The sequence below is a fragment of the Mercenaria mercenaria genome, chromosome 19 (assembly GCF_021730395.1).
Source record: "Mercenaria mercenaria strain notata chromosome 19, MADL_Memer_1, whole genome shotgun sequence".
NCBI lineage: Eukaryota > Metazoa > Mollusca > Bivalvia > Venerida > Veneridae > Mercenaria > Mercenaria mercenaria.
The window spans coordinates 32,688,067-32,800,562 of record NC_069379.1 but is presented as its reverse complement, the minus strand read 5'-3'; the positions used below and the strand labels follow the sequence as shown (position 1 = coordinate 32,800,562).

At 34.0% G+C, this 112,496-nt stretch overlaps 4 protein-coding genes across 8 annotated transcripts; 3 read left to right on the top strand and 1 right to left on the bottom strand.

Annotated features, from left to right (window-relative positions):
• Window positions 1-33,041: 33,041 nt before the first annotated feature.
• Window positions 33,042-37,490, top strand: LOC128551021 (uncharacterized). Its single transcript, XM_053531283.1, has 4 exons — window positions 33,042-33,045; window positions 34,129-34,302; window positions 34,606-34,705; window positions 36,546-37,490. The coding sequence occupies exons 1-4, from the start codon at window positions 33,042-33,044 to the stop codon at window positions 36,955-36,957; spliced, it is 690 nt and encodes a 229-aa protein (XP_053387258.1). The 3' UTR covers window positions 36,958-37,490.
• A 15,070-nt stretch (window positions 37,491-52,560) lies between these two features.
• Window positions 52,561-66,573, top strand: LOC123543120 (uncharacterized). Of its 4 annotated transcripts, XM_053531422.1 has the most exons (8): window positions 52,561-52,666; window positions 53,523-53,662; window positions 54,807-54,936; window positions 56,298-56,396; window positions 57,229-57,312; window positions 62,242-62,343; window positions 63,703-63,802; window positions 64,345-66,573. In XM_053531422.1, exons 3-8 carry the CDS (start codon window positions 54,828-54,830, stop codon window positions 64,943-64,945), a joined length of 1,095 nt encoding a protein of 364 aa, XP_053387397.1. In that variant the 5' UTR covers window positions 52,561-52,666; window positions 53,523-53,662; window positions 54,807-54,827; the 3' UTR covers window positions 64,946-66,573. The 4 variants fall into 4 exon arrangements, with proteins under 4 accessions (XP_053387397.1, XP_053387399.1, XP_053387396.1 ...); XM_053531424.1 differs by lacking the exon at window positions 52,561-52,666 and having other exon boundaries at window positions 53,284-53,662; window positions 62,242-62,314; window positions 63,707-63,802; XM_053531421.1 differs by lacking the exon at window positions 52,561-52,666 and having other exon boundaries at window positions 53,284-53,662.
• An 8,345-nt stretch (window positions 66,574-74,918) lies between these two features.
• Window positions 74,919-79,676, bottom strand: LOC123542288 (uncharacterized). 2 transcript variants are annotated; one of them, XM_045328069.2, is made up of 4 exons: window positions 79,616-79,676; window positions 78,262-78,839; window positions 77,477-77,650; window positions 74,919-76,751 (listed from the first exon to the last, which is right to left on the bottom strand). In XM_045328069.2, the coding sequence occupies exons 2-4, from the start codon at window positions 78,826-78,828 to the stop codon at window positions 75,933-75,935; spliced, it is 1,560 nt and encodes a 519-aa protein (XP_045184004.2). In that variant the 5' UTR covers window positions 78,829-78,839; window positions 79,616-79,676; the 3' UTR covers window positions 74,919-75,932. The 2 variants fall into 2 exon arrangements, with proteins under 2 accessions (XP_045184004.2, XP_045184003.2); XM_045328068.2 differs by having other exon boundaries at window positions 74,920-76,751; window positions 79,558-79,653.
• A 1,781-nt stretch (window positions 79,677-81,457) lies between these two features.
• LOC123542840 (uncharacterized) lies at window positions 81,458-110,701 on the top strand. The gene is made up of 15 exons (XM_045328857.2): window positions 81,458-81,566; window positions 84,311-84,378; window positions 85,163-85,664; window positions 87,091-87,246; window positions 88,813-88,983; window positions 89,963-90,061; window positions 90,572-90,649; window positions 91,104-91,145; window positions 91,971-92,111; window positions 97,004-97,126; window positions 97,277-97,402; window positions 98,875-98,960; window positions 100,894-100,940; window positions 103,722-103,930; window positions 107,079-110,701. Exons 2-15 carry the CDS (start codon window positions 84,365-84,367, stop codon window positions 107,160-107,162), a joined length of 1,878 nt encoding a protein of 625 aa, XP_045184792.2. The 5' UTR covers window positions 81,458-81,566; window positions 84,311-84,364; the 3' UTR covers window positions 107,163-110,701.
• Window positions 110,702-112,496: the final 1,795 nt, after the last annotated feature.

Here is a 112,496-nt window from a genome sequence, read left to right as displayed (position 1 = left end):
ATCTTTAAGTATTTGTTTTTTACAGTTTATATGTTTCTTCATTCTAATCGAAATCTGTAAAGACCTAAGTAGTTATGTCTATTAATTACACGCGGATGAGTTGTCCGGTGCAAATATTGCCTTTATAACCGCAAAGTCTTGACGAAAACCCAATGTAACCACGCCAATAACATGTTGATATAAAATGTATAGGACCGTGTACTTGTTTTAGAGATATTTGCCCATGAATAAAGTGATCCACATATTTCTAGATGGTTTTAAGTTATAATTTTGAACAATATTTCGTATCACAATTTTAAATGTCATATTTTATTTTCAGAAAGATATTAACGTTACCATTTTATTAAATTTACTCGCGGGTTGCCGTTTATTCATACAATGTTTTCATTCAATCCATACTCTATTCTACGTTATCCGAATAAATGACGTTTTGCCATCACTTCCAGTTTTTCAAACGTGCAGAACTACCTTAAAAGCATTTAAGGATGACTACTCATAATAGGCCTCAATTTCACCAAAAGCATACATACAACTTGATAATGTAAGCTTTGAAAATGTCAAACGATAGAAATAAGGTGCATATTGACAAGTTATATAGTGATAGAAGTTCTCAAAACATTCCTTTAGTTTACCTCCCCTGATAATTTTGAGTTTTTATGAGTTATCTCCCCAGAAAACTAGGAAAATATAATTTTCTCCTTTTCCCTACGGAGAATTTTAGATTTCTTTTTGATATTTGTATCAGATTCATATAATGCAGCTTGATACCGCAAAATTTTCTCAAAACTCAAGCTCAGATTCTCATAATCAAAGAAATTATATATTTCCCATAGGCATCAATGTTAACTTTAATACCGATTATCTCCCCCAAAAATGATAATATTCGAAAAATCTCTCGGTGAAACGTTTTTAATTTTGAATGTGGCCAAATTTTATTTAAATATTACCATCCAGTTACAGGATATGAAATACGGCTACTACAGTCACCATGTTATCCTTAAACAAAGTAACAAGTGTTTACCAACGTTGGGGGAAGAAACAAAACAAAACAAAAAAAAACGCGGTATATATTCATATTAAGGGGATACATATTGCTACATTCACAGTTCACGAAGAAATAAGGAAGGGTGCATATTTATGAAATTGATGGAGGGAAGATAACAAACATATTCCTAAATTGATATAATACTGATGGACACCTGTAATATTCAGTACTTTGTTGATAAGGATGTGGTACTATGAATGTAATAAGGAAAGAGAGGTCTTTGTGAAAGTACATTCAACCCAAAATATTAAGCTTTTGTAAAAGGAAGAAACGTGTGTTTTACAATACCAGCGTAATACATAATGTTGTAGAGATGAACTTTCTCATTGATAAAAAAATATAAACAAAAAAATCAGAATGGGATTAGCATTGCAAGGGCATAGCATGACATTCTTCACTATGATTACCTTAATACAGATATCAAAGATGTTACACAGGTCTGGTGTGTTAAATGCATAACGTCGATAACTTGAAATTAATCTTGAAAAAGTGGTAAACTTTAGTTTATTTACATGGTTTTTAATTTTCCCAAGACTTCTCGGCGATTCACTGCTAAAAGTATTACTGCGCTGGACGAACGGTAACTCTAATAATCTACGAGAGACAACATAGGTGTCAGCACGTGTATGATTTTTCAAAAAACTGTCGATCCTATTCAGAAAATACGTCTTTATTATCTTAAAATTATTAATCTCTATGGACATTTATCAAAAAATATTACTTACAGTGGACTTAATTGCGAATCGAACTCATTTCCGCTTTCAGTAGTTAGACACTTCCGTTGTACTTTTTGACAACAATAACAAAGTACAAAATGAAATAATAAAGTCACATATAAACCGACTGCTACTCAGATCAGTGTAAGTGTAGTTGCTATTACAGCATCATACTTGTTCATTACGTTATGAGATAAAAAAATTCTTAAACTGCATTATCAGTTAATTACGTTTAGATGATATTGCATTTATAACTTGTCTGACCCCGTTTTTTACGTGAATTACAGCTAGTCTCGTGCAACTCGTGCAAACAGAGTTACAAAAAGTTTGGTGGAAAATTCAAGGACACATTATAAATTGCATAAAAGTGATAATAATTGTATATTCGTCAAGTTTTTGATCATTGTCATTCCTGCTGTGTATTAGTAAGTTTCGTGAATCAGATTAGGATGTTACTTTTGCACATATACAGATTGATTTGACCTCTCAACCAAATTTCATACCTTATTTTAAGTATTTTTTTATGGGTTCCAGAGTTACGACTCCTGAAAGGGCCAGAATTAGCTATTTTGACCTTGTCTGCAAAATAGCAGCTTCATTTATGATTTGATTTTAACCAAACTTGCACACAACTTGTATCACCATAAGATCTTGGTTCCTTTCTTGAACTGGCCAGATCCCATAATGGGTTCCAGAGTTATGGCCCTTGAAAGGGCCAGAATTAGCTATTTTGATCTTGTCTGCACAATAGCAGCTTCATTTATGATTTGAATTTAATCAAACTTGCACAAACTCGTGTCACCATAAGATCTTGATTCCTTAGTTGAACCGGCCAGATCCCATAATGGGTTCCAGAGTTATGGCCCCTGGAAGGGCCAAAATTAGCTATTTTGACCTTGTCTGCACAATAGCAGCTTTATTTATGATTCGATTTTAACCAAACTTGCACACAACTTGTATCACCACAAGATCTTGGTTCCTGTCTTGAACTGGCCAGATTTCTTCATGGGTTCCAGAGTTATGGTCCCTTAAAGGTCAAAAATTGGCTATTTTGGCTTTTGCAGCCATATAGAAACTTCATTTATGGTTTTATTTGATACAAACATCCAAAATAACTTCAACAATAATAATTCTTGGATTCCATGACAAATCAGATCCAAGCATAGGTTCAGAGTTATTTTATATCTGATTACCTCCCCTGATTGTAATCAAAATGGATTTATATCAGTAAGTACTTATAGGACTTATTTGAAATTAGTTGGACTGAGCCAATCAGGGTAGATAACTATTGACTGATTTTATGTCAAATTACCTCCCTTTATTTCAAATTACAATGAGTATATCTCCGTAACTAATGAAGATACTGATCTGAAATTTCATTTATGCCGATAGATTTATTTGGCAGATCCTTCTTTTGTTCACTTACAATATTTTTTTTAATTACTTCCCTTTTACGTTACTATAAATAGCTTATTTTTAGTAACTTTTTTATTTTTGGCCGTGGGGAAAAACCGAGACCACTTTTCTTTCAACAGATGGTACCCCAAATTTTTAAAAGGTGTATTTTGACAAAAGTACCTGTAAAATTTTTTTTTTTTTGGTTAAAATTTCTTCCCTTTGTTGTTACTGTCCTTTTATATTTTTTCTGAGGACCTTTTTAAAAAAAGAAACAGGGGGGGCGATATGGGGCCATCATACCCTCTTGTTAATTTAGTGAGCAACCCTTTGAATTATTAACTTTTTAAAACAGTATCCATTTCATGTACCAAAAGGTTGTAATTTTCTGCAGAAAATTTTATTCCCCCAACCCCATTTTTTTTTCAAATTTTTAAAATTTTGCGTCCCCTTAAGGGAATAAAATCATAAGAAAACAAACAAAGTAAAAAAAAAAAGAGTTTGAGATGTGAAACACCCACAGCACCTACTTAAGGGGAAATTTTAATTAAAGAAAGATTGAATGTTTTTTGGAACAAAGGATAAACATTGATCAAATACGATGCCCTTTTAAAATAGAGAAAAACCTTTACGTTGTGACTTTTTTTTTATCAAGTACAAGTAGATCACTCACAATATTTGTAATCGTTAAAATCATTCCAAACAAATTCATCCCAAAAGATGAAAATAATTTCTTGCTTTTCAGCAAAACAACAAAATATGATACCCAAAAGTCAGGAAAAAATAATCAGGTCCTTCGGATAAATGGGGGAAAAAGGGCAGAAGTTCTTCTGTTTTATTGAGTGAACACTTTTGTCAGTTTTCCGCAAAAACAAAATACAAAAAAAAAAAAACAAAAGAGAAAATCCAAAAACAAAAAACAAGGCTCTTTTAAAAAAAAAAAAAAACAAAAAAGTAATACTCATTTATTTGAATTTACCCAAAAAAAAGTTTAAAAACAAACAAAAAAGGGTGATGTTCACCCAACAATCGTTCCAAAAACATTTTCCCAAAACCCTAAAGGGTAAAAAATTTCTGTTCGATCCCTTATCTTACCTTTTTGAGGGGGATATAAAAAGCTCGCAGGCATATTTTTTGCACTTTAAAAAACATATTCCCTTACGCAAGTTTTAGCGCGAATCAGGCAAATGATCCCTCGAAAATTTGATAAAGACGGGCGCTGTCCATGCTGAAGCATACGCGTTTTAGTAAATCAAATTTTTTGTATGGGTTGCTACGCAACTAAAATCGGTGACAAGTTTTTGTAAAGGTGAAGCATAAAATTTGCGTGCAAAAAAAAATTTCATGGGTGTATTGTTAATGCATTGTAAACAAGAAAAAAAGATAAAAAGTTCTTAAAAAGATCTGCTTAAAAGTGCCAAAAATTTAGTTTGAAAGTTCTTTGTTTTTTTTTAAAGTAAAAGTTGAAAAACCCAAAAATTTTGTGTGCCTTTCCTTTTTTTGTTTTTGAGCATATTTCGCGCAATGCCAGCTTTCTTTTTAAAACAAATTGCGGTTATCTATACTTTTTACTAAACAATAGATATTTTTTGTATCATAAAAAATTAAGACAACTCTATGTAACCGCGCATTTTTATTCAAACTCTTAATTTTAAGCATATGTCTCTCACTAAATTTTTAAATGTTTATTAAATCCTAAAACAAAGATTTCAAGTGATAGGGGCGTCCATTTCCCGGGATTTCCTCTCGTCAAAAACCGACACGTCAAACATTGAACGTGCTAGGCATCCTTTTTTACAAGGACATTTGTGAGACAACGGGGCAATGATGAGTATCAGGATTGTTTCGTTATGAAAGAGGATAACATAAATTTGGTTCATTTTTTGACCAAAAAAGTACCAAATAGAGGGGTGGCTAGTATTTGAGGTGTCTGCGCTCAACCTAGTATTTCAACTTTTGTTCAGATTTTTTTTAAAGTTTTTTAATTTAGGGCCACACCTTTTTAAAAGACACATACTTTTAGCATTGGGGAAAAAAGATGAAAAAAACTAAAATTTATATTGTGGTGTAGTGTTTCAGCTTTTCTTTGTTTTATGCACAGTTTAGATAACATTTTTTACAGTTTAAAATAGAATCGTTTTACTCCTACCACTATAAATAAGTTAAAAAATAATATTCCAAAGCAAATTTTCGAATGCGAAATAACTATACCCAAAAGGGGCAGCCAAGTGATTTAATAATATCATCTAAACAACAAACATTGATTTTAGTATACACGTTAAAAAATGGTACGCAGTGACGATAATAAATTAAATATGTTCCGATTTTTCTGATTTTTTTCCCCGCGAGATAACCGTCAAACGCTAGACGTAATATTGTGACTTCAGAAAAATGAATTTTGTATAAAAAGGCACATATTTAATCTCTTCGTTAAATGGGAAAAACAAAGTTTTGGAACCAAATGTACCATTTGAAATTGTTTTAATATAAATAGCAAACCGTCCCCCACTAAATTCAATCCGTAAATTAAAATAAAAAGGGTATCACACTTTTTTTGGGCACATACACTTTTAATGTACTAATATTTTTGAAATGACACTTGGATGGGAGTAGCGTACCTAAGATTAATGATTTATACATGCGAGGGTTTTTAAATAGAAAATTTACTTCGTATGAAGTTCCATAACCGCGGGATTTTTTTTAATGCGCTTTCGGAACATTAAGAGAAATGAAGGGGAACATAAAAAAATAAATATTAAAAAAATCGCTTTCAAAGTAAAATAAATCATTTGGTGAGGTGTACCAGTATCAGACCATAATTTAATTAGGTTTTTGTTTTTGGCATCCGAGTCTCAGAAAAAAAAATCACTTGAAAAATTACAAAATTTTCATCATTTTTCTACGGGGTACAAAATTTTTTGATGAGTTTGTCTTTTTTTAAACTAATTTTTGCATTTTAATTTTAAAACACAACAAAAAATCTAAACCGAAGTTGTTTCCCTCTGGAATGGGTGTTGGAGCTATTAATCAAATTTGAAAGAACTATTCCCCAATCGAGAATTAAGATACCAGTATCAACTTGAAATACTTTTTTAAAAAAAACGAGATTATCGCGTCTGACAAAATTTCAGAGAACTTATTGTACTCACCTTATCATTTTTTCGAATAAAAATATCACCCAATTTAATACTGTTTTATAAAAAAAACTTTTTTATTTTAGTTTTCAAATGTTTTTGTAAAGATCTGATTTATTTCATCTATTAAACTAAAAATTGACTTATTCTGTTTTTTGAACAAAAAAAAGGGTATTGCATATTACAACCCAAATTTTTTTTGGACATAAAATTGTCCAGTAAACATACACTCACTCAAATTTTTTTTTTACTTTAAATCTCCGAATTTATAATTTATAAAAGCATTGTTTTTTCCAATAAATGCTCTAAATGTGCCGACAACCCCGCATAAAAAAATAACAAGGGGTACGGAACTACATACGGATAACTTACATATTGAACGCCCCTCGTACTTGTTCAAAGATCATTTTTGCCAAAATTCGACATGTTTTCTTCTTCCAACAACCCAGTGTGTTCAAAAAAAACCCAAAATCTTACCTCATTATGACATAACAATACTTCGCCCAAACCAAAGACTTTTTTGTCTTTTTTCTTCGGTTAAAAATTTTCCCCGCCCCTTGTACATTTCTTTTCTAGCGCTGGGGTTTCTGATTTTTGGGCTGCGATATGACCCTACACACGCAGCTACACTAATGCTTTTGAACTTTGACATCAAATACTGCCAACAATCGGAAATTCTTAAATAAAATCATATAATTTGTGCTTAAAATGTAGCGGTTTTAGACTCGAATTCCAAGCGTTGAACTTTTGCTTGCAAAGGACGATAATTCGATCCCAGACGACTATCCGTGGATTTCCTGTCTCTTGTGATAAAAATGAAAGATATAATATTGTAGTTAGCAAATACAATTTGCAACGACAGAGACCTTTGAAATGTGACACCAACGAAGGGGCGCAATACATTCAATTAGGCCAAAATAGACATTTGTTGTAAATAGTATATTTCTTGCATCAACTCTTGAATGTTTCCAAATACTAGGGAATTTTACATTAAGAAAAATAAAAATATAAACACCCCCTTTGGGCCCGGCCCCTTTTAGTAACTTTTTCCATTTATCTTGGTTAAATATCACCTCTTTTACCACCAACTAACCCTTCTGAAATGTACCTTAAACGGGAAAATTGGGAACTTTAAATCAGCGAAAAAAAGCTGATTTCCCTTTGACTATTTATACCATATTGGGAAAATTTTAAAATCGGATATGGACTGAACTAGGTACGGGGAATTTTCATAGGCCACTTACCTTACTAACATCACGATATAGAAAACCCCCCCAAATTATACTGTAAAATGCCACATTTTTTAATATACACCAAATGGGGGTTTTCGGGGGGATATTCTGGGGGACAGAAGCAAAAAAAGAATTGCCTTCTTTTGTGATTTGACAATTTACAACTATTAAGCATTTGAAATGTACTTTGAAAAATCGTTTGTTTCTTTTGGAACGCGAAAAACGACAAAATTTTTGGGAAAAAGGTACTTTCCAATTTTGACGGTGGAGGAAGACCCAGGGCCACCCCGTGCGTTTTTTCATCAGGGTGGGGTTTTGAGTAGTACCGTCGACCCCCGAAGCAATTTTGGAGGGCTTCACGGAGGCCCCTTGAACGGTCAACGGGGCACAGTAAATAAGTTACAAGAACGAATTTATTAACAATTATATACATAGTAAGTAAAAGGAAAGTTTTTTTACAGATTTGGGACTCCGGAATCTTTGCTTGTAGTACAGGCTAGTATGGGCTAACATGACTGAACAATTTCCTTCACAGGGTTTTAAACTTTCAGTTTTTAATTTCATTCGAAAAATATTCTCCCTCGGAATATTTCAAACCTGCACTTTTTTGAGTTTCTCGGGACGGGAAAAGCAGAAAGGAAAGCATCTTTTTTGGGGCATTGCATAGCAAAAACATGATGCCTTTTGCATTGTGATCTTGAACTTGTGGGAAACAGTACAGTAAATATAGTGCGAAATTGTTGTCATTTATGGTGACTTATATATGCCATTTCCTTCTGAAGAAGGTACACATCGACAAACGTCCTAATGGCGGCGGGACGAAGGTTATCCCGCCTAATGTCACCCCGGGACCCAGGTACTTGCATGCAATTCATGCTAGATTGGCTTAGATGACCAAACACTGACCTATTTGATAAAATACGTACCGACAAGGCTCGGATCTGTACCCTTAAAACCCTGATTTGTGACCTTTTAACTTTAACTTCAAAATTCTGCTGATGTTTGGGAAAAGGATATTCTGCTTGTTATTCATGCTAGGATGGACCCAAATGACCAAGCACCGACAAACTTTTCAGAATACCGATCAGAAACAACAATGAGCTTGACCATGCGCAATTTCTACCCAGTTCGGAAAAGTTTTGGGGTGAAAATCGGGACCCAGATATTTTTAATGCAGTCCGTGCCATTCATTTTATTTGTGGGGTTTAAAACGTCGCAACAACAAAGATTTAGTTCTTATGGCGCTTTCCAGTTTTTTGATGATGGGAAAGCCCCCAGTGCCTCTCCGGCATTATTTATCACGACTGGCCCCGGGGAAACCACGTCCTTTCTAAAACCAGCGGAGGGGTTTTCACATAAAGAATTTAACGTCCCGAGTGAGGTTTGAACCCACATTGATGAAAGGCAAGTGATTTGAAGTCAATCCGTTCTAGGATGGTCCTAGGTAAACAAGCGTTGACCTACTTTATTAAAACGAAATGGCCGGCCGGGAACTTGATCCCTAACAGTTGTCATTTTTCCAGGTGAAACAATCGTGATTTGGGGTGATTTTGGGGTCCTGAATATTTTGTATGCAGTTTCAAAAAACTATAATACAATAGCATGCTTATGGTGAAAAAGTGATTTATGGAAGCACAAAGCCCAAAAACACGTCACCTCGGGCCACGCATTTGAAAAGTAGACCCACAACAAAAGCTGTAACAGAAAAATATTACAAGGGGTTTTTAAAAAAATCCAACAAAACATTTAATTTTAGCAAAGTATGATAGAGGGGGGGGAAAGGGTGAAAATAGAAAGGAATTTGGGGAGGAGGTTAAGGGGAAAGAAAACAAATAATTTTAAACAAAAATGCTATTTTTCCTTTAATCACAGACACTACAACGAAAACCACAGCGAAAATTTTTCAGAGTGCTTGTAAACTTTTGTAACATAAAAAAATTAAGATGTTTATTAAAAAGACCTGCATTTAGTGTCAGTTTTAATTAACTTTCATCATGCACTTTAAACGCAAAAAGAAAATAATCCAAAGCCTACTAATTGTCTATTTTCTTTGTTAGAATTTTTTTGTCGCCATCCAATTTTCGCGAATTTATTGGTATGTTTCACTTAACAATTTATTTTTTGGTATCATAAAAATTAAACACTGTATTTGCCCCTTCTGTTGTTTTTTTAAACACCTGAGCTTAACCTAATTGCTTTATGTGAGTACCGATATGTTTAAAAAATTTTACCTGCGTTGATATTTAAATTTCACAAGACTGTACCATTTCCTTTTCCTAAATATGAACCAAATAGCCCAGTGATAAGAGCGTCCACTTCGGGACACTTCTCGTCCTTCCGACGTTTCAAACTTTGACGTCTTACACCCTTTTATTAAAAGGGGATATTTGCCCCCGGGAGGGTGAGGCTACATTTAGGGGCTTCTTTAGACAAAGGGATGTTAACTATAAAATTTTTTGGTCACAAAAATTAAGAATAAAAAGCAAAAAACAATCCTCAGGGTAAAGATAATACACATAATGAGGATTTTACGTGATATATAGCCAGTTTTTTATGCATTGGAACTTTTATCCATTTTTGTCGTCAGAAGCTTTTGGGTTTTTAGATCACCATATAATTTTTTTAAAATGCGTTAATAGTATAAAACTAAAATTCAAAATTTTGTATAATTTTGTTTCACTTTTTGTATGAAGGCGACGGAGAGTGTAGAAATGTGTATCATGTGTCAGCTTCCATAAAAGTGGCTCCCAACATTGCAGCTATACCCTCATAAGGCCGGGTATGTTTTGGGATACAAAAAGCTTCTTGAAAGACAAAAAATAACAAGGTAGTACCATACAGCGGTTAGCACTGCGGTAAAACTAAAAGGGCGAGGCTAATGGCGTACAGAATACAGCATACTTGAATTAAAAAACAAAACGCCGCAAGGTCTTAACATTTTCTGTTGTCTAAAAACGCAATCGGGATTGATATGCGGTAAATCGAGTTTTTTTCATATACGAAAAAAAAAAATATTCTAATTCAAACTAAATTCACATATGGAAAAAAAAAATTAAGGAACATCAAATTGAGAACGATTCAGAAAAACAACACGTGTAACGTAAACGGCTTTTCCTCAAAACCCGTGGGACAGAAAAAGATAGAATTAAGTAACACGATTTTTTCTTGGGCCCCAACAAAAATAAACGAGAGAACCTGAAAGCGAGTAATGCGACGAATAGGGCATTTTAAAATCGTGAAAACTGAAATGTAATTCCACAAAGGGGCACTTCTAAAGGTGAAAAGAAAGTTATGTTTTGGAATCTGTAACAGCACAAAAACAGTCTTGTATGAGAAGCGGCAAACATCGTCATTTTAAACCCAAAAGAACAAGGAAGACAACATTGCTGCACAAGAAAACGCGTTTTAAAGGGCATATTTCCTAAAAGGAACATGGGGGTTATCAAAATAATTTTACGTTACAGTAAACACCCCCCCCCCAACCCCCCCCCCGGCCCCACCCCACTCTCTTGAAATCAAAGGGATCTTAAAAAACCATTTTTTTTTTCCTATAAAATATATAAATATTTTCATTTTTTAGACTCTGTCAGGGGAAATATAACTAAAAAAGGTTGGAAAATTTTAAAGGCTGATTGTTAATATTCTAATAATTTCAGTTTTTTCTGTTCTTAAAATTTAAATACACGTTTAACACTTTTTTACAGAACACGATTTTTTTAAATTATATCTATTTAACTTTATTTTATTTTTAGATCATTTACTCGGGAAAATTAATAAAAAGCAAAATTGTTTCTCGTACCTTCTGTTTATTCTTTTTATAACAGAAAAATTTACCCGGGGTGAGTAATCCTAAAATCTTTAAAAAGACTTTTTTTTGGAAAATCAAGATCTACAAGCCAAGAAGGGTTTTGGACGATCTTTGTTCAAAAAACTAAAACCCCTGGACTTCAAAGTTTTGATTTAACAGAAAAATCTTTAATAAAGAATTTTAAAAGACATCAACACGTGGCTCTGCTGGTACTAGAATTCTCTTCCGACGCGGGGTTTGTTTTTAAATATGGAATCTTAAGAAGTTCCATTTTTGGACCGACTTTTTTTTCTACAAGTAGAAAAAAGATAAAAGTCTGATTTTTCAAATTTTGGGGAATAATTTTAGCAAATAAAAAATAGGACGTGTGCATGTTTTTTGAATTTTGAAAAATTTGAACCCATAAAATTTTTTAATGGAATTCCACACGGTACATTAAATAACATAGGGAAAAAAACAGGTGAAAAAAATGTAATTTCGTGTGCCACTTTGAGAATTGGCCATGTTTAAAAGTGAACCCACCCTTTTCAAGTTAATTTAAGACATTTTTTGAATTTTTTTGACTTTAAATTTTTTTTAAAAAGTTTTTTTAATTTAAAGTGTATAAGTGTCATTTTAATAAATTGATCACGGGTTGCCAGAAATTCAAACCCTATTTTTTTCCGTACGCCGAAATTAGGCTTTATTCATGTTAACGGATAAATACGTAACCCCATCACTTCCGGTTTTATAAACGGGCAGACTGGGGGATATTGAACCATCGCCGAAAAAGTATCCAGGATTTCAATTTAGTGAAAAAATAGAACTAAAATGACAAAAGGGTTGGTTTAGTATTACACGATTACAAAATATTTGCATAAAAATCAATCTTTTAAAAATCGCTTAAATGGGGTAATACCGGACTGACTTTCGCAGGCCCCAGTCGCTGATGTCACAGTCTAAATTTTACACAACAATTTGATATCTAAAGAATAGTTTCGTTCAAAAGCAGCATATCTACCAAGCTCAAAATTTAAGGGGTTTCCTTACAATGACCCCTTTTGTTAATCACTTTTAACGCACATAGCACGTTCCATATATATAACTTTATCAAGTGAAAAACCCTTGCAAACTAAAGTATTTTGAAAACCCAAAAAAAATTAAAATACTTTGTTTTTTCAGGGCTTAATCTACGAAACATGACGATAATGAAATGGTTTTTTAACAATATGAACTAACAACTAGTCAAAGTCTTTTAAAAAATGCCTGACCAATGATTTTGATATACTTGATTACAAATTTTAAGGGAAAATTTCTAGAACAATTTTAGCGGGCTAGGGCCATTGTATTCTCAATTGTAAGAGGTAATAAAAGTAAAAACATTTAATTTACGTTTTATTTAGGTAAATTTTCATTTTTCTGTACAGTAGATCAACGTAACACATAACATACTTTTGTTTGCATTGACACTGCTATTTCCAAAATATATGTCATCCCAACCTCTATTTCCGTTTTTTATTTTTATAATTTCAGTGAGTAATCTTTTGCTAACAATGGTCGTCAAAAAATTTTTAGTCAAAGTGTAACATAGTAAGAAGAAGCTTGGGTTTATTTAGATTTTTTCTTTGTTTGCCCTTTTTTTCACTGCTGCGAGGCAAGTTTTATTTTACAAATTGTTTCGTTGAGAAATATTTTGTTTTTTTTGATAGAAATGCATGTAAGTATAAAGCTTTTTAGTGCCGTCTGACTGAAAGAATATTTTTTTAAAAAACTTTCATTGAAGAACCCCCCCATGGCGGGGTGGTTCTGTCCGATTTTCAATGAATCCTTTTGCCTTTTATTTCAAAATTTTAAAATTTGAAAAAGTTAAAATAAAAAAAGATAAATTTGATTTCTGATTTTTTACAATGACAGTCGGAAAAGCGGGCCACATGCTTCCCGGGAAAAAATGATCAATTATTTTTTAAAATTCTGGGAAAATTATTAACTTTTTCTTGGAAAAACTAAAAAAATTTTTCTGTTCATTTAACAAAATTCAATAAAATTTTTTCATTTTAAAGGGGTTGGTTGTCGTACGTAGCACTTGTTGACTTTTTTCATAACTAAATTAACATTGTTAAGATCGGGTTTTTTATAAAGACCCGAAAAAATCAAAGTTTTACTTATTAAAACCATGGGGAAAATTCACAGCGCTTTACAATAATAAAAAATATCAATATGGGGTTGTTTTCTGTCAAGATTTTTGCCGATTGATTAAAAATGGGCGATATCGTCAGTTTAACCCCCCCTGATTAAACGGGGCGCGTAGTGTGGCGCTACATGCGAAAGGTCCCAGAAATACTTTTACATTTATACGTTATTCAGTCGCTGTCACTTCAAAAAAATTTGAATTTGAAAGTATCCAACAATGTCATCAAAATTCAGCTTTATTACTTGAGCAATTGAAAAAGAGCTTTATTTAATTTATTGATAGTCCATACTTGAAAAACATGAGATTTTCTGTAAGGTCTGTTTTTAAAAGTATTTTCCGGCGTCAGTTTACTATGGACTGTAATTGTTTTTTGTTAATTGTGAAAATAAATGTTTTTATTTAGATTTTAAGTATATTTTCAAAATTGAAATGCCCCCTTTTTAAAATCCTTAAAAAATTTTTCATTGTGCAAATATTCAGACTATATTCTTTAAAAAAAAGGTCAAAGTATAATTTCCCAAAGTTACAACTTAATCGGAAAGATCTGTATACACATTTTAATGCAAATTTGGGTTTTAAAAATATAGAAAATTAAAAAAATAATTACGAAAAGTTAGAACGTATGCCCTTTTTGATAAGAGTCCATCACCCTTAATTTTACGCCGTTTCTCATGTAAATTTTTATGAAAATATCATAAATGAGGCATAAATATCTCATTTTTTTTTGAATTTTCAATTCAAATTTACCCTCCCACTAAAGTGAAATATAAACTTCCCCAAAAAAATGGTCATTTATTCAATTCTTAATTTTTCACTGTGGGGTTTTCACAGTCTTTTGGGGAAGTTTCACCGCATATTGTCTTGAATATCACCCTAACAATTAGTTTAAATTTTAAGAACATTGTTTAATCAAAAAAAACACTGACAATGTGTACAATTTTTTCTTAACTATAAAAAAAAAACTAAAATTATAACAAGACTGTCAAATTTAAATCTTTTTATTTAAAAAAATCACTCACCATAGAGTTTTAGAAACAGAAAAACAAAATCGAGACTAATAGACATTTTTCCAAAATGTTAAAAAGTATTAAGAAAACTTATTTTTTACATTACATTTACAGAGCAAAATTATCACCCAATGGGGGCAGAAGTATTAAGTCTGTTTCATTACATACTCTTTAACCCCCAGTTTAAAAGGACACAGACATCAATTTTTTTTGAAAAAATCATATGCAGTCGTGTAGGAATTTTGTGCAAACATTTAAAATACCCCCGAGTAACACTGCCATTTGAAACAAAGCATCCATACAGGGAAAAATTACAATATTTTCAACAGCAAATTACTCCCCACTTGCTATAAACCCCCCTTAAAAAAATCATACATAAATTTCATATATTAAAAAAGGCCAGCTTTTAAATGAAAAATTTTACAAGGCTTTAAATTTTTTGTTAAAAACAGAAAAACAGCTATCCAAAAAAATATACTGAAAAATTACATGAAAAATCTATTTAAATAATTTAAAATTTCTTTTTTATTCAGCTATAAAACGCTGAAAGGTTAACAAAAGATTTTAAAAACATGATAAAAGCCGGAATACAAGCATATAGGGCCTATTGCCCTGCGACACCTCTTTAAAACCCTTTTGGGAAGATAACTCGCCCCAAGGCTTTTAAAAACAAGAAAAATATATTGGCCGAGATAACCCTAAATTGCACCAGATGGAATAAAGAATTCCCGACTTTATCATTTTAAATTTTCTGAAATTAGTGAAATATTACCGCTGAATTATTTATTAATTAATAAAAATAAAATTTCATTCAGTTCTCACTTTTATTTTTTCCACACTCTGTCACTGGTTAAAAGCGGGGCTGTTTTTAAACACTATTTCCCAAAACATTGGGTTTACGGGGGTTTTTAAAAAGGCGCTCGTTTTATTCGCATTTCGGAGCTTTGGGTACATAATGCCGCCACAAAGGTACCATTTTATCAAACGCATTATTTAACAGTACACAATGCACTTTTTCCTTTAAATTTCATTTCATTTTGACTTTTTTTTAGATTATTTCAAATTTGGTTACTGCTTATTTCAACATAAAGCAATTGATGTTTAAATTTTTCTTTTTTTTTCGCCGTTAAAAAAATTCTGCAAAATTTTTAAAGGACTTTTTGGGGCAGCCGCAATGACCCTTTACAGGAAATATGCAAATTGTTTTGCAACTAATTTAATAGCCCTCTGAATACAGGATATTAAAGGAAGTCGGTCAAACCCTCCGTTTGTTTCACAAAAACAAAAGTACAGGTGTTGATCAACATGCAAAATTCTCAGTAATTTGAATTTCCGCGCCCAATGACTCTCGATTTACACAAGTAGCGGCAGTTTGTTTTGCAATGCATCAGAATTTTACAAAAATATTTTATTAATATTGTCCGTTGCAATTTTGGGTTTTTTTTCCGCTGGTACTAAAAACTATGTGTTTAAGGCATACATAACTAAATAGAAAATGCCCCGAAAAAATGAGTCGTCAAAGGCACAGATTAATATAAAAAATATCCTCAATTTTTTGCTCTTAGAGCATTTTATTTTTGTTTTTTGCATTTTTTTCTGCTAAAATCACAAAAAAAAAATTATGACTGACATTAGGGACATTTCCACAATGAAATATAACAACAAACAGAATTATTTTCTAGAAACTAGACCATACCCAACACTTTCAATTTTGGGGCTCATTTTTTCGCTGTTGTTTCGTTTGGTGTTTGACTAACATTTTTCTTGCAAAAAACAAAAAAAGCCCACTTTCTTTTGATTTTTATTCAACACTTGCAATATTTCCCCAAGAAATGTAAGTTTTAGACATGGGCCTGATGGGGCTGCGGACAATGGAAATAGTCAATTTTATATTGAAAAAAAAAAGAACAGCTATTTAGTGGGGTTGAACCCCTTTAAAACAATGAAGACTGCATAGTTAATACGGAATGCGTAAACGTACGAAAGCCGAGGTCCTTTTTGGGGGCCACCCTTAACAAAAATATTAAGAAACACGTTGCAAGCTATCTTTTTTTTTCTGCAGCCCCTTTATGATAATGTACATGATCTATTTTTGGATTCTAAACGGGCAATTTTGTAATAAAACCAGGATTCCAGAATGAAATCTGTGAGGCCCCGAGAGCATATCAGTTATGAAATAAAATGAAGTCGAACTTTTTAATGACTTTAAAAACAGATATCACTTAATTACCATTATTTTGTTAAAAACAGATGTACATTTTTAATCGACTAGAATTGCTTAAAACACACAAACGATATAAGACTGACGCAATCGAGTGATATTCTATGCAATAAAATATTGAGAAATAACTTTCAAATATTTCCAAAATTTAAACAAAAAACATGTTTTAAAAAATGATGGCATGTAGTGCAAATGTCTTGATTGTCACACGCCAAACTTTTAAAAATTTATAAGCTTAAATACTTCAACCTAACAGCTCGACCCTTTCAAAATCTCCATATTCCTCTACCTACTGATTTTGCCAATTACCTTTCCATTTATGTTAACTTTCCAATATTCTATTTTGTCCTCCGATTCCGCCCTGTTGAACATTTTCCCGAGATTTAACCTTTTTTTCATAAACTGCATTGTAAACCATGTTAACAATATTTTAAAATATCATAAATTAAAAAAATGACAGTCAAAACTCCCTTATGTATCAATAACCCCCAAAAAAAAGGGTGTGAATCGAATCAACAACCATTGGGTATTTCGTAAATAAAGGATTGGTACTAAAACATACCAAATAATTAAGGTAAGATCTAATTGACAAAACCCACGTCTGTGAACCACTTCACAAAAAACAACATGTAACCAGGTAAACAAAGTTATAACCTTTCAAACCCAAATTTAAGAGAAACCCTTCCTTTAGCTGGGGGGAGGGCGGAGATCACGGGAAAGCGGGTCGGAGTTAGATCCCGGGCGGGACGTAGCCTCCTTTACGGGTTTTATAAAAGACTGTGTTTGCATCTTAGTCCCCATCTCTGATTCTTGAGGGGAAGTTTCCAGTTACTTCAGATAAAGGTTTTTACGTAAAGAATCCGGACACTGCCAGGTTAACAAAAAGTCGAAAACAACTGTCAGTGAAACTTTTGAAAAACTCATTTAAAACCCCCCACAAAAAGAATCTTTCCCTCGAAAACGATAACAAAAATATAAATTTAAAGGGCAACCAAATCAATTCACATTCGCCGGTTTCATTTTTGCCAACAATTGTTAAAACATTCCCCCGAAATGAAATTTCTGGGAAGTAAATACAAAAAAATTTTATGCAATTAAATTTCTAAGAGTATATGAATTTTACCCCTTTAAAAATATCCGATAGATTAAAAAAATGATGATTTAAAAGGGAAAATGCCTGCGCTATATCATTGTGGTTTTTGGTTTTGGCTGTAGGCGTTTCTTAAAAAAAAACCGTATTGTTCTTTCTTTTAAACAGTAACTGAAAAATCTACACCAACGGGACAAACGATGCATTGTTAAATCAAAAAAAGGGTTTTACACCCTTTACTGAAAAGACGCTTTTTAAAAAGGGGAAACGTTTGACTCCGTGTATGAAATAAGTTTTACCATCAACGTGTTAAAGTTTAATTGTACGTATTTAAGACAGTTTTACTCATTTTTTACAATTTAAATCCATTCCAATCGTCTCACTGACACTATCTCAAAGAATTAAACAGGTACGCAATACCAGTTGTATTTAAGCGTGAAAACCTATCACGCACAAGTAGGAACGCTTAGACCGCCTTGACATTTTATTTTTTATTTTTTTTTCGTAATCATTTCCGTGTTTTTTTTTTGCTAGTTTTTTCCTTACAATTAATACTTTTCCCCTTTCATTTTCTAATAATTCGAAAAACAAATTAAATTTGTTATTAAATTTAAAAAGTTTGTTAGTACTTTTACATTTCCCGGGCTTTTTTTTAGTTTGTGCTGTCATTTTCAAATTTGTTCTGTACAAATAATAGGCGTTTTTCATTTTAAAATAATTTGATACTGATAATTTTTTGTGTAGTAAAACATATTTGATACAAAAACGATTTGTTTTGTAATAAAATAGTTTGTTATGTACATAGACTAGTTTTTCTTTTACAATCCTTAGAGTTTGGGCCCTCAAAGTTGATAGTTCATCAGTCCATTTTCTAGTTTTTCGGGACAAATTAAAAAATTTTTTATTAATAAAGCGTTTTTTAGTACATTTTAAATTAATGTGTGTTGTGCATCTATTAGTTTGTTCTGTACAATTTAAAATTTGTTATGTGTATTTTTCATTATTCGGAAAAATCTAATTTGTCCCCTTTTTTGTAAAACAGTTTTTTTTTGTACATTTTTCTAGTTCTGTTGAGCAATCATATTGTGGGGCCTCATTAATATTCGTCATGCCATTTCCAAAATATTTGGTGCAAATTTTGATTTGTCATGTCGATTTATCAAATTTTTTTATCGGATATAACAATTCGTCATGACAGGGGAAAAAATTTTGTTTTGCGGTTAAGTTTACAGGGAAATTGACACTCCCCGGCAAAAAGACGGACTGATGTTTCAGCAACCATCCCCCCAATCTTCTCGTTCCCAATTCAAGTCATCCCCTTTTTAGTTTTAAAAAGTTTGTTCGCCCCTATTTTTCGACCCTTTTTCATAATTTTGTTTTACGAAGTTTTCAAATAAATATTTATTAATTATAATGTTCAAAAAAGCAGTTCTGCATAAAAAATAAAATTAATACACTTTAAAAACCTCTTTTTCGCTTAAAAAACCCGACTGTATGAATAGTGAAAGTACAGCCCCTTCGTGTTTAACCTGTAGAGTTGAGGGAAAGTTGTTTTTTGTTATCGCGATTGTTTTTAAAAAGCCTAATACTTAAAAAAAAATCTTGCTTTAAAAAAGCAGATTTTTAGTAAAATTTCAAAACGTCCATTAAAAGTTTTGCAAACAATGGTTTCTCTTTATAAATTACTGTGATAAATTTTAAAATAAAATTTTTCTCGGCAAAAATCTATTTTCAAAACCTTGAAAGATCATTTAAAACATATCTGTTTATTTTCAAACAAAATTTGATTTGTTCCCCAAAATATTGGGGAAAGCACAAACTATAAAGCACCACACAACTAAAATGTACCACGATTTAAAATATTACATAAAATGTTTTTGTCTACATAACAAATTTTGATTTGTACCGAAAATTGTAGGAAAAGAAGATAACAAACTTTTAAATGACATCACAAACTAGTAAATCACACACAAACTGAAATTACAGGGCAAACAGTAAAAAGACTAAACAAATTTCTTTTACCAAGACAAAAATTTTTTTTTTACCGAAAAATTGGAAAAAGCACATTAAAAACTATCAATGTACAGAAAAACTACAAAAGCACAAAACAAACTAAGAAATGTACATAAAAATCTTTTTTATCTACAAAAAATTAAATTTTACCAAAAACGCTGAAAATGCCCGGATGAAATACCTTTGGGCAACAAAAAAACAAGAATGTACAGGGCAACTTTTTTTGCACAAACAAACTTTTTTATCTACATACGAATGTATTGGAAAATGCACATGACGAACCATTAATTGTACAGAACAAACTGCTTAATGCACAACACAAAATAAAAAAAGTACAAACAAAATATAAATGACATAACAAAATTTTTTACTACATAAAAAATTAAGATTTGTACCGAATATATTGGAAAATACACATAACGATCTATCAGTTGTACAGAACAAATTGGTAAATGCACAACACAAACTAAGATAGGTACCGGACAAACTAATAGATGTACATAACACACTGTTATGTCTAAATAAAAATTAATAACTTGTACCGAATATATTGGAAAATGCACATGACGAACTAAAATTGTACATTAAAAAGCAAAATGCACAACACAAATAAGAAAGGACAGAAAAAACTAGTAAAATTACAAAACAAACTGCTTTACTACAACCACATTTCATTTGTACCCCAACATATAGAAAAAAGACATAACGAACACAATTGTACAGAACAAATTGGGAGATCACAAAAAAAAACTAAGCAATGTACCGGACAAACAATAAATGTACAAAAAAACAGCTTTGTCTACATAACAAATTTTAAACTGTACCCAAAAAAATTGGGGAAAACACATGAGAAATTTTAAATTAAAAAAACACTTTTGTTTAAAAAGCCAACATAACTAAAGAAAAGTACAAGACTATCTAAAAAATGCACATGACAAACTTTTCATCTAATACAAAATATAAACGTACACACAACTCTGAATTACAGAACAAACAACAATGTACCGAAGTAGTAATAAAACTGTCAAGCAAACTGTTACTCATACCAATTTTGATTTTTTACCGAAAATTGGGAAAAACACAACAACTGATAATTTTCATGCCGGGCAGTTTAGGTTTCCATACCAAGACTATACAAACGTGATTTTTTGTTCAGATCAGGGACGGTTGAAGAAACGCCACCTACAAGCCAAAAAGTTTTTAGATCACCTCAAAATTAACTTTTAAAATCAGATAAACACCTTTTTTATGATTAAGATCCATAAATAAGAGGGTTTGAATGACATAAAGTTGGGAGGCGTTGGGATTGGGGATTGAACCGAAAAACCAACTACTTACTAGTTCCATTTTGGGTTATTCAAAATGTATAAGCAAGTCTGATTACCTTTTAAAACATAATGATAAAAAATCATTTTAATCCATGTTTTGTTCTTTAATATTAATCTTCATTTCTTAAAATGCATTCAGCAGTCTCAAAAAGTACCTTGAGAGCCAGTTGCCAATTCGCGATATGTTTCAGAAAAGCATTTTTTTCAGTCACAAATGGATAAAATTATTCCATATGACATTTTATATCGTTTTTCATATCAATATCTGACACTTTCAACATAAAGATCAGTCTTGGAAACACTAAGGAGAGCCAGTTGCCAATTCGAGTGCGAATAACTAACTGCCTACTGGCAGGCAGATGGTTATTCGACATTTTACATACAGTCAGTGTTTTGGTAGAACATGATAAAAATTTTATTCTAACCCTTGTTTTGTTGTTGTTTTATGTTAGTGTTTATTCTTTTAAATGCATTCAACAGTCTCAAAATGCACCAGGACAGCCAGTTGCCAATTCGCGATATTTTTCAGAAAAGCCTTTTTTTTCAGACACATATGAATAAAATAATTCAATTTTACATATATTTTGTTCTTTTGTATCATTACCCGACACTTTCAACGTATAGGTCAGTCTTGGAAACAATCAGGATAGCCAGTTGCCAATTCGCGTCGAATAACCAACTGCCTACTGGTAGGCAGTTGGTTATTCAACATTTTACAGACAGTCATAGTTTTGGTCGAAAATGATAAAAAAAAACCAGTCTAGTCCTTGTTTCGTTCTTTAATGTTAAAATTTATTCCTTTAAATGTATTCAACAGTCTAAAAATGCACCAGGAGAGCCAGTTGCCAATTCGCGATATGTTTCAGAAAAGCCGAATTTTCAGACACATATGAATCAGATAATTCAATTTTACATATATTTTGTTCTTTCGTATCGATTTCCGACACTTTCAACGTATAGGTCCGTCTTGGAAACATTCAAGAGAGCCAGTTGCCAATTCGCGTGCGAATAACCAACTGCCTACTGGTAGGCAGTTGGTTATTTGGCATTTTACTGACAGTCATTGTTTTGGTAGAAAATGATAAAAAAAAATCAATCTAGTCCTTGTTTCGTTTTTTAATGTTAATATGTATTCCTTTAAATGCATTCAACAGTCTCAAAATCATCAGGAGAGCCAGTTGCCAATTCGCGAATGTTTCAAAAAAAGCCTTTTTTTTTCAGAACATTGAATAAAATAATTCAAATTTAAATAATTTTGTTCTTTCGTATCAATATCCGACACTTTCACGTATAGACCATCTTGGAAAAAAACAGGAGGCCAGTTGCCAAATTCGCGGCAAAACCAACTCCCTCGGTAGGCATTGGTTATTCAACTTTTACAGACAGTCATATTTTTTGGTCAAAAAAGATATAAAAAATCAATCTACCCCTTGTTTCTTTTTTTTAATTTTAAATTTATTCCTTTAAATGCATTCAACGCTCAAAATGCCCGGAAAACCGTTCCCAAATTCGCGTATCTTTCAGAAAAGCCGTTTTTTCAGACACTTATGAATAAAATAATTCAAATTTACTATATTTTGTTCTTTCGTATCATATCCACCTTTCAAACGATCGTCATCTTGGGAAACAACAGGGAGCCAGTTGCCAATTCGCGTCGAATAACCAACGCCTACGGGTGGGCATTGATTATTCGACATTTTATGACAGCATTTTTTTTGGTAAAATATAAAATATTCATTCTAACCCTTTGTTTTGTTGTGTTTTATGTAAGTATTTATTCTTTTTAAATGCATTCAAAGTCTAAAAATGCACCAGGAAGCGAGTTCCCAAATTCGCGATATTTTTCAGAAAACCCTTTTTTCAACACAATGAATAAAATAATCAATTTTACATAATTTTGTTCTTTGATCAACCCAACATTTAACGATAGGTCAGTCTTGGAAACAATCAGGAGAGCCAGTTGCCAATTCGCGTGCGAATACCACTCCCTACTGGTAGGCATTGGTTATTCAACATTTTACAGACAGTCTTTTTGGTCGAAAATGAAAAAAAAAAATCAGTCTAGCCTTTGTTTTTTTCTTAAGAAATATTTATTCCTTAAATGCATTAAACCCGTCCAAATGCACCAGGAGAGCCCGTTCCCCAATTCGCGATATGTTTCAGAAAACCCGTTTTTTCAGACAAAAACAATAAAATAATTCAATTTTACATATTTTTTGTTTTTTTCGTATCGATTTGCATTTTCAACTATAGGTCCGTCTTGGAAACTTCAAGACAGCCAGTTCCAATTCGCGTGCGAATAACCAACTGCCTATGGTAGGCTTGGTTATTCCCATTTTACTGACAGTCATTGTTTTGGTCAAAAATATAAAAAAAAAATAAAATCTAGTCTTGTTTCTTTTTTTTAGTGTTACTATGAAATTCCCTTTAAATGCATTAACTCTCAAAATGAAACCAGAGGGGCAGTTGCCAATTCGCGATATGTTTCAGAAAAGCCTTTTTTTCAGACACATAGAATAAAAAATTCAAATTTAAATATTTTGTTTTTTTGTACAATATCCGACACTTTCAACGTATAGATCCGCGGAAACAATCAGGAGACCCAGTTGCCAATTCGCGTGCGAATAACCAGCTGCCTACTGGAGGCGTTGGTTTTTTAAACATTTTACAGACAGTCATAGTTTGGTCAAAAATAAAAAAAAAAAAAATAAATCAGTCCTTGTTTTCGTTTTTTATTGTTAATATGTTTTCCTTTTAATGCATTCAACATCTCAAAATGCCCGGGATGCCGTGCCAATTCGCGATATGTTTCAGAAAAGCCGATTTTCAGACACATACAAAAAAAATAATTCAATTTTCATATATTTTGTTCTTTCGTATGATTTCCGACATTTCAACTATAGGTCCGTCTTGGAAACATTAAAGAGAGCCAGTTCCCAAAATTCGCGTGCCAAAAACCAACTGCCTACTGGTAGGCAGTTGGTTATACGAATTTTACTGACAGTCATTGTTTTGGTAAAAACATGATAAAATATTCATTCTCCCCCTTTGTTTTTTGTTTTTTTATGTTAGTATTTATTTTTTAAATGCATTCAACAGTCTCAAATGCCCGGGGGCCCCAGTTGCCAATTTGCGAAAATGTTTCAGAAAACCTTTTTTTCAAAACCATAAAAACAGATATTAAATTTTTACATACATTTTGTTTTTTTTTATCATTACCCGCCCCTTTAAACTAATCAGTCTTGGGAAACAATCAGGAGAGCCATTTTGCCATTGCGTGCGAATAAAACTGCCTTGGGGGCATTGGGTTTTTCCCAACATTTTACAGACAGTCAAATTTTTGGGAAACATGATAAAAAAAATCTCTATCCTTTTTCGTTTTTTAATGTTAAAAGTATTCCTTTAAAGCATTAAACATCCAAAATGCACCAGGAGTTCCAGTTGCCAAATTTTCCGATATGTTTCAGAAAAGCCGATTTTTCAGACACATGAAAAAAATAATTCAAATTTACAATATTTTGTTTTTCATATAAAATATCCGACACTTTCAACGTTAGATCCGTCTTGGAAACAATCAGGAGAGCCAGTTGCCAATTTCGCGTGCAAAAACCAACTCCCTATGGTAGGCAGTTGGTTATTCAACATTTTACAGACGTCACTTTTGGTAGTACGGAAAAAAAACATCAGTCTAGCCCTTGTTTCGTTCTTAATTTATATGTATTTTTTAAATGCATTCACAGTCCCCAAATGCACCAGGAGAGCGAGTTGTCAATTCGCGATATTTTTCAGAAAAGCCTTTTTTTCGACACATATGAATAAAAAAAATTAAATTTTTTACAATATTTTGTTCTTTTGTATCATTCCCCCAACACTTTAAAGATGGGCAGTCTTGGAAACAATCAGGAGGCCAGTTCCCAAAATTCGCGTGCGAAAAACCCAGCTCCCTACTGGTAGGCATTTGGGGTTATTCAACATTTTAAGACAGTCAAGTTTTTGGTAAACAAAAAAAAAAAAGCATCAGCCCTTTTTCGTTTTTTAATTTAATATGTATTCCTTTTAAAATGTTTTCAAAATCTAAAATGCACCAGAGAGCCATTGCCAATTCGCGATATGTTTCAGAAAACCCGATTTTCAGACACAATGAATAAAATAATTAAAATTTTTACATATATTTTGTTCTTTATTCAATACCCCGCACTTTCAAGTATAGACCGTCTTGGAAACAATCAGGAGACCCATTGCCAACGCGGCGATAACCAATGCCTATGGTAGGCAGTTGGTTTTCGACATTTTACTGACGCACTTTTTTTGGTAGAACTGATAAAATATTCATTCTAACCCTTGTTTTTTTGTTGTTTTATGTTAGTATTTATTTTTCAGAGGAGAGCCAGTTGCCAATTCGCGATATGTTTCAAAAAGCCTTTTTTTTTTCGACACTATAATAAAAAAATTTTCAATTTTACAGATATTTTGTTTTTTTTGTATCATTACCCGACACTTTCAACGTATGGGCAGTTTTGGGAAACAATCAAGGAGACCAGTTCCCAAATTTCGCGTGCGAATAACCAACTCCCTACTGAGGAAAAGGGGGTTATTCAAATTTTACAGACAGTCATATTTTGGTCGAAAATGATAAAAAAACAGTCTAGTCTTGTTTCGTTTTTTAAATTTTGAATATTTTTCCCTTTAAAATCTTCAACAGTCTAAAAATGACCAGGAGAGCCATTGCCAAATTTCCCCGATATGTTTCAGAAAACCCCGATTTTTCAGACACAACGCATAAAAAAATTTAATTTTACATAGATTTTGTTCTTTGTACGTTTTTTCCGACATTTTAAAACGTATGGTCCGCTTGGAAACTTTTCAGAGACCCAGTTCCATTCGCGTGCGAATAACCAAGCCTACTGGTAGGCATTGGGTTTTTCCCTCCTTTTACTGACAGCATTGTTTTTGGCCCAAAAATGAAAAAAAAAATCAATCTAGCCCTTGTTTCGTTTTTTAATGTTAATATGTATTCCTTTTAAATGCTTTCAACAGTCTCAAAAGCATCAGGGAGCATTTGCCAATTCGCGTATTTTTTAGTAAAGCCGATTTTTCAGCACTTGAAAAAAATAATTCAAATTTTACATATATTTGTTCTTTCTATCAAACCCGACATTCCAACGTAAAGGTCAGTTTTGGAAAACCCCCGGGAGAGCCGGGGTTGCCAATTCGCGGCAAATAACCAACGCCTACTGGTGGGCATTGGTTATTCGCTTTTTCTGACAGTCTTTGTTTTGGAGAACTGAAAAAAAATTCATTCAAACCCTTTGTTTTGTTTTTTTTTATTTTTAGTATTTATTCTTTTAAATGCATTCAACAGTCTCGAAAGCACCAGGAGAGCCATTTCCCAAATTCCCATATTTTCAGAAAAGCCGTTTTTCAGACACTATGCAAAAAAAATTAATTTTACATATATTTTTCTTTCGTACGATTTCCGCACTTTCAACGTAAGGTCCGTTTGGAAACACTAAAGGACCAGTTGCCAATTCGCGTGCAAATACCCAACTGCCAGGTGGGCATTTGGGTTTATTGGGCATTTTACAGACCGTCTAGTTTTGGTCAAAAAATGATAAAGAAGTCAATCTATCCTTGTTTTTTTTCTTTAATTTTAATATTTATCCTTTTTCAATGCATTCAACAGTTCAAGATCCCCAGGAGAGCCAGTTGCCAATTCCCGATATATTTCAAAAAATCCTTTTTTTCAGACACATATGCATAAAATAATTAATTTTACATAATTTTTTTTTTTCATATCAATACCGACTTTTTCAATGTTAGGCATTTTGGAAAATATCGGGAAAAAGCCATTTCCAAATTCGGTGGCTTGGTTATTGAACATTTTAAGACCGTCGGGTTTTTTTAGGCAAAAAAGAAAAAAAATTCATTTTATTCTTTTTTTCCCCTTGTTTTGTTTTTACTGTTTTTTTTTTTCCCTTTAAATGCATTTAAAAAAACACAAAAAAAAAACAACAACAAAAAACAACAAAAAAACCAATTCATTTACCCCTTTAAAATTGGCAAAACAATTTACTGCACATGTACGCGTCAATTTTAAATGTCCTATTTAATATCCCAAAAATTGGTTTCTATATAGAAAAGGGTTAGGGTGGGTTTAACATAGGTTTCCCTAGTGTACTTAAATGTAGCGTAAACTCAGGCGTGAGTTTAATGCCGACTAAAAGTAGGTAGTTTTTTTTGCACGCCACAGGCTCTCCGATGTTTCCAAATGAAAGTGTCAGATATTATGGTAAGAACAAAAATAAATGTTTAAATGGTTTTATCTAAAAATTTGAATACTTCTATGACTTTCGACCGAAATAGTGAATTTTTGACAAAATAAAAAAAACCAACTGCATACCATTAAATATATTCACATGGGGAGCAAGTCACCAATGAAAATCCTCGGGGGAAAACAAAATTTCGGTCAATTCAATAACACCGTCATGAGTCGATTTCAAGAAGTTTGAAGTCAAAATCAAGCTGGCGAGGAATCTTAGGGCATAAATCGGGTTTTGCTAAGGGGATATTACCATCGGAATTTAAACAATGGCAGAGTTCATCAAGCTAACTCTGACTGGGGTTAAAATCCTAAGTTCATTTCAGGACAGGTTAAAAAGGGATGAAAATTTAAAGATTTTCATTAAAGGCCGACCAAAACCGTTGCCAAACCCCCGAGAAAATTAACCCCAAATGGAAAAAAAAAAGTTTTAAAACGGAAAAAACAAAAAAAATAACTAAAATACGAGTTGAGGGTTTCAAATTCATGATTATATATATCTACTAATCATAATGAGCCGGGGGCCATGAAAAAAACCAACATTGGGGTATGCGACCAGCATGGATCCCGACCCGCCTTGCCACCGCCAGTCGGCAGGATCCATCTGTTCGCTAAAGGTTTCCTAATTGCAATAGACTTTGAAAGTGAACCCGCTAGCTTGGATCCCGACTAGAAGGCAGATGCCAGGCTGGTCTGGATCCATGTGGTCGCAAAACACATGTTTGGGTTTTCTCATGGTGGCTCATATAAAAAATGTTTTTGTTTTACCATTTCCCTTTTAAAATTTTTTCACACACTGTCCATGTAATTACCAAGTTGCCCACTGCCGTAATCTTAGTCCCCTGCTGGTGTTAATGTCCATTTTTATTGACTTTGGAAAATTAATGAATGCCGTCTTGCATCTAGGACCTGATATATGATTGATAAATGCATTTTTCCCCATTTTACCTATTTTAAAAGACATAAATAAACAAAAAAAACAACAAACGCATAATGACATAATGATTATATTATCAAATATCCTCTTCAATAATTTAAAAAACGACTCTATTATACGGGATCGCAAGCTTGTATGAGGATTTGGGGGCCGTTTTCTTCTTTTTAAAAAGTATCCCTTTATATAAAGAAGTACTTACTTAGGGATGGTATTTGAACGAACCCTGTAAAAAAATATTTATTAATATAAGGATAAACCACTTAATATAAAAAAGTTTGCACTTTAAATAATGCCAAATATGCAAGCATTTCTTTGTTGCATAATAAAATTTCAGTTGCTATTTATATTTTTCTTGTTTTGTTGCTTCTATATAATAAAGTGAATAACGTGTTATTGATATTGTCAACCCAAAAACTGAATTTTCATCCGAGCCGATGCAGTGAAGGTGTCATTGATATTGTCAACCCGAAAACTGTATTTTCACCCTGAGCCGATGCAGTGAGGGTGTCATTGATATTGTCAACCCGAAAACTGTATTTTCACCCTCAGCCGATGCAGTGAGGGTGTTATTGATATTGTCAACCCGAAAACTGTATTTTCACCCTCAGCCGATGCAGTGAGGGTGTTATTGATATTGTCAACCCGAAAACTGTATTTCACCCTCAGCCGATGCAGTGAAGGTGTTATTGATATTGTCAACCCAAAAACTGTATTTTCACCCTCAGCCGATGCAGTGAGGGTGTTATTGATATTGTCAACCCGAAAACAGTATTTTCACCCTAAGCCGATGCAATGAGGTTGTTATTGATATTGTCAACCCGAAAACTGTATTTAAAACCGAGCCGTAAATATCAATAAAACACTCACTGCCATGTATTATTTAAATAATATGGGGCGTTTAAATTGAATCAGTTTTCTAGCACATGGTATGTTTATTTAGCTATATTAAAGCTCGTCATTCCGCTTAGGTAAAATGACAAATCTTTAATGTGGCTAGGTAATACATATTTCAACTATCTATCTATATATATATATATATATATATATATATATATATATATATATATATATATATGTTTCAATTTGAGACTGTTGAATGCATTTAAAGGAATACATATTAACATTAAAAAACAAAACAAGGACTAGATAGATTTTTTTTTATCATTTTCGACCAAAACTATGACTGTCTGTAAAATGTTGAATAACCAACTGCCTACCAGTGGGCAGTTGGTTATTCGCACGCGAATTGGCAACTGGCTCTCCTGATTGTTTCCAAGACTGACCTATACGTTGAAAGTGTCGGGTAATAATACAAAAGAACAAAATATATGTAAAATTGAATTATTATATTTATATGTGTCTGAAAAAAAGGCTTTTCTGAAACATATCGCGAATTGGCAACTGGCTATCCTGGTGCATTTTGAGACTGTTGAATGCATTTAAAGGAATACATATTAACATTAAAGAACGAAACAAGGACTAGACTGCTTTTTTTTTATCATGTTCTACCAAAACTATGACTGTCTGTAAAATGTTGAATAACCAACTGCCTACCAGTAGGCAGCTGGTTATTCGCACGCGAATTGGCAACTGGCTCTCCTGATTGTTTCCAAGACTGACCTATACGTTGAAAGTGTTGGGTAATGATACAAAAGAACAAAATATATGTAAAATTGAATTATTTTATTCATATGTGTCTGAAAAAAAGGCTTTTCTGAAACATATCGCGAATTGGCAACTCGCTCTCCTGGTGCATTTTGAGACTGTTGAATGCATTTAAAAGAATACATATTAACATTAAAGAACGAAACAAGGACTAGACTGATTTTTTTTATCATGTTCTACCAAACTATGACTGTCTGTAAAATGTTGAATAACCAACTGCCTACCAGTAGGCAGTTGGTTATTCGCACGCGAATTGGCAACTGGCTCTCCTGATTGTTTCCAAGACGGATCTATACGTTGAAAGTGTCGGATATTGATACGAAAGAACAAAATATATGTAAATTTGAATTATTTTATTCATGTGTCTGAAAAATCGGCTTTTCTTAAACATATCGCGAATAGGCAACTGGCTCTCCTGGTGCATTTTGAGACTGTTGAATGCATTTAAAGGAATACATATTAACATTAAAGAACGAAACAAGGACTAGACTGATTTTTTTTATCATGTTCTACCAAAACTATGACTGTCTGTGAAATGTTGAATAACCAACTGCCTACCAGTAGGCAGTTGGTTATTCGCACGCGAATTGGCAACTGGCTCTCCTGATTGTTTCCAAGACTGACCTATACGATGAAAGTGTCGGGTAATGATACAAAAGAACAAAATGTATGTAAAATTGAATTATCTTATTCATATGTGTCTGAGAAAAAAGGTTTTCTGAAACATATCGCAAATTGGCAACTGGCCCTCCTGGTGCATTTGAGACTGTTCAATGCATTTAAAAGAATAAATACTAACATAAAACAACAACAAAACAAGGGTTAGAATGAATATTTTATCATGTTCTACCAAAACAATGACTGTCAGTAAAATGTCGTATAACCAACTGCCTACCAGTAGGCAGTTGGTTATTCGCACGCGAATTGGCAACTGGCTCTCTTGAATGTTGTCCTGGTGCGTTTTGCGACTGTTGAATGCATTTGAAAGAATCAATACTAACATAAAACAACAAAACAAGGGTTAGAATGAATTTTTTTATCATGTTCTACCAACTGCCTACTGGCAACTGGCTCTCCTGAGTGTTTCCAAGACTGACCTATACGTTCACAGTGTCGGATATTGATATGAAAGAACAAAATATATATAAAATTGAATTATTTTATTCATATGTGTCTGAAAATCGGTTTTTCTGAAACATATCGCAAATTGGCAACTGGCTCTCCTGGTGCATTTTGAGACTCTTGAATGCATTAAAAGGAATAAATATTAACATTAAAGAACGAAACAAGGACTAGATTGATTTTTTTATCATTTTCGACCAAAACTGTTACTGTCCGTAAAATGCTGAATAATCAACTGCCTACCAGTAAATGAATTTTTTATCATGTTCTACCAAAACTATGATTGTCAGTAAAATGTCGAATAACCAACTGCCTACCAGTAGGCAGTTGGTTATTAGCACGCGAATTGGCAACTGGCTCTCCTGAGTGTTTCCAAGACTGACCTATACGTTGGAAGTGTCTGATATTGATATGAAAGAACAAACTATCTGTAAAATCGAATTATTTTATGCATATGTGTCTGAAAAATAGACTTTTCTGAAACATATCGCGAACTGGCAACTGGCTCTCCTGGTGCATTTTGAGACTGTTGAATGCATTTAAAGGAATAAATATTAACATTAAAGAACGAAACAAGGACTAGATTGATTTTTTTTTATCATTTTCGACAAAAACTTTGACTGTCTGTAAAATGTTTGAATAACCAACTGCCTACCAGTAGGCAGTTGGTTATTCGCACGCGAATTGGCAACTGGCTCTCTTAATTGTTTCCAAGACTGACCTATACGTTGAAAGTGTCGGGTATTGATACAAAAGAACGAAATATATGTAAAATTGAATTATTTTTTTATATGTGTCTGAAAAATCGGCTTTTCTGAAACATATCGCGAATTGCCAACTGGCTCTCCTGGTGCTTTTGAGACTGCTGAATGCATTTAAAGGAATAAATATTATCATTAAAGAACAAAACAAGGGTTAGAATAAACTGCTGAATGCATTTAAAGGAATAAATATTATCATTAAAGAACAAAACAAGGGTTAGAATAAATTTTTTATCATGTTCTACCAAAAGACTGACTGTATGTAAAATGTCGAATAACTAACTGCCTACCAGTAGGCAGTTGGTTATTCACACGCGAATTGGCAACTGGCTCTCCTGAGTGTTTCCACGACTGATCTTTACGTTGAAAGTGTCGGATATTGATATGAAAGACCATATAAAATGTCATATTAAATGATTTTATCCATTTGTGACTGAAAATAAAGAAGCTTTTCTGAAACATATCGCGAATTGGCAACTGGCTCTCAATGTACTTTTGAGACTGCTGAATGCATTTTAAGAAATGAAGATTAATATTAAAGAACAAAACATGGATAAGAATGATTTTTCATCATTATGTTTTAAAAGGTAATCAGACTTGCTTATACATTTTGAATAACCAACTGGCAACTAGTACGTAGTTGGTTATTCGAATGTTCAACTACCAACTACCAACTGCCTACCAACTTTACTGTCATAGGATTTGAAATAATTAAACGGTTAAGATCTACACTGAAACAGGAATACTTTCTCGCTCTATCATTAAACAGCAGTTTTCTTTCAAAAACAGCGATTATGAAAAGACGTATATGCAAACAATTTTAATTGTTTCAAAAAATGAGTATTTAAAATAAACAGCCAACAGCTCAATCAGAAATCACTGACCCCTGACGTGACAGCAACAGAAAAAAATCATTATTTCTACTAAACAGCTTTAACTTAAAAAATCCACAATTAGTCTAGAGTCAGGAGATTTGATGGCATTTCCCTGATGTTATATCTTTACATTGCGACGTATGATCACTTTACATTTAACGTGTTTTGATCATATGTTATAAAGGATTTTTCCATTATCCAGTATGGGTAGGATACAAATATTCAAATTTCTGAATTAGCATTGTCATGTTTACATACTAAAAGTCGTTTCCTGTAAGAAAACCAGCCCCTAGTGGATGGTTTAAAGTATTAATTAGACTAAAATGAACAGCAGAGGACGTAGGCTTTAACATAATTTTATGGTATACGAGAGCTATGTGTTACATATGACGTGTTTTCGTCCGTATATGTTTTTGCAAGACGAGAAGGAAATGCATGTCTAGCAAATGTTCATGACGAATACATGACACATGAATGTACACAGCCATAAAGACAAATACGTTACGGAATTACTCATTTAAACAATATACTTGTAGTTTAAAACAACATACTTTTCATTACTAATGGGCTATTATATACTTTATATCTTTTAACTTCCTTCTATGAATAACCTAAGGTCATTTTCAACGAACAAAAGCAGGAAAGTAGCTATACATTGTATTTATATTGTTGCCACAGTGACTCAATATCCGTTCTAACGCTTTTAAGATTTTCCTTTATAGAGACAGTGTATTGTCTTGTCGATTTAAAAAACGTTTCGCAAAATGGCCTACTATTGGCTATTCCGGTTTTCTCAGTCCATTTACGCCTAAATGGATTCTAGATTAGTATCCTTTTCTGATGCAATTCGAACGTGTTATATATATGTAGAATGGAAATAGAAATTTTAGTTTTGCGTGCTTTGTTGGCATTTCCATTTCCCAATAAAAAACCAAAACAGTCAAACAGTCGTTATTTAAACATAGTTTCTTATAATCAATGGTTCTATTGCACTAAGTGATATCACTAGGAGAGACATAATATCCAACGTTATTGAGATCAGGTATCGGCATCACATATTGTGGGTAATAACTGTAAGAGTGTGTTTGTACCACACTAATTAAGTCTTGTGTACCCAAGAAATTCTGTTCATAATCGGAAATTGCAATAAATAGAAACAACTAAGGTTTGATGTTTTGAGAAATATTTTGAAAAGTATGAAGTGCAAGGCAAACCCCAAAATAGTCAGTTCGATTAATGCCATCGTTGTTACACTTATTTCATATTGTTTATAAACATGTGCATTTACAGCAGCTGTACAGACAAGAATAGCAGCTGTACAGACAACAATAGCAGCTAAACAGAGAACGATAGCAGCTGGACAGACAACATTAGCAGCTGCACAGACAACAATAGCACCTGTACAGACAATATATCGGTCTACGACACCGAACAATTACATGAAAAAATCATCTGAAATTACAAGTACGTCTACTGAACAGGTTGATCATGATACAGATGAAAAATATAATTGGCTATTGTTTCTTTATGTTTCAAATGAATGGTACATATCTAAAAACTAGTTTTGGTGACAAATAGGTAAAATCAATCACTTTGTATGTTTTGAACTACTTACATTAGAAAACGAATATGATATTTTAAAGCAAATCGTGGTAAAATTAGACATGTTGAGAGTATCAGTATATCAACAGTACAGTTTGATAATAAAAGATTAGCCTTAAGTAACATTTATTATAGTTATGTTAGTGTTGTTGTTTCTTTTTTCAGATTGGACACTTTGTTTTCCAGCAGAAATTTTCACATCGATTCTAGCAGGTATCATAGGTATTGTTTCAGTTGTTGCAGGAGCCATCGTATTGATTAGGAGGTTTTGTTTTAAATATTTAATTATTTCATTTCCTTACTTTACAGAGTTTTTATGTTATCCAAAACGTGTACCTATAGAAACACAGTTACTAAACCCTAGCGCCACCACCAAAAAGTAGTGGTAAGGAAAAAGTCTATCGACATTTCCGTGGTGCAAGTATCACCGGTTTCAAAATGTAAACGGTTGAGTACAATTTTTATTTTACGTTACATTTTCGTTGATATAACTTATTTAAAAAATAGGAGAATGTAGTGCCGCATAGAAATGATTTTACTGTAAGTTGACTGTAATTTAGGTAAGATATTATCTAAACTGTGGTGTCAAGAGTTTTTTCCCCTCCTGATTCCAACGTTTGTAAGTTTTGACATTTGTATGCATACCAAATAAATTTAGATGCATAGACATACTATATGAACATTATCGCGTATACAAATGGTCTGACTGTGTATGCTATCTACACAGACATACGCTTGTATGTATAAGCTCTCCCGTAAAAGAAATACACCAGCATTTTTAAAAGTAGTGGTGCACTAGTGATGACGCTATACAGTGGTGGCGCTGCGGCGGACGGCTAAGGTTAGATCGAACGTCTGACTACAACTAAGTAGTTTGTCAATGAGAAATAAAGTATGGTTACATGGATTATCATTTCACCTTTTAAATTAAATGTCTTAAAGTTATTTTAAAAAATACCGGCATATTTCTTTTAAGAGAGATTTCATTGCTGCTAATGTTTGCCTGCGTAAGTATCGTACATATTTAGACAATTTGCATGCGCGATAATGTTCTTTTAGCGTGTCTATGCATCAAATCATCGAATTTTTAAACAAATTTCAACAGTTAATATATAGGACAGAATGTCATCGTGTATTTTTTGAAACTGGTGATAGCTGCACCACGGAAATGACCACAGCTCTGTTCCTTATCACCAATTTTTGGTGGTGGTGCAAAGGTTTAGTAGACATGAGATAACTGTATTGGTGTTTCCAGTTAAAGAATAAATTATACATAGACATCTTAACCCTTCTTCTATAATGAACTTGTCCATCATTCAATGTAGACAGTACAATTAACTGATAAAAGGGGTGCTTACCAGAAAGATACTGACTGAATAGCGAACAGTGCAGATTATGAACTGCCTACACATCCATGCAGTCTGATCATATTCTACACTGGTCCCAAAGTCAGAATCACTCGTGCCAAGCCTCAACAAGCGACTTCAAAAAAAATGTTAAGTTAAGGTATTAATATACAGTGCATATTTAGTTGAATAGATATAAATGCCAACATAAAATCGCTACAAATAGTGCACGTGTAGAAAACAATTTTGTTAATGAGACATTTGTGCCATGTGTATATCAAATTATTTTAACCTCTCATAAAGTCACAAAGAAAAATGAATAAATGAAATACCAAAATATGGACGATATGACAAAACTATCGAAATTGGGTGAGGAGCTTTAGGCATTTGGTCAGTGTAATTCACCTTTTAAACAACATATTCCACAATCTCGTGTAAATTCCTCATGTTACCTTTTCAACGACATATTCCAACATTATGGAAAATCTTCTAAAACGATGACCGACTTTCGTTGACATCGCAAACAAAGAAGTTCAACTGAGTTCTTTCACTGTAATTCTTTTATTCTGGGTCATTCTGGATCAATGCATCTTAGATAGCCTAAAGTTGGCAGTGATTCCTGAAAACCAATTATGCTTTGGTCGTATTTCGGATCATACGTTTAACAGTATTATACCTTTAAAATGTTTTATAACTTGGAAGTAAGAATTTTCTAGAGACAATGTATTGATAATTGTAATTCCTATCAATAAATTTCAGAAAGATGCGGTTACAACAGGATACTAATGTCAAGAATAGTCTTTACAGGAGTTTAAAGAATAGCTTTCCTAACCGTACAGTGGAAAATGATAATGACTACTTAAATGCGTCCTTAGAGAGTGACCTCCCACGTCCTGCTGCAGCAAATACTGACAATTACCACTTAAGTGAGTTGTTACATAGTGGTTTCCCAAGAAGTACTGCAGCAAATGCTTACGAACATGTAAGCGAGTGGTTACAGAGTAATGGTGAAAGTTCGAATGTAGTAAATGCTGACAACGAATACGTAAACGAACCGTTAAAGAGTGGTCGTATCGTCTCTGTAGCGGTTCATGATTACGTAGACACCAACTACGATGAATTAATAAGTCAGCGTGAAGATGAGCATTGTTACGCCCCACTGATAACGTAACATGCATCAAAAGTTGGACTTCTCGTACTTACTGTTAACTACACTTGCTAGGTGGCTGTTTAAGCAGTGATGACTACCAGGACTCAAGCATACTCGAGTTAGAGGCTGTAACTGCATTAAATGAACACATTACCTGTTTTCAAAACATGAAAAAGAAGTTTTAAATTTTTATGAAATACATTCAAATGTACATATATTTCTTCAACAACAGTATGTATATTATGCTAAACTTGCATATTAGTTATAAGCACTTGATATTTTGATATTAAAGAAAAATATGTGATTAGAAGAAATACAACTCTGTCGTCTAGAGGAGAAGTATCAAAGGGACCTAATTCATAGGATTTTTTTCTATTTTCGGACTGTGGAAAACGGGCTGCGGATTTATAAAATGGGGATAGTCTCTAAATACTTAAAGTTACGCAGGAAAGAATTTCAAAGCATACGTATGGTATATATGTCTCTTTTATTTAAAGTAACTCATGCGTTTGCTGTAAAAATCAACGTCTTTTATGAGATCCTTTGTTACTGTACATTTCTGTTCTAATACAAAACAGACCCTAACAAAACTAGTAATCTCAATTTTCAAATATTTAGTATACTTACTCTATTTGCTCCCAAATCCAAATCTGTACTCTCTATGGCTTTAATTCACATACGACATTTTATGTATTCATACATCCCGTATGATCTAACATATTTGTTTCGACATCCTTGCTCTGATAGTACACGAACGATACGACACGTGAAATTTCGATCTGACTGTAAAACCGTTACTTTTTCTAAATATTCTTGCGATAAAACTCACCTTATGAAATTCAACGACGGAGTAGCAATACACTCAATATATATAGTGCCAAAATAGCCAGCTGACCCTCAACCATAAATAGTTCAACTTGTGGTTAGATTTTTTTAAAGTAATTATTTTTGGCCACTCCGTTGTTTTAAGAGAGTCAATAGGGGTAGAATGTATAAAAGATAACTAAATCGTAATGTAGATAGTGTTTCAACTTCCAGCTTTGTCTTTTTCTTTGCATTTTTTTACAGTTTAGAAAGAATTTGTTAATCATACCCCTTACAAATAACTTAAGAAATAATATATATCTCAGACTTTTGAAATGACACATTGAATGGGGTAGCAGCAATAGGCTAAGCATTTATGATGATATCCATACGTTCAAAGATCAGCTTTGACCCGAATTCGGACATAGATCTACATGTATTATTTCCTTCAATCAACGGCAGTATGTTATTTGTTACGACCGTCTTCTGTATTTCATATGAATTACCTCCCTTTAAGGGATTTTTTTAGAAAAAGGTTGCAAAATACCTTCTGCTAGGCGGTCGTCTGTGGCTATTACACAATGAAATTGAAACAAGTAATTGAGACACAGGGTCTCAACATTGATAGCCACTTAATAGTGTAGTGTATGCGGATTTCGAACCCGTTGAAATGTCAGCCATGTTCAGGTCTCGTATATATGCGGTGCTGAAACACTCTATTTTTTAAGGATGTGGATGCATCGTATTTTGTAGGTTCCGGCATTACTGGCTTAGACGAAGTTGCCGTATTCTCGGGGTTATGGAATGTGCATACACTGCACTCCGTTGCGGACAATTGTTCGTAAGTTGGAGGCTCGTCCGGGATATATCACAAACTAGTGTGGGATTTAAAGTACCACATGTGAATGTGGGAATTATCAGTTCGTAATGAAATTTACGTCATCAAATGCATATGATAACTTCCTCCTAGTGGGGGTGTGTTACGGCCGTCTTCTGTATTACATATGAATTACCTCCCTTTAAGGGATTATTTAGAAAAAGGTTGCAAAATACCTTCTGCTAGGCGGTCTTCTGTGGCTATTACACAATAAAAATGAAACAAGTTACTGAGACACAGGGTCTTAACATTGATAGCCACTTAATAGTGTAGTGTATGCGGATTTCGAACCCGTTGAAATGCCATGTTCAGATCTCGTATATATGCTGGTGTTGAAACATCCTTTATTGAGGATGTGGATGCATCGTATTGTGTAGGTTACCGGCATGGCTGGAGTAGGCGAAGTAGCCGTATTCTCAGGGTTATTGAATGTGCATACACTGCACTTCGTTGCGAACTAATGTTCGTAAGATCTTAAATACCCGAGCTCTTAACTACATTATGACATAGCAATACTTGGCCAAACCAAAGCCTTCGCACTTTGTTTGTCAATTTTCTTCCGTTAAATATCATTTATACTTGTAGATCTACACTTCTATTCCAGCACACGGTTCTTCTAGGCCTTCTGATTGGTAAAAAATTATCATAGAAAGTTATGGCATTGTAGCTTGAGATATACACTATTCAACAACACTAATGCTTTGAAAGTTAGACATTAAGGTAATTCTGCACTTTTGAAAAACCGGAAGTGATGGCGTAACGTCATTTATCCGGAAAACGTAGAATAATGCCTGGATTCGGCGTACGGAAACGAAAATCAGTTTATGAATTAAGGGCAAACTGTGAATAAATGTATTAAAATGGCACCGTTACTATCTTTCTAAAGTTGAAATATTAATATGAAACATCTTACATGTTAAATAATTCAAAATAATGTTTTAAAATTAGCGTGAAATAGGCGGTTCACTTTAATCGTAGCCAAATATCTAAAAAATAAGCACACGGGCCTATACATTTTATTTTACCATATTATATGCCATAGCTTTATTTGTGACTGTGAGAAGTTTCATTAAAATCTACATTGTAGAAATATTTCTATTCGCGAAAATGTTTAGAAAATTGCGTTTTTCCCATAAACTCCCATTATGAAAACTTTCGTGAGATCGAATTATTTCAAATCAGTCTAGCAAAAAACAAGCACACGACCCTATCTTTTTTATTTGCTGAATTTTCTCAGTATATTACGAAGTTTTGAAAAATGAGAGTTTAATCAAATTCTACGTTGTAGAACAAATTTCGATCCTAACGTGCAGAACTACCTTAAATACAGCCAAAAAAATCGACATTCTTGAACATAATCATATAATTTGTGCAAGAAAAGTAGCGTGTTTTGACTCGAATTTTAAACTCTGAATATTTGTTTGCAATGGACGATAATTTAATCCCAGACGACAAAGGATTTACTTTCAACATGATGTAACAATATTAAACTCAGGCTGCCTGCACTCCCCTTTTTAGTTATAAAATTTAATCCGTGGTGTTCCTGTCTCTTGTGATAAGTAGGAATAAAAAAAAAATGTAATATTAAAGGTAGGCAAAAACAATCTGCAACAACAGTTTGACCTTTGAAATGTGACATTTAACGAAGAAGCAGAAGTACACTCAATATACTGCCAAATTTTATCAGTTGATATAAATAAATATATTTCTTGCAATCAACGCTAGAACACTTCAAAATGACTAGGGAATCATTTACATGAAGATATAAAAATATCAAGCACCATCGTCTGGCTGGCTCTCTTTCTGTAACTGTTTTCAATTAACTTCGGTTAAATTTCACATTTTGTACCAGGCAGCTAAGCCTTCTGAAATGTGACCTAAAACGGGTAGATGTAGGTCATTAAATATGGCATAAAAACAATATTCCTTTGACATAATTATACACATATGTACGAATATGAAATCGGATATGGACTTGAACCTGGAACGTGGAATTTCGCTTAGACCACTTACACTTACTTACATCACGATATAGCAAAGCCGCACTCTCTCTCTCTCCCTTCAATTATATTCTGTAAAATGTCATCAGTGTTTGAATATATTTATCCAAGATAGGGTTTTCCAGGATACTCTGTGGGGTTAAAGCACAAAGGAAAGTTGCCTTTTTATGATTTGACAATTACCACGGTATTATGCAATTTTAAATGACATTCAACTGGTGATTTGTTTGTTATTTTGGGTTTAACACCGACACAATTATAGGTCAGCTTTTCAGCTTTGATGAAGGTAGACCCTAGGTGCCCCTCCGTGCATTATTTTGTCACGAGCGGGTACCCGGGTAGAACCATCGAGCTTCCGTAAGCCATTTGGATGGCTTCCTCCCAGTCATGAAGAATTCAACGCCTCGAGTGAGGCTTGAACCCACATCGGTGAGGGGCAAGTGATTAGAAGTCAACAACCTTAACCGTTCGGCCACGGAGTCCCTTTGAACCGGTCAACAACGGCGCACTATATATGGTTACAAGAACGAAATTCATTACACATGATTACATACATATGTAAGTACAAGGTAAAGATTCTTACAGAGTTAGGGACTCCGGAATCTTTGTTTGCGGTTAAGTCTAGGATGGTCTTACGTGACTGAGCAACTTCCTTTATCAGGGCCTTCACGCTTTCAGTATTTAATTTAATTCGGTAAAATGTTCATCCTTGCTAGAATATATATAAACCTGCACAGATTTTGAGTTCTGGTAGTAGTCATTTCCTGGTCATGATCAACCACCCTTTCAAATTTCGTGATCCTAGACCTAAGCATTTTTTAGTTATCATCCGGAAACCGTTTACATGTTCAGGGTCACTGTGACCTTGACCTTTGACATACAGATCTCAAAATCAATAGGAGTTATCTGCTGGTGATGACCAGCCTTCCTGTCAACTTTCATGATCCTAGGCCAAAGCGTTCTTCAGTTATCATCCGGAAACAAATTGGTCAACATTCCGACCGACCGACCGACCGACATCTGCAAAACATTGTACCCCTTCTTCTTCGAAGAGATTGTGGGTGGGGGGCATAATAAAAGCGGATAAGGACCAAAACTCAGAACGTGGAATTTTGTTTAGACCACTTACATTTACTAACATCACGATATAGCAGTATTTATTTTCATTCCGCACCCTCTCTACTTCAATAATGTTCTGTAAAATGTCATCAATGTTTGAATGTATTTATCCAAGAAAAGATTTCGCATGACCGTCTGAGGGGTAGTAACACAAAGGAAATTTACCTTTTTGTGATTTGACAATTTCAACGTTATTAAGCTATTTGAAATGTGACATTGAACAGGTGAACATCGGGATACTAAATATAGTTACAAGAACTAAATTCATTGTACATGATTACATACATATATAAGTACAAGGTAAAGATTTTTACAGAATCCGTGAGTCCGGAATCTTTGCTAGCAGTTAAGGCTAGGATGGTCTAACATGGCTGGGCAACTTCTTTCATCAGGGCCTTCCCACTTTCAGTATTTAATTTAATTCGGTAAAATTTTCATCCTTGCTGGAATAATTCTAGACTTGCATAGATTTTGAGTTCTTCTTGAACTTGTTATTAACAAAAAGACAATTGGAATACATCATTTTAAGGCATTTCATAGGCTAAGACACAGTGCTTTTTGAAATGTGATCTCGAACGTGTGAGAAACAGTACAGTAAATATAGTGCGAAATTGCTGTCATTTATGGTTACTTATTTTTGCCATTTTGTTCTGTAGAAGGCACAAATCGTAATTGCGCCTAGCGGCGAGACGAAGGTTGCCCCGCCTTATGTAACCCCGCTCAATCAGTTTAAGTTTAAGACCCGGATTCTTGCATGCAATATATACAAGGATGGCCTGAGATGGCCAAGCACTGACCTATTTGATATATACGCACTGACAATGCCTGGAATTTTACCCTTAAAACCCTGATTTGTGACCTTTGAAAACTTGAATATTCTGCTGAAGTTTGCGATCAAGATATTCTGCTTGTTAATCATGTTAGAACGGACCCAAATGACCGTGCACAGACATATTTTTAAGAATACACACAGAAACAAAATTCAGATAGACCCTTGAAATGCCTTAGATAGATTTTATTTCAACATAAAATGTACAATTTACATGGCGATTTATAATTAAAACATACAATCAAACAATAAACAAACATGTATGAATTAATATAGCCATGTAATCAACATTATATGTTAAGGATTACACAAAAAAGAGTTAAAATAACTCTTATTTCCATTGTGGTCCTTAAGATATAGTATGTATGACATAGGAAAAAATAATTTATCACAGTTAAAAATAATCACAGAAAAATGCCCGAAGATAAGTTTGTATAAAAATCCTATGCTTAAAAATGATTGACTAGTAAAAAAACACAATGCAAAAATCTATCTATAATTTCAATCTAACTAAAAAATCATATTAAGCTTAAAAAATGTTCCTTAACCTTACGTTTAAATGAATACATGGTTGGGCCCTCCCTAACATTTTGTGGCAGCTGTTCCTAAACAACAACCATTATAAGCAAATGTTTTTTTCCCAAAACCTTTGACCACTGGGAGAGCATATCTCTTACTATCTGACATTGAAAAACCTGTACCATCAAGGGAGGCATTTGCCTTTGCTCTGAACCTTGTGGGATAATCATGAACAGTATTGATAGGGGTAAAGTGTTCACTTAAATATGAAGGAGCAATATTAGAATTTATTTTATAGACATGACAGAGAGTTATTAGATTAACTCTACTTGAAACTGGTAACCAGTTAAGACGTGAAAATGCTCAATTCCAATGTGTGACATGGGATTTAAATTCAACACAAAACGTATAAGTTTATTTTGTGTGACCTGTAACTTGTGTTTTAATTCCTGTGTTAAACTATTAAACCAAGTAGAAGAGGCATAGTCGAAATGACATTGTACAAGTGATGTAACTAAGAGCTTTTTTGTGTGCAAAGTGAGGAATTCACTTTTACGGTAGAGGAATTTTAACCGAGCATTGGATTTCTTAATAACAGACCTAGCCACTGACTCAAATGACAAACTTTGATCAATGGTTGCACCAAGATATTTAACTGAAGATTTGGATTCAATAGTTTGACCATTGCAGTTATATCAAGATTACCATGTTTTTTAACCTTTGTACTGACCCAAATAAAATAGATTCTGTCTTACCAAGGTGAAGAGATAGTTTATTACATACAAGCCATTGACTGACAATATTCAGATCCTGACTTAAGAGATTTTCAATATCACACTTGTTTTTGGCAGACACAAGAATTGCTGAGTCATCAGCATAGAGAAGCAGCTTGTTTTTACAACAGCTGACATGTCATTCACATAAATAAGAAAAAGCAGAGGCCCTAATATAGATCCCTGGGGCACACCACATGTTATATTGGCAGAAGAAGACAAAGTACATGATATTTCAACCAATTGGCGTCTATCAGACAAATACGAAGAAAACCATCTGATAGAGGACTCTGTGAGACCCAATGCTCTTAGTTTCATTAAAAGAATTGAGTGGTTGACGGTATCAAACGCCTTTAGTAGATCTAAAAGAACCATACCCACAAGATGACCTTTATCCATCTGAAAACGAATATAATCTGTGAGGTGAATAAGGCATGTATCAGTTGAAAACCCATGTCTAAAACCTGACTGATATTCATACAAAAGACTATTTTGCACAAGGTACTGTTCTAACTGATCATAAATGACTCGCTCAAAGATCTTAGATACAATACTAAGGATAGAAATGGACGATAATTCCCAACATCCGTCTTATCATTCTTTTTGTACAAAGGCACTACACGAGCAGACTTAAGTTCATCAGGGACAGTACTTGTATAATTGACAAGTTTATAACATGTGAAAGTGGACCAGCAATAATAGAGGCCGAGTCTTTAACAAAACGTGAGGGAATCCCGTCTAAACCTGTCGCCTTATTTGGACAAAGATTGTTTAGGTATTTCAAAACCTTATTTTCAGAAACAACTGAAAATGAAAAACTATCAGGCTTTACACCTTTAGAAGAATAAAAATTAAAAACAAAATTCATACCAAAATTATTAACACAGTTTGGTAATTTGCTCACAAGTTTATCTGCAACAGAGGTGTAAAATGAGTTAAATTTTTCTGCCACCTTAAGTTTATCAAAACAAATGTTACCATCAATGGTCAGACCAATATTACTTGAGCACTGATTATTCTTACTTGGTAAACCTAGATCTTTTAGGCTTTTCCATAAAGACTTAGAGTCATTTTTATTGTTTTCAAGAGAAGATTTAAAGAAGTTCTTTTTTGCATTCATAATAACAGTATTAGCCTTGTTTCTCGAGGACTTGAAAAGATTAAAGTTTTCTTCAGATTTGACATTTTTGAAATTATAAAAAGCCTTATCCCTAGCCTTAATACATTCTAGAACTTCAGAGTCAACCCATTCTTCAGTTCTTTGTTTTATGCGAACAGATTTAGAGGAGCAATGGTATCTAAAGTAGAGACAAAAATTGATTTAAAATTATTCCAAGCACTGTTTACATTATCACAATATAAAACTGATGACCAGTCAGAACCCAAAAGAGACTGTTGAAAACTTTCTTTATTATAATGCTTTAGAGAACGAACAGTAGCAGTATTATGTTTTCCAATAAATTCACGTGAAACTTTCCTGGTACAAAATGTCATCATATGGTCACTAACACAACAGTCAATTACACCACTCTGTGAAATATTTTTAGGATCTGATACCAAGACCAAATCAATAGTTGTAGAAGATGAAAGTGAAATTCTTGTAAAATTATTGATTATTTGTTTAAGACTAAACATATCACACAAAGATTTCAAACTCCTGACTAGAGGACACTTGTTTTTAGCTGACACGTCTGTATTAAAATCCCCTAAAATGACTGTTTCTGATTTAATCAGAGATACACTGGATAAAAATACTGATTCTAAAATCTCATAAAAGTTAGACTGCTTCGGAGGTCTGTATAAAACACGGCCTTATTACTATCCAGCTCGAAACTTGTGAAAAATTTGAGTGTTTGGGGTGAAAATTGGGACCCAGATATTTTTAATGCAATCCGTGCTATATATTTTATTTTATTGGGTTTAACGTCGCACCGATACATTTTATTTCTTAAAGCGACTTTCCGGCTTTTGATGGTGGAAAAAGACCCAAGGTGCCCCTCTGTGCATTATTCCATCACGAGCGGGTACCTGGGTAGAACGTGCGACCTTCCGTAAGCCATTTGGATGGTTTCGTCACATGAAGAATTCAACGCCCTGAGTGAGTCTCGAACCCACATCGATGAGGGCCAAGCGATTGAAGCCATCAATCCGTGCGAAGAAGGTCCTAGGTGAACAAGCACTGACCTACTTTATAACAAGAGGGCCATGATGGTCCTATATCGCTCACCAGAGTTTATCTGCCCTACAGGCCTAGTTTTTGACCCCAAATGTCCCAGTTTCAAATTTGACCTAAAGATCATCAAGACAAACATTCTAACAAAGTTTCATATAGATTGAGTCAGAACTGATGCCATTAGAGTGTTCACAAACCTTTTCTTTTATTTGACGGTGTTACCTAGTTTTTGACCCCAAATGACCTAAAACAATTTTGACCTAGAGATCATCAAGACAATGATTGTGACCAAGTTTCGTAAAGACTTAGTCACAACAGCGGCCTCTAGAGTGTTCACAAGCTTTGCCTTTGATCTGTCCTTCTGACCTAGTTTTTGACCCAGCATGACCCAATTTCGCATTTTTCTTAAAATCATGAAGGTAAACATTCTGACAAATTTTCATAAATATTGGGTCACAACTGTGACCTTTAGAGTGTCCACATGCTTTTCCATTGATTAGGCCTACTGACCTACTTTTTCATCCAACATGATCTCGATTCAAATCTGACCAAGATATTATCAAGACAAACATTCTGACAAAATCTCATTAAGATTGAATAAAAATTGTGGCCTTTAGAGTGTTCACATACTTTTCCTTTGATCTAGCCTACTGGCCTAGGTTTTGATTCTACATAACCCAGATTCAAACTTGACCTATAAATTGCAAAGACAAACATTCTGACCATGTATCATAAAGATTGAGTCAAAACTGCGGCCTCTAAGGTGTTCACAAGCTTTTCCGTTGATTTGACCGGGTGGCCTAGTTTTTGACCCTATATAACCCAGATTCAAACTTGACCTAGAATTTATCAGAATAATCATTTCCTAAATATTGGCTTCTAATGTGTTCACAGTCTTTTCTTTTGATCTGACCTCCTAACCTAGTACTGTAAAACACCTTTTATTTGCGAGAATTTAATTTTCGCTAATATTCGCGAAGTTAAGTACTCGCGAATTCAAAGTGACCGCGAAAAATAGCTTTACCTGTTCGTGTTTATCTGAAATTCGCTGATGTCTGAACGATAAATGTTCGCACTTACGAAATTCAGTTATTGTGATTTTGCGTGATTCCACCATGGTTCAACAAGTACTGTTAAATGACTATATTATATACAGAATATACATGTATAAAGCAAAGTATAATCTTTATTATTTAATAGTAAACATTTATCCAATTCATGACGTATCGATCAGCACAAGGGAAGAAACTAACGGTGTTACTGTACATGACCGCTCAAACGAAGTTATCTTCCATTACAATACTATAATACATGTACTAAGTACTAGTAATTCTAAATTAACACTAGCAGACCGGAGAATAAACTTTTAACAGTGACGTCATACAGGTACCATAATTGCAGAAAGTAACAGAAAGCAGTCGTACTTCCGGTTTTCTTCCTGATTCACATTCGCGAATTTAAAATTACGATTTTAACATCGCGAATTTAAGATTTCGCGAAATAATAAAATGCCAAAAATCGGGACAAATTCGCGAAATAAAGATCTCGCGAATTTAAATTGTTTTGCAGTATTTGACCCCACATGATCCAATTCCGACTTTGACCTAGAGATCATCAAACATTCTGACCAAGTATCATAAAGATCGAATCAAAATTTTGGCCTCTAGTGTGTTCACAATCTTTTCTTTTGATTTGACCGTTTTACCTAATTTTTGACCCTACGTAACCAAGATTCAAACTTGAACTAGAAATCATCAAGGCAATCATTCTGACAAAGTTTTATAAATATTGGGCTACAACTGTGGCCTCTAAAGTGTTTACATGCTTTTCCATTGATTTGACGGGTTGACCTAGTTTTTTACCCCACATGACCCAGATTCAAACCTGACCTAGAAATCATCAAGACTAACATTCTGACAAAATCTCATAAATATTAGTCACAACTGTGGCCTCTAGAGTGTTTACAAGCGTTTCCTTTGATCTGGCCTACTGACCTAGTTTTTTAACAACATGACCCAGTTCCGAACTTGACATAGAAATTATCAGGACAAACATTCTGACAATTATCATAAAGAGTCAAAATTTTGGTCTCTAGAGTGTTCACAAACTTTTCCTCTGATTTGACCGTTTGACCGAGTTTTTGACTCCACATGACCAAGTTTCAAACTGGACCTAGAAATTATCAAGGCAATCATTCTGACAAAGTTTCATAAATATTGGGTCACAACTGTGGCCTCTAGAGTGTTCCCAAGCTCTTCCTTTGATCTGGCCCTCTGACCTAGTTTTTTACCCCACTTGACCCAGGTTCGAACTTGACCTAGAGTTAACAAGACTAACATTCTGACAAAGTTTCATAAAGATTGGGTCACAAACTGACGACGGACGCCAGACAATGACCGGTCACAATAGCTCACCTTGAGCACTTTGACTAGTTTGACTATTATTCCTTTGTTGAGCATATTTTGTCGCCAGTTGCCAACTTTCTTCTGATGTTGTTGGTAAATTTCACTAAACAATATATGGCTGTATCATAAAGAATTAAGACATGATTTTCAATTTTACTTAGAATTAAAGTTTCCTGCAAGACAAGCACTGCACATTGGCTCTAGAGTTACACTTATTTTGTAAACATAAATTAGAAGCATGGGATTAAAATGTATCGCCTGTGGTTACAAAATATATACATTAAAGATACTAATTATTCAAGGTGTCGGTCCGGTACAATTTCTCCTTCTTTTCTGCATAGTGAAACAAACACTTTTTGACATGGAATGCGAATTTCATGACATATTAACAGCATTGACAGCTCTGTATTTCTGCAGATTGATACTGTCTTAATCCTTCTAGCATATTGAAACACTATCATCAACAATGATCTTTTTTTTGAATCGAAACACTGCAACTGAATACTTTCTACATATATTACCTGAATTAGTGAGAAGAAAGTTAGTATGAGAATTACCAATCAACCTTTTTAAGGCACAGACAGCAAAGTATCTGAAATCCACATTTAAAAGAACATAAAGACATAAACGGTATGAAAAAAAAACGTACAGAAATATATGGTCTAAAATCCAACAGGATAAGCCATATTTAAAGAATGCAGTAGAATGAACCGGCGAAACTTTAATTCAAATACCGTCCGGTCGGTCCCAGGTCAATATATAAAAGGTAAACTTGACGAGGCCGATCGAGTAAATCAGCTCTGTTTATTAGTTTCTTAGTTTATTAGTTTCTTAGAAAGGAGATATTCTACACATGAAAAGAATAACAGGATAAAAAAGCATTACATACTCAAGGTAGAATATCTGAAACGGAAAGTTCGAAATTTGTTCTAAATTAAAAAATATATGACTAAATGAAATAATACAAAAACAACAATAACAGTAACAATTTTGTCCCACTGAAGCAAACCTCCATGTAATTTATTCCCTTTAATACAGCCAGTGCCCCGTCAGTTTAAAAAAAATTGTCATACATTAATAATGCTGACAGATGTACTAGGTACAATGGTAAGCAATGTCCTTCAATGCCATAATGCAGGTAGTACTTAGAAATGAGAAAAACAATTATTTCATGAATCATTTGTCATGCATCCCATGCATAAGGTAACGTACATTCGCGCCATTCATTGTATCCATATATGAGGCTTGAACATCAAGTCGCAACACAGTGAACGTTTCTAGCTCCATGCCCGACAGGCGGTCAGTCTGTCGGATTCCTGTGATGAAACTGACCATAGCCAAAATGTCAGCTTCCGTACGTAAGACACTGTTTATCTACATTCTATCGCGGTACTATATAAGATGTTCACATATATACTTATAAATTCTTTAGAAAAGAGACGGTATGCGAAATAGTCAAAAGTTTCAAAATTAAAAAAAAAAACGAATTGATGACTAAGAAAAACAACAACAACAACACAAAAAGAAAAAAAACAAAAAAAAAAACAAAAAAAAAAAAACAAAACAAAAAAACAATAAAGTGAAAAGCTGTTTTTCGTCTTTTTAAATAGCCTTTTTAAAGTATCTTGTCTTTGCATAATAGCAGAAGACTGACAAATCAAGAGAAGACAACTATTACTCAAATTAAATATTTTTAAAGAGAATTCAGCTATTTAATTTTTTTTAAATAATTGATAAAATACAAATTCAACATACCTTGAAAATATCCTTTTAGCAACTGAATTGTATTGTCATCATCTAATAGTGTGGGATATTGCGTTGCAGTGGAGTAGTCAAATTTAAACGGTTATACTACAAAAAGTATTGCCCTGATTTTTTTCTAATTTGGCTCAAATGTTAACAATATAAGGAATTTTCACAGATGAAAATTTGGCAGAAATTCCACGGGTCAATTTTTTTACCAAACGGATCAGAAGCGATTTTCTTATGGAATTTTCTAAAACAAACAAAGGTCTGTTTTCGTACCTCCTTTAAAAGTTCAGATAGAAAATGTTTTTTCAGGGTTATGATCGCTTTGAAATTGCTTTATTCTGTCGTTTGATATATAATTTAATGCATTGGCGCCACCAATACGTTTGTAGTATCGAGTTTTGTACTAATTTTGCGGTACCATGCATGGACGTAAAAAGCGCGAAAACGGGTCATGTTTGAGACGTCATGGTAACGTCATACGCATGTATATAGCTCTAAAAGATGATGATATAAATTGGAAATAATTTCAAGTTTATTTTGGTATATAAGACTATTAGCAACCCTTAAATTTTGACAAAGTACCAGTACTCCTTAAGCCAGTATTTTAACCAATAAACTATAAAGAATCGCTTTATATTTGCACCTAGCACGTTACATATAATTTGATTCCGAGTGAAAACCTCGCAAAGCATTTCGAAAACCTCACAATTGATAACGAAAGTTTGAGATACTTGTGTTTTTGTCTTGGATTCAATTCTAAACAAGCGGGTCATTGGGGTCCTAAATCGCTCACCTGAGTGATATGAACTACATGTTTCAAATGGAAAACAGAAACTAAAATATTAAAAAAGTTCTTTAGCAGGTCACATTTATGGTCATCGAAAATCAATTATAAGTCTTAGATCGATGTGCAAAACTGTATATGTCATCAAAATTTCAAGGCTGTATCATAAAAGAAGAACAAGTAGGCCGGTAGGTCAATGTCAAAGTCAATTGACTCCTAATTATTTGGGGTCATCAGGTATTTATGATTAAACAGTCTAGGAAATACGATCAGATAACTTTTGAAATATTTTTCCTAAATAATTCATATGGCAGGGCCTCTTTTAACCCAAACAGTTTCAGACAATAAGAATTTTAAAGTTTATTTTTCCTATATAATGTAAAATTCGGGACACACTGGGCTCGGTCTCTTTCCACTCTAGGATAATAATTTGAACAGTCTTGGTAGAGGACCACAAGGAAATGCTACAACCAAATATCAAAGGCCTAGATCTCGTGGTTTCAGGTAAGAAGATTTTTTCCCTACATAAGTCTATGTAAGACTTGGACCCATAGGGTAGGGCTTATTTTCATCTCAGGGGCATAATTAGAATAATCTTGGTAGATGACCAATAGGCAACGCAATTTACTAAATATCAAACGCATAGGCCTTGCAGTTTCAGACAAGAAAATTATAAAGTTTATTCCTATATAAGTCTATGTAAAACTTGGGACCCCCGGGCGGGGCCTTTTTTCATCCAGTGGTATTAATTTGTACAATCTTGGTGGAGAACCACAATATTATGCACATATCAAATGCCTAGGTCTTGTGGTTTCAGAATATTTTTCCCATATTAGTCTATGTAAAACTTAGGACCCCCTGGTTGGCGACTCTTTTCCCAGAGGCATAATTTGAACAATCTTCATTGAAAACCATGAGAAGATATCACATGCCAAATATCGAAGCTCTTCGCCTTGCAGTTTTGAACAAGAAGATTTTAAAAGTTTCGATTGCAATGGCAACCAAATTTCTTTGCCGAATTCAATTCTTTGAACAATTTGTAAAGAAGATCATCAAAGAAACATTCCTGTGAAGTTTCATCAAATTGGCTGGTGGTTTTTTAGATGTTGTTTAAATGTTTAATTAAAAGTGTGGACCAACGGACGGAAGGAAGGACGCCGGACAAGGACAATAACTCACCCTGAGCACTTTGTGCTCGGATAAGATAAAACCAAAGACAATTTTCAGCAGTCAAAATCTTTTAAAAACTGACTGACCAATGATTCGGATATACCTAATAACAATATGCTTAGGGAAACTTTCCAGGAACAACTCTGCCGGACTAAGACCATAGTTTTCTCAAATATAGGGAGGTAATATTGTAAACATCTGATTGAATTTCCGTATTATTTAGGTAAATTTAGGTAAATTATCATTTTTCTGTAGCAGTGGAATACAACTGAAATCTCATAACATATAGTATGGTATTGTATTGTCACTACTATTACTCAGACAAAAATATATGTCATCATATTCTCTGATTTCCGTTTTCATTTATTATGATTTCAGTGAGTAATTTCTCGTGTATCTTTTGACTTGCTATCGGTGCGGGAAAATAATCTTGTGGTCTACAGTGTAACATATTAAGATGGAAGCTTGGACTTTCTTTAGATTGCTTATCTGTATTACGCCTTATTTTCACTATCTGCAAGGCAAGTACGGTTTTACAAATTGTTTCATTAAGAACATGTTTCGTTTTGAAATGCATATAATGATATATAAGCATTGATAGAAGTCCGTCGGCTGACTGAAAGAATGCATGCAGTAAGATTACTTTAGCATCAGCTTAGCGGTGTGTGGTTTTCTGTGCACACTGTTTCAGTGAAATTCCACTTTTGCCATTTCATTTCAAAATTTAACATTTGAGACAGTTAAAAATTTCTAAACTCTTCCGTTATTCACCAAATGACTAAAACTATCTAAGTGTTTCATGAATTACAATGCATGATGTAGAATACAGGATTCTGGTGTCTGACACAAAGTAGTCGGAACTCTATTTGCTTCCTGGGAAAAAATGTCATTATTTATGAAATGCTGGAAGATTTTTTAACATTTTACTAGTGAAAAATACTAAAATACCTTTGCTGTGCATTGAGCAGCGTCTTAACCAGTAAAATGTACTCATTTTACGCTCGGCAGTCTCTGTAAGTAGCTTTTGTGGACTTATTGCTAGAACTACATTAACATAATGTTAATGATACTGGGTTTTCATAATGACCCTGTAAAAGACCAGAGGTTATGGCTTATTAGACCATGGAAATATGTACACAATAATAAAAATAACAATATGGCGGTTGTTTTCTGTCTATGATTTTGGCCGAGTTGATTAACTAATTAAATCAAAGAAATCTAATATTGGCCGAGATAATCCTTTTTTGAACCAGATGGAATAAAGAACTGCCGACTTTATCATCTTATAATTTCTGCAACTAGCGTAGTATTACCGCAGATATTATTTAGTTAATTAATAATAGATAATATTGCATTCAGTTTCTCACTTGTATTTATCCAGCACTCGTGTCATCTGGTTACGCGGGCTGTTTTGAAGACGACGTATTTCCAAAAGGCACTTGGTTTACGGGAGTTGTCAATAATGGCGCTCGTTGTATTCGCACTTGCGGAGCTTCAGGGTACATATTTGCCGCCACAAAGGTACAATTATATAATAACACTCTATTTTATCAGTACACAAAGCAGCTTTATGTTCAAATTTCATCTCATTATGTATTTGTATATATATAGTTGCAAATTAGGTTACTGTTTATTTCAACATAAATGCAATCGAATGTTCAAATTTACTTTTTGTTTTGCCGTTAAAATAAATTCATCTAATTATCATGCACTATTTGGACAGCCTGTAATGATCCCGTTACTGGAACAATGTCAAATTGTTTTGCATTTCTTAATTTAATAAGCCCTACTTAACTACAGAATATTAATGGAATGTCGGTCTAGCCCTCTCGTTTTTTCACAAAATAGCAAAAATAAACCAGAGTGTTGATCAACATGCATGAAACTCTTCAATGATTTGAATTTCCCGCGTCGAAGATGACTCATCGATTCATACAAAGCTAGCAGCAGTTAGTTTTACAACTAGCATCAGAATTTTACAAAAATATATTATTACGTATTTTCCGTGTGCAATGTCGGGTTTTTCCGACTGGTACTAAAATCCATGTGTTTAAGGCATACAGTAACTAAATAAGAAAATGACGCGAAAAAATGGTAGTCGTACATAAGCGGATACATATAGTCCTCACATTTGTTTTCGCTCTGTAAAGCTATTTTCCCTATTATCTTTGCATTTTTTTTCTGCTAAAATCACATGAAAGTTCTATGATTGACATGAAGGTAGCATTTTCATAATGAAATAACATCACAGAATTTTTTTCATGGAAACTTAGATCGTAAGCCAACACTACAATTTTGGGTCTCATTTTTTAGCTGTTTTTGCAGTTTGTGTGTTTTTTTGACTGAAATATTTTTCTTGCATCAAAATGAACCCCACTTTTCTTTTGATTTTTATTCAACACTTGCAATATTCCTCAAGAAAATGTAAGTTACAGACATGGGTCCTGATGGGTGCTGCGGACATTGGAAATATGTCAATTTTATATAGAATGAAAAAGAACAGCTATTTAGTGTGTTGTAACCTTAAGACAATTGAAGACTGGCGAAATAGGATACGGAGAATGCGTAGTCGTACGGAAATAGCCGAGTGTCATTGGGGTCCACTACCTTAAACAACAATATTATAGTAAAGCACTGTTAGCATGCTATCTTTTGTATTCTGCAGTCCCATTACTGTATATGTGACATGATCTATTTTGGGAGTTCTAAACGAGGCAATTGTGTATATAAATGTCCAGGATTCCAGAATGAAATCTGTGGAGGCCCAGACAGCATATCAGTGTATGACATAAGGTGTAAGTACGAAACTTTCTAATGACTTATAAGAAGACAGATATCACTTAATTACCATTATTTGTGTTAAAAACAGATGTGACATTTGAATCTGACTAGAATTGCTTAAATCATCATAACGATATAAGACTGACGTCAAGTCGATGTGATATTCTATGCAATGAATATATTGAGAAATAGACTTTCAAATATGTTCAAATATTTAACTAAAATCATGTTTTAAACTGACTGGCATGTAGTGCAAATGTCTTGATTGTCACACGCCAAACTTTAAATGATTTATAAGCTTTATGATACTTCAACCTAACAACTCAAACCCTTTCAAAATCTTCCATATTCCTCTGACCCTATCTGATTTTGCTCAGTTATCTTATTCCATTTATGTTAATCATTTCCATTTTTCTAATTTTTGTCCTCCTGATTCCGCCCTGTTTGTAAGCATTTTCCCGAGTACTTATACCTTTTTTCATAAACTGCATTGTAATACCATGTTTACAAGTATTTCAAAATATTCATAAATTTCAAAAAACATGCCAGTCAAAACATCCATTATGTACTCACATAACTGCAAAAAAAAACGGATGTAGAATCAATAACCATTGGACATTTTCGTAAATAAAGGATTGGTACTAAAACATACCAAATAATTAAGGTCAGATCTAATTGACAAAACCCACGTCTGTGAATCACTTCACAAACACCAACATGTAGACCAGGTAAACAAAGTTATAATCATTTCTGACCAATTAATGAAAAACCCACACGCTTAGCTCAGCAGGGAGAGCGCAGATCTACGGAACGCGGGGTCGTGAGTTAGATCCCTTGGCGGGGCATATGCTCTCCCTGACGGTTTGATAAAAGACATTGTATTTGCTATCATTAGCCCTCCATCTCTGATTCTTGAAGTTGCCAGTTCTTGCGGGTAATAGGTTTGTACTGATTCGGAATCCAGGGACATTGGTTAGGTTAACAAACTGTCGTAACATAACTGTCAGTGAGATACTTTTGGAAAACGTCATTAAACCCAAAAACAATTAATGAATCTTTCATCGAAAACGATAATAAAAATATAATTAAGGTCAACCAAATCACTTCACAATATCTGACTGGTTTTCATTTTTTGCCTACAATTGATAAAACATTCCGCCGTTTTGAAATTTGCTGGAGTAGTAAATACAACAATATTCTATGCAATTAGAATTTCTAAGAAGTATATGAATTTTCTACTCTTAACAATATCCGATAAATTAAACACAATGATGATTTAACTGAAAACTGACCTGCGCTCTATCATTGTGGTTCACGGTTTTGCTATAGACGTTTTCTTTAATAAAAACTGTATTGTGTCGTGCTTTTATTACAGTAACTGATGTGAAATTAACACCACCAGCACAAACTGACGCATTGGTAACATCAACAGAAAGTATTAACAGCTTCACTGAACAGACTGCTTATAATAAAGGTAAGACGTGTTAACTTCCGTGTATGAAAAAATGTTTTAGCTTCAACGTGCTAAAGTTTAATTGTACGTATCTAAGACAGTTTTTCTCAATTGCTTGCAATTTAGATCCATTGCAACCGTCTCACCTGCAATGTCTCAATGAATTACACAGGCACGCATCACAAGTTGTATTTTAACCATCAACACCCATCACGCATAAGACCACAACAACGCATTAGGTGATGTGTTGCAGAAGCAGGGACAGTCGTGGCTGAATCGCCACCTAGCCAGCTCAAAATGTCATTATGATAACCATCAAATTTAACTAATATACCAGCTAAACACACTTTTCATGATTAAAATCACACAAATCTATAGGCTTTGATCTTATCAACCGTTTCACTGACAAAAATCATCAGAAATCATCCTGTCAATATTTGTCAAGATCTACCTTTAAGCAGGAACCCTTTCTCGCTCTCTCATTAAACAGCAGTTTCCTTTAAAAAAAAACAGCGATTATTAAAAGATGTATTTGCAAACAATTTTTACTGTGTCACAAAAATGAGTATAAATATTAAATAATCAAATTGATTCACAATATCTGACCGGTTATCATTTTGCCAAAACTGATAAAACATTCCACCTTTTTGAAATTTGCTTGAGTAGTAAATGCAACACTATCCTAAACAAATAGAATTTCTATGAAGTATTTGAATTGTCTACCTTTAACAATGTCCGATGAAATAAACACAATGGTTACTGAAAACTAACCCTCGCTATAACATTATGTGACACGGTTTTGCTAGTATGTTTTCTTTAATGAGAACTGTATTGTGTCGTGCTTTTATTACAGTAATTGATACGAAATCATCTGATGGATTGATAACATCAACAGAAAGTAATAACAACTTCACTGAACAGACTGCTTATAATGAAGGTAAGACGTGTTAACTTCCGTGTATGAAATAATGTTTTACCTTCAACGTGTTAAAGTTTAATTGGACGTATTTAATACAGTTTTTCCTCAATTGCTTGCATTTTAAATCCATTCCAACCGTCTCACTTGCAATGTCTGAATGAATTAAACTGGTACACAATGCCAGTTGTATTTTAATCGCCAAAAGCCATCACATAAGACTAAGGCAACGCATTAGGTGTTGTATTGCAGAATCAGGGACTGTCGTGACAGAAAAAAATGCCTAGCAAGCTCAAAATGTCATTATAATAACCATCAACGTTGACTAACATATCAGTTGAACACACTTTTCATGATTAAGTTCACATGATTATATAGGCTTTGATCTTATCTACCGTTTCAATAACAAAACAACAACAACAACAACAAAAACACCTTAAATGGTACGGTCAACTGTTAAGATTTATCTTTAAGCAGGAGTACTGTCTCGCTTTCTCATTAAACAGCAGTTTTCTTTCAAAAAAGCGATTATGAAAATGGTGTATATGCAAACAATTTTAACTGTTTTACAAAATAAGTATTAATAATAAACAGCCAACAGCTGAATAAATAATCATGGATCCCTGACGTGACAGCAAGAGAAAATATCATCATCTCTACTAAGCAATCTAACCTGAAAAAAATCAACAATTAGTCTAGAGTCAGGAAATTTGATGTCATTTCTCTGATGTTTTATTTTTACATTGCGGCATATGATCAGTTTGCATTTAACGTGTTTTGATCATATGTTATAAAGGATGTTTTCCATTATCCAGTATGGGTAGGATACAAGTACTTAGGGTTCTACATACTTAAACACGTTACCTGTAATAAAACCAGCCCCTAGTTGCTGGTTTAAAACATTAATTAGACTTAAATGAACAGAAGGGCGTAGGCTTTAACATAATTGTATGATATACAAGAGCTATGTGTTGCATATGACGTGGTTTAGGCCGTATATGTTTTCCAAGACGAGAAGGAGATGCATGTCTAGCACATTCCTGGTCAAAGTTTTATGCTTAGGATTGGACATCTTATACCGTTCATAAGGAAAACAGACAATGGCCCAGCCGCTTCGTGCCGGTTTTCGATATTTTTTGATGTAGCTGGAACAACAGCATTTATTTTATTTTTCATTTTCAGGTATGTTATTTTTTGGAAAGATATCACTTACATTTGTAACATAAGCTTGCTAAAACGACAGGAACGTGTAAAAGTGTTTTAACGAACCGTACATAAATGCTCGTAAAGAACCATTAAACGCATGTATCTAATGCCGTTGCGTAAAAAAGGCCATTAAATGCGCGGTGAAATAGATCAGATCACAGAAGGTGTTCAATAGTTTGTTTACTTAACACATGTCGGGTTTGGGTTATGAACAACAAAATAAATGGCCATCCATTGCAATTCAAATTTATGAATATAACGAAAATTTTATTTTAGTTCAGAAGATGTCAGCCTCACACAAGTGGTAAATTACTATATGAATTTTTTCATTATTGGAATACATGTTCCAGGAAAAGACGACCAGCTGATGGCAAATATGCCTGTCTTTACAGTAACCAAGAACTGGTAACTGTCACCTCTAAGGGTATGCGCGCAATACGACTTCAATAGTGTAAATATGAAGAAGGTTTCAAGTGCTGCACTTAACCTCATTTCCGACAGTATTTCCGTTATGTAACGGCAAACAGACAGTCTTACCTGTACCTGGATTCTGTACCACATGAATACATGTGGTGAAGGGCATAAATTATTTCACAGAACGCAAATGTCTGTATTTAAAATCTGTCGACAAGACGAACATACACCTCGCCCCTGGACTGAAGTCTCGACCCCGCAAACCGTATGACAAACTTCGAGTGTGTATGTGTAAATTGAGTAATTTATTGCTTGCATGACTATGTATTATTATACACTAGTGTAATAAAGCTTTGACGTCGACGTCATTTATGGTATAGGAGACGTTGGTTAAGTTAATTAGTTTATATAGTAAAAAAGTAGAATTTGTGATGCTTCGACAGGAAAGGCTAACATGTGATAAAAAGAATATTACATTTGTGACTTTCCACATTGAATTTATTAAACTCGTTGAATAAAATTTATAATTTTGTATCGTCACAATTACTTTTCATACGATCTAGGGTGTGAAGTCTAGAGGGGTTTCAATAAAATAACAATTTCACAGCTTTTCAACTTGAATGAGTACATGCCGAATACATGACACATGAAAGTACACGGCCATAGAAACAAATGCGTTACAAAATTACTCATTTATAACAATATAGTTTCAAACAACGTACTTTTTATTACTAATGTGCATCCATACACTGCATGGCGAAGTATATTCGCGGGGCTAATTGTTCGCGTTTTTTTTTAAGTTTTGAAATCATGGTGTCTTAATTTCGGGGAAACTACTTCAACCGCGAAATATAAACCTTGATTGTTAACAACAGAAAGGGAGGTCACTCTTACTGGACATGCAAATGATAATAAACACGAGGATAAGTATGTCGTTGTCGCTGGAATAGAGACGCATTAGCGTATAATAATTTAATAATTCAACACGTGTGCGAAATTTAGTCCTGTAATGCATTGAAATTAAAATCTCACCACTGTTTTATTAATATTTAATCACGTATCGAAACACATGTTAAACAGTTTCTTTTGACGTACTCATACAAATCCCCGTGTTGATATTTAATTGAGCAATTACAATGAAAACATATAGAAATAAAGTTACCTCAGCGCGCAATCTGACTAAAGTACATCTCCTATTACGCTATGCTTAGGATCTGACAACGAGCTATCGATAGCCTCGTTCTGACGACCCTTACGCTAGCCAATCAAAAGCTAACTTATAACATTCTGCAAGCTTTAAAAAGCCTTGATTTTTGATATCTACAATTTTTATATCGAAAGATGTCAGATAGCCGGTTAGCTCAGTCGGTAGGGCACTTGCTCTGTAAGCGAGAGGTCCCGGGTTCGAGCCCTAGATTGGCTGCAAATTTTTCTTACTCTTTGACATTCGAACAAGTTGTCTGAATGGTTCAAATAAAAATAGATTTGCGAAAATAAAAATAGCAATACTGGAAATCCAAAATATACAGAAGACGAATGTGAATGGGTCGTTCTCAGATCTTTGTTTAGAAGATCAAGTACTTTAGTCAGATTGCCTCAGCGCGTCGGCTAAGTTATTACTTGACTGATTTTTAATCATGTATCAATACACCTGACAAGTTGTACTCGTACATTTTCAGTGTTTTCACATTTGGTTCTTGTGTTCTTGGTGTTAGACCCTACGACTATTCTAGTTTACGAAAATATCTGATATTATGGGGAAATGGTTGCGGTATTAAAAGACCACCTTTCATAATTTTGCCGGATCCAACGAAATTAAATGATGATTAAAAGGCGAATGCGATTACTGCTGCGAACAACGCTGTTTGTGAAGAAGTTTAGTATGGAGAAATTGTTATTAAATCAAAACAATCTACACCATCTACCAGCCGAAAACGGAATAGGTCTTAGTTCAATTTCCCCCGAAGTTCGCTTGCAGATAGCAAAATACTGCATTGACCACCGTCCTGCAAAAACAGCCCGGCATTTCACTGGAAAACTTGGACAATCCAGACAATTTTATTGGAATCCTTTAATAAAGCTGGACTGTAGTTATCTAATCTATTTACCTATGTGTGTTCAAATATCTGCATATGATAATGAAAATACCAAGGCATAATGACTTGTACTAGTATTATATATTGATTTGCTTTTCAATAAAATCAACTGTTCATCCTCTGTAAGAATTGTTCTTGTTTGTCAGGAGAAGTAACAATGTAAGAATGAGTAACGTTTGTAAGAGTGGTCTCCATTGGGGATTTCGCGCTGTAAATGTTGACCGCGAATATAGCGGAAATAAAACATTCTCGAATTATCCCACTATACAGTATCTACTTTTATTTAACTTCCTTGTTGTATCATAACATGACAGTTTCGAGATAGAAACATTGAATTGTTTCAGTTCATTCCTTTGTCTATTGTGCCTGATTTCTTATAAAAACATTTATTTCATATTTTCTTGTTATTGAAATCGTTGGTGCTAGCAAGTACAAACCAATCAGAGACGTTAGAGTTAAGAAAAAATACAGTCGAAAGCGGTGCTTGTTTCAGAAATGAAATGCCTTCTATTTCATTTGTTTGTTACTCCACAGCGGCAATTTAATTCAGTGAAAGCCTTTTCACAAATACTGTAGATGAACGAATTAAAAAAAAGAACAAAAAATAATAATGCTTAAAACGTATAATAAGGCTGAGTTTCTAACCATAAGTATAAACATTGGCTACAAGAATAAATGCCTTTATCATTGTTTTTGGATGCAAGGATGCAGAATTCTTTCATGTAACGAAGTCATGCAGCTTGCAAATTAGACACTGTTGGTTTTACCTTTGATTTCACCCGTGCCTTACATTTTGAACCGAGGGACACTTAAAGTCACCTTCAACGATCAAAAAACAGGAAAGTCTTCATTGACATTCTTATATTGTTGTTACAGTGACTCAATACACATCAAAAACAAGAACATTCAAACAGACGTTAAATATTCAATGACTAAAACATAGTTTCTTGTAATCAATGTTATACAAAATGTATTGCACTTTGTGATATCATTAGGTGCAACACTACTGTTTCTATTAGCACTATTTAAAGTCTTGCGTACCCCAGACATTCTGTTCGTAATCGAAAATTGCAATGAATAGACAAACAAGATTTTGGGTAAAAGTCTGATCGTTCATATTAGGAGAAATATTTTGAAGAAAATATTAAGTACATGTACAAAGCAAATTCAACAATAATCTGTGCAATTAATGTCATTGTTGAAATACTTATTTTATAAACATGTGTATTTACAGCAGCTGTAAAGACAACTATTCAATCTACGACACCAAACAGTACCATGAAAAGAACATCTGATATTACAGGTACGTCTACTGAACAGATCGATCGCGATACAGGTAAAAACTGAAGGATACATATCCAGTTGGAAACACTAATCAGCCATTGTAAACTTTGTGTTTCCATTGAATGGTACATATACCAAAACTTGTTTTTGATGTATAATACAGAAATTTATCACCTTGTACATTTTGAACTGTTTACATAGGAAAACGAACACGACATTTTAAACCAATTTTAGGTAGTATTCTAACCTAGCAAACGTACATTGTAAGTAGTTAAAATCATAGCAACTACACTCCAACATGGTCTAAAATAAATGTTAACTAAATAGTAAGCAAAATGAGATTAATAACGTTTAATTTGTAAATACAAAATATACTTGAAATAATTCAGCTTTTTGTTCACCAGACAACCAAGGCATCGCTTTAAGTACTTCAGTATAAAAAAAGTTTCTTCTGTAATCTTGTTTCGTTTGTACGTAGCATTTATACGTACCATTTAGACTATATTTATGTCTCCCACGTGTAGTGGATGAGGTATATTGTTATAAGTGCTGTTCGTCTGTCTGGCAGTCGGTCCGTCTGAGTGTCACAAAGTTTGTCCGCACAACTCCTCAGTGTTTACACTACTTGACGTATATATGTTGGCCGAAGGTAACCAAAAATCATGAGTGGTTTGTGAAAGACATAGTGTGGAAATCATCATCATTTTGACATTTAATAAATTTCAGCGGATATGACCCTTGATTTGTAAATTTCTATAATGGTTGTGCTTCTTCTCTTTGGAATTTCACCACTTGGTGTGTGATCATAGCTAAACCTAGTTGTGTATATCGTTGAAATGTTATGGTTGATGATTTTCACTTGAGTTATTACCCTTCATTTGTGGCATTTTGCAGTCTGTGTGTATATATGAGATATATTTTCCGTTCGGTAGCTGGATGACTTCCACACATGAATAATTTAACGCCCTGAGCGAGGCTCGAACCCACATCGATAAGGGGCAAGTGATTCAAAGCCCGACCATAGCAACCTTAACAACTCAACAACCGAGCACCCTCCCTTATCCCTTGACGAAAGAGTGGAAATGTTTAGTATGAAATTTGTTCACAAATGACGTGTTCTTTAGAAACCACGGAATGTCACAAAGTAAAACTGATAAAAAGAGAATAATCTCTGCTACCTACATCTAAACGTCAGATTTTCAGAAAAATATCTAGAAATATCAAAATATTTAAAAAAAAAAAAACAATTTCAGGAAGGTTAGATGCAGGGTTGTGTTATCTTGAATAGCAGGTAAAAAGATTGAAAAACGGTTTTCACTCAGCAATTTCACTCTAAAACAGATTGTTTCACTTGTATACAAAGGATTTGGTGTAAGTCTATATATTGCTCCCTGAGATTGATAAATTTTAGGAAGAAGAACAGATGGCATCGTTTCCGTTTACATCTCAGTTCCAGTTTCGATCACGATTGTGGCTGCCCTTACAGCAGGCATCGTCTTCTGTCTTATGCGGTAAGTCATTTCAGAGTATGTATATGTCAGTATAACTGGACAAAGAAAACCAACAAATATATACTTAAATATATACTTTTTCAGTGACATGGTGAGAATTAACACTGAGATATTATCAATATCATTCACACTGTGAATGTAACCCTTTGCCGATCTACTTGAACATTGTGTATAAGTTTCTAATTTTTCGCGTAAAATGGGTTGAAATTCAAAGTCGTGCAATATTTCCACTGCAGATCTCGTGCATATTTCTCGATACAAATCTAATTACCTATAACTAGTGTTTAACCGAAACAAACAAATATTTTGTCTGCATTTAAACTTGGTCAGAGATAAATGTCACATGATTCAATGACTGCAGCACACAGTGAGAATGGCTAGGGCACACTCATGTGTATTTGTTTCTTAAGGGTCAATATTGCGTACTTACTTTGAGTGTAATAATTCGTTCACTAGATTCTATTGCTTTTTATATGATCATAAATGTTTGAGTTTGCCGGATTTGCTTTTCTTTACATTTTAACTATTATGTTGCATTTCAGAAAATGCCGACATACTGATGACCAGTACGTATTGTTCCGTCGAAAGATGGTTACAAAAAACACTCATCTGTTCAATAGTGCAGTAAATAAAACGTACAATATCAATACTTCTAACGACCAAAGTAATTGTTCCAAGTATTCTTCCAAGACCGTGCAGAACTCGAGTGCCAGTTTATATGCTGAAATAGCGTTTGGTAGTACAGAGACGTTAGAAACATCTGAGAATGGGTATAGCACAGTCTCCATTGGTCTACTTAAGGGGAAATACAGAAAAGACGCAACCGAATCTAGTAACACATATGACACTCTACATACTGGTTCAAAAGCAAATACTATCAAAACATCTGACTGTTATCAATCCGTGTATGATCACGTGATTGTTGGTAACCATAACAACCAGAGTACTGATTCTGATGAATATTCACATCTGCATACAGTTCAAATAAACAATCTCCAACAAACATATTCCAAAGTTATAGATAACCATCATATCGATGAAGATAGAATATCGGACACAAATAGTGTCCATTGCGGGGATCAGGACTACAAATCTAATCACGAGTATGACATACTGTATGATAGGATGCCCTATCATACTTAAATAAAAAAAAACACTTTTTAATCTGAGGCTTCCATTCAGCGCACGCCACTTTTATGTGAAATAAAACATCATTATGAAATCATTTCAATACACAGACGTTAAATATAACATTATAATTATCGTATTAAATTGTTTTAATAGGAACTTTACAAATTGTGCTTATAATTGTAGTGAAGAATGAAAAATAAAATTTCTACAATTTTACATTCCGATAAGGTCTTCGCGCACTAATCCAGTTATAACCGAGTTTAAATCATTTATCGGCGACTTGATAGGTAAGACTGTCCGTATTAGGAGCTAAACGGAAATTAAACGAAAAGTTTTAGAAAATCAACATGCTTAGAAATGATAAAGTTATGACTTGGTCTTAAATTTTGCATAAAAGCAATGAACATTAGTTTTTTTTTTTAAATTATTTCTAACGGTTTAAAATTTAGGTACTATCTCTTGTACAGATAAACGTTTAGTTTCCATGCCAATAACTTACTTAGATAATGCTATTAATCAATCGATTTCATATTGGCCTTGTTAGTTATCCAAGGATTGTTGTATTGGCCCAAGGCAGTTGAGGATTCCCGTACCTGGTGCAGATAGTCCAGAGGGATCCTGTGAGGCAAAATTGCGCCGACTGAGAGGGATCCCATGCATTAACGAAAACGAAAGTAGGGCGTTTCATAAGGAAACATGATGATAAGATGGGATCAACAGCTTCACATTTAAGGTACTAGATACTTTCTGTATTCAAAGAAAGTCACATTTAAGCTTCAGAAGCAAAGCATGAGGTTCATCCGAGCCAGTACCCTCCATCTATATTCCATCTTTGTTTGGACTTGTGTCAACTGATAATATGTAACGATAAAAAGCAAGGGTTTATAGCTACATCTTCCGTTGATTCATATGTTTTTTATGCACAACCCTGTGTTTAGGACGACAATTTCGATTATCCGAGCTCCCTGACAAAGCGGCTATGTTTGAGTTTATTTTACTACATAGAAGGTCCTGTGCGCGAACAGCGAGGGATCCGTTTTCTTATTTACCACAGACAGTGATCCGATATACATACACACCGTGAACATTCTTGGAATAGAGTCAGCCAAGAAACCATTGTTTGAAATAACTTCATAAATAGGGCCAAACGTTTCTGACGAAAAAGTTAAAGTGACCTCCCCCTCTTACCTACATGCTTTTTGACGAATAAAATAAATTTAAACACTGTCGAGGAAAATTTCTTTAAAATTATCTAAGTCCTTGCTGACCAATGGCTTACTGGAGGATTTTGATTTTTCAGCGCTTGTGCTTATAAGCATGCTAAATTCCATTACAGTATGTTACAGTTTACTATAGATTATTTTCTGAAAGATTATCTACCTTAATCGCTAAAACATTTTCACCAACGGTCGTCTCTTTATAGGCTATCGGCAAAAAAATTCAAAAGAAAGTAGAAATTCTTCTCCTGTTTCAACAGTGTTGGAGATAAACCGCAAGTCTTTAATGGAACTATCACCATCTACCTTATAGAATTGAAAGTACTGTGTCAATTTCATGATCTTTATACTGTACTTGACTTTTGATCGAATATACATATAAGATATTGTTACATGTAAAAGTACATCTTTAACCTTTTGTATAACATTACCTATCCGTAAATGTCAAGTTTAGCTAAAGTCAAATAATGTATCTGACAAATAAACAAGATTTAGTATCAAACTGAGAACCGTTCACCATTCTTATTCTTAACGTCACAGTAACAAATAAAAGAAGCCCAAAGCGGTGATATTGTCAAGTTGTATTCAATCAATCATTTTCCCTGTGGAAAAAAATCTTCTAGTTTGTCCATCTCCCGTCTCCATCCGCCACGTTTTCCACTATAGTAATTATATAGTGCAAATCAAGGAAATAGAGAATGTCATTTTAACTGCTTTAGTGTAAGATTGAAATACATTTCACCGAATAAACACCGTACGATATATTTTAACGAGTGCGAATAAGTAAACTATTGAGTGAAATATATTACGACAAACAAACAAACAGATTTCCGTTTTCATATTTTCAATGGTTTAAGCAAAATTATTCCCAATTCTCCACCGCAACATCGCGTGCATTGTGACATGGTGTCAAAGTGTCGTGACATCAAGATTTATATGTTGAAAAAATGTCAAACAGTTCTATGAAGTTTACAAATATCTTTTAAATTTTGTTACGGTGGGGCGTATGTCTGTATTTTCGTATAGCGGTTATATACATCTATATCTTTACTGAAGTATATTTTACAAAGAACTTGAGATTATTACCATTTTTTTTTTGCATTCAAAACTTAAAATGATACTTTCACAGCTTTGAAACAGTAAGATATGCCTTTTTCACTCATATAACTCAGGATTTCACTATTAAGCATAAAATAAAATAATATATAATGCATATTAATTATAGATAATGTCTAACTGTTTACCCGATAAAAGGCAAAATTTCGACGGAAGGATGTCTTTTGCGGCTCTATAAACAAAAAAAAAAAAAAAAAAAAAGAAATATCGGACAATTTAACGAGAAAGACTGCTTTCAATAAAAAAGGCAGATTAAAAAAGAGGATCATGATGATCCTATATCGCTCACCTGTTAAATGTGGCCTTGGAATCATCAAGATAACTATTCTGACTAAGTTTGTTGAAGATAGGGTCATACATGTGGCTTCTACATTGTAAACAAGTTTTTCCTTTGATTGTAGTGATGACCTAGGTCTTGACCCAAAATACCCAGTTTTGAAATTGGCCTTGAGATCATCAAGATAAACATTTTGTGCAAGATTGTGTCAAATCAAAGCGAAAAAGAAACCTCTATAAGGTAAAAAAAATGCCCCTTTCAGGAGAAGTAATGATACACCCCGTGATGGAATCTAGCCGGTTTTCAAAATCTTACTGTAACTTAAGTTTTGTGTAAGTGTGGTTAAATCGTATGTAAATTGTCACTTGTATCGTGTTCACAAGGTAAAAAACAACAAATTTTGGCTCTTTTAGGGGTCAATTAAGGGGTTTCAACTCCGGAACCCATTATTAACTACCACAACAACAATTTTTAAGTGATGTGTGGCGGTCGCTTAAGTCGTTGTTATTTTTTTCTGGGCCTTTTGAAATTCATTTAAGATGTATTTAATAAAACTCCACTTCAACCGATACTAGGGGGCGTAATGAATGTTACACTTCGCATTATTTCTCATGCTATTATTTTTCTTGGTTGAATTCTATGCTTCCAAAATGATCTTCTTAGATTGTATTTCAAATCGATTTTATCACCATTTCTATATAGTTAAATGAGTATTACCCTTATTACTTCAAATACAATGACCCATCCGCTTAGCTCAATAGGGTGAGCGCAGATCTACGGATCTTGTGGTCATGAGTTCGAGCCCTGGGCGAGGCGTATGTTCTCCGTGCCGATTTGATAAAAGACATTGTGTCTGAAATCATTCGTCCTCTACCTCTGATTCATGTGGGGAAGTTGGCAGTTTCTTGCTGAGAACAGGTTTGTACTGGTACAGAATCCAGGAACACTGGTTAGGTTAACTTCCCGCCGTTGCATAACTGAAAAACTGTTGAAAAACGGCGCTAAACCAAAAACAAAAAGCTTCATATACAAGCTGAAACAGACTACTGTTTCTATTGCCCGGTAAGTACAAAATATATGTATTCCTATAAATGCAACGTTAGATAATTTGGATAATACAGTTTTAAAATTTGACATGCTGTAAAACAACATGTAAGTTAAATATATCGAAATTTCATTAATATCAAGTATAAAGCATATTTCACAAGCCATATACTTGCCATACGCAAGCACGCATAAACTCTCAAATTATGCACTTTGAAATTCCACATAACGTGTACACGCCTGGGAAACAACAGAACTACTTCTTTTAGATGTATGCGGTAAACGCTCTGTCGAAACTTCCGAGCTAATTCATGATGCGAGAAAAAAACCGCCAACAAAGGTGTGTGTCATTACATTTTTTGGCATTTTATAAGTAATGAAATCGAATATCAAAAATAGGCGATGGAGATTGGTAGTTGTAGATGCTAGCTCGGAAGTTGCGACGTTTTACCTCTGAAAGAGTTATCTCTGTTGTTTCCTAGGTGTAATGTAATATATAAATAAATAGGCCTTGGCTTCTAACACTGCATGCTTTTTATGGATATTTTGAATATCATATAAGGGCAAATAACTCCTTCAATTTCTTAGCCTAATCATGTAATGATTGCCGCCCTTGCACAAATATAGTATACATATAATAGAGACGTCACTATTTAATGTTGAAAAGATGAAACCGTTGAATTAAATGAATTAGAAACATTTTTAAAACTTTTTTATGCACTGAGTTTTGTTCGGTATAATAAAATATATATCATATGGCAGCGTGTGAGACATTGATATTGATATCGCCTCGGGTGACATTCTGCCCGCGGGTTGACAATATCAGTGTCACACACGCTGCCATATAGTATTTATATAATATCGAAGTTTGCAGTTGTAGTTTGTACAATTGTTGTTGGACTTATATTTTTCAATTCACATGTTATTATATCCTACAATGTATTCATTAAAAGCAAAGTTACTTTACAGCAGTTACCAGTAATTTAGTTTATTGTTTTCATACGCTATCATTCTTACGACACCCGATCATGCGAACAATTACCTCCTCCTTGGTATCAACAACGCAAAAATATCTCTTCCTTTTATGTGAAAACGCAGAAATTAAACAGGCAGAAATTTCTTACACAATTTTTGGGATCAAAACGCAGAATATTTTGACCGCAAAAATAACCCGCTATAGAACAATTTGAAAAGTTTTATCAATTCAAGGTATATGTAAATCAATTCAAAATTTCTTTACGATGTATCTAGGAATTATTTAAATACACAATAGAACCCTTCTTTGTTTAATTTTTAATCACTTACTTCTTTTGTATATGATTTAGTCATCAGTTATTAGCTAAGTGTTTAAATATTAACGAAATTAACAAAATTCACTGTAATGACACATGCAAATCAAACATTACGCAAGCGATATTTTATGACCATAAAGTTAACTTCCTCAGTTATTCATTGAAACTTGTCTTGCGTGTGAAATACGACTTCGATGTTCGCTATCAGTGCTATTATACAAAGCCCATTGTATGTTTTATGATTTACAAAAAAGTGAAAGCCACCGAGAGAGCTTTTCTGTTTGTTACAAACTGTCGAGTACATTGAGTCATATTGTGAATGATTAATTTTTCTTTACGTGTGTGTAAGTATGAATTTGAAATTAGCTGTTTTAATATATTACGTTTCGCTTTGGACTGTATCTTTATAATCATCTTATCTCTTCTCAGAAAGTTTGTTAATAATAAAATGTATGAATCATCAATGAGTATAAGAAGGCTGTATAAATGCAAATATAGGATTGTTTCTTATGTTTGACAGAAACTTTGCTTTAAAATTACATTATAATATGAAATGACATCCCCATTCCTATACGCAGACCCTCACTTACTATAATTACTATAAGTACTGTACTCATTCTTTCCAGCCACCATAGTGCTTTGGAATTCCCTTCCAGTACAGCTTGTGCAAGCCCCCACCCAGAACCAGTTTAAGCAGGGTGTGACCAAACTTGCACACAATGCTTAACATGATAGACCTGTTTTTAAACTGTTTTTATCTGTAAACCCTTCTTGTTTTAACACTATCAACTGTCCTCATGCTTGCAATACACATCGTGTATTACTTTTATCCTTCTATCCATTCTACCTTTAAATTTCTTGTACAGGCGCGCAGCTGCACACAATACTCGTAAAGAGGAGTGCTGCAGTATAAATAGATAGAAATGACATATAGCGGAACCGAATACTTCTGCGACGGCGTAGCCCGAGTGAGTTATACATGCGGCGTATTGTTGAAATATGTCAAAATATGATGCTGGTGTCTTGTGAGTTATATATGCGGCGTATTGTTGAAATATGTCAAAATATGATGCTGGTGTCTAGTGAGTTATACATGCGGCGTATTGTTGAAATATGTCAAAATATGATGCTGGTGTCTAGTGAGTTATACATGCGGCGTATTGTTGAAATATGTCAAAATATGATGCTGGTGTCTAGTGAGTTATACATGCGGCGTATTGTTGAAATATGTCAAAATATGATGCTGGTGTCTTGTGAGTTATACATGCGGCGTATTGTTGAAATATGTCAAAATATGATGCTGGTGTCTAGTGAGTTATACATGCGGCGTATTGTTGAAATATGTCAAAATATGATGCTGGTGTCTAGTGAGTTATACATGCGGCGTATTGTTGAAATATGTCAAAATATGATGCTGGTGTCTAGTGAGTTATACATGCGGCGTATTGTTGAAATATGTCAAAATATGATGCTGGTGTCTAGTGAGTTATACATGCGGCGTATTGTTGAAATATGTCAAAATATGATGCTGGTGTCTAGTGAGTTATACATGCGGCGTATTGTTGAAATATGTCAAAATATGATGCTGGTGTCTAGTGAGTTATACATGCGGCGTATTGTTGAAACATGTCAAAATATGATGCTGGTGTCTAGTGAGTTATACATGCGGCGTATTGTTGAAACATGTCAAAATATGATGCTGGTGTCTAGTGAGTTATACATTCGGCGTGTTTTTGAAATATGTTACAATATGGCGCTGGTGTCTAGTATGTATTTTTTGTAAATAAGTAGCTAAAGGTACTATATCATGGCGCATGTATGTGAACGCTTATCAGGTTTCAACAGCTTTAAAATACGGACAGTAATACGTCCCACGGAGTATACAGCATGCGTTATTAGTGTATCACCAGTCTCTCATATCATATCGATTCTGAAGCGCCAAACAGTATTTAGCGGAAATGTGCATGGAATTTTCATATAAAAACAGCATCGCTAAATTATAATATATATTTAGAACAGTATCGCTATAATGTAATTTACGTAAAATCGTTATCGTTATAACATAATTTATGTAAATACAGTATCTTTATAATATGATTATATAAAACAATATAGTTACAAAATAATTTATATTGAAATAATATCGTTATAATATATTTTATATAAAGACGCCTGCTATTTATTTCAATTTTTATTTTAACAAACTTAGCTTTCACTTAATAATTGCATTTTTCTAGAAGCAAATAATGATATCGTATACACTGTTCTGTTCTGCTACACTTGGAGAAAATACATGTATACACGTTTGTAAGTTCAGAGCTAAAAGGGTAACAAACCACGAGAACAGAGTTAGATATACAAAGTACTAATGGAATGTAATTATTGCATAATTGAACTACATTTAACATTTACACACAAATGTTTAACGTTAAATACACATTTTTCTTAAAATTTTAATTTTTTTTTTCGACCAGGAGACAGTGTCTCTGCTAACGATTACAAGCCTGATTATAAAAATGGAGGATATCAGGTAAAGAAGAACGTTTAAATTTCAAAATTTGAATCTCAAACAGAAATTAAACATTCATATAGTCTTGAGGGCGTTTAGATTTAATAATGTATACATAGGGGGAGATTTTAAATATATATAGTGTGGACATTTGTTACTAAAACAAATTTACAATAAATTTCATTTTTGTTAGCTTATTTGTAATCTAGATAAATAAATATTTGTATATATAGTAAAATTTTATAAATTATGATACATCTTAAATGTAAAGAAGACATGTAACATCACTCAGGTTCCTCTTGTGGAACATACTTAGCACATCTCAAACAATTAATTTTACGTACATTTTGTAATTTGATACATTATGTAAACAATTTATGTGTGTATACAATTTATGTGTTGCTGTTCTGTCAAATTGATCCCAGTTTCAGGTTTAATGACAGAATCCAAAACTGAGCTAAATGTATCTTGGCTCAGAATGAAACAAAAAAGGCATTATGTGAAGTTGTTGAAAGAAAATGGAAAAAACCACAGAAGAAGAAAGAAACAAAATCAAAACGTTGTGCAGTGTCTGAAAAATGATGAAACACAACTTGAAGACAGATCGTAAATATCATGTACTCATGAAGTGTCCGCAACATTATAACATAGGTTGTCGAATCATTGTCGTATCAAACAAGACCAAGAAGCAGAAGAAACGACTCATATACCATCGTCTGATGTTTATTTCAAATGCTACTGGGCTATTACGCAGTTATATTTGTTTACTGAAGACGACGAATCAAGACCCGGTCTAATTTAAAGAATGCATGCCAATAACCTGCACTACAATGTCTTAACCTCCAATCCCACCCGAACCACATCCCACACCGATCCCCAATCCACCCGAACCACATCCCACCGTTTTTGCAGTGAATGACAGGAATACATTATTCTACAATTGACATGGATAAGATTTTTTCAGAAGGTAAGTAGTGTTGTTTAGATACGTTTTTAGCATATAAAGCAGTTTTAATCCAGCATACTTTTAAAATATAGGACTTTTTCGATCATTGTCACTCTACCAAAGTATCATGGAGATAAAACCACTTATATTCGGAGATAAAACTACATATATTCATGTTCGTCCTTGATATATTGTATTTAAATCAGGACACTCACTATCGAGCATTCTTCTTCATTTCATATATCTGATCTTTATCAGATTATCCAGAAGTTAAAGTTATTGGTAAATAGTGTTGAGGCCGATTGTATATCATTTATTAAAAGTTAAAATATTGTGAAATATCACCGCCTAACTTCGTTAATATTTAAACAAGTAAAGATATTGTTGAAATAAAACGATAGCTTAGAATACGTGCAGCACTCAGAAAACATTAAAGAGCAAAGTCACTTTCTTCAACTGCTTTTCTCTGGTGTCTTTGAGGAGAACTAGTACTGTCTTCAACAGTTGCCATTTATGATATTTCTGCTGAGTTTTCATCTATTTATAGGCATGGATGCGTTGCATATTTTTAACCACACATGAACGGACTCAAATCAAATCTGCTATTATTTTGCTCGGTGGCGTTGTATACACCACGAGGATCTTTTAATTATTTTTCTCGGTTGCGTTGTATACTCCACGAGGATCTTTTAATTATTTTGCTCGGTTGCGTTGTATACTCCACGAGGATATTTAATTAATTTACTGGGTTGCGTTGTATACTCCACGAGGATCTTTTAATTATTTTGCTCGGTTGCGTTGTATACTGCACGAGGATCTTTTAATTAATTTACTCGGTTGCGTTGTATACTCCAAGAGGATCTTTTAATTAATTTTTATATTGACGAACAAGTCAAGTCAAGTTGCTTCGGAGCGAAGAATTTGTATACATTTATACTAAAACAAATTTTTGAGTTTTAGATTTGATTGGCATACTATTATTTTGACTAACTGGACTTACTTTGAAGTTCATTTGCTCTCTTTGTGTAAATGGAACGAATATACTTTTTAGACATGTCAGTATTTTCAACGTATGTATACTTCTCACATATGTAAACAAAATAGTAGGAATCAAGTTCTTATGGGTTATTTGTATGAGAAGTGCAGAGTACTATGAAATGGTTAGGAAGATTAAAAGATTTTCCTACACCACAAAACATAGTTCTTTTCATGAGCATTCCGAAAGAACTATTAATGTATAAAGTAATTCTAATCATTTGAGATGCTCAGACAGATTTTATCTAAATGATAAGGAAACCCTATACGTTGTTCCCCAATGGAAGTTTCTTCTTAATTTGTATAAAGATTATAAATAACATCAGTGCGCAATAAAAGGTTTGTGAAAACTGAATAGCCTCAATCTTTACTTAACAATATTTGATTTTGGAAATCAACATTACTAGACGAACCAGCGTGTATTGGCACAGGAAATGGAACACAACTAGTTTCTTTCTTATATTTCTTTGTGGATATATCTTTAACATTTTATCTGGAGAAGTGAGACTGAACGTACCAGATCACAGCTGTGCAATTCTAAGTTTAGAAAAGGCAAATGTGACAGAAACAATCTCTCTTACAAGATACATGACTCTGCTCTTCCTTTCATTTTATGTCAGTCTTAAGATGAAGAAATGACTTGTAATCTAAAATAGGCCTGGTCATGTTTGCAATCACTGTGAACATAAAACATTCATATAAGATATACAACATGTATAAGGAAAATCATTTAGGGTATTACAACTGTACAGCTTTTATTGAAGTATACACAAACAATAACAGCGTAGTCAAGGTTTTCTTGATATTGTTTAAATTCAGATATTTACAACAGAATTTGCTGACCATGCTGATACAACCGGAGCCTTGTCGACCATAGAGTCATTCCTTCTGGATTCAGTTTCAAACTAAGCTTGCAAAAATGTACAATCCATATAAGCTTGTGCATAACTATGATCATCTAGAATACAGAACAAACCTTTATATTATTTAATTTGTTTGTTATTATTATTTTACATTTTGACAACACATTTTACTACAGTAATTAAACTACTCTGTGTTTCCCTTGCAAATAGTTGCGCAAACACTGTCGTAGGCATCAAACAAATTTAACGAAAGAAATTAACACTTATTGTTTATATAAACGACGTATTCTTGAAATGACTCAACTGAATCCATAAAACTATCCTGGAAAATTGACTTTTATTAAATGTCCTGAATAAAATTAGGCTTTGATTTGCTGAGGCTAGGCAAACGGCATCGCATCTAGAACTCATTCAGCACAAAATTCTGTATACAGGTATTTCTATCTTTAACACTATGTCATTGCACATTCCTGAACAACAAAGTTTCATTACGCTACACATGAAGATATGGTATCTGACGTTCACTCAAACCAAAAGGTACTTCAGGAACAAAACTTTTATTTCAACGACAAAATTTTGATCATGAAATAGTGTGTAACTAGCTGTCTTAACTCACTAATAGACAAACTTTTCATTATGCGGCAACGCCCTTTTATGGGATTCAGGATAGTAAATTGTACCAGTTATCATGCCTTTCATTCTAGAAAGCAAAATACAAGCAGAGCCTGAATATTATGGAGATGGCAATTGTAACGACAACTACAATAACCATACCTTCTGCACTCAGTTGAGAAACTTCACGCCAGCAGAAACAAACTCCATTTTTGAGTCCTCTGATTCCTTGGGATATGACTGGGATATCATTTGAAATGTGCTCCAATTGGTCAAGATCACGTGACACAGACTTCGTGTTTTCTCGAATCCTACTGATTATTTTGTTTTGGCGGTGTAGCTTAAGTTCCAGAATTTCAAAGTGATCCTTAACTTGACCCATTTCTTGACTCGTGTTAGACACCATTTCTTTCGAATCGTTCTTCAATTGCTTATAACTGTTTCCGAGTTCCATGAAAGACCTGGTCAAATTTTCTTTAGCAGTTTTCCAAACCTGTGTCATAGAATGGTATATAAGTTTTATCTGGTTGGTCAATTGTTTTTCCTGGTCATCTTGAAATTTCCTGTACATTTCCAACTCGTCTTCGACTTCATGTTTATGAATCATATGAGACTCTTTAATTTGTCTAAAACTTTCAGACAAAGTGTTGATGCCGGCTTCAATTCCTTTTTGTTTTGTTTCCAATTGATCGATTTCCTTCTTGTACTTTTCTATGTTTTTTAATTCATCAAAGTGGTCGTTTATGAACTGAAGATCAGCCGCCACTTTTTCTGCAAGCTTCAGGAGTAGTTTCAGTTGCTCAATGTCGTTGTCGCTCAAGCATTTTTCGAAATCGTCATATATTGCTTTCCGTTTGATCTTCAAGGCATCATCAAACAAAGTCATCGTTATTTCTGCGTCTTTCAACTGAAACAAGCATATATATTATCCAATTATAGATTATATGTATATGAATTAATCTGAGTTTTTGGAAATAATCATATATCGGAGACACATGTGGAATGATGTAGACACTAGCTGTTTTTGCTACGTCTCGATGTTAGTATGCACTTTAAATATCAAACTGTCTTTAAAGATTATGCAGTTCTCTGTGCGTAAAGTTGAGTACAAACAACATAGTAACTTTTTAAAGATCCAGTTATTGCGCTAATGAGTTCAACGTGAATTTCCAAAATTCCAAACTGGGTTTATAACCGTCTACATATGTAAATGCAAAATAATTCATATTTCAATTTCAGCAATAAGTATGAGATTCAGAAAATGGAAATAAATGAAAAGGTTAAGATTTTTACAAAATTTAGACAACATAGCGAAAAACATAACACACCTACTCGCGATAAATGGTAAGTTGCCAGGATCTGCTACCCTCAAAGCATATTGCAACTAGAGTTTGTACTATTAAGTTATACAAACGTACACACTTTCTTTTTGGCTCGGCTTCTCTATTATAAATGTAACTGTTTTCCAGATCATTGTTTAATTTGTTAGCATCAAAGTCAATTTTATGACTAAACTCACATTCTAGATGTAAGTGTTAATAATAACTACTTAAAATAAATTGTAAGTAAAATACTGAGTAAGAATATCAATTTTCATTCCTTAAACTTAAAGAAACAATCTAATAACTGTACCTTTTCAATTTTCCCGATGTCATTGCGAATTGTTTGTCCTATATTCTTGTCAACTTCATTGTCATTCGAAGCATCGGTGAGAAGACCTTTCATGTGGTCAAAGTAATCTATCACGTCACTGTCCTTGACCAGATTATTTGAAGAATGGAACAGGCTGTTTCTGGCTTCTTTAAGCTTAATAAAAAAGGCTAGCTCGTTACTGATTTCGATATTACTTAGTCTATAAGCAACAAATTATGAAGATTGAGTATAAGAATGTAAGATTCTTTCACTGATTGTAGGTGAAGATAGGAATTCCCGGTCTCAAGAGTAACTGTTTAAGCGGTAACGAAGCTTGTCACCTGCACTTACAATTAGTGATAGATTATTTTCTTGCATAATATATTCAATGTTTTTTCCCTCTCTATATATATATATAAAATAACGTGTTTTCTTAAACAGAGAAACATACTGTCAGAAACAAACAGGAACTGTCAAGGTATTAGATTTTTATTCCGCTTTTTTAAAGAAAAAATAATATAATAAATTTTACTAGATAATTCTTCTACATAAATGTAGTTCGTGATAAGTCATTTACAGCATGAAAGTGGGATAAAGATAGAATTTTCAAACACCGGTGATAATACCGAATATCTCCGTCTGGTATGCAAGAAATTATAAAAAATAAAAATAAAACATTAACAAAAGTAATGTAAAAGCAAGTTATGCATTGGTGTTTGAAACAATTCTGCGCAATAATACTGAAACTTTTACGCACAATTTAAATTACACAATGTTATAACTACCTTTTGCAAGTGCGACTTTCTAACTGGGTTTGTAAACAAATCGCAGTTCAGCATAAGACTAAGCATAGAGGCTGGATCGGTATCATCTGGCCCAGTGTTGTTTTCATTTCCTTGAGGCATGAACATTTTTGCAATTGCCCATTCCAGAGAAATGTTGGATGTATCATGGCAGTTTTTCCAATGTATGTCTCTATAATGTGATTCTCCTTTATTGACTTTCTTGATCTGCTCTGTATGCAGTGATAGGATCTTCACAAATGCCCCTTCACATTTACTGCATTTGCTTTTCCATTCCCATTTTGATGTATTTGTCTTCTTGTCTAGTTTGTACTTGACCATCTTTTCAAGGGACATACGAAGGCAGCCTGCTCCGCGGCGAATATGACTTACTTCATCCTGAGTAAAATGCGTCTGGCTAGATTGCAGCGCACATTTTCCATGTGTGTATGATGTGAATTTATCTTTTACGTATTCGTAAAGTGCCCTGTTTGTTCTTTCTAACCCTAAAGTACTTTGTACCCAGTTTCTGTATTCCTTTTTCTTTATTTTATCTTTGACATTTTCCATTCTTATATCACCTGAAATGAATTTCAGATTCCCTGAAACATATGAGCCGTGCCATGAGAAGATCAACATAGTGGCTTTGCGACAAGCATGGATCCAGACCAGCCTGCGCATCCACGCAGTCTGGTCAGGATTCATGCTGTTCGCTTTCAAAGCCTATTTGAATTAGAGAACCTGTTAGAAAACAGCATGGATCCTGACCAGACTGCGCGGATGCGCAGGCTAGTCTGGATCCATGCTGGTCGCAAACCAACTATGTTGGTTTTCTAATGGCGTGGCTCAGATATTGTTTTGAGAGAGATGCCTGAGCCCATGCATTACTTATTGATTTAGTTTCGGCTGTGACTAAAACGCTGGTGCACCCGTGATATATTACAGAATCCGGTTTATTCCGTATTAACTAAATTTGAATTAAAATATGTTAAATGTATATAATTTGTAACCATTTTGTAACTATGGTGATACTAACCCTAACCTTTAATCAGTATATTATGCATATAATTCACTAAATGCGTGCGGACAAGCAAAAAATGCGTTATTTTGCCGTGTGCTCTTATTAATAATCATTCCGTACATGCACAGAACGGCTGCACCAGCTCTGTAATGAGAAACATCGTTTAGTTTTCCCTACCATGGGTACATTCCTTTCTGTTTATTTCCTCTAACAACTATATAATTTTGTAAGTGATTAACTAAACAGTTTTATATATGATGTGGTTGAAATTTACCTACCTCTTCTCCGTTTTAATTAACACAAAGCGGGTTTATATGTTTTATCTCTTTTATATACCTGTTTAGATGTGCAGACTCAATATGTGTCTTCTGTCCGTCGATCCACCTGTAGTTTTATTAACCTTTTACTGTTTGTTATCGAGCTTTTGTCACCAAGGTATTAAAAATAATGAAATGTATAGATCAGTTCAGTTATTAACTTTTACTTGCTTTAATTCCATTTGACGTCAAAATTCCTTATTGTATTCTTTTCAATACATGTTATTGGGCCGAGATATGAAATAAAATTATTCCTATCATCAGTTTATTGTAAGTGTTTTTTTAGTTTAACGACGTTTTCTAACAATATATCAGTTATGTAACTACTGGCAGTCAATCTAACCAGTGCTCCTGGATTTGGCGTCGACCGTTCCAAGGCGGTGCCCCTATTTTCAACAGGTTGTTTAGTTTGTCTTGTATTGTGTGTTGCGTATGTTTTCTTGTTTGTTGTAGGCGTTTTTCCTCCGCCCCATTCCCCCTTTTGCCCTCTCCTTTCCTTTGCACTTACGTTACATTTTTGCATCCCCTTTAGTTTTAGTAAGTTTTCGTGGCTCCTCTTTGTTTAGGCAGCCGCAACCCGGGACTGTACTTGATTGTGTTTTTCCTAATTGTGTGGGTGTGTTTGTAAGCTTGTGAATCTATTACGGTGCCCTGCTGTTCTCGTATGTGTTGCTTGTTCGTTTTGTGTTGTTCGGTTGGTCGTCGTTGTGTATTTATCTTTGGTGCATGGGTGTCTGCGCGGTTGTGGTTTGAGTTGTAGTGCGGCTGTTTTTGAGGAGCATTGCGTTCCCTTGTGTGTTCGTCCTTGTTCGGCTTTCCCCTTCGGGTTCCTCCCCCACCCCCGCTCCGGTTCGCCCCTTGCCATTTTCTTCCCCATTATCAATATTTAGCTTATAACAATATGTACTTGTAGGATGTTTGAAGCAACCCGTCTGAAATATTTTTCCATTACAGCTTCTTCTTGTTGTGGGCCTACTATATAAATGCGTGTCTCTGGTGCTGTGGTTTTGGTGTTTTGTATTTCAGAGAAATCTACCCTTAACTTTTATGTTTGGTAAAAGCCTGTTCTCTGCAAGTAACTGACAACTTCCCCAAATAGATCAGAGGTTAATGACTATTTATTCTGTTGTGTTTAACGTCACACCGACACAATTATAGGTCATATGACGACTTTCGAACTTTTGATGATGGAGGAGAATCAAGGTTCCTCTGCATGTATTATTTCATCACGAACGGGCACCTGGCTTCCTCACATAAAAAATGTAAAACGTAACGCCTCGAGGGAGGCTCAAACCCACATTGATGAAGGGCAAGTGATTCGATGTCAGGTTATTATACCTTTTTGAATGTATGAATTTTGAAGGCTCGATACCAGATGGCGAATAAATATGTTCATGGAAATATAAAAGAAGCTATTTTGTCGCAATTTAAATTCTTTAATTCTTTTTAAAGAAACAAACCTTGTATGATATTTAAGAGTTTGAGATGGGTTCAAGGCAAACCATTTCAAAAATACTTTATTGATTTAAATATACAATTTAAAAAAATCAGAATTATGACCTTTAATCAAGAACACTTTTTTGTTTAACTTTGCAACACATCTCATGTCCCCTACACCTCCCCCCACCACCACCCTCCACCCCATCCAGCGCCTAGCACCAACGTAAGCGGAACTCCATTACAAAGATATGGATTGGTCTCCAAAATATCCCAAAGGACCAGATAATATAACACACTGAATCCAGTTACAACAAACCAAAATCAACGAAAACGCTTGTTATGGTATATGCAGATCAAACATTACGTAAACAATCTTTTAAACTGAAATATGATACTGATGTTTACTATCAGTTTTTATTTGTACAAACGAAGTTTTGTCGATAAAATAAGTACATGGAGATAGATATTCAAACGGATCGAGTTTTTAGTCTCATTATTATTATATCAAAATGTTTCTCCTTTACATGTTTGTAAGTATGAGTTTGAAATTAGTTTTTATTGATTGTTTCGCTCTAATTGATGTCTTTATAGTCATCTTAACTCTTCATAATTAATTGTAGGAATCAGTAATAAGTATATGAAGACTGTATCAATGCAAATACAACATTTTCCTATGTTTGACAAAAGTTTTGCTATACAATTACATTTATAATACTACTTTATATATAATGATATAAAGCACAACCGTGTTAACATTTTGACATACTAATAATACAATGAGGTTATACGATTGCTGAAAACTTCCGCGGCGGCGTAGCCCGAGTGAATTATTCACGCGGCGTATTGCTGAGCTAAATCAAAACATGAGGCTTCGATATTAGGATTGTATGCATATAAGTTGATAAAATATATAGGTACTGTGTCATGGCGCATGTATGTTTCAACAGTATTGAAATACGGACGATAACAACATAGGAGTGCATAGTTGTCTAAGGATTTATTCTACGCGCCAAATAATGGATACCGTGTGTGATGTTAGTGTAAAACCAGTCGGCTAAATCATTTCGATTCTGAAACATGTTTGGTATAATGTTTGACATTCGGAAAGCACTCTTTCTCGGCGCCATACAAATAATATGTCGATATGGTATCGAATTTACGTGTGAATGCATCGTTAATCAAAATTACATATATATGGAAACGCATGTTGTTTATTAGCTCACCTGAGCAATGCTCAGGTGAGTTTTTCTGATCGCTCGATGTCCGGCGTCCGTCGTCTGTCGTCTGTCGTCCGTCAACATTTAGCTTGTGTATGCGATAGAGGCTGTATTTTTCGACTGATCTTCATGAAAATTTGTCAGAATGATTACCTTGAAGAAATCTAGGCCGAGTTTGAAAATGGGTCATCTGGGATCAAAAACTAGGTCACTAGGTCAAATCAAAGAAAAACCTTGTGTATGCGATAGAGGCTGTAGTTTTCAATTGATCTTTATGAATACTGGTCAGAATGATTACCTTGATAAAATCTAGGTCGAGTTTGAAAAGGAGTCGTCTAGAGTCAAAAACTAGGTCACTAGTTCAAATCAAGGAAAAACCTTGTGTATGCGATAGAGGCTGTATTTTTCAACTGATCTTCATGAATATTGGTCAGAATGATAACCTTGATGAAATCTAGGTCGAATTTGAAAATGGGTCATCTGGGGTCAAAAACTAGGTCACTAGGTCAAATCAAGGAAAACCTTGTGTATGCGATAGAGGCTGTATTTTTCAATTGATCTTCATGAATATTGGTCAGAATGATTATCTTGATGAAATCTAGGCCTAGTTTGAAAATGGGTCATCTGGGGTCACAAATTAGGTCACTAGGTCAAATCAATGAAAAACATTGTGTATGCGACAGAGGCTGTATTTTTCAATTGATCTTCATGAATATTGGTCAGAATGATTATTTTGATAAAATCTAGGCCTAGTTCGAAAATGGGTCATCTGGGGTCAAAAACTAGGTCACTAGGTCAAATCAAGGAAAAACCTTGTGTATGCGATAGAGGCTGTATTTTTCAATTGATCTTCATGAATACTGGACAGAATGATTACCTTGATAAAATCTAGGCCTAGTTCGAAAATGGGTTATTCAGGGTCAAAAACTAGGTCACTAGGTCAAATCAAGGAAAAACCTTGTGTATGCGATAGAGGCTGTATTTTTAATTGATCTTCATGAATATTGATCAGAATGATTGTTTTAATGAAATCTAGGCCGAGTTCGAAAATGGGTCATCTGGGGTCAAAAACTAGGTCAACAGGTCATATCTAAGAAAATACTTGTTTAAACTCAAGAGACCACATTTTTAGTCCAGTCTTAATGAAAACTGACCAAAATATTTGTTTTCATGAAATCACTAGGTTAAACATGTTTACACTGTTATAGTGTGTTTCTCATGTGAGCGACATAGGGCCATCTTGGCCCTCTTGTTTTATTACTTTCTTAATATTTAAGCTATTTTGGAAGCAAATTATGATAGTTTTTACGTTGTCGCTTGGTGGAAATACATGTATACACTTTTGTAAGTTTAGAGCGATCTTAAGGCGTATCGAGTTACGTGAATATAGATATCCAAAGTACAATTAGTATATAGTTATTTATCATTGTTCAGTACAAAACAGAGATATATTTGCTCGAGTGCCCAGCTGAGAAAACCATTTTGGACGAATAGCTAGGCGAGTCCAATATGGTTTTCCCAGCTGGGTACGAGCCCAAATATATTTCGTATTGTACAGTTCAATGTTAAACAGAATACTATCGGTTTTGTTTGTGTGAAAAAAAATTGTAATAAAACTTCAGATTTTTGATAAAAAACACAACTGTCCGAAGAACCCAATCATTGTCTGGACCTACCCAGTTTTTGTACGAGTCTCCCCTATTGGTTCTTTACATATAAATCAGTATGTAACAGTAATGTAGCGGAATTTGTATGCTGTTAACAGTTTCACAACGTTTCGGAACGGTATATGCAGAGGGATAACAATTGTCCATACACCGATGCGTTTTGCGCATGCTTGAACCCGAAGTATCCGACCTTCCATGTTTTTGTAAGTACGTGCATCCAATAAGGTAATATATCGTATGGCCAAGTGTTGCAAATGAACGTTCACGAGTGGATAGATAAAATAAACATACAATAAAGTGCAATCATTGCATTATTAAAGTATGAATATCTACACATAAAGTTTAAGCGTTACATACACGGTTTTTTATTTGCTGTCTTTTTTTCTCCAGGAGACTAAGTGTCAGTGACAGTGACTACAAGCGATTACAAGTTTTATTGTAAACATGGAAGATAGAAGGTAAAGTAGAATGTTTTAATTTCATAATCTGAATATGTAGTCTTTTGGGGATTTTGAGATTTAATAATCTATATAAATAGTTAAAAATATACATTGTAAATTAGATTTTAAATTGGGGGTTGAATGTTTTTTCACTAATTTAAAAATAAAGTTATGTTTTCGTAATTAGTATCGATACATAACAAAGCTTTAAACACTGGTATATGTGTAGAATGCAAACCTAGGCACATCCTATAATTTATTATATTTTTATTTATGTTTCCTATCAATTTAATAAATTTTTGAAATACAGATACTATATAGACTTACCCACAGTCTATTTTTCCTTACCAATTTAAAAATAAAATCGCATAAAATCTTTGAAATAGAGATGTTATAGAGACTTTCCCTAGGCCCTCTTTATACAAGAGAAACAATCTGTTTTTAGGGTGAAATTTTTGAATGTATACCATTTGTCAATGGAATAGTAAGCTATCTCTATTAAATGCTGTGCAAGTATCACCCGATACTATTTATGCAGCATAATACAGACTTCATCAAATAAGTTTGACGCATATATATGGGTAGCAGAGACTGTTCTCTTTCCAGTAGTTGCAATAGAAAAAAGTCCCTAGGCGGGGGACGTTGGTAACTTGATTACAAATTCTTGTTAATGTAAAGCAGACATGCAACATCACTCAGGTTCCTCATGTGCAACGGGTGTACAAATCTTAAGAAATTTATTGTAATAAGAGAATTTTATATGCGGTTATATGTAAAACTTCATTTACTGCTGTTCTGTCAGCCTGATTCCAGATTCCAGTTTGCTTGAAGTGATTTATGATGATGAATTCCAAAACTGGGCGAAATGTGTTTTGGCACAAAATGAAACAAAGAAGGCTTTATGTGAAGTTGTTGAAATAAAATGGAAAAACTACATGTCGGAAATGCCAGAGGAAGAAAGAAACCAAATCGAAACGTTTGTGCAGTGTCTGAAAATTGATGAAATACATAATTTGAAGACAGAGCATAAATTATCGTGTACTCATGAAGTGTGTGCAACATTATCACAAAGGTTGTCAAATCTTCGTCATATCAAACAAGACATAGATGCAGAAGAAATGACTCATATACCGTCGTCCGATGCTTGTTTCAAATACTTCTGGGACATTGCGAAGTTGTATTTGTCTACTGAAGACGACGAAGATAAAGCCGGTCTGAAGGGACTAGATATATCTTACTTGTCAAGAATGATGAGAAATTGCCAACTGTTTGCCTTTGAAGGCTGTTTGCAAAGCTACGACAATGTAAGTACATGCGCAAATACTATAACATAATTATGTCGTGTTGTTATTTTCAAATGATAAATGACATTATTATGCAAGATATAAAAAAGAACACGTAAAAGAAAATAAGAATATTATAAGAGCTCATTTGTAAGTACTATGCGCGTTATTTGTTCGTTTTGTCCTGTGTGTGAGTTTGTGTGTGTGTGCTTGTGAGTGGTGTGCACGGCTACGTGCTTTGGGTTTCGCTTTGTGAAGGCGGCGTCTTTGGTACGTGGCAATTCCTGTTTTATATTTGTCTTTATTTTGTTTTGTTTTTTACCATCGTGGTAGAGATATTCAATATCTAAACCTAAGTGACTTTGGAAAGTGCATAGGTGCACAAATACAATATATACATAACAGATAGGTACACATGTGATCCGAGGCTAAGTGTGTAAAAATGACATGTAATTATGCATGTTTTCAAGTCTATTTAAAGCAATACAAAACTATAAGCAGATGTGCAAACGTGAATGCAAAGCAGACCAATTTATACGAGATGTAATTTTACCATTTGATACATTCTAAACTACAATATATCAAGCAAATACCACAGACACGTATAAGGGTCAGGTAGATATTCTCCTAGTGGATCTAGAAAACTAAACTTTTTATGCAAGGTGCATGGCATTAAAGCATATAGACATACAACAAAGAAATATGCACTAACGCTAATAGGAAATAAAAAAAATGGAGATAGGATGTGGCACTAGACACATTAAAGTAGGAAAAAGAGATATGTGTACACGTACACGACAAGTTCTATTGTATAAACAATACAACACAAGGAAAAACATACATTAAACACCTACAGGATTGACCCGTCTAGGTTTGAAACAGTCTAGGGGGCATGGGCATTGTTGCATTTTCCATTACTGCTCATGAACAGACTCAATCAAACCGAGTCTGCAATTTTCACTGTTTGCATTGTTCTCGGTGCTTCCGAGGGATCTACTTTTCAGATTATATTGAATATTCCTTATAGTTATCAACGTGTACTGTTTTGTTTTGGAGACTGTTCTACTCCCTGTTAGCCTCATGCTTGAAATAATTTTTACAGTGCTTGCTTGTTTGTACAGATAATATTTCAAAATTAATTCAAGCTCATGTATATATGGTGGTGAAATACCTCTTTTTTAAATTGTAGTATATATATTATCTTTGATTATTACATGTAGTAGAGCTAAATGCGCCAAAAGTTATCTAAGCACTCTTTGCTGCAACTTTTCTTATTTTTCGGTATTAGTTTTGGTTGCAAAATGCCAAATTAACAGGCAAAAATATGTTTACCAAACTGTGCAATCTTTACTTTATTTTTGTCACTTTGTACGATGTCAGGCTATTTTATGATTAGGACGATGTCAATGTGATTAACATGTTGTTTTTTTGTTTCTTATGCATTCAGGTTTGCCAAGACAGAGAAGAACTCTTCCATTCAACTGAAAATCAAATTCCAGAAATGAGAATGACCATCGTGTTAGAAAATATGGTGAATTTGCTTTCAAAATTCGATGATTCGAGATTTTCTATATGTAAAGACATTGTGGGTGATATTCAACAGGTAAATTATCATATAGTTATAAGAACGTATTTCAACTCATACAGCGAGTAAATTCGTGCTCTGGTAACGTGCAAAGGGCGGACTCAGCCAGGTTTTATTCAAAACAATCGATTGATCTTAATACATACACCCGTTGTGCCTTTACTCTAGATAATAAATTGTTGAGTACTTTGTGTTGTACCGATATCTCGAATTTATCTTATTATCTTTATATTTAATTGGACGTATAGTTTAGACCTATTTTAGTCGGAAGTCATTGTAATTACACTGTCTCGTTTGCAAGATGAATTCGAAATAAGAGTGAGGTTTGCTGGTCGAAATCGCATATAAACCGCAGGGTTATCAGCAACTTCAATACAGTTCCATTATACTGCTCCTTCAAAGAAGAGGGGATACTTATATTGTTTTGCTGTCGGTCGTTCATAAGATTCGAATAGTTTAGAATAAAGAAAAACGGCATAAAGCCTTAAGGTAGCTAGAATAAATAGAATGCTTACCCATGGTCACCTTGGATCAGTATGTCAATGTCGGTGTCACAATGATGTAGACAAATATAGCTCACGGTCGTTCAAACGCTGATTGTCTATGGCCGGTAAAAGACCCATAATGTTCTGGGAAAAGAACATGGGATCGAAACATAGCTATACCGTGACTTTGATACTTAGAATGCTTTTCGATAAAGGGAAACTGAACAAAGATTGTGTAACGGCCGCAAAATTTCAATTTAAAAGAATTGAGGATTTGACCGGCAGACGAATTTTATTTTCGGACATCAAAATTCTACGGTCAACCGTGCACGGAGGGGCACCTGGGTCTTCCTCAACAATTAAACCTGGAAAGTCGCCATATGAGATATAATTCTGTCCACGTTAAACTCAACAAAAATAAAAACCAAAACCACAAACTCATCGGGCTGAAAACAGTTTCTGATTAATAACTGAAGAAGGTTGAAGCCTCTAACTGTCATATAGGATGGTATCTTCTGGTCAATATGTAATTGATTTTAGGAATGAGTGACAAAGTTCAAGTTTCAATTTACTGGAGATATACTCAGGTCGTTTTCCGAAGGCTTGTGTTCTATTCAGGTATGGAATACATTAAGTCTTAGAAAATAGAAGCCATCATCGGATAAAATTGTTACACAAAACACTATTATTGTCAACATGCTCTATGTTCTTTACGTTTCATTTGTTATATCTTGCTTAGGTACCTTGTATGAACCCCGCCTCCTCGCACCCCATTCCCCCTCCCCTATCTCCGTTTTCGGCCATTTATTTTGATACGGACGGACTTACTTATGACAACGCATTTGTTATAATATACCCATATGGTGTATATGAAGCATTCAGTTTAAAATATCTTTTTAAAGCATCTGTTCTTTGGTTGCTCCATTAACTGTGTATAATTCTTACTGGAAGTGATATGCTGATTACACACAGTGTCTTTTACTTTTATAATTTAAGTAGCACTGACTTATTTCGATATGAAATTTGAATGTCATAAGTTTTTTCATATTATGTAAATACTTACATTTACAATATTTATATATATAATTATTTCAAACAGCTGAAAGAAAAACACTTACAAGACGAATATCATTCATTCGAGTACAAACTGCTGGTGAGGAAGTGTCTTGAGGACAAAGTTGCTGCTTTGAAACTAGACTTGTCTTTAGAAGAGAACCAATCAATGCAAGACCTTCTGCAAGAAACAGAGAACTTATTGCTCAAAGTCAATGTAAGTGTGGTTAAGGTATATAAGACGACAATTGGTATTCTGGTGGGTTTATTAAGATATTTCTTACTTAGAGCACATCAATTGTCTAATTATTCTATCCAGTCGGTTGAATTTCATGTTTGACTATGTTTCCAGTATATTTCATAATTTCGCAAACACTTTTATTATTATAATGGATGCGGTGGTATCGGCCGCGCAATCCAGGGCTCGTGGGTTCAAGTCACGCTGGCGTCACGGCCAAGACTACTCATATGATACCATTTCTGGTTTTCCAGGAAGCGTACTCGAGAGTCGTTCCAATAAGCTTGAGGCTTCCATCACAATCGAGCAAAAACAAATTAGAAACCAACAGTTTTGTTGTATTATCTTCATTAGCTCAATTTATTTAACATAATTTGAATTTAATATTGAAACTCATACTACTCTTAACTGTTCTTGAACTTTTTATGACACTACCCTGGTGCTATAAGAGTGGGTATTCTTGTAACCTTTTCGAGGTTTGAACTCACTATCTAGTTAGACTTCACTTGTCTTTCAGTTTCGTTTGTTGAGTATATATCAGGATTTCTAAGGTCATGACATCAGTCAAAGCTGTTTAATTTTAAAATTGTCAGGTCGTTGAAAACGACAGATTATGTTGTGTTAATGGTACTAATTAGTTTTTCAGCTTGAACATTTCGGCTTGGATTGTTTCAATACTCCCGCTTTGATAGCTCATCCTCCAATTGGATATGGTGCCTGCTTTTTAATCTTATCTTTTGACAGTTTCTATGATGTGTAGGCTCCATAATCTATCATACTCTCTCTAAATTCCAGTTTGTTTAGTATTTATCTGGAAAGTTTAAAGTAATATTTCTGTACTTTTAAAAAGTGTTTTTTAAAAACAAAACGTTGTTTAATCAATGGCTCTATTGGTTCGTTCTAATTTTGTTGTAAGTAGGTGTGGTAGGTTATTGTGAATACGTTACATGTCATACAGGAAAGTGTAACAGAAGAAGACTCTGATGAAATTACGGAACTGCAGGCAGAAGTTGACAGACTGAAGGAGACAATAAAGGATATCGAACATGACCGAGATGTAAAATCAATATTGTGCATCTTATTTAAGACATAATTTATATTAAACACTATCTATACACAATGGCAAAAGTAATAATTTCATGAGGGCGTAGTCCGATTGAGATTATGTCGTACGACGTATAACTGCCAGAGTACGGTTTTGCTAATGATTAGTTCACTTTATTAAGGTAGTCCTGGAAGGTTGATAAACCGGAAGTAATGACGCAACATCAATAATCCTGAAAACGAAGAGTGAAGCCTGGACATGCTGAAACAAAATTCGTACTACGATTTAATGGCATTCCATGAGATTATTTATAAAATTTCAACTTCATTTACTTCTAAAGACAAAATAAAATTAGAAAACTGCTGGCCTATCTATTTCATTTTATTATATAATGGAGAATCCGTTTTCATGACTATTACAAGTTTCGTTAAAGCCTATTCAGTACCTGTATAATTGTAGTGTTCTATCTACACTTTACCTCACTTTTATATGTTAATATGGTTGAGATATTTTATTATCCAGGAACGTATATCGGAAGTAAACAAACTGAAAGAGAAAATAAAATATCTCGAAACTGAACGAGGTGTTTTACAATCCAGTGTAAGTAGTTTATTGCCTTAGACTTTATCATACTTTTACCATATTAAATAATGACACACACCATTGTTGGCGGTTATTCTCAAACATGTACTCGGAAGTTGCGACTGAACGATTTACCGAATACATATGACAGAGGTAGCTCTGTTGTTTATTCAGGCGTGTACATGCGATGTGAAATTTCAAGGAGCATGACTTGATCGAGTGTGTGTGCTTGAGTATGACAGGTAAAAGGCATTTCGCCTCCATATACTGTTAGCATTACAGTCAGTTCTAGAAGGCATTAATGCAAAATCAAGACTGTTTTATTTTAAAAAATGAGATATATGCGTTTCGTAAGACATAATAAGATTATTGGAATATTTGCATCAAAAAGTAAATGAATTCATTTTGCTTAACTTATTACACTTCGCTAATTATAAATTTCGCTGTTCATATTTGAAATTCTTAATTTCAGCGTAATCAAATGGAGCAACAATGCAAGCAGTTTAAGCCATTGGTAATATAACTTTTTCGTTTTTAATATTAACATGAAAGGATGATCCAAAACTACGTTAGTTTCTGATTATATCACAAACGCCTCGGTTATCTAAGTTGTTGACGTGGAAATGAAACTAGTAGTTTCCTCGAAGGGCACTCAGTTTAAGAAGGTACTAGCATAGGCACTTGAAGCTGTACCAATAAATATTGCAATACCCAACCTGCTTCATATACCTGAAATGATACAGTTTGGCAAGTAAATCGCGTATTTTAATCATTTTTACAAGATGTTATTAATAAGTAGAACAGCATCTCAGTTATCAATGTGAACAACCTTTAAGATGAAAGAAAATATTTATCTTACAAAAATATATTAAAATCATTCATTTTTTCCAGCTAAATAGCACTATCAAAATCTCATATTTGGTAGTCCGCCATACCTTAAACATAAAGCTGTGTTTACGGTGGTAAACCCATATTAACGTATATTTATAATACGTACATCAGTTTTGAAATAAACATGAATTCATCATTAACAATTCTTATCAAATGGTAAAAAGGAATTGAACAAATATGTAAGAGATATATAACAGGCGTGGCCAAAACTGAGGGTGCAAACAACTATTCTTTATATACTTTAATACTAAATGTTGCTTAATTTTTACAAATATTTTGTTTTTAATCAGGCATGCTTGTGACTTTGTTTAAACTAACATATACGGATGGTAGATATTATAAAAAAAGATTACATATGTACTGTTGTGTACAATATTTTAAATGTATATTTGAATATAAGCCGAGATCAAAGAACATGAAGTTGATACATTACTTTCGTATTTATAAGGTTGATGGTGATATTACCATTAAAGATTTGCAGTTTATCGCCAGCATTGTAACATCAGGAGAGGAATTTCTACTTTCATTGGAACTTTTACCATTAGCCTTAAAAGAGACGGCAGTTGGTGAACATGTATTTGAGAAAAAGGTAGGTTTTCTTACAGCTAAATAATCTGAATTAAACTTTCACATACTAGTAATGGAATTAACATTCTAATGAAACAATTTAAGAGCTAAAAAAAGAAAATACTCAAGTCAACGTCAATTTCAGGTTTAGTTTTATTTCAAATTGTTGAGTCTCGACTATGATTGCCCAAATTGGTATTATTTGTGAAAACACGTGTACCAAAGACAAGGAGACCACTTTTTTTTCGTCAGAAAGGTTTGACCCTATTTTTGAAGTGTTTTCAAACAAAAGTTTCTTTGCTGACACTCTTGCAGAATTATTGAAATTATTATGACTTCGTCAAAAACATGCTCGATCATTTTTGTCTACATATCAGCTCACATGTCACGAAGTGACAAGAAAAGCTATTGTGACCGCTTGATGTCCGTCGTCCGTCGTGCGTCGTCCGTCAACAATTTCTAAAAAAAATCTTCTTTTTGAAAACCACTGGGCAGAATTACAACAAACTTCACAGGAATGATCCTTGGATGGCCCCCTTTCAAATTGTTCAAAGAATTGAATTCCATGCAGAACTCTGGTTTCCATGGCAATCGAAAGGAAAAACTTTAAAAATCTTACTGTCCAAAACCACAGGACCTAGGGCTTTGATATCTGATGTGTAGCATCATCTAGTGGCCCTTTACCAAAATTGTTCAAATTATCTCTCTATGGTCAAATATGGCCCGGCCTCGGGGGTCACATAGTTGATATAGACTTATATAGGGAAAACTTTGAAAATCTTCTTGTACAAAACCACAAGGCCTAGGGCTTTGATATTTGGTATGTAGCATCATCTAGCGGTCCTACCTCGAATTTTAAATTATACCCCAGGGTTAAATTTGGCCCCGCCCCGGGTCCCAGTTTTACATAGAGTTATATAGGAAAAAATCTTAAAATTGTCTGAAACCCATGACATAAGCCTTTGATAATTTGTTTGTACCCATTGTATATTGGTCCTCAACCAAAATTGTTCAAATTGTATCCCTGGTGTGAAAAAAGGAACTGCCTTGGGGTCCCATGTGTTATATAGACTTATATAGGAAAAATCTTTAAAAATCTTCTTGTCTGAAACCACACGAAATAGGCTTTTGATACTTGGTATGATCCATTGCCTAGTAGTACTCTACCAAAATTGTTCAAATTATGCCCCATGTGGTTTAAAGAGGCCCCGCCCGTGGTCACCCGCTTAATTATTATATGAGTTATATAGGAAAAGTACTTTAAAACTTATCTGATCCTATTTTCAAGACTGTATAATATAATAAAATAATGTCTGAAAGAGCAATTAAATAATATCTGGTCTTCTTCAATCATGAAAACATAGAATGTCGCCATTTGATCTTTAATTACGTCGGTATGATGTGAAACCCAATGAAAATAAATCAGAATAAGTTTAATTTATTTTTATTCCATAATGGGGATTAAATACGATTTGCATACCAAAAATAAGATGAGGAATGCAATATTTTCTTTGATTTTTTTACAGTTAACTGATAGTCCAGTAGAACTTTTCAGTGTACTGTACTTTACACTTAATTAAATGCGAATCCACCGGATGATATCTTGTCATCTTTTGGATTTTGTTTTATTCAAGAAATTCAAAATGGCCGCCATCGTCAAATTTTATGCTGTTTTGCTTGAAAAGAATAATAAAAAAACTTTGAAATGGGATATATTAAAGGTTCTAGTGCTTTTTGCTGTTCATTAGAGTGAGCATACATAGCAACTCATGACTTTCGCGAGATCCTTGGGCATTTTTTCTATTTATAAATTCTAAAATGGCTGCCATAAAAACCATATGATTGCGTATTTTTCATATTGTATTTCAGGTGATTGCTTAGTAACTAATAAAGTTGCTGTAGTTATTTGCAGTATCATTTTCGTAGAAATAACAAACACTTGAAGCAAAATTACTCACAGAAAAGAAAAACAATTAATAAATGTGTCACAATCAGATATGTACAGCAGTAGCAGCAGTAAAAAAAATAAAAATAAATTGCGAATAGAGAAGTACAATTTGAATGTGTGAGTAATAAGGAAACTAAAATTGTTTAAATATGTATACACATGATTTGACCTGTTACATCCGTACTATAAATAAGACAACCAACTCTGGATACTCAATGGGACCTCAAATGATAACTTTTATTTACTGTCACCATACTTGCGCTTTCATAATGTTATCAGTTATGATTATTTCCGAGTATCACATGTGATTGATTTTTAATAGAGTTTTATCATAGAAACATTTCTCAGAAAATAACACTGAATTATGAATTGCATGTTGACAGTTTCTGCATGTAAGATACACATATAATTATCAATGATATGTGGATAATGATAAGATTTTGTTAATTTCATTTGTATCATTTGAATATGATAATTTCATGTGCAAACGTACTAGGAGGGCACAACACGAAGTGAATATTGTGCACATTGTGTATGATGATAATTTAACATACCTTTGATCTTTACTTATGTCTTATCATTTTAATCCATTCAGTTCCATACATTCCCCTGCTACAAAGGAGTAACATGTTGACATTACCTTTATTCACAAATTAACAGAAGACGACATCTTAGCAATGAATAAAAATTTCAACTCAGCATCGTACATTTAAACTGTAATAGAAATTATATCATGGAAGTATTTTACCAGTTTCCTGCCATTTATTATTATTCATGTTTATTTTGCATTAATAAAATTAGTCTTTTTAAGTCGTTTTAATTCACAATACTATTCATGTTTTCAGACTTAATAGTATGCAAATTATAAAAAAAAAAACCTATCTATATAAAGGTTAAATATAAAACTTCCGGTACGTATGTAGCATTTGTAAAGGACATTACTCTCGATTATATTGACTTAAGTAAATACTTAAGTGAAAAAGAAAAGTCTCATGTAAATATATATAGAAAAAAAATCCTATCTATAAAAGCGCATACACAGTAGTTTTAAACTTAAAAACATTCATATTTTCTATTACATTATGACTGACACATTCTGTCTCAGAAAAACGTCGTTAGAATTAAAGTATTGCAAGTGAAATTATTTTGAAACTATCTTGATATAAATTCTAAAGGTTCCTTTATATCAATCTGACTAAAGTACATCTCCTACTACGCTACGCTTAGGATCTGAACACGAGCTATTGATAGCCTCGTTCTGACGACCCTTCCGCTAGCCAATCAAAAGCTAACTTACAACATTCTGAAAGATGAAAAAAGCCTTGGTTTTGATATCTACATGTCTTATGCCGTAAGATGTCAGATAGCCGGTTAGCTCAATCGGTAGGACACTTGCTCTGTAAGCGAGGGGTCCCGAGTTCGAGCCCTGGACTGACTGCAATTTTTTCATACTCTTTCACATTCGAACGAGTCGTCTGATTTAGCGAAAATAAAAGTAGAAATATTGAAAATCCAAAATATACTGAAGACGAATGTGAATGGGCCATTCTCAGATCTTCGTTTAGACGGTCCAGTACTTTAGTCAGATTGCCTTTATATGAAAGGTCATTTATCATCATATAAAGAGTTCTAAGGAAATATAACCATACATTCATTATACTTTTATAATCAGCTGAATCTTCGAAATTTGATAGTTATGTTAAATTTTTGTTTAGAACATATTTACACAAGATAAGGTAAAGAAGGTGTTCATTTTGTTATTTCTTAATGAATATTACTACCTTTAGACGGGGTTCAAAACTCTCTGATAAAAACCAATGATGACAAGATCTCAGCTAACAGTTTTTTATCAATATATCCTAAATGACAGAAAATGCAATAAAACCTTGTATATACCCTACTGCAAGGTTCAGTCTTTTTCTGTTATTCTACTGTGTGTGTTTGGTTTCAGTAGGTGTTCGTGCTTACGTATGAGCGTGTGTGAATAAATGTTAGATTTGAGAATGTTACAGTATGCACAGAACTTAATGCATCTGATTAAGTTAAAACCACATTTTGTTTCTGCAGTGAAAGCCACAAGCATTCATTTAGCTGTACTTAAAAACGATTTGATATAATGAAACAAAAACCACTGAATAACAAATGTTTAAAACAGTTTGCAGAAAAAAAAACTGTAGAAATACAAAATCTCGAAAGGGATGTGAAATGTCCAGCTTTCATGTAGTAGATCTGCGATTATTAGAATGATTGTCATGATATTCATGTGGAGGAAGAACTAGGCCAGTATAGGTAGAATGATGATATGATGACGTTCATTGTCATCTTAATTTTTAAATTAAATTTTAGCATTAAGACCGTACACATGGTGAGTTATTACCTTAGAATGAGTAAATAGGCAACGATTATAGCTCCTTGTATCTTGTTAGATATCTCAAATAAACCTGTAAGGATGAGCTTTTAAGTTTGTGCGAATTATTCTGCTTCACTGTGTCTTCTTGCCAGGGTTATACGGGTTAATATTTGTAACACAAAACAAAAGTATAACATGTCATAATACAACGTGTCATGACATATATTTGAGATCAAAAGGTAACATATTCGTATTGCCTTGGTTAATAGTGGAAAAGGTGCATTTTTGTAAAAATTACACGAAAAACAGCCTTGAACATCTGTTTATCATTATGGGAAAAGAAAGTAAGCAAGACAGGACTCAAAACAAATGAATGTATCTCTCTATTCAATTATGTGATCGATATTTTAGGGTTGTGTGGGGGCGGGGTTTATTACGTTTCACGTTTCGTAGCAACCATAATCGCTGTAGCTGTAAATCAGACAAGCGTTGTCGCCAGAAAGCGATGAACTTGATTTATGTATGGTCATTTTTTTTTCATTTTGCGACCTTTAAGTAGCATGAAACAATACACTTTTAAATACCTTAACGTGTGAAAATGTGTTTGACTTTACAGCTGAAAGATGAGGAAGTGCTCTTAGATCCTTTTGAAATAACTAGTGCTCAAGACAAACTGATAAGCTGTCTTCAAGATGCTTACAAAAAAGTCGTTTCAAGTCACCAATATACTGCACAACAGGTAACACTTTAAAAAAGTAGTTTGCCAGCGGGCTCACCAGTGTCATAAAATCGTCCGATTTGTAGGTGAAATACATTGTACTGTAATTGCCAAATGCATTTTTATCCATATAAATAACTACATTAAAGGTGTTTAATATTTACATATTAGATTCGACATTTGATCAACTTAGCATGTGAACATCAAAAGAGGATGGTAGATTGTTTTAGTGAATGCCAGCAATTCCAGGAAATGAAGCTGATCATTCGAATGACCAAAGTTGCTGTAAAGCTTAAGGTATTTCCTTTTTTATATCCACCCTTTAATCAGATTCGCTCATGTGACAATTTAACAGGGTATAATCTTTATGTTCCTCGAAGAGCGAGCATGTACTTGCCGCTTTGTCCGTCCTTCCGTCATACCGTCCTAGAGGCCCTTGAGACAAAGTGCAGTGTCAAAGAATCATAATTCTACTCAATATTGATTTTGAATTATCACCCTCTATTATACACAATAAGGCTTGTCCGAAGTATAACTTGAAAAGTATTATTGACACCTGATTGAAACTTCACATAAACATAGAAGCCATTGCGACAAAGTGCTATGTCAAAGAATTATAAAGAGTTTATATGTTTTAATTATATAGCTTTAATATACAAGACAAGGCTTGTCTGGAGCATTACTTGAAAAGTTTTAATGGAATTTCATTCAAACTTCACAAAATGATAGAAGCCATTGATAAGAAGTGCAGTATTAAAGAACCAAAACTTTTCTTTACTAGTTCTTTAATTATCTGCCTTTATCATAAAAATAAGGCTTATCTAGAGCATTATTCCCCCTCCCCTTTTTTCTTTTGTTTTTGTTTCTAATATGTTATTCCCATATTTTGGAGAAGCACATGCATCGGGGAGAATCATTCGGTTTTACCGATTCCTTGTCTCCAGATGAAATCATTTTAACGGGTCGTTGCGCTTTATAATATACACCATCTCTACTGAAACTGTTGGTCAGATGTTAAAATAATTTTACAGGAACGGTCATTTGGTGATCCTTTACGAATATGTGAAAACCAACATGATTACATAAACGCATGCACATAGTCCAGATTAGATCGATCTCACTAACCTGAGCATTTTGTCACACTTTGCGTAATTGATAAGTCTTTTTTACGGCTCCCTAAGCTGAAGAGTGTTAATCCTATCTTAACCAAACTTGCTGATAATTTTTGTGGGCATGATATCTCGGTCAAGTTCGATAACCAACTTTTCACCCCAGGCACTCTTGGATTATTACCCTTTAATTACTCGAAAAACTGCGAATTTAGCCTTGTCCGCACTTTCATCCGACGGGCGTATTTTATGACAGTCTGACACTCTTGTTCTTTATTAAATTTATAAAATAAATCATATGACCATAACTGATAGAAAACTCTGGCATCGCACCAAGGCACGTGAATTTGTGTGTGTGTTGTGGTGGGGGGGGGGGGGGCGTATATTAACCTTTGATCTTTTAATGAATGAATTTAATAGCCTCAACTTGTTGTTATCAAATGACTATATATTTAGTATTTCTTTGAAACCATGTAGAACGTCTTTGAACACAGTTACCTGAGAAGGAAATGTCGAAACCGACCAGAAAGTTTGGAATATAGCTTCTATCTCAAATATTATAACATTTGGTTCCAAATCGAATTTTCTTGATATCAAATATCATATATAGTGTGAAGAAGTTGAAACTATTACTATGACACGGTTGAACTTTGATTGTAGAAGTCTGGAGTATCGTCACTGTTGCCAAGATATTTGAAAAATCTGATGGGAAAATATGTTTATCATATGAGAGTACTAAATTATCGGTAGGTATACAGATTACATAGTTCATCAGTCAACAGTCTAATCGTTTATAGTGTATTGGCTTAGAGTCCATATTTTGGGTCCCATGCGATTGGAAAGATTTATGGCGACATATACCTATCTGTTAAGTAACTTGAGCCAGAGGCACGTAGGAATCATTTTCAGACGGGAATGGGGGGGGGGGGGGGGGGGGCTTGGGGCATATATGTTAAATCAGCCGGCCATTAACAAACCAAGATCAAAGAAATATTATACAAGGTTTTTTTCTTTCTTGTTATTTTTTTCTGGTTATTGTTTTTATTTATGCGTGCTTGGCCCATCTACAAAAAAATGCACAGCACAGCTAAAATTGACTCGCTGTCAAAACTTGCTAAGATAATTATATTAATCGGTCAAATTTTTGAGGGGTTTTCTCCTTGCTTCCCAGCTCCTACGACCCTGAGCCATGTCGCCAATCTGAATTCAGCGACTGGACCGATTTATGACGTCATCTTAAAACTTAGTCTATCATCGTTTTCAAATGATTGATCAGAGTCGTTTGATTTTGATGCTAAAACACCGTACCCAACGTATATGACACATTTACGGCGGGTACGCTAAATACAGTGGAACTTCCGAAAACCGGTCTTCTGAAAAACGGAAGCCTTTGAAAACCGCACGAAGCTCAAGGTCCCATTTTTTCTGTTCTTAATTCTATATATTTTTAACCTCTGAAAACCGGAACTTCCGAAATCGGAAAACCGGACGATTTTTGAAAGACTGTTTATATTTTAACACTTAAATTGACTTCCGAAAACCGAACAGCAAAATAATTGCTAGATTAAAAGTGTCACATGTTAATAAAAAATGCCCGTGACAAGTTGTCAACATGCTCTATGTAACGTAAGTAAAATTTGAGATAAGAAAAGTTATATTTTCAAATTTGACCGCCATTTGATGGCGTCATACATCAGTCGCATAACTAGGACTGGTGACATATCTTTCTGTGACCTTCAGAAATTGTCTTAGAGTTTGGTATATGTCGCCATTAGTCTTTTTTTCCAATCGCTAGGGTTTCCCGTTATGTATACACTATTAGGTTAGTTCGATAATGTGACGGAAAACATTATTTAAATAAGTGTACAAAGTGTGCCATATTTTGAAACATTTAGTCTGAATCGGAATACAAAGAGAACAATAAGTCATTCACCTGTTGCGGTATAAGAACACGATAGCCATATGCGTCGTCCTCTCTTATTCGGTCATTACCAGAACGTGTGTCTACGGCAAAATATGTTAAGTACAACTGAATATTAATTCATAATCTAATGTATTTCCTTATCTACTTTTGCATTTGAATAAACGCCATTTCCTCGGATGAACAGCAACAAAACGGACTGAAACCAAGTTAAAAATTTGGGCACTTCTTTGAATAGTCTGCATCATACATAATTGAGGCAATGATGTTTTATACACGTTTGGGCCGTGCCAACATCACACTTTCTCTATTTTGATCTAGGGTGACAAGAAAGAATAGTTGAAACAAATCTACGCATAAACCAGTCTATATTATTTTAATAAGTAAAACATATAAAAAGGGTTAGTCCGAGGTATCAACCTGTAACTCTGATGAAATTAGTGCACAAAGAGCATATTAACTGAAAGAAATGAAACTTTATCATCATTTTTCTTCATCGCTCCCTGTTCGCACGACCAAAGACAGAAAAAACGTAGTAGAAGCTTCCTCACTTGGCGCTTAGCAATAAGACGATAGTTCTATTATGTTATTCTTGTTATTTTTATAATTTTATTTGACTGGATGCAGAATCAGGCACATGTCTACAGCAGACATCAACGTTTAAATTGATTTGTAAAAAGACGCCGAAGACGAACGCGCTTGCACACGAACGCTGGCACATTGTAAATATCTATACCTTCAATATTTTAATATTGCAGTTATAATGAGCTGAAAAATGAGATACAGCAAGTAGAAGGCACACTAAGTAAGTATACTGAATAGATATGTTGCAGTAAAAGTTAGGAACATAGGGAGGCTTACTTGTTGAAATACTATATGATAAAGGTTTGCTAAAACTGTCCAATAACACTTCATAACTTTTGTAACATTTACTTTTATAACAATCTTTTATCAAATTTTGTTTAAAACCACTGTTTTCATTCATGAACACATTTGTATTCGATTTCTGAAAACGGTATCCGGTAGAAAGAAAGGTTTACGTCATGATCGCACTTTGTAGACATCAAGTGATCAGCGTATATGCATGCGCAGCACTGCGAAATGATAGTTTCTATTGCTGATTGTGCTCGTTGCAACTGGAAATATGGTTGAAATTCGATTATATCTGAACCTTTAATAAAAACAAGAAAATCACAGTCATCAGGTTTATGTAAACAAGAGCTCAATGGACACGAAATGACCCTTGATGCTTTCAGGAACTGCGCACTCAACGTTTGATGTACTGACATCAATCTATAATAATGGGTCATTTACCAGTCATAAGTGACCTCTGTACCAAATGTGATCTTAGCCCAAAGTATTCTCTGGTTACTTGAAAAAAAGAGTTCTACTGTTCTGGGTCATTGTGACCTTGACATCTGACGTACTGACCTCAAAATCAGTCACGATCACATGCGACCATGATCAATATCTCTATTCAGTTTGGTGATCGTAGGCCAAAGCGTTCTCAAGTGAACGTCAGCAAACGGTTTTACAATGACCTTGACATTTGACTTTTTTATCTCAAAATCAATACTGCTCATCTGTTGGTCATGTTCTACCTTCATATTAAGTTTTGTCATACTAAGCCTTAGTTATTGTTTGCAGAGTTTAACTGTTCCGGGTCAATGTGACATTGACCTTTAAATTTGGCCTACTAATCTCAGAATCTATAGAGGTCATCTGATTGTCATGATCAACTTCCCTACAAAGCTTTGTTATCCTAGGCCAAAGCGTTCTCATGCGTTCTCTTCCGCAAATGTTTGAACTGTTCCAGATCACTGTGACCTTGACTTTTAACCTACTGAGTCATCTGCTGATCATGATGATTGGCCTTCCTGTTAAATTTCGTGAACCTATGCCAACGCGTTCTCGTTATCGTCCGGAGACGGTTTAACTGTTCCGGGTCAGTGTGTCCTTGATTTTTTGACCTACTGAGCGAAAAATCAATAGGAATATCTGCTGGTCATTATAATTAACCTCCTTATCACGTTTTAAGATCATAGGCTCAATCGTTCTATAGCCACTGTCCTGAAGCTGTTTAACTTTTCTGGGTTACTGTGACCTTTATTCTTTGACCTACTGAATTCAAAATCAATAGCAATCATTTGCTAGTCATGACCAACATCCCAATTCCATTCAACGATCCTAGGCTCTAGTGTTTTTGAGTTATCATCCATGAATCGATTGGTCTACAGACCGATCGACAGACAGAGCGACCTTCATCTGCAAAACCAGATACCCCTCCTTCTTCGAAATAAACGAAACGGTTTATATATAAAAAACGCTTACATGTGCACGTATGTAAAATAGTCTCTTAATTATGCCATGAAAATACCTTATGTTTGTTTAGCAGCCGTTATAATATCGTTTCATTTTTGCTGGAAAAGCGACAGACTCGAAAAGGTTATTTGAATATATCTATTTACTATATACCTGTATAAATTCTGTAAACATTTGGCTTGTATTTCTTTCACAATTAAATATCAACAGGCAGAAATAAAAACCCTATTGAACCTTTTAGATTCCGTATTGCATCATCCCTATTGAGTGCTGCCGGACTACTTCCATTAATATGCAAGACGTAACACAGTTCTGTATATAGCGCGTACAAAAACTTTGCTTAATTTTATTTCAATATTGATAAACATTGAAGATTTCGTTCAATAACAAAACAACAAACAAAAAGGTAGAGATATATAATAAAAGAGTAATTATAACGCTAGGTAGATCTGGGATTTTGTATCCGGCTCTCTTAGCCGTTGCAAGGTCGGCAAAAATCCGCTCGAGCAAGATCGAGCTACTGTTACAATAACCCTATTATAAGTCGTCAGAATTAAAACTTTACTTTGCTTTGGCTTTCGACTTTCATTGGCATTTAAATGTTATATATACATTTCGTGTATGTTCATCTTACCTTGCAATTTTTGCAAAGTAATAATTGGGTTCGTTAGTGACCCTCCAACGAAATATATGAAGGGGAGTGACGTTAGCCGAGACCTAATATTTATCAGACTGAACCTACACAATTTCCTTGGAGGGTCACTAATAAATCCATTAACTCATTTATTTTGTCGACCATTATTTTTAGCCTAACCCGTCATGAAAACCAACTGATGTCTGTTAATCAGTGGCTCTTTTTCATTTTAACTATTATACATGCATTGGAAATAGGATTATTATAACAGAAGTTCGATCTTGGTGCTGTATTCGGTTCGACTGGGTCTTTGCCAGATCGGACCTCACGAAACACGCAAGCTGTTTATTGTTTTGTTATTGAACGACATCTTCAATGTTTATCGATTTTAAAATGAATCCAAGTAAAGTTTTTAATGTTCGCTATTTATAGCAGTGTATACTTAAAGACGACGATAAAGTTATTCTGTTTTTATGAACAAAACGTTTTTGGTAAAAATGTTAAGATATTTCTATTAGTTTTATTTTTGGTTTATGAAAATTTGTCTTGAATCCAAGTCGGAATAGAACAGGTTAAAGAAACCGTGGGAAAAAAGGACAGCAAATAACAGTATACTTAATGTTATTTCAGGAACGGAAGTTGCTTGTCTAAAAGAAGCAAAAAATGGTCTGATTGAATGTGCTAATACAATAGTAAAGATACTGCGTTTGAGTGACGAAACATGTGCTCGGCTAGGCAAAGTACTTGAAGCAGAAACTGTAGAGATGTATTTCGAATATTTTGTGAAAGACCCGGACATTCATGTGGATTTACTTGAAAGTATTTCTACAATCGAATATGTAATCATTTTTCATACTCTTTTAAACATTTACGATAAAATCAAGAACAATTATCCGACATTTAAAGCTACGTTCCAAAACACGCAGTCTTCACAAAGCGCAACTCACAGCACGTGGACGTCCAAAGACCAGCACACACAGACAAAAACTCACACACATGCCCAAATAAAGACAAACCAAACACACGAGAACAAAACGAATAAACAAAGGGAGACAGTTGGACACAACCTTGGAACAGCCGACCACTTTTGAGCTTAAACCGTTTATAACATGCACGTAATCTCATTCTTAATCTCCAACATGTTCTGAAGACAAATGCCATGTAGAATAAATTTATCCCTACTAAACGATCACTAACACATGCAACGATAATGTAAATCACAAAATGTCCTTGTAAATTCATTTAAAAAGCAAACCTTGATAATAATAAAAACGCAGGTACTCAATGCTTTTGCGGAAGAGAGGGCATCAAGAGAAACACCTTTTAGGGCCCGAAGGATACAGGTCAAAAGTTAGATATTTAAACAGCTTAAACTGTCTATTATAGAGTCCTCTGTCTTTTCCGTCAGACACTATCAAAAAGAAGAATGTAGATTCCAAATGCAGAAGGGCTGAATACCATACACGCGGTGTGTTTCGAAACAGTTGGATCATAAACCTCTTAAATGAAACTTTTAAAAACGTTACCAAAATCATTTTAGAATATTACTACGACATAAAATCGCACGAAGTTTGTAAACATCATCCCCATAAAAATTAGGGTTTTTATATACCTTCTCGCCGAAGTTTCTTGAAGCTACTGCGGAATGTCAGAGTCAAATCTGAACCGCCTCTGTAGCTTAGCGGTAAAGCGCCCGCTTTGAGGGCGGGAGTTCATTGGTTCGCTTCTACGCCTTGCTTGAAGCTCAGCATTAAGAGGCTAGTAAAATGACTGATTGTCTCGGTGTCAGTGTAAATTTTATCTATTTAAAGAGATGTTTTGTAGATTTTCTTGTTTTAGGTCCTTATTAGGCTTCAAAGGTATCACTACTGGTCCAATACAAAAACTGCGTTTTATCTTGCTTCCTTATCATACAACCATACAACTACAATATGAGTAAGTGGGGAATCATGTCACGTGTCTACGGCAAGAAACGCGCGCGCACACACGTAAGTTGAAAAAAAAGAACACACCAAAAGACGCTAAACCCGAACACACATACGTACGTACGTACGCGTATACACACATACACACACACATGCGCATGCAGACACAATGACACACTGAAGTTGATGAATCACACGAAAAAAAACATAACAGTGGGTTGTTTTGGGTTGATCTACACCTTACTTAAGGCCTCCAAAGACGGTAGGTTCTAGCTGTACAACACCAATTATCTCAAAGATGTACAATTTTAAAAATGTACAATTTTCACATTCAGACAGTATTCCACTTCCATATAAATCACAGAGATTTACCTAGTAAACATAGTGCATCAGATACTGAAAAGAATGTAACCGTTAATAATAATAAAAAAAAATAATATTCACCTGTGTATTGATTTTCAAAGCTTTCCTTCAATACTTCTAATCTTCTGAGTCTTATACGATTCTTTCACTGGTTGTATGTGCAGATGGGAATTTCCGGCCTAGAGGGTAACTGTTAAGGCGGTAATGAGGCTCCTACCGAGTTACCGTGTAAACAGTTACCCGAGAGCCGGATATTCCCATCTGCACCTACAACCTGGGACAGAATCTTTTTCTTGCATACCGATTTCAATAATAATATCAAAATCAATCGAATGGCTTTCATTTTAGAACTATTTCTTACAGCAGCGTATTTAAACAAAACGCGGGAAACAAACGTCTGTTAACAGGAAAGACGTCATGACGTTTAAAAAACAAATAACAATGTTTAGTTCGAGTTTTGTTTTATCAGTTGCAGCGTCACTTTATGAATTGTTGATAAAAGAACGTGTTTTGAATCGAGCAATATACTATCAGGAACAAAGAAGAAGAGTCAATATATTGGATTTTTATTCCGTTTTTCTTAAAGTATAAATTACTACATAAATCTTCTATATATATATGTAGTTCGGTTCGTAATACGTTATTTTCACCACGGGAGTCATCTTACACCTCGGGGGTGTAAGAAGGATTTTCCCTGCACCGAAATAGTCTTTCTTAGAATAGTTCGGATTTTCTATGTCACATGAATTCGACTACGCATGACACAAACCATTTAACTTTTCAGTGTCATCCTTTTTCTATTATGCATTGGAAGCCATTTTATTTTCATACTTGTGTTTATTTTATTTCTTTTTTAGGGGGGCAATTATTTCTGGAATTTCATTCACTTGTCTCATTATCAACTAATAATTTATCAATTTGTTGCTTGTCAACGAGGTTGGTACGTGAGGCAAAACTTACGAAATAGAACATGTCCTAATCTGTAAGTCAATACTTAAAATTTGCGAAATCAATGAAAAGCATTGTACACATGATAATATTTGGCTGTGCATCTTACATTTATTTAGTGTACAACTAAATCCTACCGTCTGTTGAGGCCTTTACCTCAACTACCTAAAATTGTTAAATTGTTAGCAGATCGATTAATATTAGTCAAGTCAATTATTTTTCCATATTCTCTTAAGCGTTTGTGTTTGCTTTTGTAAAACATTGAAAATTGTAAGAGCTGAATAGTGCAAATTTGTACTATGTACAACTAACTGTCGACATCACGGGTTTATGCCCAGGAGGATGAGTTAGACAATTTGACTCAATCGTTCATTTAGTTTTTGCGAGAATCTTTATTTTTATAATCAACATAAGTAGCCATTTGAATAAGAAGATTACTCATTCTATTCAAATAAGCATACTCATGTCATGCCTTTTCATTACGGGTGAGCCTATACGAAGCTCAGCTCTGATACAACTCTGTCGGAGTTTTGATGCAACCCATCCACAATATTCTTCCGTTACTGCTTCTTCTGCAGTGGACCTACTTTGCGATGCATGGCTCTATGGCTGTGTTTTGCCTGCTCTGTGCTTCCGGGAAATCTACCCTTACCTTTTATCTTTCTTAGTGATGTATTTGATTTGACTGCGTTTTATTACAATAGGTGACTCATTTCATGAGCATAATTAACATAAAGTTATTCTTTTACAGAAAGTGACGATATTGGAAAGATATTGCGAAATGTACTTTGAAAATGCTTCGCAACCTAAAGAAGAAAGATATAAGTTACAATGAAGCTGGAGTAGAAAAGAAAAGGTGGTTCAAAGACTTAGTTAAACAGTGTTTTATTTTGGTAGACCTAATGCATTTATTTGTTTCACCAGTTATTTAAAAGTTTGTTGTTAACACTTTTTGTCAAATCTAGAATAATATCTGGTCAGAATGATTTCCCAAATAAAACTTAGGACAAATTCAAAGTGGTTACATGAGATCAAAAATAAAACCACTATGTCAAATCACAGAAAAACTTTGCAAACTCACTGGAGGCTGCATTTTCTAATTGATCATCATAAATGTTTGTAAAAATGTTTAAAATCTGGGCCAAGTTCAAACCTGGATTACCTAAGGTTTTAAGCTAGGTTTTGATATCAAATAACATGGAAAAATGTGCATTTTCTACTCCATCAATCTTTGTCAAATATATGTATCTATAAAACGTACGTATTCAAAATCTTATACGACGTTACTTCATTATTGTATAGAAAAGCTTTATTAATAATCTAGAGGACAACATTTCTGCTATCTCTTCATTAAGCATTGTCGAAATGTTTGTCTCTTTAAAATCTAGGGTTAGTTTAAATGTTGGTTTCCTGAGGTGAAAAACTAGGTCACAAGTTCAGATCATAGAAAAATCTAAATGCCAACTTTTTAATATTATCATTATAATTCTTGTCAGACTTCTATCTATATCTAAAAGCTAGGTCCAGTTTAAAACTAGGTTACCTGCGATTCTTAACTAGGTCAGCGAATCAAACAATGCAAGAAAAATCTTGTTGACATACTAGAGACCACATTATTTATTTGATCGTGATATATTGCTGTCAGATTGTTTGTCGTTGGGTTTAAACTGGTATTATACCACTGGTAGAGGTATCAGTGCATATCACATGTCTACGTCATGGTATTCTGATAAAACAGTACTATATAGTTTGGCACTGCGCTCCCTACTTCAAGTAGAAATTTGTCCAAATCAAAACATTGTCGCTAAGGAAAATTATAGAAAGACCTTTGTCACACGCCCGACTTTTTATCTGACTTTTATAAAACTAGTCAGATGTTTTGTCGCTATGAAATCAAGGTAAAGTTCAAAACTGGTAATCTAAAATATTATTAAGCCCGACCGTTTAGCTCAGTCGGTAAGGGCGTTGGTCTACGGATCGCGGGGTCGTGAGTTCGATCCTCGGGCTGGGCGTATGTTCTCTGTGACTATTTGATAAACGACAGTGTCTGAAATCATTAGTCCTCCACTTCTGATTCATGTGGGGACGTTGGCAGTTACTTGCGAATAACAGGTTTGTACTGGTACAGAATCCAAGAACACTGGATAGGTTAACTGCCACCCGTTACATGACTGAAATACTGTTGAAAAACGGCGTTAAACCCAAAACAAACAAACAAACAAACTAAAATATTATTAACTATGTGGAGGCTACATTCTTTTACTTAATCATCATAATTTTGTCAGAAAGTTTGTCGGCATGTTTAAACTTGGCTACGAAAGCAGGTCACATAGTTTATTCATAGGAAAATCTTTTTCATATATAATTTAAGAACTAGAGAATATCTGAACTGTCAGAATGTTTGACTCCATAAACATCTATATCAAGATTAAGACTGGGTTACATTAAGTTACATTAGGTTAAACTGTAGGTCAGTCTGTCCAATAATAGAAAGTATGTAACCACCCTAGATGTCACATGTTGTATCTGACGCCCATGAAACGTTGTTAAGACTGTTTGTCTGTGAATTATAAGCCGAGACTGAAACTGAAATCAGAAGTCTAAATCTAGTTCAGTACATCAAATTGTAGAAATCTCTTGTCAACACTAAACACGTCACGTTTTTTTACCTGGTCTACATGACTTCGTCCGAACGTTTGTCTGTTTAAAATCCAAAATATATTTGTAAGTGACCCACTTAGGAAAAACACTATGTCACTAGGACAAATCCTTGATAAACTTGATAAATGATCTAGGGAAAACAAGGTAATAATGTTTGCTTTCATAAAGTCTATATCATATAAGATAGTAAGTTTTTGGGTTAAAACCTAGGCGAGGTGAGCGGTATAGGTTCATCAAGGCCGTCTTGGTGTTTCTAAGTTTTGTGACTTTCTAGATTTTATTTACTGGCAATGAAAAAAATGTAAAATACGTGTTCTGTGCTGTTCTTAAATTTAAAGAAAATGATGAAAGATTGCATAACATAATGAGGGCATCCCTCTCTTAGTTTATCTACATTAAATCGCATGAACTGTAGGTGTGTGATTGTTGTAGCAATTCTTTTTATTCTTTCATCAAGAACATACTAATACATTGCTTAACCATATGTTATACATTTTTACATAAAAACAAATAATTATTTTTGGAATGATGAATTCTAAATCTGAAAACATCTTCTTTGTGAATAAGAAGTAGTTGATAACTGTTGTGTGACTTATTCCTTTAATCTTTCTTTCCTTAAACGGAAATTAACTTCTACATGGCAAAAGCTTGTACTTGTAGATTTTGTCTTACGTATGAATTTACGTACCCTATTGTTTGTTTGTGATTTAATTAGTATATTGAAACATGCTCTGAACGCTATTCAAAGGATAAGACCTTGAGACACAAAACTTTGCAGAAATATTAATCAATATTTAAAGTTGTGCAACTCCTTGGGTTACGGGCAGTTACTGTCACTGACAGTACATGTTACAGGAGACCATTGCTATAAAAAAGAATATGTCTTCCCAATAAATCTAGTTTGGATTGTTATATGAGCCTTGCCATGAGAAAACCAACATAGTGCCTTTGCGATCAGCATGGATCCAGACCAGACTGCACATCCGCGCAGTCTGGTCAGGATCCATGCTGTTGGCTTTCAAAGCTTATAGCAATTAGAGAAACTGTTAGCGAACCGCATGGATCCTGACTAGACTGCGCGGATGCAAAGCCATCATGTTGGTTTTCTCATGACGTGGCTCAAATATTTTTTCAACTACGTGCTGGTGAGCCAGAAAACATTTCAACTTATTTTATATGAAAATGCTGCTTTAAGGGCATAAGTAAACGGCTAAGATAACCCTAGCCGGAATGCCACATAGTATGGTCTGTAGGTAACCTGTGAAATGATGGAATGATTTGAAATAATCATGTCTTTAAATGATCCAGACATGTTTGTTTATTTGTTGTTGTTGTTTTCTTTTTTGTTGTTGTTTTTTTCAAGAAAACTCATTTAAAACAGTTCTATTTTTGCACAAATGTCTTGCCATCCTGTCATCACCGTTTCTTTCTAAGGCAACTGGACCGTGCCCTTAGAATGGACCAGTATTAACCAAAGATTCATTATGAATTTTACAAAGATTGATTTCTTCTTTGTGTATTTGTTTGTTTGTTACTTCTATATTATCGTTTTTGTAAATGAGTTCATTGTGCTCAGCCACTGCATACAGTTTCACAGTGCTTATTTCAGTGTGGCGTTACTGTTACAGTTTTCCATTGATTTTCATGTTAATAGATGTAATGATAGATTTAATAAAGATGTACACTTTTAAACAGAATTTTGCTAGAGTGAGGTTTTAGATGCAGCATATATATGAACAAGGCTGTAGACAGGTAACCGATACTGCGTTCCATGGTTTATCCAATGATAATATAGATTACAACAAGAACATCAAAAACCAAAATGTTGGTGCAAAAACATTAGGACTGTGTACGAGTATTATTATGCGTTTCACAAGCATGAAATATATACATTTCATAAGCATGAAACTGGATGCGATGTCTTTGGTCCTTAAAATGTTCAGTATCATTAATCCGGGCTGCATGTCCAACATGTCTTGCTGACAGACTTATTTTAACTAACGTCATAAAGAGAAGCCATCCACCTGACTTGCGGAAAGACATTGCTTCTTTTCAAAAGGTGAACGCTGCAGAATAGTCTCCCCTTGGAATGGTCTTAAGTAACTGAAAAATACCACTCTAAAGTACTTTATTTAATAAATATTTGCACCTAGCCAGCATCTATTTCAGCTAATAATACCAGAACCATTAATTCGGATTGTATGTCCCTCATGTCTTAGCTGGAAGACACCACTTTTACTTTCGTCATTCGGGTAAGCCATCCGTCTTGCTTGCGGAAGGTCTATGGTTCGACCGTGGTGTCCACCCGTGTGCAACGTATATGAACACAGTTTATTAAATGATTAAATCACTTCTTTTTATTTCACAGAACAAAAATTTTATTCCATGTTTTAAGTACCTGCTTAAACCAAAGGAATAATAAATACGTATTTATTTTTATTAAACTCAGTAGCTCACAATCTTAACATCTACGTTAAAATCTCGAATCAAGAGGAAATCATACGTTGGACGGTTATGTGTACCATAAACATTCCCAAAAGGATTTCAGGCAAATGTCGTTTTTTTGTCCCCAGGAATATAGCAATTGAACTGTCCGTCCGTTTGTCTGTTTGTTTGTCCGTCCGTACGAACCAGATTTTACCGTTTAGCCTACAGCCCACATCAATGACCCGATTTTGTTCGTACTCACATTCAACAATTCCTGTGGCAAAACCTACTAACTGGTCTTAATATACATATATGACCTTTAACCTCATATGACCTTTACTTGCAAACTAAACTCTTTAAAAAACATTTATTTCACCGTTTCGCCTACATCCCATGTTGATGACCTGATTTAGCTCATACCCACACTCAACATCTTTGTGGCAAGACCTACAGACTGATCTATATACAGGTGAACATTAACGTCATATAACCTTCATCATCAAACTTTAACCTGAAAAAGTACAATATTTTATGGTCCTACAGCCCGCATAAATTACCACGTTTAGTGAATTCTCGAACTCATTAAACCTTGTGACAAAACCTTCAAGCTATCCAAACATAAATGACCTTGACCTTCATAAGACCATCATCTTCAAACAGAATTATCAAAATGCAACATTTTGGTTAACCAGAATTTATCGTTTTACCGACAACCCAAAACCCGATTTAGTTCAAAACTCGCACTCAACAACCCTTGTGGCAAGATCTGCAAATTAATATATATATTATGACCTTAACCCCGATATAACTATCACTTTCTAACTTAAAACCGTGAAAAATAAAAACATGTTTTGTTATACAAACCACATAAATGACACAAGTTAGCTCCTACTCAAACTCAACAAACCTTGGAATAAAACCTATAAAACTGCTTTATACAAGACCATTATTTTATTTGTAGCCCGTCCACTTAGCTCAGTAGGTAGAGCGTTGGTCTACGGATCGCGAGGTCGTGAGTTCGATCCTCGGGCCCGTATGTTCTCCGTGACTATTTGATAAACGACATTGTGTCTGAAATCAT

Bases quoted from the DNA above. Each gene is read 5' to 3' on its own strand.
- LOC123542288 (XM_045328069.2), bottom strand. From the start codon at position 78,828: ATGGAAAATGTCAAAGATAAAATAAAGAAAAAGGAATACAGAAACTGG. The intron at 77,651-78,261 runs GTAGTTATAACA...TTTTTTATTAAG, and splicing joins GAAAGTCGCACTTGCAAAAG to CTTAAAGAAGCCAGAAACAG. The intron at 76,752-77,476 runs GTACAGTTATTA...TGCTTGTTTCAG, and splicing joins ACATCGGGAAAATTGAAAAG to TTGAAAGACGCAGAAATAAC.
- LOC128551021 (XM_053531283.1), top strand. The intron at 34,303-34,605 runs GTACGTCTACTG...TTCTTTTTTCAG, and splicing joins AAAATCATCTGAAATTACAA to ATTGGACACTTTGTTTTCCA. The intron at 34,706-36,545 runs GTTTTGTTTTAA...AATAAATTTCAG, and splicing joins GCCATCGTATTGATTAGGAG to AAAGATGCGGTTACAACAGG.
- LOC123542840 (XM_045328857.2), top strand. The intron at 88,984-89,962 runs GTAAGTGTGGTT...CATGTCATACAG, and splicing joins ACTTATTGCTCAAAGTCAAT to GAAAGTGTAACAGAAGAAGA. The intron at 92,112-97,003 runs GTAGGTTTTCTT...TTGACTTTACAG, and splicing joins AACATGTATTTGAGAAAAAG to CTGAAAGATGAGGAAGTGCT.
- LOC123543120 (XM_053531422.1), top strand. From the start codon at position 54,828: ATGATCTATTTTGGGAGTTCTAAACGAGGCAATTGTGTATATAAATGT. The intron at 54,937-56,297 runs GTAAGTACGAAA...CTTTTATTACAG, and splicing joins ATCAGTGTATGACATAAGGT to TAACTGATGTGAAATTAACA. The intron at 57,313-62,241 runs GTAAGACGTGTT...GTGTATTTACAG, and splicing joins ACAGACTGCTTATAATGAAG to CAGCTGTAAAGACAACTATT.